Source organism: Mustelus asterias, chromosome 21, assembly GCF_964213995.1.
Source record: "Mustelus asterias chromosome 21, sMusAst1.hap1.1, whole genome shotgun sequence".
Taxonomy (NCBI): domain Eukaryota; kingdom Metazoa; phylum Chordata; class Chondrichthyes; order Carcharhiniformes; family Triakidae; genus Mustelus; species Mustelus asterias.
This window is the reverse complement of record NC_135821.1, coordinates 21026127-21170305: the sequence shown is the minus strand read 5'-3', so window position 1 is coordinate 21170305 and position 144179 is coordinate 21026127. Positions and strand designations below refer to the sequence as shown.

The window sequence follows — 144179 nt, the reverse complement described above, 5'->3', positions numbered from 1 at the left end:
CTGGTGAAGTTAAGGGTAAATTCAATGATCAACTCTAGTCCTTGATTGTGGCAAAGCCAGAAAGGCTCATCATTCTTGGTGACTTCAGTGTAAGAGTTGGTGCAGATCAGGTGTGGGATGGGGTCATTGTAAAAACAGGGTTCTTAGAATCCCTACAGTGCAGAAAGAGGCCATTCAGCCCATGAAAGTTGTAACATCAATGGTCTCCTCTTGCTAAAGCTGTGTGCTGAGCTCTTAATACCAACACTTTCCCACCTCTTTAATTGCAACAAGACATCTTGGATGAACCCCCATTCTATTTGCATCTAACTGACTACATGCGAAATAGGAGTAGGCCATTTGGCCCCTCGAGCCTGCTCCCCCATTCAATAAAGTCATGGCCAATCTGATTATAACTTCAACCCCACATTCCTGCCTACTCCCCAAAACCCCTTGTTAATCAAGAATCTATCTCACTGTGCCTTAAAAATATTCAAAGACTCTGCTTCCACTGCCTTTGGAGGAAGAGAATTCCAGAGACTCACGACCTTCTGAGAGAAAGGGTCTTTTGAGAGACTTCTGGATGAGTACTTGGGAATTAATAGGATTGGGGGTTTTAGGTAAGCCCATATATAGGCCTAGGTAGGTAGGGACATGACCGGCACAACTTGTGGGCCGAAGGGCCTGTTTGTGCTGTAGTTTTTCTATGTTCTATGTTCTAGAAAGAAAATTCCCCTCATTCTCCTAAATGAGTGACATTTTGTTTTCAGATAGTGACTCCTAGTTCTAGATTCTCCCAGAACACCACTCATCCATTCTGTACCCCTCAGAATCTTAAAGGTTTTGATCAAGTCGCCTCTTACTCTTCTAAACTCTACAAACCTAACCTCTCCAACATTTCCTCATAAGACAACCTGCCCAATCCTGGAATTTGTCTCTTGAACCTTCTCTGAACTGCTCCTGATGCATTTACATCCTTCCTTAATTAGCTGGTCAATAGTGTACACCATACTCACAGCTGTGGCCTCACCAATGCCGGGTACAATTGAAGCAAAACCTCACTATTTTTATCTTCAATTCCCCTCACAATTCTTCCCCTCCTGCATTCTAGCCTTTTGTGATCCATGCACTCGGACACCCAGCTCCCTCTACGCCTCAGAGCTCTGCCATCTCCCACCGTTTAGAAAATAAGCTTCTTTTTTTATTCTTCCTGTCAAAGATGGACTTTTTCACATTTTTCCATATTATACTCCATTTGCAGATTTTTGCCCACTCACTCAACCTATCCATGTCTCTTTGCAGCCTCATTATGCCCTCTTCACAATTTATTTTCCTCCTTATCTTTATGCCATCAGCAAATTTAGCAACCATACCCCACAGTCCCTTAATTCAAGTCATTTATATCAATTGTAAAATGTTGAGGTGCTGGCACTGATCTCTGTGGCACACCGCTCAACACATCCTGCCAACCAGAAAAACACCCATTTATGCCAATGTAATAATCTCACTGAGGCCAGTCTTCCGTCACCATCACCCTTTATTTACAGCGTAAATAAGGTACCGCTTCTGCGGCTATAGTGGGCGGCATGGTGGCACAGTGGTTAGCACTGCTGCCTCACAGCGCCAGGGACCCGGGTTCAATTCCGGCCTCGAGTTTGCACATTGTCCCCGTGTCTGCGTGAGTTTCCTCCGGGTGCTCTGGTTTCCTCCCACACTCCAAAGATGTACGGGTTAGGTGGATTGGCCGTGCTAAATTGCCCCTTAGTGTTAGGGAGACTAGCTAGGGTAAATGCATGGGGCTGTGGGAATAGGACTTGAGGGATTGTGGTCGGTGCAGACTCGATGGGCTGAATGGCTTCCTTCTGCACTGTAGGGATTCTATGTTTACAGACCGAGTCCTTCGACTGCTGGCCTGAGTGGAACCAGCTGGTTTTAAACACCCTGTTGCTCTTTCCCCACTGGGCGAGCCTCCACTCCACAAGGTCCGTGGGGAAATCTATCGATGATCCCCCGTGGCCAACTCTCTGCTTTCTCTTAACTAACCCCAATCTTCAATCTGTGCCATTTCCCCCACACCAGGATGTGTGTGAAACAAAATCCCTGTGTGGTGCTGACTGCTGCACTGGCCAGCTGTCTTCCCATTTCAAAACTACACATTGAGCTCTATCCCCAGAAGCACCCAGGGCAATGAGATCCAGGAACAGCTCAATGTCCCAAAGGCTCAGCAGACAATGATGAAGGAACCTCTGTGGGAGAAAGTGGAGAGCTGTCTTTGTACAGTGAGTGCAGACACTTGCTGCATCATCGAGGAGGACTGAGTGAGCCTCAGGGAGATGGCCTCCTCCTCCCAATGCTCCAGAGGCTCATTGCCCAACTCCCAGCAGCATCAAGACAGGTCCGATGAAGACAATGAAGTCACCCAGAAGCTCTGGGAGGAGAAGCATCGCCTCTACAGGGTTTACCCCAATGAGAAGTCACTATTATCCAAGCACAAAAACACCCACCCCACTCTCCAGTGACAGCTCAGGAAGTGCAGGAGACTTGGCTGAACCAGAAAGCAGATGAATTTCAGTCAACTGCAGACCACACTAGGACCAGACAATGACCAGCCCCGACATTGGAGAATGCCTTGGGATCTCCAACATCCCCAACCATCTTCAACAAGAGAGAATCTAATCATGGCCCCATGACATTCAATGGCATTACCACTACTGAACCTCCCACTATCAACATCCTGGGAGTAACCATTGACCAGAAACTCAGCTGGAATTCTACCGCTACCTTTTTGTACTCAGTCACGAGTCGCTTTGTGATCACAATTCATGTCCGCCAGGTGGCTGCACCCGAGTGATCCCACATCATTTCACTTGGACCAGGAAGACGGCCATTCTGTCCCTCAAACCCCTTCCGCTGCTAAATTCGATCATGGTTGATCTGTATCTGAACTCTTGGTTTCACGTCCAGTTTTAAAACGGGAACAGAGGCGGAGAGCTCAGTGATTGTGTACACAACTCTTCGAAAGTGTTGGCTTTCAATCCAGTGGCTGAGACCGCTGCTCATTGTGTCCCATTCTGGGAATAACTCTACAGGGAGGATGTCGAGGTGTTGGAGGATACGGAGGAGATGAGGGAACGAGGGGACTTTAGCTAATGTGCAGAGCCTGAAGAAGATGGGATTGTTCTCCTTCGAGCAGAGAAGGTGAGAGGGAGATTTAATTGAGGCATTTTAGGGGATAGGGAGAAACTGTTTGCAATGGCAGGTGAAACAGTATCCAGACAACATGGATATAAAAGCAAAAGAGGCAATTTTTTAACACATTGAGTTATTGTGATCTGGAAGGTGCTGCCTGAAAGGACAGTGGAAGCAGAGTCAATGACAACTGTCGCAAAGGGAATTAGAGGAATAGTCTACAAAGGAAAGGTTTACAGATCTCGGAGGGCAGCACGGTGGCACAGCGGGTTAGCGCTGCTGCCTCACAGCGCCAGGGACCTGGATTCAATTCCAGCCTTGGATCACTGTCTGGTTGGAGTCTGCACGTTCTCCCCGTGTCTGCGTGGGTTTCCTCCGGGTGCTCCGGTTTCCTCCCACAGTCCAAAGATGTGCGGGTTAGGTGGATTGGCCACGATAAATTACCCCTTCGTGTCAGGGGAACTAGCAGGGTAAATATGTGGTCTTACGAGAATAGGGCCTGGGTGGGATTGTGGTCGGTGCAGACTCGATGGGCCGAATGGCCTCCTCCTGCACAGTAGGGATTCTATGAATGTTGCAGGGGAGTGGATCTGATTGGATAACTTAGTCAAAAAGTGCATGTTGATGCAAGTTGTCATATATCCCTTCAAACCTTCACTGAACATAAATCAATTCATCTGAGTTCTGAAAATTCCAACTGAGTCCTGGCCTCAACGGTTTATTGAGGGGGAGGTGGGGGGGGGGGGGGCAGCCCTCCAAGCCTGCGCCGATCATGATGCTGCCTAAACTAAAACCGTCTGCACTTACAGAGCCCGTATCCTCCCATTCCCATCCTATTCATGTATTTGTCTAATTGCCCCTTAAATGCCGCTATCGTACCTGCTCCCACCACCTCCCCGGGCAGCGCGTTCCAGACATTCACCACCCGCTGCGTAAAAAACTTGCCTCGCACATCTCCTCTAAACTTTACCCCACGCACCTTAAACCCATGTCCCTGAGTACTTGACTTTTCTACCCTAGGAAAGAGCATCTGACGATCCACTCTGTCCGTGCCCCTCATAATCTTGTAAACCTCTATCAGGTCACCCCTCAACCTCCGTCGTTCCAGTGAGAACGAACCGAGTTTCTCCAACCTCTCCTCATAGCTAATACCCTCCAGACCAGGCAACATCCTGATAAACCTCTTCTGTACCCTCTTCAAAGAATCCACACCCTTCTGGTAGTGTGGCGACCAGAATTGTACACAATATTCCAAATGAGGCCTAACTAAGGTTCTGTACAGCTGCAGCACGACCTGCCAATTTCTATACTCAATGCCCCGACCGATGAAGGCAAGCATGCCATATGCCTTCTTGACAACCTTATCCACCTGGGTTGCCACTTTCAGTGATTGGTGGACATGGACCAGTGGGGTTCTACAGGGGTCAGTGCGGGGACCACAACTGTTTACAATGTATATGAATGACTTGGAGGAAGGAAGCGAATGTATTGCAACCAAATTTACAGACGACACAAAAGTAGGTGGAAAGGCAAGTTGCGAGAGGAACACAAACAGTTTACAAAGGTATTGATAGGTTAACTAAGTGGGCAAAAAGTTGGCAAATAGGGTAAAATGTGGAAAATATGAGTCCTTGGAACTCGTTGCCACAGAGAGCGGTGGGGGCAGAGTCCTTGTATCGGTTCAAGGCCGTGATGGATAGACTTTTTATCAGTAAAGATCATAGAATCCCTACAGTGCAGAAGGACGTCATTCGGCCCCTCGAGCTTGCATCGACAACAATCCCCGTAACTGCTGCCAATCCCCCTGACACTAAGGGGCAATTTATCATGGCCGATCCACGTAATCTTTAGACTGTGGGAGGAACCCCGAAGCACCCGGAGGAAACCCACGCAGACACGGGGAGAAAGTGCAGACTCCGCACAGACAGTGACCCGAGGCTGGATTTGACCCCGGGTCCCTGGCGCTGTGAGGCAGCAGTGCTAACCCACAGTGCCACCCGTGCCGCCCTGGGATCAGGGGTTATGGGAAAAGGGCAGGAAAGTGAACATGAGGAATGTCAGTCAGCCATGATCCTATTGAATGGAGCAGCAGGCTCCGGGGGCTGAATGGCCTACTCCTGTTATCTCTGGACTCTTGCCTGTACCACGGGATAGTTTAGAGAGGAATAGGGAGAGGGAAGGTTTGAATTCATGGCTGAGGGGATGGTGCAGGAGGGAGGGGTTCAGGTACTTAAGCAATTGGGGCTCGTACTGGGGAAGGTGTGACCTCTATGAGAAGGATGGTCTACACCTTAATCAGAAGGGGACCAATATCCTGGGGGGTAAATTTGCTAAGGCCATGCAAGGAGGTTTAAACTGATTCGGGAGGGGGGAGGGATCCTGAGTAGTGGGGCTAAAAGTGAGGGATGCATGGATGGGGACTGCAATGCACGGCATTGCAGAGGTGGGGTGGAGCAGGGTTTGAAATGTGTATACTTCAATGCCAGGAGTATTCGCAATAAAGTGGGTGAACTTGCAGCGTGGATCAGTACCTGGGACTTCGATGTTGTGGCTATTTCAGAGACATGGATAGAGCAGGGGCAGGAATGGATGCTGCAGGTCCCGGGGTTCAAATGTTTTAGTCGAAGTAGGGAAGGAGGTAGAAGAGGGGGAGGGGTAGCATTATTGGTCAGAGATTGTATCACAGTGTCAGAGAGGAGGTTTGATGAGGACTTATCTGTTGAGGTAGTATGGGCGGAGATTAGAAATAGGAGAGGAGAGGTCACCCTGTTGGGAGTCTTTTATAGACCTCCTAAAAGTTCTAGAGAGGTTGAGGAAAGGATTGCGGAGTCAATCCTGCTTAGGAGTGAAAGTAATAGGGCAATTGTTATGGGGGATTTTAACTTGACTAATATTGACTGGAATTGTTATAGCTCTAGCTCGTTAGAGGGGTCAGTTTTTGTTCAAAGCGTGCAGGAAGGTTTTTTGACTCAGTATGTAGACAGGCCAACTAGAGGTGAGGCTATATTGGATCTGGTGCTGGGAAATGAGCCAGACCAGGTGCTAGACTTGGAAGTTGGTGTGCATTTTGGTGATAGTGACCACAATTCGGTTACGTTCACCTTAGTGATGGAAAGGGATAGGCATGAACCTCGGGCCAGTGGTTTTAGCTGGGGGAAGGGTAATTATGAGGCTATTAGGAGAGAATTAGGAAACATAGGTTGGACTAGGAGATTACAGGGACTGGGAACGTCCGACATGTGGAGTTTTTTCAAGGAGCAGCTACTGCGAGTCTGTGATAGGTATGTCCCTGTCAGGCAAGGAGGAATTGGTAGGGCTAGGGAACCGTGGTGCACCAAAAAAGTTTCTTTGTTGGTTAAAAAGAAAAAGGAGGCTTATGTTCGGATGAGACGTGAGCACTCGGGTAGTGCACTAGAAAGCTTTAGATTGGCTAAGAGGGAGTTGAAGAGCGAGCTTAGAAGGGCTAAAAGGGGACATGAGAAGACTTTGGCGGATAGGGTTAAAGAGAATCCTAAGGCGTTCTATAGGTATGTCAAGAACAGAAGGTTGGTTAGGGCAAGTTTAGGGCCAGTTATAGATGGCAGAGGGAAGTTATGTGTGGAACCGGAGGAGATTGGTGAAGCATTGAACCAATATTTCTCTTCGGTGTTCACGCAAGGGGACATGAATATAGCTGAGGAGGACACTGGGTTGCAAGGGAGTAGAATAGACAGTATTACAGTTGATAAGGAGGATGTGCAGGATATTCTGGAGGGTCTGAAAATAGATAAATCCCCTGGTCCGGATGGGATTTATCCAAGGATTCTCTGGGAGGCAAGAGAAGTGATTGCAGAGCCTCTGGCTCTGATCTTCAGGTCGTCGTTGGCCTCTGGTATAGTACCAGAAGATTGGAGGTTAGCGAATGTTGTCCCATTGTTTAAGAAGGGGAACAGAGACTTCCCCGGGAATTATAGACCAGTGAGTCTCACTTCTGTTGTCGGCAAGATGTTGGAAAAAATTATAAGGGATAGGATTTATAGTTATTTGGAGAGTAATGAATTGATAGGTGATAGTCAGCATGGTTTTGTGGCAGGTAGGTCGTGCCTTACTAACCTTATTGAGTTTTTTGAGAAAGTGACCAAGGAGGTGGATGGGGGCAAGGCAGTGGACGTGGTATATATGGATTTTAGTAAGGCGTTTGATAAGGTTCACCATGGTAGGCTTCTGCAGAAAATGCAGATGTATGGGATTGGGGGTGATCTAGGAAATTGGATCAGGAATTGGCTAGCGGATAGGAAACAGAGGGTGGTGGTTGATAGTAAATATTCATCATGGAGTGCGGTTACAAGTGGTGTACCTCAGGGATCTGTTTTGGGGCCACTGCTGTTTGTAATATTTATTAATGATCTGGATGAGGGTATAGTTGGGTGGATTAGCAAATTTGCTGATGACACCAAAGTCGGTGGTGTGGTAGACAGTGAGGAAGGGTGTCGTAGTTTGCAGGAAGACTTAGACAGGTTGCAAAGTTGGGCCGAGAGGTGGCGGATGGAGTTTAATGCGGAGAAGTGTGAGGTAATTCACTTTGGTAGGAATAACAGATGTGTTGAGTATAGGGCTAACGGGAGGACTTTGAATAGTGTGGAGGAGCAGAGGGATCTAGGTGTATGTGTGCATAGATCCCTGAAAGTTGGGAATCAAGTAGATAAGGTTGTTAAGAAGGCATATGGTGTCTTGGCGTTTATTGGTAGGGGGATTGAATTTAGGAGTCGTAGCGTTATGTTGCAACTGTACACAACTCTGGTGCGGCCGCACTTGGAGTACTGTGTGCAGTTCTGGTCCCCACATTACAGGAAGGATGTGGAGGCTTTGGAGAGGGTGCAGAGGAGGTTTACCAGGATGTTGCCTGGTATGGAGGGGAGATCCTATGAGGAGAGGCTGAGGGATTTGGGATTGTTTTCGCTGGAAAGGCGGCGGCTAAGAGGGGATCTTATTGAAACATATAAGATGATTAGAGGTTTAGATAGGGTGGATAGTGATAGCCTTTTTCCTCTGATGGAGAAATCCAGCACGAGGGGGCATGGCTTTAAATTGAGGGGGGGTAGTTATAGAACCGATGTCAGGGGTAGGTTCTTTACCCAGAGGGTGGTGAGGGATTGGAATGCCCTGCCAGCATCAGTAGTAAATGCGCCTAGTTTGGGGGCGTTTAAGAGATCCGTAGATAGGTTCATGGACGAAAAGAAATTGGTTTAGGTTGGAGGGTCACAGTTTTTTTTTTTAACTGGTCGGTGCAACATCGTGGGCCGAAGGGCCTGTTCTGCGCTGTAATGTTCTATGTTCTATGTTCTATGTTCCTATTTCTTATGATCTTGTTAAACATGTCCAATAGCCGTCAAAAGAGGAATTCTCCCATTAAATTCCCAGCCGGGCTGTGAGCTGGGATGATCTGAAGTGGAGAGCACTGTTCTCTTTTTCCATTGTCACATTAGATCTGCCTTTAATATGAGGGTCACAGCAATGCGGCAGGGAATATGTGGAGAAGACATTTTATCTGGATGGCATTCAGCCATATTGACAACTGCAAGAGGCTCACAGACATTCACATGGCCACAGACGGTGGTTGTTCTATTTATACAGGAGATGTTAGGGAGTTAGCTCGCTACTAAATGCTCAGACGGCTGAAGTTCAGCGTTGTTGCCTGACTGCTCTGCACATCTGCAGGCTGCCAGCTGTTGGATTAGCCGCAGGGCACAGTAACCGGCTCCAGCTGCCAGCATTGTGGGGTGGGGAAGGGGCGGGGGGGGAAATGCAGCACCTTCAAGGAGCAGGGAACGTGGTGAAGTGTTCAGCTCCCCCCTCCAGCCCCTCCCTCCGTGTCCCCCACCCACATGGCACTTGTTGTCTTATCCAGATGGTGACAGTTGTTCGACACTGATTGGTGTCAGTCGGGTGCTGGTCTGACCCTGCGAGGGAGTGGAGGTGGGGGGGCGGGGGGGGGGGGGGGACCCTGGCCGATTTCTCCTGTTTTTGAGGCTAAGTGCCCACACCGGTGGGAAAACCGGAGTGTTTCCCCGCTGGCACCGGCAGCATCTGTCAGCTAGGGTTCGCACACCTGAACAATGTTAATGAGGCCATCTCGAACAACCCTCCAGACAGCCGACACCCAGATGCCCCAATCTCAGAGACAGGCCTCACCGCCCCCCCCCCCCCCCCTCCTTTCACTGAGCAGGGAAGCCCCTCATCCTTCCCCTCTGCCACACCACACAGGCATGAGGGTAACCTGACCTGATATTTACCACATATTGTCAGGGGCCATTCCCCTGACACTAAGGGGCAAATTAGCATGGTCAATCCACCTAACCCGCACATCTTTGGACTGTGGGAGGAAACCGGAGCACCCGGAGGAAACCCACGCAGACACGGGGAGAACGTGCAAACTCCACACAGGCAGTCACCCGTGGCTGGAATTGAACCTGGGTCCCTGGTGCTGTGAGGCAGCAGTGCTAACCATTGTGCCACCCCAATGGGTGGATTGGTTTGGATAGCCAAGGTGCCCCTTTGGATAGGGTCTCGGGACATCTTTGGTGGAGGCAAGGCATCTTTTGGGATTGTTAAATGTAAATGCGAGTGTAAAAATGCAAAAACACATAGGAACTGTCGAAGGATGCCTGGTGAGTTGGAATGGAGAGGGCTGGGGCAATGGGTGGGAGATGGTGGAATATGACTTGGCATTGAGTTGGAAGTAGGTTTGTATGGGGCTATGAAGGGGTGGGCGGAGGTGGCATGGGTGTGTTTGTGGGGGTGAGGGCTGGGGTTGCTGTTCTTTGCTTTATTCTTACTTTCACTGAATTGAACCGACTGACAGAGCAGAGAGGAAGGTCTCCCGCTCGGCTTGCCTCCATACCCATCCTGGGAGCAGTGAGTTCAACCTCCAAACCAGCCCAACCTCTCACCCCGGAATGATCAATCACAACTGCAGGCGGCCCATCATCTTTCAGGTCAGGCTCAGAGAGCGGGGAAATCGCCCCTCACTCTGCAGCCCAGACAGGAGCAATAAACGGAGCCAAGAAACCCAACATTCTCCAGATCTGACCGTCTGTCTGAAGAACAATATATTCCACACACATTCCCAATGGGATTTAAAATCCACTTCTCTCTGGATGCTGTAATCTAGGTTGTAGCACAAGCAGGAACCATAATTATATAATTCATAAACCCTGCATGTCCCCGCCCCCAGACCTCCCAGCATCCTTTGCCCAAAATCTTAAACCTGTGTGACCTAGTCTTTGTCCTATCAGCCCAATGGCAACAGCTTTTCCTTATCCAAATCTGTAATACTCTTGTTCACATCCTTCAAATCTCCCCTCAATCTCCTTCGCTCCAAGAGGAACAACCGCTTCTTCCCCAACCCTAAGCCCGGAGCTAAAATGCCCCCATCCCGGCCCTGGAACCATTCTGGTGAATCCCCTCTGCACCCTCTCACATTCTTCCTAAATTGAGCAGAATCGGGGCCTAAACCCGGGCTTTGTACAGGTTCAACATCATTTTCCTCCTTTTGTCCTCAGTGCCTTTATGTATGAAGCCCAAGATGCTTTGCAAACCGCTCTCAATATGTCCGGCCGCCTTCATTGATCGGTGCACATGAACCTGCAGGTGTCTCTGTCCCTGCTCACTCTCCAGAATTGTGCCATTGGCTCGATCCTGTCTCTCTCTATCCCTTTGCCAAAACGTATCACCTCACACCTCCCTGTATTAGATTCCATCTGCCACTTCTCTGCCCATTCAGTCAGCCGATCTGTGTCCTGTTCCAGCTGATTTGTATCACCCGGATTCTGTCACTGGCCCACGTTTGGTATCATTGGCAGAGTTTAAAATTTTACCATGATTCCAATATCCAAATCATTGACTCTTGTTTCGTCAAAACCATCAATGAGATTGGCCAAGCACAAACTGTCTTCTCAAACCCTTGCTGGCTCTGCTAAATTAACTCGAACATCTCCAAGTGCCTGTTGATTTTTCCCTCTCATTAACGATTCCAAAACCTTCCCCATCACCGATGTTAAACTAACTGGCCTGCAGTTGCTTGGACTGTCTTTTCTTGAATATGGGCGTTACTTCCTGGTAAACCTTTTCTGTATCCTCTCCAAAGCCTCCACATCCTACTGGTTGTGTGGCGACCAAAACTGTACACAATATTCTAAATGTGGCTTAAGAAAACCTCGATACAGCCACAACATGACTTGCCAATTTTTACACTCTATGCCCCGACTGATGAAGGCAAGCATGCCATGCGCCATCTTAACCACCTTATCCAGTTGTGTTGCCACTTTCAGGGAACTGTGGGCCTGTACGCCCAGATCCCTCTGCATGTTAAGCTTCTGATGGTTCTGCCATTTGCTGTATAATTCCATAAAGGCAGGCAAGCTGGGACGATTGAGCGCCGGGTTCGCTAAACACATTCAACATGCGATTTCCATCAATTTAAATAAATTAACCAGCCTCTTGCCCATTTCCAGCGAAGAGCTGACCGTGTCGGACATCCTGCGCTGGTAAAATGGCAGCGGTGGTGAAAACAGGCACCAGTCGCGCTATTGGCTTGACACCACACTTTACCACTGCGTCGTGCCTGAAAGCGGGATGGTAAAATACAGAGTACAGCTCCGTGGGGTCCTGTACTGACTTTCTTTTAAACTGAATTCCAAACTGCCCTGTGAATGAACTTAGCCCTGCTGTCCGGCATCAAATTCTGACACAACCCTCACATAACCCTGGTTCAGAGTCAGGCCCTTTAATTGTCTGCTCAGGAAATGATCCCAGAGGCTTGATTCTCATTTATAAAAAGGATGCAAAAGTTGCCAGTGACGGCGGTCTTTCTACTTCCTGTGGAACTGTTGGGAGGAGCCAGTGGGAGCAGCAGCTGTGAGCGGTAATGATAGTGCAGGGCCATGTTAGGCCATCGTCATTAGGAAGGGCAGTGGGAACCGTCACGGTCGACTGGACTCCAGTCCGCTGACAGGAAGCTTCACATCTTGGGGTCATCACACATGCTGAAGCCACCCTGTTAGACTGAGACATTTTTCACTCCGAGGGAGGGGATAGAGAGGCATTAGGTCAAGAAAGACTTGTGTTTTTATAGAGCCTTAGCAAAAAAATCCCAAGCTGCTTCACATTATTCAGAACTGGCTTGCCCAAAGGAGGCAGAGAGTGGGTATAGATGGGTCTTTTTCTAAATGGAGGTCGGTCACCAGTGGTGTGCCCCAGGGATCTGTTCTGGGACCCTTGCTGTTTGTCATTTTCATAAATGACCTGGATGAGGAAGTGGAGGGATGGGTTGGTAAGTTTGCCGACGACACGAAGGTTGGTGGGGTTGTGGATAGTCTGGAGGGATGTCAGAAGCTGCAGCATGACATAGATAGGATGCAAGACTGGGCGGAGAAGTGGCAGATGGACTTCAAACCAGATAAATGCGTCGTGGTCCCTTTTGGTAGGTCAAATGGGATGAAGGAGTACAATATAAAGGGAAAGACTCTTCGTACGGTAGAGGATCAGAAGGACCTTGGGGTCCAGGTCCATAGGACTCTAAAATCGGCCCCGCAGGTGGAGGAGGTGGTTAAGAAGGCGTACGGTGTGCTGAGTTTAGGAGTCCGGGGATAATGATGCAGCTATATAAGACCCTTGTCAGACCCCACTTGGAGTACTGTGCTCAGTTCTGGTCGCCTCATTACAGGAAGGATGTGGAAAAGATTGAAAGGGTGAAGAGGAGATTTACAAGGATGTTGCCTGGATTGAGTGGCATGTCTTATGAGGATAGGCTGAGCTCGGTCTTTTCTCCTTGGAGAGACGTAGGATGAGAGGAGACCTAATAGAGGTATATAAGATGTTGAGAGGCATAGATCGGGTGGACTCTCAGAGGCTTTTTCCCAGGGTGGAAATGGCTGCTACAAGAGGACACAGGTTTAAGGTGCTGGGGGGTAGGTACAGGGGAAATGTTAGGGGGAAGTTTTTCACTCAGAGGGTGGTGGGCGAGTGGAATCGGCTGCTGTCAGTGGTGGTGGAGGCGAACTCAATAGGGTCTTTTAAGAGACTCCTGGATGAGTACATGGGACTTAATAGGATGGAGGGTTATAGGTAGGCCTAGAAGGTAGGGATATGTTCGGCACAACTTGTGGGGCTGAAGGGCCTGTTTTGTGCTGTAGTTTTCTATGTTTCTATTATTATTAATCCAGCTCACAGAACAGTTAATGCACAGGAGAAGGCCATTTGGCCCGTCATGTTTGCCCTGCCTCTCTGAAAGTACAACTCAGCCGGCCACCACTCCTCCTGCCTCATTCCCACAGCCCTCTTCAGCCAGGGAAAGCATCCTCCAAGTATCTATTCTGTTGAGCCCCTTCAGAATTTTACACATTTAATAGAATCCTAGAATCACCAAATGGTTACACAGCACAGGGGGAGGCCATTCGGCCTGCCCTATCCATCCTTGCTCTCTGCAAGAGCCATTCACTGAGTCTCACCCTTGCCTTATCTACCAGAGAATATAGGTTCAGCCCACCCTTTCTTTGCCAATATTCATTTATTTTAAGTTCCACATTATTTCTGAAGAGAGAGACACGTTGCCAAAGCTTTTCATCTCGTATGGGCCAAGTGCTTGATGGGCCGAAGGGCCTCTTCTGCACTGTATGATTCTATAATAATGTTGAGAGATCAGTATGGGTTAGATAAAATCACAACATTATATAGGTCTGAGTGGGAGGAAGCAGGTTTAATATTGAGTGTTAGAAACAGCTACTTTGGCATTCATTCAAGGCCTGGCCATTGAGTCGAGAACTGTAATGTGTGAATTCTCCAGTGAAGACATAAGCTCCGAGCTCCAGTGGTTATATAACTATTATCCAAAGACATTATCACTGTGTGCTTAATTTCCGTGGTGATCATAAATCTTTTGGATCCTGATTATTTGGAGGCGATTCCATTCTTATCTTCAGCCGTGCTTCTCCGATCTCCCCTGAGTGTTAATGGAGATTATAGGGAACCGGAGGGAGGGAGGCAGCGAGCAGTGAAACTGTTACTGCTCAGCGTCAAGAAGTGAAGATCAGGCCTCACTTAATGCAACTGCAGCCCCTCATCAGGACTAGATTGGAAACACCACCATTGGCAGGTGGGCAGCCACGTTGCTTATGTCAGCCCCACCTAAACCATTCAGCACACAAACAGGCCATTTGGCCCCTCTGGACCATGCTGGTATTTATGCTCCACATGAGGCTCTTGCCACTCTACACCAGCTCACCAGATCCTTCTATTCCTCTCTCACGCTTGTGTTTATCCAGTTTCCCCCTTAAATGTATCCATGCTATTCACCGTAGCTGTCCCCCATGAGAGCGAGTCCCACATTCTCCCCACTCCCCGTGGGAGCGAATTCCACATTCTCCCCACTCCCCGTGGGAGTGAGTCCCACATTCTCCCCCACTCCCCGTGGGAATGACTCCCACATTCTCCCCCACTCCCCATGGGAGCGAGTCCCACATTCTCCCCACTCCCCGCGGGAGTGAGTCCCACATTCTCCCCACTCCCCATGGGAGTGAGTCCCACATTCTCCCCCACTCCCCGTGGCAGCAAGTCCCGCATTCTGCGGGAGTGAGTCCCACATTCTCCCCCACTCCCCATGGGAGCGAGTCCCACATTCTCCCCCACTCCCCGCGGGAGCGAGTCCCACATTCTCCCCCACTCCCCGTGGGAGTGAGTCCCACATTCTCCCCCACTCCCCGTGGGAGTGAGTCCCACATTCTCCCCCACTCCCCGTGGGAGTGAATTCCACATTCTCCCCCACTCCCCGTGGGAGCGATTCCCACATTCTCCCCCACTCCCCGTGGGAGCGAGTCCCACATTCTCCCCCACTCCCCGTGGGAGCGAGTCCCACATTCTCCCCCACTCCCCATGGGAGTGAATTCCACATTCTCCCCCACTCCCCATGGGAGCGAGTCCCACATTCTCCCCCACTCCCCGTGGGAGTGAATTCCACATTCTCCCCGACTCCCTGTGGGAGTGAGTCCCACATTCTCTCCCACTCCCCGTGGGAGTGAATTCCACATTCTCCTCCACTCCCCGTGGGAGTGAGTCCCACATTCTCCCCATTCTCTGCGGGAGTGAGTCCCACATTCTCCTCCACTCCCCGTGGGAGCGAGTCCCACATTCTCCCCCACTCCCCGTGGGAGCGAGTCCCACATTCTCCCCCACTCCCCGTGGGAGTGAATTCCACATTCTCCCCGACTCCCTGTGGGAGTGAGTCCCACATTCTCCCCATTCTCTGCGGGAGTGAGTCCCACATTCTCCTCCACTCCCCGTGGGAGTGAGTCCCACATTCTCCCCATTCTCTGCGGGAGTGAGTCCCACATTCTCCTCCACTCCCCGTGGGAGCGAGTCCCACATTCTCCCCCACTCCCCGTGGGAGCGAGTCCCACATTCTCCCCCACTCCCCGTGGGAGTGAGTCCCACATTCTCCCCCACTCCCCGTGGGAGTGAGTCCCACATTCTCCCCGACTCCCTGTGGGAGCGAGTCCCACATTCTCCCCCACTCCCCATGGGAGTGAATCCCACATTCTCCCCCACTCCCCGTGGGAGTGAGTCCCACATTCTCCCCATTCTCTGCGGGAGTGAGTCCCACATTCTCCCCCACTCCCCGTGGGAGTGAGTCCCACATTCTCTCCATTCTCTGCGGGAGTGAGTCCCACATTCTCCTCCACTCCCCGTGGGAGTGAGTCCCACATTCCCCCCCACTCCCCGTGGGAGTGAGTCCCACATTCCCCCCCACTCCCCGTGGGAGTGAGTCCCACATTCCCCCCCACTCCCCGTGGGAGTGAGTCCCACATTCCCCCCCACTCCCCGTGGGAGTGAGTCCCACATTCCCCCCCACTCCCCGTGGGAGTGAGTCCCACATTCCCCCCCACTCCCCGTGGGAGTGAGTCCCACATTCTCCTCCACTCCCCGTGGGAGTGAGTCCCACATTCCCCCCCACTCCCCGTGGGAGTGAGTCCCACATTCCCCCCCACTCCCCGTGGGAGTGAGTCCCACATTCTCCCCCACTCCCCGTGGGAGTGAGTCCCACATTCTCCCCACTGCCTGGGAAAAAAGGTTTCTCCTGAATTCCTGATTTAATTTATTAACGACTCTTATGGCCCCTTGTTTGGGTCGCTCCCCCCCCCCCCCCCCCCTCAATGAAAACATCTCGGAGTTACGTAACCGATCTCATTGTGTACAAATCTAGACCCTCTTTGGAGATTAGGCCAAAGGTAACCCCCCCCACTGCCCCCCCCTCCCCCCGCCCCCCCCCCCCCCCCGCCCCCCCTCCCCCTCCCCCCCCCCCCCCAACATCTCCTCCATGAACCCGGTTTACAGCAGCTTTCAGTGTGACAGTGTTGCAGTTCCATTGGGAGACGGTGGCCGGTGGTAATAACTCAAGGTCAGTAATCTAGAGGCCCAGGCTCACGCTGTGAGGCGACGCCTTCAAATCCCACCACACTTCAATTCTATTCATCAATCTGGAATTGAAAGTTAGCCTCAGTAATGGTCACCTTCAAACTATCATCGATTGTTATAAAAACCCATCTGGTTCACTGATGTTCTTTCGGGAAGGAAATCTGCTGTCCTTACCTGGTCTGGCCTACATGTGACTCCAGAGCCACAGCAATGCGGTTGACGCTTAACTGCCCCTGGCTCAGCCCAAGGGGCAAATTGGTACCGCCCACCAGGCATCTGGCAGTGCCAAGGAGGGGGGTGGGGGCAGAGGGGCAGGGCTTATAGGGGCGATCGGTTGAGGTGGGGTATCCCGCTGCCACTCTGCACAGGGATCGCAGGTAGTGGGATGGAGGACAGCGGTCAGGGCTGGCCATCCAGTTGGTGGGGGGGGGGGGGTGGTTTGGGCTGCCGGGGGAGGGGACTCTTGGGGGGAGAGGGAACATTGGGGATTGCCGCAGAGGTCAGTGATCGGGAGGGGAGGGTTGGGGGGCTGAAGGAGCAGCGATGGGGGGCTCTGGGGCTGGCCAGTGACTGGGAGGCTGGCAGTGCGGGGCTACTGTGCATGTGCCAATCTCAGAGCTGACGGATTGGCGCGTGTGCAGTGGCCCACTCAGCGCTATTCTGCCGGCCTTTCCAGCAGGAATAGGTCCCGCTCCCCTGATTTTCAGAGTGAATCCCTCTCGGGCTCTCTGCAGAGCTCAGAGTGTCACAGATTCGATCTGAAACTCCCACTAAAAAAAACAGCGGGAGTTACTCCCGTTTTGATGCAAATTGGGGACTTAGAATTTCTTTGGGAGAATCCCAGCCGTTGAATTCAAGGGGCAATTAGGGATGGGCAATAAATGCTGGCCCAGCCAGCGACGCCCACACCCTGTGGATAAAGAACGCCACCTTTACACAGACTAAAATAAAAGGACAGAAAATGGTCAAAGTGAATGTGTTATTTTCCTAACTTGGTGATGGACTTCCGACCTGTAACTCGAGATCAGAAAACCATCTTCACTGGCCAATCGGCTGAGGGCCAAATGCATATCCATGGAATCAGACTTGTTAGCACAACGCGGCTGCAGACCCTTCCTACATGGGCTCAGGTATCTTTCCTTAATACAGGAGTCACCTCGCCTTCACCTTGTGGCGGCACGGTGGCAAAGCAGTTCGCACTGCTGCCTCACAGCGTCAGGGACTCGGGTTCGATTCCCGGCTTGGGTCACTGTCTGTGTGGAGTTTGCACGTTCGTCCAGTGTCTGCGTGGGTTTCCTCCGGGTTCTCCGGTTTCCTCCCACAGTCCAAAAGACAGGCTGGTTAGGGTGCATTGGCCGTGCTAAATTCTCCCTCAGTGTACCCGAACAGGCGCCAGAGTGTGGCGACTGGGGGATTTTCACAGTAACTTCATTGCAGTGTTAATGTAAGCCTACTTGTGACACTAATAAATAAACTTTTCAATCACTGAACATTAATGTGTGGCATTGCCCAGACAAGGCCGGCCATCCAGCCAGGGAGTTACCTACCTACGCTGCTCCTTGATGTTCTGGGTGTCAGGCTGATGGGGACCTGGACTGTCCCAAAACTCCCACCCCGCTCGATGTAATCCATGGTGTTGTTTTCCTGTTGTTTGAGGATATCTGTAAGGGCTCTGGAAAGAGAAGAGAGAAAACTCACCAACACGCTCTGATTTGAAGAGGTTTTAAACCTCAGTAAAGCTTCTTCACTCCGTTCCCTCCTGAAGGACTCCTGGAGAAGTCACAGTGGAACATCCCCACTGGAATCCCACCTGCCCCTGGTGAACATGCTACTGAAAAGCCATTGGGAGCAGGAACCATGTCAGATTCATGTCCTCCTTACCTTGATGAACTCAATCCAGCCTGAAACACTGCAGGCCACAGGAACCACTCTACACACCAGCCCAGTCATCCACCTTAACCTTCTTAACAAATCACATCACCACTAACAACCTGGGTGGCATCGCTTAACAAATTCTCCTAGTCACCGAGCATAACTAGCATTACTAGCATGGCTCCAGTGGTGTTAATGCTGTTTGGCGACCCTACCTCAGCTGTGGCATTTCAGTGAGGCATGGTTTTGTGTTGTGGAGCTGTACCAGCAAGGCCACACCATGGAGCTGCACCACAGAGCCACATTGCTGTGTCATGGAGCCGTATGGTGGAGCTGCACCACAGAGCCACATTGACGTGCCATGGAGCCGTATGGTGGAGCTGCACCACAGAGCCACATTGCTGTGTCATGGAGCCGTATGGTGGAGCTGCACCACAGAGCCACATTGCCGTGCCATGGAGCCACATTGCTGCGCCATGGAGCCATATCATGGGGTTGTACTGTGGAGCTTTGCGGTGGGGCCGCACCATTGAGGAAAGAATTGGGGTGGCACGGTGGCTAGCATTGCTGCCTCACAGCGCCAGGGACCCGGGTTCAATTCCAGCCTCAGTCACTGTCTGTGTGGATGCCATGATGTGGAGTTGCCGGCGTTGGACTGAGGTGAACACAGTAAGAAGTCTCACAACGCCAGGTTAAAGTTCAACAGGTTTATTTGGTGGCACAAACTTTCGGAGCGCTGCCCCTTCATCAGGTGAGAGCTCCAAAAGCTCGTGATTCCAAAGAAACCTGTTGGACTTTAACCTGGTGTTGTGAGACTACTTACAGTGTGTGTGTGTGTGTGTGGAGTTTGCTCATTCTCCCCGTGTCTGCGTGGGTTTCCTCCGGGTGCTCCGGTTTCCTCCCACACTCCAAAGATGTGCGGGTTAGGTGGATTGGCCGTGCTAAATTGCCCCTTAGTGTCAGGGGGACTAGCTAGGGTAAATATGCGGGGTTACGGGGATAGGACCTGGATGGGATTGTGGTCGGTGCAGACTATGGGACGAATGGCCTCCTTCTGCACTGTCGGATTCTAAGATTCTTTGACCATTTCAAATTGTAAGATCTGAATTTTGAAGGAAAGTTTTTTCTAGTCCTCGACATTGGGAATCAATCCAGCAGAAACATATATTTAGATTGCAGTCGGAGCCTGCGGCCCTCAGCTTGTTCTGATCTCGCTGTTTTCTCTGTTCATTTGGATCTTCCAGCTCTGTGACCTTCCGAACATAACACACAAAAACATTTCAGCAACAACTCCAAGGGTTTGACTTTATTTTTCTCCCAATTTCTCCTCAAGCTGTTGCTTCAATGGCCAAGAAATATGACTGATGACCAAAACACAGCTGGTGGGATGGCTCCACAATGCAGCTCCATGTTGACCATCTACCTTGTCTATGCCCCTCATTATTTTATAGACCTCTATAAGATCACCCCTAAGCCTCCTACGCTCCAGGGAAAAAAGTCCCAGTCTATCCAGCCTCCCCTTATAACTCAATCCATCAAGTCCCGGGAGCATCCTAGTAAATCTTTTCTGCACTCTTTCTAGTTTAATAATATCCTTCACCCTGAGTTCGCAAAGTGGCTGGGAACTTTAAACAAACCCGCTTTACGGCAGCTAGTGCTGTAAAAAGGGGGGGGGGTGGTTTCACTGTGTACGGGGTGGGGGGAGACACTCAGGAGACAGGTAAAGGGCACATTTTTCTCCAGGTCCAGGTAGGAAGTTTGGGCGAGAAACTTGCAGCCCCTGACCTGGGTGAGGGAAATGCCTGTTTGAGAGCAGATTTCCACTCCATCTGACGAAGGAGCAGCGCCCCGAAAGCTAATGGCATTTGCTACCAAATAAACCTGTTGGACTTTAACCTGGTGTTGTTAAAACTCTTACTGAGGGAAATGGGACAGGGTGGCCAGCCGACTGTGAGTGACGGCCAGTCCACAGGCGTTCGAGGCCAATTGGATCGATTTATTTCAAATACAAATGTGGAAATCGGTGGCACAGTGGCGAGCACTGCTTCCTCACAGCGCCAGGGATCTGGGTTCGATTCCTGGCTTGGGTCTGTGTGGAGTCTGCACATTCTCCCCGTGTCTGCGTGGGTTTCCTCTGGGTGCTCCGGCTTCCTCCCACAGTCTGAAAGACGTGCTGGTTCGGTGGATTGGCCGTGCTAAATTCTCCCCCAGTGTACCCGAGCAGGTGCCGGAGTGTGGCGACTTGGGGAATTTCACAGTAACTTCATTGCGGTGTTAATGCAAGCCTTACTTGTCTCACTAATAAATAAACTTAACTTAAATGGCCAAAACTGGCCATTGACAAAATGGCCTCTTGCAGAAATGTAGCTGTTGTGTTTGCCTTGATGATACCGTGTCACTGAGCTCGAAAATAACTCATTGTATTGAGCTGAAGACACTAAAACTTTGGCAGAAATGCAAATCTCTTCTTTGCAGCCTGCTGCTGCAGAGAAGAAGAAGCTATAATGAAATGATGTCACCCCGACACCCTGACCCTTGGGAACACTGCATAATTGCCTCACAGTTTGATTAACATCCAGTCTGCCTTAAGGTGAACGTTAAGGAGGCCGCTGCGTGTTTTGGGAGTGAGGGAGAGGTCTGGCGTCCTGGCCAACGTTCCGCGCTCCGTCATCGCCACAAAACAAACTAACTGACCAGCCTTCCCATCGCATTGTGAAGCACGAGGCCCACTTTGTTTCAAATCAAAACCGAACGAGTGGCTTTCTAATCGGGTGAGATAACATTTGAGTGCACATGTACATCACTCACTTACAAGCATGAGGGTCAGTGGATTGTTTGATAAATGAGTCAAGCGTCATTGACAGGGCTTCAGGGAAAGGCGCAGTCACAGCAATGTGAATTAACTCTGTCACGGTATCTCTGCGCTGCTGAGCCACATTTACACAACTCAAGCACCATCTTCCATTTATTGCAATTGTCAATAATTCATCCGGCCTATCATCCCGCCCTGAGTGACAGGCAGGGTTTAGCAGCCAGTAAAACACATTCTTCCCTCAGCACTGGAGTAATGTGTCCGGGGGGAAGATTCCGGAACACTGTCCACTCCCCACACCCCCAGCAAACCCGCCCCCCTCACATAGTCCTGAAGGACCTGCCACTGAGAGGAGGTGAAAATAACATCGACACAGCAATCAAAAATGCAGACTTGCATTTAGATAGTGCCTTTCTTAAGAACTCCTTTAAAGGCACGGTGGCGCAGTGGTTAGCACGGCTGCCTCGCCTCACCCCCATTTCTTGCCTTCAAACAACCGCACAACCTCAAACAGGCCATTGTCCGCAGCAAACTACCCAGCCTTCAGGAGAACAGTGACCACGACACCACACAGCCCTGCCACAGCAACCTCTGCAAGACGTGCCGGATCATCGACACGGAGGCCATCATCTCACGTGAGAACACCATCCACCAGGTACACGGTACATACTCTTGCAACTCGGCCAACGTTGTCTACCTGATACGCTGCAGGAAAGGATGTCCCGAGGCATGGTACATTGGGAACACCATGCAGACTCTACGACAACGGATGAATGAACACTGCTCGACAATCACCAGGCAAGAGTGTTCTCTTCCTGTTGGGGAACACTTCAGCGGTCACAGGCATTCAGCCTGTGTTCTCCAAGGAAGCCTTCACGACACATGACAATGCAGAGTCGCTGAGTAGAGACTGATAGCCAAGTTCCGCACACATGAGGACGGCCTCAACCGGGATCTTGGGTTCATGTCACACTATCTGTAACCCCCATGACTTGCCTGGGCTTGCAAAATCTCACTAACTGTCCTGTCTGGAGACAATACACATCTCTTTAACCTGTGCTTAACCCTCTCTCCACTCACATTGTCTGTACCTTTAAGACTTGATTACCTGTAAAGACTCGCATTCCAACCATTATTTTGTAAATTGAGTTTGTGCCTTTATATGCCCTGTTTGTGAACAGAACTCCCACTCACCTGATGAAGGAGCAGCGCTCCGAAAGCTAGTGGCTTGTGCTACCAAATAAACCTGTTGGACTTTAACCTGGTGTTGTGAGACTTCTTACTGGATAAATAGCGGCCAGGACAATGCGAGGGGAGATACCTTTCTCCGAAATTGTGCCAAGGGATCTGTTGCATCCACCTGACAGGGCAGACAGGATACCCATTTAACATCTCCTTCAAATAGCAGCACCTCCAACACCGCGGCACTCCTTCAGTGCAGAGTGCCAGCCTGGTTTCATTACACAGGGCTCTGGATAGGGACTTGGGCCCATAACCTCCCACCCTAAAGGGGAGATGGCCACTCAGCCACACCTAATGTGGCCCTGGATTAAATTAGGCCCCCATTTGGGAAGCAAGTTGTACTTTGGTTGATGTTCAATCAAACAGCCGTCAGACCTCTGTCCATTTTCAGTTCTAATGAAGCCAGTGCAGAGATGTGCAAAACTGACCCCAACATCACCCAATATGGCCCCTACTGTGTTAGAGGGTCAGGTGACTGTTTGCTTTTTGACCTCTGAATGGCCATATCCTGTCTGTGATCAGTGTCCAGTGAATGGGGCTTCTGGCATTCGGATAGGGAGGCAAGCAATTCGGAAAGCGGGATTAGGTACTGAGTTGGACAATCAGCCATGATCGTAATGAATGGCGGAGCAGGCTCGAAGGGCCAAATGGCCTCCTCCTGCTTCTATATTTCTCTGTTTCTATGGAATCGCAGCCTGATTTACATATTAAAGAGGTGCGTGACTCCATCGTGGAGGGCAGCCTGGGCCATGGTAAGATGATAGTGAAGGCGAGACTGGTACACTAGTCATTACCCTGCCATTTCCGAGGTGCTATACCCTGTTAGAACATAGAACAGTACAGCACAGAACAGGCCCTTCGGCCCACGTTGTTGTGCCGAGCTTTGTCTGAAACCCAGATCAAGCTATTTCCTCCCTATCATCCCGAAGTACTCCATGTGCCTATCCAATAGCTTCTTAAATGTTCCTAAAGTTTCTGACACCACTATCCCTGCAGGCAGTCCATTCCACACCCCAACCACTCTCTGAGTAAAAAACCTACCTCGGACATCCTTCCTATATCTCCCACCATGAACACTATAGTTATGCCCCCTAGTTACCACTCCATTCACCCGAGGAATAGTCTTTGAACGTTCACTCTATCTATCCCCCTCATCATCTTATAAACCTCTATCAAGTCTCCTCTCAACCTCCTCCGCTCCAAAGAGAAAAGCCCAAGTTCCCTCAACCTTTCCTCATAAGACCTACCCTCCAAACCAGGCAGCATCCTGGCAAATCTCCTTTGCACTCTTTCCAGTGTCTCCACATCCTTCTTATAGTGAGGTGACCAGAACGGCACACAATATTCCAAATGTGGTCTCACCAAGGTCCTGTACAGTTGCAGCATAACCCCACGGCTCTTAAACTCAAACCCCCTGTTAAGGAACGCCAACACACTATAGGCCTTCTTCACGGCTCTATCCACTTGAGTGGCAACCTTCAGAGATCTATGGATATGAACCCCAAGATCTCTCTGTTCCTCCACATTCTTCAGAACCCTACCTTTGACCCTGTAATCCACATTTAAATTTGTCCTACCAAAATGAATCATCTCGCATTTGTCAGGGTTAAACTCCATTTGCCATTTTTCAGCCCAGCTCTGCATCCTATCTATATCTCTTTGCAGCCTACAACAGCCCTCCACCTCATCCACTACTCCACCAATCTTGATGTCATCAGCAAATTTACTGATCCACCCTTCAGCCCCCTCCGCCAAGTCATTTATAAAAATGACAAATGGCAGAGGACCAAGCACTGATCCCTGTGGCACTCCGCTGGTAACCGGTTTCCAGTCCGAAAATTCTCCATCCACCACCACCCTCTGTCTTCTGTTAGATAGCCAGTTACCTATCCAATCGGCCAAACTTCCCTCTATCCCACACATCCTTACTTTCTTCATAAGCCGACCATGGGGGACTTTATCAAACGCCTTACTAAAATCCATGTGTATGACATCAACTGCACTACCTTCATCTACATACTTAGTTACCTCCTCAAAAAATTCTATCAAATTTGTGAGGCAAGACTTGCCCTTCACAAATCTGTGCTGACTATCCCGGATTAAGCTGCATCTTTCTAAATGGTCGTAAATCCTATCCCTGAGGACCTTTTCCATCAACTTACCGACCACCGAAGTAAGACTAACCGGCCTATAATTACCAGGGTCATTTCTATTCCCTTTCTTAAACAGAAGAACCACATTCGCCACTCTCCAGTCCTCTGGCACCACCCCCGTGGACAGTGAGGACGCAAAGATCAATGCCAAAGGCTCTGCTATCTCATCCCTTGCCTCCCAAAGACTCCTAGGATATATTTCATCAGGCCCAGGGGACTTAACAACTTTCAGTTTATTCACAATTGCTAGTACATCTTCCCTCCGAACATCTACTTCCTCCAGCCTATCAGCCTGTGACACCCTCTCATCCTCAAAAACATGGCCCCTCTCCTTGGTGAACACCGAAGAAAAGTATTCATTCATCACCTCTCCTATCTCTTCTGACTCCATGCACAAATTCCCACTGCCGTCCTTGACCGGCCCCAACCTCACCCTGGTCATTCTTTTATTCCTCACATAAGAGTAAAAAGCCTTGGGGTTTTCCTTGATCCGACCCGCCAAGGACTTCTCATGCCCCCTCCTAGCTCTCCTAAGCCCCTTTTTCAGCTCATTTCTTGCTAACTTGTAACCCTCCATCGAGCCAACTGAACCTTGTTTTCTCAACCTTACATACGCTTCCTTCTTCCTCTTGACAAGACATTCCACCTCTTTTGTGAACCATGGTTCCCTCAATCGGCCATTTCCTCTCTGCCTGGCAGGGACATACCTATCAAGGACACGCAGTATTTGTTCCTTGAAAAAGTTCCACTTTTCATGAGTGTCTTTTCCTGACAATTTTTGTTCCCATCCTATGCTTCCTAATTCCCGCCTGATTGCATCATAATTACCTCTCCCCCAATTGTAAACTATGCCCTGCCGCATGGCCCTCTCCCTCTCCATTGCAAGAACAAAAGACACCAAATTGTGGTCACTATCTCCAAAGTGCTCTCCCACAACCAAATCCAACACTTGGCCCGGTTCATTTCCCATTACCAAATCCAATGTGGCCCCACCTCTTGTCGGCTTATCCACATATTGTGTCAGGAACCCCTCCTGCACACACTGCACAAAAACTGCCCCATCCGAACAATTCGACCTATAAAGGCTCCAATCAATATTTGGAAAGTTAAAGTCCCCCATGACAACTACCCTGTGACCTCCACACCTATCCATAATCTGCTTAGCAATTTCTTGCTCCACATCTCTATTACTATTTGGGGGCCTATAGTAAACTCCTAACAACGTGACCGCTCCTTTCCTATTCCTAACCTCAGCCCATATTACCTCTGTAGGCAGATCCCCTTCGAAATGCCTTTCTGCAGCCGTTACACTCTCCATGATTAACAGTGCCACTCCTCCATCTCTTTTACCAGCTACCCTACACTTACTGAAACATCTATACCCCGGAACTTCCAACAACCATTCCTGTCCTTGTTCTACCCATGTCTCCGTAATGGCCACAACATCGTAGTCCCAAGTGCCAATCCACGTCCCAAGTTCACCTACCTTATTTCGGATGCTCCTTGCATTGAAGTAGACACACTTCAACCCACCTTTTTGTCTGCTGGTACCCACCTTTGACCATGATACCCTTCCCAGTACCTCACTACACTCACTGACCTCCGGACTACAACTCCTTTTCCCATCCCCCTGACAAATTAGTTTAAACCCCCCCCGAAGAGCTGTAGCAAATTTCCCTCCCAGGATATTGGTGCCCCTCTGGTTCAGGTGCACCCCGTCCTGTTGGTACAGGTCCCACTTTCCCCAGAAAGTGTTCCAATTATCCACATAGCTGAAACCCTCCCTCCTACACCACCCCTGCATCCATGTGTTTAACTGCACTCTCTCCCTGTTAATCAACTCGCTATCCCGTGGCACCGGCAACATACCAGAGATGACAACCTGTTTTGTCCTGGCTCTCAGCTTCCACCCTAGCTCCCTGAATTCCTGTTTTAAATCCCCATCCCCTCTCTTACCTATGTCTTTGGTGCCAACGTGCACCACGACTTGTGACTGTTCCCCCTCCCCCTTTAGAATCCTGAAGACACGGTCGGAGATGTCACGGACCCTGGAATCCGGGAGGCAACATACCATCCATTGAGTCTCTCTTGTTGCCACAGAACCTCCTATCTATCCCTCGAACAAACGAGTCCCCAATAACTATAGCTCTACCGCTCTCTCCCCCTTTCCCTTCTGAGCCACAGGGACGGACTCAGCGCTGGCGATCTGGTCACTGCGGCTTACCACTGGTAGGTCGCCCCCCTCACCTGTATCCAAAGTGGAATACATGTTGCTAAGGGGAACGACCACAGGGGATCCCCGCACCGACTGCTTCCTCCCAGCCCCTCTCACTGTCACCCATCTATTTTCATTCCCTGGAGCAACTATATCCCTGAAGCTTGTGTCTATGGCCCTCTCTGCCTCCCTGATGACCCTAAGCTCATCCAACTCCAGCTCCAGCTCCCTAACGCGGTCTTGGAGGAGCTGCAGATGGGTGCACCTCCCACAGGTGTAATCAGCAGGGACACTGACGGTGTCCCTCACCTCAAACATTCTGCAGGAGGTACATTGCACTGCCTTCACTTCCATCCCCTCCATATAACTTACTGCTACAAAGAAAAAGAATTGCTCCAATGGAACACTGAACCCTTTTTCCCCTTCCTCAGAGTGCACTGGGAAAGAAGTTTAAAAAGCAGGAACACAGAGCGGTGACAGTTTAAAGAGTGGGAACACAGAGCGGTGACAGTTTAAAGAGTGGGAACACAGAGCGGTGACAGTTTAAAAAGCAGGAACACAGAGCGGTGACAGTTTAAAAAGCAGGAACACAGAGCCAAACAGAGATGTTTGGTCAAACAGGTCAAAACAGGTCAAACAGCCAAACAGAGCCAAACAGAACACAGAGCCAACCCTCCTGTTCCAGGCTGATTCTGTCACTTAAAGCAAGGATCAGGTTTCATTATATTGCCTCATTGGCGGAGTTAACGTTGTCACTGCTTGAAGTGGGATGGTGAGGGTCGAAGGTCAGAGGAAAGTCTCCACATGGACCGTGAGCAGCAAGCTGGATTCCCAAGTATCATCCTCCAAGCCCCTTTGATACAAACAGGAATCAAACAGATCCGAGACTTCCGAACCCACAGATCGCACAATCAGTAAGGATAGGCAACAACACCTCCTCCACGATTATCCTCAACACCGGTGCCCCACAAGGCTGTGTTCTCAGCCCCCTACTATACTCCTTGTACACCTATGACTGTGTGGCCAAATTCCCCTCCAACTCGATTTTCAAGTTTGCTGATGACACCACCGTAGTGGTGGTTCGGATCCCAAACAATGACGAGACAGAGTACAGGAATGAGATAGAGAATCTGGTGAACTGGTGCGGCAACAATAATCTCTCCCTCAATGTCAACAAAATGAAGGAGATTGTCATTGACTTCAGGAAGTGTAGTGAAGAACATGCCCCTGTCTACATGAACGGAGATGAAGTAGAAATGGTCAAGAGCTTCAAGATTCTAGGTGTCCAGATCACCAACAACCTGTCCTGGTGCCCCCCATGCCGACACTATAGTTAAGAAAGCCCACCAACACCTCTACTTTCTCAGGTGGCTAAGAAAATTTGGCATGTCCACTACGACTCTCACCAACCTTTACAGATGCACCATAGAAAGCATTCTTTCTGGTTGTATCACAGCTTGGTATGGCTCCTGCTCTGACTAAGATTGCAAGAAACTACAAAAGGTCGTGAATGTAGCCCAATCCATCACGCAAACCAGCCTCCCATCCATTGACTCTGTCTACACTTCCCGCTGCCTCGGCAAGGCAGCCAGCATAATTAAGGACCCCACGCACCTTCTCTCTTCCACCTTCTTCCGTTGAGAAAAAGATACAAAAGTCTGAGGTCACGTACCAACCGACTCAAGAACAGCTTCTTCCCTGCTGCCATCAGACGTTTGAATGGACCTACCTTGCATTAAGTTGATCTTTCTCTGCACCCTAGCTATGACTGTAACACTACATTCTGCACTCTCTCCTTTCCTTCTCTATGAACGGTATGCTTTGTCTGTATAGCCCGCAAGAAACAATACTTTTCACTGTATGCTGACGTATGTGACAATAATAAATCAAATCAAAAGGTAGCCTGCCAGCTAGTTCTCCTGTCTCTGTTAAATATGGTCTGGCTTTGTGCTTTCTGGGTTAAATCTGTTCTTCCGTCACACCCACGCCTCCCCTTAAACTCCACACCGACAGCCACCCAGATGTCACTGGTGGGTTTCAGGCACTGATTACAGAGCCTGTCCTGGGTTTATCTTAGAGACTTGGCAACTTCATCCATCTGTTCTTGCCAGCACCTGTTTACACCTCAGGTCAACCAGCCATCGCCAGCCCACCGCCCCACCTTAACAGAATGAAACCGCACTGACCTTGTGGCAAGGCCATTGATGAAGCAGCTGAAGATGGCTGGGCCTAGCGCACTAACCCTGAGGAATTCCTGCAGCGATGTCCTCGAGCTGAGGTGATTGGCTAACAATCACCACAACCATCTTCCTTTGTGCCGGGTATGACTCCAACCAACGGAGAGATTTCCCCGATTCCCATTGACCTCAGTTTCTCCAGGGCTCTTTGAAGCTATGATTGGTCAGATTCTGCCCAATGTCAGGGCAGTCACTCTTCACCATCACCTTCTCAAGGGCAACAAATGTCTGGAGATTGCTAATCTGCCACATTCATCTACATCTTCCATTAATGAACAAATGTTTCTCTTTGGCTGTGACTTTTAAGCGATAATTAACCGCAAATAGCTTTCATTTTTAATATGCGCCAGTCTCACCAATCAATGTAGCACAATCTCCAAATCTCCAAATCTGTGCTGTTTGTACTTATGAAAGCTGAAACTCCCCGTCACCCAGAGTGCTGAGTAAAGCCGCTACCTTCTCTGGATCAGAGGAGGCTTAGGACTATCGTATTCCCTCACTAGCTCCACCAATTCCTGGAAGGGTTTGGTAGCTGGTGCCTCCGGGAAGGTTAAGCTGCAAATAGCCGCAAATGAAGAACAACCCGCTGCTTTCCATCTGCCACAATGTCATTCACCCTAAAAAGGTAACTCATGCATTCGACATACTGGGCCCAGTCCTCCCCCCACAGCTGGGTTAAAACAGTCCAGTTTCCCAAGCAGAGGCACAATCCCTGACAATGGCTTACCCACAATGCTGCTTGCAAACAAGTTCCTTCGGGTCATTCTTTTTCCTCTGCAATCGTTCTTCAGCCGGTGTCCCTTCACTATTCCCTGTATTTTCCCACTCCACTCCACTCCACTCCACTCCACTCCACTCCACTCCACTCCACTCCACTCCACTCCACTCCACTCCACTCCACTCCTCGAGTGCTTTAGGTTGAAAATCAGAGTCAGGCGTGTGAGTGGACCTGAACCCCCATATTTATATACAGGTGAGGCTCTGTCATTGGGCAAGCAATTATGACCTCAATCAGTGACAATATTTTGTCATGACCTCAATCAGGGTGCTCATAATCCAACAGTACAACCTCACAGGGCTTGCTGAACTCATCACACAAAAGAGATCACCAAGGCCCTTTAGACAACATCTTCCCAACCTCGACCACCTAAAAGGACAAGGGAAGCAGATACCTGGGAACATCATCATCTGAAGGTTCCCCTCCCAGTCACTCACCATCTCCGTTCCTTCACTGTCGCTGGGTCAAAATCCCGGAACTCCCTCCCTAACAGCACTTTGGGTGTACCTACACCACAAGGACTGCAGCGGTTCAATAAGACAGCTCACCACCACCTTCTTAAGGGCAATTAGGGATGGGCAATAAATGCTGGCCTAGCCAGCGACGTCCACATCCCATAAATGAATTAAAATTTATAAAAGATTATTTCAGGGTAGGCCTCATGCCCCACTCTATTGGGGAAAACTCTGTATTCGCCCCGTGTGTTATTTTTAGTGAATGGATTCATCCTGTCTGTGCTGTTTCCCACAATCCGTAATTTCTAGAATAAAGTAGACAGAACGAAGAACAGTACAGCACAGAAACAGGCCCTTCGGCCCTCCAAGCCTGCGCCAATCATGATACCTGCCTAAACTAAAACCGCATGCACTTACAGAGTCCGTATCCTTCCATTCCCATCCTATTCATGTATTCGTCTCGATGCCCCTTAAATGCCGCTTTCGTACCTGCTCCCACCACCTCCCCGGGCAGCGCGTTCCAGACATTCACCACCCTCTGTGTAAAACACTTGCCTCGCACATCTCCTCTAAACTTTTCCCCACGCACCTTAAACCCATGTCCCCTAGTACTTGACTTTTCTACCCTAGGAAAGGGCATCTGACTATTCACTCTGTCCATGCCCCTCATAATCTTGTAAACCTCTATCAGGTCACCCTCAACCTCCGTCGTTCCAGTGAGAACAAACCGAGTTTATCCAACCTCTCCTCATAGCTAATACCCTCCAGACCAGGCAACATCCTGGTAAACCTCTTCTGTACCCTCTCCAAAGCATCCACATCCTTCTGGTAGTGTGGTGACCAGAATTGTACACAATATTCTAAATGAAGCCTAACTAAGGTTCTGTACAGCTGCAGCATGACCTGCCAATTTCTATCCTCAATGCCCCGGCCGATGAAGGCAAGCATGCCGTATGCCTACTTGACAACCTTATCCACCTGCGTTGCCACTTTCAGTGATCGATGGACATGTACACCCAGATCTCTCTGCCTGTCAATACTCCTAAGGGTTCGACCATTTACTGTATAATTCCTACATGCATTGGACCTTCCAAAATGCATTATCTCACACTTGTCCGGATTAAACTCCATCTGCCATTTCTCTGTCCAAGTCTCCAACCGGTCTATATCTTGCTGTATCCTCTGACAATCCTCTTCACTATCCACAACTCCACCAAACACATGACCTTTCCTCCAAACAATGCAGGATGGTAAAACTAATCCCAGAGTAAACACAAACAACCCCATTTAAACTATTTAAGAAGCAATAAAAGGACTCATCGTAGTCAAATCGGCACCAATGACATCACTGAAGCTATTGGTTGAGAAGCCACAGAAACTGAGAGAGCTGCAGGAATCATGTTTAAAAAAACCTTTCTTAAAGGGACACTAACGTCACAGATGAAACTACGTCACGTTATCCTAAGGATGGACCGCAGAGCCTCCTATGGAGGATTTGAAACCTTATCTCTCTAAATATCAGGAGTTGAGTGTAGAAGATGGCATCATCTAATGGGGAGCACAGGTGATTGTCCCACATCCAGACCATGACCAATACTTCAAGAATTGCACAATGGCCACCCAGGAATTTATTTAGAATCACAGAATCCCTCCAGTGCAGGAGGAGGCCATTCGACCCATCGAGTCTGCACCGACCACAATCCCACCCAGGCCCTATCCCCGTAACCCCACGTATTTACCCTGCTAATTCCCTGACGCTAGTGTAAATTTATCATGGCCAATCAACCTAACCCGCACATCACTGGAGTGTGGGAGGAAACCGGAGCACCTGGAGGAAACCCGCGCAGACATGGGAAGAATGTGCAAACTCCACACAGGCAGTGACCCGAGGCTGGAATTGAACCCAGGTCCCTGGCGCTGTGAGGCAGCAGTGCTAACCACTGTGCCACCGTGCCGCCCCAGAAAAGGATTTCTAAGATGCCATTTCCAAACTTAAATTGAAAGATTTTGTGTTAGGCAAAGGGTACGAAGGCCAATGGAACTAAAACAGGTAGATGGAGGTAATATACAAACCAGCCATTGTCTAACTGAGTGGTGGAACAGGCTTGAACGGCTGAATTTATGAGGAGAGATTGAGCAGATTAGGTTTGTACTCGTTGGAGTTTAGAAGGCTGAGGGGGGATCTTATAGAGACAGATAAGATAATGAAGGGGCTGGATAGGGTAGAAGTGGAGAGATTCTTTCCACTTAGAAAGGAAACCAGAACTAGAGGGCACAGCCTCAAAATAAAGGGAGGTCAGTTTAGGACAGAGTTGAGGAGGAACTTCTTCTCTCAGAGGGTGGTGAATCTCTGGAATTCTCTGCCCGCTGAAGTGGTGGAGGCTACCTCGTTGAATATGTTTAAGTCACAGATAGATGGATTTCCGATCGGTAAGGGAATTAAGGGTTATGGGGAGCAGGCGGGTAAGTGGAACTGATACACTTCAGATCAGCCATGATCTTATTGAATGGCGGGGCAGGCTCGAGGGGCGAGATGGCCTACTCCTGCTCCTATTTCTTATGTTCTTATGAATGGCCTCCTCCTGTTCTGGTCTCCCAGAGAGAAACACAGCCAAAAAGATCAAGCGGGTACAGGAAATGAGGGAGGAAAAGAGCTCAAAGTTTGCAGCAATGTCCCTGAGACTTGCAGCTTGACATTGCAGTGAGATTGAAGGGTTAGTACAAGGAATGGGTGAAGAACAAAGCAGGGGAGGAAATCACAGCTGGTGACAGAGTGAGAGCGAAGGGCGAGGGGGAAATAAGGAGATATCCTGGATAAGAAATGGAGTTAGAGAGTAAATGACCGGTGGCGCGGTGGTTAGCGCTGCTGCCTTACAGTGCTCCAGGGACACGGGTTCAATTCCAGCCTCGGGTCACTGTCTGTGTGGAGTTTGCACGTTCTCCCCGTGTCTGCGTGGGTTTCCTCCGGGTGATCTGGTTTCCTCCCACAGTCTGAAGGGACTGTGCTGGTTAGGTACATTTACCCAAAGAGACGCCGGAGTGTGGCGACGAGGGGAATTTCACAGTAAGTTTGTTGCAGTGTTAATGTAAGCCTTACTTGTGACTAATAAATAAACTTCACTTGAAATGATTAACAGAAATACGAAAATAATGGCCGAGACAAAGTTAACCACAAAGGGAAAAAGAACTGGATAGTAATAAATATTTTCAGCGTGGATACAGCCAGAATAATTCAGCTCAAGAGACAGAGAAAGAGAGAGAGAGAGAGAGACACCACCAACTGCCGTAAGCACAGCATCTCCTCACTGCAGTTAATTAGCACATTTCGGGCTTGTGGAATTAACATTAATTCAGTTTATTTTTGTCATGATCCCTGGATCGTGCAGTCGGAATCTTGGGAAAAAGGTGACCTGGGTTCCTTGGCATTGGGAGAAAGGGTTCTGGGCTGGAGGTAGAGCTGTGGGCTTGGCACTCCCTCATTGATGAGGATTTGCGATGATGCCCGGTGGTGAGCGTGGGGGGAGCAGTGATGTTGGCAGGTGGCATATAGACCTGAACCACAATAAGGCAGAAAGGGACAGACTGAGTAATTTAAAAGGCAGTCGAGTCGGCCTAATCTCGGGGCTTAGGAAAGCTAATAAATAAACTAATGACTAATCAATCAACTTTACTTTTACTATTGGAAAGAACTCTGAGAGACATTGGGAAAAATATGGGCTGATCAAAGACAGTCGGCACGGATTTGTTAAGAGAAGATCGGGGATGAGTTAAATAATTGAAACTTTTGAGGTGGTGATGAGAAGGGCCAATGAGGGCAGCATGTTTGATGTAGTCTATTTGGATTTTAGCAAAGCTTTGGATAAGGTTCCACATGACAGACTGCTCATGAAGCAGAAAGACTGTGGCATCCAAGACAAAGTTGAATCCAAAATTGATGCCGTTGTTGTAGGGAAAAATCCCTTATACCAGTGCATTCAAGAGGTCGAGTCGCAAGGCAAAGTTCAAAGCGTTTTTCTTTATTGTACAATTACTGGGATCCCAGGGAGAACAGCGTAACCAGCTCAGAAACAGTGGCTTGGCCACGTTGATCTCCATGGTTATACATTTGCTCTGGATATTTATAGGGATCCAAATTCGAGCGGGAACATTTGCTCATACATTTTTACAATACTTATAAAGTGGCCTGTCTGGTCAGGAAGTTCCCTGAGAGGCTTGTCAATTTGCATCTGTATGGTGTGTGTCCGTGTTAATGGGACTGCCTGTTCTTGCCCCGGTGTTTTAATGTGTTTCCCATTATCCTCTCGATGTGTCCCCTTATCTAAATCGATCTCTACTGTTTTGTGTCTGTATTCTATGCTTGCGAGATTAGGTGTGAATGTCATTTTGTCCTGTGTGTAGGGGGGTTTAATCTAATCTTTTATTCTTTTTATCCTAGTTTATTAAGTTTCTTTGCCTGCCTTGGCCATTTTATTCCTGTAATATTTTATTGACAGTCCGGTTATGCCATATAACGCACTCCAGGTCTTGACTCGCAGATATCCCGATCTTTTAGCCAAAGGCCGGTTTAAAATGCAGCTTCGTGCTGTTGCTGGGCAGAATAAGGATCTTTTGTCGGCTTTGAAATTAAAGGTCTCTCAGCTGTGCAGAGGGGGATTTAAACGAATGTCCATTCGGGTGTTCCCCTCTGCATTGTGGGCACGTTATGAATGGTGCCAATCAGTCCAATAAATGAATATGTTTAATGAGGTGAATATTGATGAGATAATAAAAATATGGCTCTTGGAAAATGGCCTACTTCAGTCCCTCCTCTCGTCCAGGGGGTCCCATTCATGGCTGACCCCCCATGGACGATCTTCAGAGGTACAGTGACTTGTACAGATGTCGTCCTTGCCGTTGTTCCTCTTCCTCTGTGGTGTGGTTAAATTCTTGCATCTGGATACTGGCAGTGGGTAGCATTCTTGATGCAATATTTGCACATATCACTTTAATACAGGTTAGGCCCAGGCAGAGTGTGAACAGGATGGCTACTACTAAAATTAATCCCTTCATAATGTATGCTCCCCAAACTGTGTTAAACAGCCACCCTAACCACCCATCAGTCCCTGTAAATCCCTGTTCAAAGCTATCCAATTGCTTTTGTATCCCGGACATGGCTGCTGTTATGTTTAATGTCTCGTCGTGTACATATGTGATGCATTTTCCTTTGATGATGGTGCATACCCCTCCTTGTCTGGCTAGCTGATAGTCTACTGCATATCTCGTTTGCTGTGTGTATAGTCTGAGTTCTGCGAGTTCTTGGTCAATTGCACCCAGTGCTTGTAGGGTGTTGTTTCCTAAGATGGTAAGTCCACATATGAAGAAATTCCTATTACTGGCACTGATCACCCCTGCGGCGCCCCCTAGGGATAGTGTCCCCAGAAATCCATACCCCAAAGAAGATCCTAATGTGACAGGGGCCTGCCAGTCGGCGCAGAATTCTGCGCTGATGGCCCTGGTCACTATGCGTTTCTGGACATGCCCTTCGCTTGGGCACGGAACCGTGAGAGGTCTGATTGTCCCTACGGAAAAGAACCTTGGAGGCCTGTCTGTGGCCGTCATGTATACATTTTTGAATAAAAACACATAACCTTCTTTAACCCGATAACATGCATTACCCCGGGGTCGTTTGACCACTAGGACCCATGTTGTGGAACCTTCCCTCCCCCGGGACTGTCCACTTGATTGTACCCCTTGGTGAGAATCAAATGGGTATGTCCCCAAGGCTGAGCTTACGTGGGTGCCGTTGCACTTGCCACACATAAGCTGCCTACCCGCGGTGACTGCAATGCATTTTTGTTGCTTGCAGTCACAAGTGAAGTGTCCTTCCCGGACCCGGCACTCCTGGAGAGCACAATGTGCCTCAGCGCACGAATCATTTTTAGGGACAAAGGCATGCACGCACCCCCATCCCTCTCCCTTAAAACATTGTGGGTAGTTCCCATGTGTCTCCTCCCGTTGGGGTCCCATCCCCCCTAGAATTCCCGGCTCAGTGAGCTCTACACACCTTCCTTGTATCCCTTGTTTAAAGTACCCAATATGTTCCTTGCAGGGTGCCCCCGATGTGTCAATAGTGAATAACTCTTGTGGGAGCCACCCTGGTGTTGCGATGAATAGGGAGTTTACTGATCGCGCTGAAGGGTAACAAGCGGTCCTATTCCCATAGATCTGGATGTGTGTTTTCAGGAATAGGTTTTCTTCCATGATTGGTGGTTCTGCTCCCCTAACCCCCATGTGTTGGAGCGTATTTACAATGGTCATGGTTATTATCAAATATGTCCCTATTCCCATATTGTTTTTTTTGACAACAGTATTTTTACAGTTATAGTATATACAGAAAATAGACAGGCAATCAAATTAAAAGTAGTTTGTTCGACGTCTTGATAGTAGATCTGGTCCTGGTTCCTGTGGAATTTGAACGAACGAAAACGGTATCTATAGTTTATTTGTCTTCATACAGCTTTAATTGGGTCCAATGTTTCCAGACCCCCTGTCCCCTTATATCTATACAGGCACAGGTATCTCCGCTAATAATGACCTCGTAAGGTCCGTGCCATCTTGGGGCAAATCCTGGTTTTGCAGGAAGCACTTTTGTTAATACCCGGCTCCCGGCTTTTGGGACCTCTGGTAATATTTCTGATTCCTCCTCTGTATCGACCTGTGCCTGATTAAAAATTACGGACCGGCGCATCCCCTTCAATTGGGTGCTAAGGTCTCGGATGTATTGACGGATCTTATCCTTTATTGGACCCACATCTGTCCAGCCTGTAATAATGTTTTCGGGTAAGTGCATTGCTCGCCCGGTCATCAGCTCGTATGGAGTCAAGCCGATAGTTCGATTTGTGGTCGCCCTAAGCCTCATCAGAACTGCAGGTAGGACTTCTGTCCAATTTCTACCTGAGGATTGCATTGCTTTTGCCATGGTTATTTTTAGAGTCCGATTCATCCTCTCCACCATCCCGGAACTTTGTGGGTGATAGGGGATGTGAAATTTCTGTTTTATTCCTAATAGTTGGCAAATGTTTTTCATAACCTTTCCTGTGAAATGTGTTCCCTGGTCCGAATCAACTTGAATTGGCATCCCCCATCGGGGAATGACTTCTGCTGCCAATATCCTGGCTACCGTTAGGGCTGTACAATTGGTTGTGGGGAATGCTTCTACCCACCTGGTGAATTGATCTACTATTACCAGGCAGTATGTTTTCCTGTGAGAGGGGGGCAATGGTCCTATGAAGTCCATTTGTATCTGTTCCCAGGGTCCCTTTGGTCTGGGTTGGTGTCCCATCTTTACCTTTATGGGCTTCCCGGGGTTGCATTCTTTCTGGTTGTATCACAGCTTGGTATGGCTCCTGCTCTGTCCAAGACCGCAAGAAACTACAAAGGGTTGTGAATGTAGCCCAGTCCATCATGCAAACCAGCCTCCCATCCATTGACTCCGTCTACATTTCCCGCTGCCTTGGAAAAGCAGCCAGCATAATTAAGGACTCCACACGCCCCAGACATTCTCTCTTCCACCTTTTTCCTTCGGGAAAATGATACAAAAGTCTGAGGTCACGTTCCAACCGACTCAAGAACAGCTTCTTCCCTGCTGCCATCAGACTTTTGAATGGACCTACCTTGCATTAAGTTGATCTTTCTCTACACCCTAGCTATGACTGTAACACTACATTCTGCACTTTCTCCTTTCCTTCTCTATGAACAGTATGCTTTGTCTGTATAGCGTGCAAAAAACAATACTTTTCACTGTATGCTAATAATGTGACAATAATAAATTAAATCAAAATCAGCTCGGATAACAGCAGATACCCGGGAACATCACCACCTGCAAACCACACCATCCAAACTTGCACTCTATCACCATTCCTTAACTGTCATTGAGTCAAACCCTGAAACTCCCTCCCTCACAGCACTTTAGGTGTACCTACATTACAGGGACTGCAGCGATTCAAGAAGGCAGCTCACCACCACCTTCTCAAGGCAACTAGGGATGGGCAATGAACGCTGGTCTAGCCAGCGACACCCACATCCCATCAATAAATAAAAATGAATATGGTCGTTATTTTGTGCACAGATGTATCAGTGACCAATCGGTTTTATTTTGGAGTTGGCAGAGGGCGGACTGTTGGGTAGGACACTGAGAATATCACGCCTGACAATTAATTATGCGTTGTCAGAGAGCACGTCTGTATAAGTTTAAACACTGTGGTCCAAGCTCGGGGGCGGGGGCGGAATGGCCTCCCTCAGCACTGTAGGGATTCTACGACTCCATGAAAAGCAGTCCAGGTTTTTGTGTGTGCTGTTGTCCAAAGCTAAAACAGGGGCACATAAACCTGTGTCAATTACTGCCCATCTTATTTAACATCCTTGATGCTTAATAAATCTCCATTTTTCTACAATTTCTCCCCTGCTGTCGCACTCAAAGTTCCTTACAGCAGTGGGTATGAATCATAGAAACCCTACAATGCAGAAGGAGGCCATTTGGCCCATTGAGTCAACCACAATCCCATCCAGGCCCTATCCCCGTAACCCCATGTATTTACCCTAGCCAATCCCCCTGAACTAAGGGACAATTTAGCATGGCCAATCCACCTAACCCGCAGACCTTTGGACTGTGGGAGGAAATCCACGCAGACATGGTGAGAATGTGCAAACTCCACACAGTAACCCTGGCCGGGAATTGAACCCGGGTCCCTGGCGCTGTGGGGCAGCAGTGCCAACCAGTGTGCCACTGGGTGACTGTGTTTGAATCATAGATCTCGATGCTGCCCTGAAACCAGACAATGGTCAGAATTGATGTTCCATTGGGGGAATGGCACCATTGACAATGCAGCATCCGCCTGGTATCGCCCTGCAGTGCCAGCCTAATGTGCACTAACCCTGGAGCAGGGTTCTGTCAGCAGACTCCAGTCCCAAAGTGAGAGTGCGATAAATTAATACTGGCTGAGCCTGGAGAGAATCACCCCCTCCCTCAGATATGCCAGATAAATGCCAGGATGGCACTGTGGTTGGCACTGCTGCCTCGCAACGCCAGGGACCTGAGTTCGATTCCTGGCTTGGGTCATTGTCTGTGTGGAGTTTGCACATTCTCCCCGTGTCTGCGTGGGCTTCCTCCGGGTGCTCCGGTTTCCTCCCACACTCCAAAGATGCATGGGGTAGGTGGATTGGCCGTGCTAAATTGCCCCTTAGTGTCAGGGGGACTAGCAGGGTAAATATGTGGGGTTATGGGGATAGGGCCTGGGTGGGATTGTGGTCGGTGCAGACTCGATGGGCCAAATGGCCTCCTGCACTGTAGGGATTCTATGATTCTCATGATAATGGAGCTTCAGAATCACACTGGGCGGAGTTTGCCCCTCACTGTCGTGACACTGAATCCAGCTGCCGCTGGGTAAATCCCAATTTCCCAACAATAGCCGTATCAGAAAAACAGAAACAGATTCTCAAATATTTTACTTCAACAAAACAGTGAATTATTTTAACTTCTTGATATTATGAAGTCCTGACCCGTACACAACCGCTTCTTTAAACAGTTATCTTAGAAACATATAAATGGAAGATTTCCTCCTGGGAGCCAGACTCGTTGCTCGGGTATAATCACCAGCGGCTGCATGTCTTGTCCTCAATCTAGGAGGTGAACATCATTACTATGGAACTAGAAGGAGGAAGCTGCAGAGGTGCTGCGAGGGAGCTGCAGGCGGTGCCGTGAGGGAGCTGCAGGCGGTGCCGTGAGGGAGCTGCAGGCGGTGCTGCGAGGGAGCTTCAGGCAGTGCTGCGAGGGAGCTTCAGGCAGTGCCGTGTGGGAGCTGCAATGGTGCTGCGAGGGAGCTGCAGGCGGTGGCGTGAGGGAGCTGCAGGCGGTGCTGCGAGGGAGCTGCAGGCGGTGCTGCGAGGGAGCTGCAGTGGTGCCGCGAGGGAGCTGCAGGCGGTGCCGTGTGGGAGCTGCAATGGTGCTGTGAGGGAGCTGCAGTGGTGCTGCGAGGGAGCTGCAGGCGGTGCCGCAAGGGAACTGCAGTGATGCTGAGAGGGAGCTACAGGCAGTGCCGTGGGGGAGCTACAGTGGTGCTGCGAGGGAGCTGCAGTGGTGCTGAGAGGGAGCTGCAGTGGTGCTGAGAGGGAGCTGCAGGCAGTGCCGTGAGGGAGCTGCAGGGGTGCTGCGAGGGAGCTGCAGTGGTGCTGCGAGGGAGTTGCAGTGATGCTGTGAAGCAGCTGCGATGGGGCTCTGAGAGTGATGCTGTGGAACTCAAGGCAACTATGATGGAGCTCTGAGGAAGCTACAAAAAGATGTTTAGAGTCTGGTTCAATTAAACACTGAGTGAGCAATGGTAGTGGTCTGGAGATGGTGATGTGGAATCTCAGGACTCTGAGGTCCGAGAGAGGAAGTAAATAAGAAAGGGCGGGATTTTACAGACTCACTCGTCCTGAAACCGTAAAATCCCACCCGAGGTCAACGGACCTTTTCGCGTTCCGCCCCTCGCCCGCTCCGATTCCCGTGCCGGGCGGAACGGGAAAATTCCGGCCAGAGAGTTTCGAGAAGAAAAACACACAGGAGCGGCAACAAAACAGGCAGGAAGTACCCAAAAAAAATCATCCCCAGTAAACTCTTTAATCTTGTCACTTATATAAAAATACAGACAGCCAAAATCAGGATTGGAGGTTGGTTCGCGTGCGAGGGAAATGCGAGAAGAGATGGTTTGTATTTGATTTGAACTTTTCACCTCAGAGCAACCCTAACTGCCTTCACCCAGAACAGGCTCGAGGGGCTGAATGGCCTGCCTCTGTTTCCAGCGAGAGATTACTGATCTGATACGGTAACTGTTCCCATCAAAGCGAGGTCCCAAAACCTCGTTATTACTTTGTACCGTTGTTAAAAAAAATCATAGAATCCCTTCAGGGCAGAAAGAGGCCATTCGGCCCATCGAGTCTGCACTGACTACAATCCCACCCAAGCCCTATCCCCGTTACCCCACATATTTACCCTGCTAATCCCCCTGACACTAAGGCGCTATTTAGTATGGCCAATCCACCCAGCCCGCACATGGATCTTGCATGTTTAGGTTAACCTTTGCAGCTCCGTGCTGCCTATTTCTCTCTCCACTCACTAGAACTACAAGTGTAAAGAGCGCAGCCAAGGGTCAGTATACTACCCTTGGGCGGTGCCAGCTGGTTGTTAACAGGTACCTTTCTACCATAAGCAAGTCCGGGGCTTCCTCACCAACCCCCCGGTAAAAATAACAGGGAGGAAAATAATATTCAGACGTGGCAGTGACTTTCCCAGGACTGGGTTTTGTTGGAGGTGAGTAGGTTACAGGTGGCCTGTAAAACACAAAGTATAAAATAAACTTGTGACAAATTCAACAGGTACAAAAATATCCCGGGGGCAGATTTCTGAGTTCCTTGTCAGCGAGGTGGCCTGTATATCCTGGAGGCCTCGGAAGGAGAGTCTGGGCTCTCCTCATTACGCAGATGGTCGGAATCATGGAGTCAGAGCAAGTCCTGGTTCTGTTATATTTGGATCAGAGCTGATTTGGATACTGGCTGCTCGCTGCGGTGGGGGTGGGGGGTGGGGGGGGGGGGTTGGGGGAGGTGGGGTCACTGTTTGAAGGTTCCTGTGATGTTTTGATTCAGTTGGGAAGGCCAGTTGGGTCTTTTCCCCAGCTAAATCCGACAGTCTCCGCTGCTCGTACATGATCCGCAGCCCCCCCCACCCCCCCGCTCCCCCCCAGGCCATGGCCTGAATTCCACCGCGGTCAGTTCTCAGCGAAGTGACCGGTGATGGCGTCGATCAGCTCCTGCTTCTTGCTGCCCCTCAGCCCGTACTGTTTACAGACCTCCTTGAGCACCGGCACGGTCAGCTTGCCCAGCATCCCGCTCCGCAGGTACTGCCTGACCTCCTCCTTCCCCAGCGACACCTCCACGCTTGGCTTCTTCTCGGCTCCCCCGGCTGCGTCGCCTGATCACAGAGAACAGCAGTTCATTCTTCAGACAGTCACCGTGACAAATCTCCGAAGTACCGAAGACAAACAATGGCCCCACTCTTGAATATTCGGCTAATAAGAAACAGCACCGTGCAATTCCACTTCAGTTAATTATGGCTCGGGTCACTGTCTGTGCGGAGTCTGCACATTCTCCCCGTGTCTGCGTGGGTTTCCTCCGGGTGCTCCGGTTTCCACCCACAGTCCGAAAGATGTGCTGGTTAGGGTGCATTGGCCGTGCTAAGTTCTCCCTCAGTGTTACCCGAACAGGCGCCGGAGTGTGGCAACTAGGGGAATTTCACAGTAACTTCATTGCGGTGTCAATGTAAGTCTTACTTGCGACACTAATAAATAAACTTTACTTTTAAATTTACTTAACACCTGTTCATTGTTTATAATTTGGAATATTGTGTGCAGTTCTGGTCACCTCACTATAAGAAGGATGTGGAAGCGCTGGAAAGAGTGCAGAGGAGATTTACCAGGATGCTGCCTGGTTTGGAGGGTAGGTCTTATGAGGAAAGGTTGAGGGAGCTCGGGCTGTTCTCTCTGGAGCGGAGGAGGCTGAAGGGAGACTTAATAGAGGTTTATAAAATGATGAAGGGGATAGATAGAGTGAACGTTCAAAGACTATTTCCTCGGGTGGATGGAGCTATTACAAGGGGGCATAACTATAGGGTTCATGGTGGGAGATATAGGAAGGATGTCCGAGGTAGGTTCTTTACTCAGAGAGTGGTTGGGGTGTGGAATGGACTGCCTGCAGTGATAGTAGAGTCGGACACTTTAGGAACATTTAAGCGGTTATTGGATAGGCACATGGAGCACACCAGGATGATAGGGAGTGGGATAGCTTGATCTTGGTTTCAGATAAAGCTCGGCACAACATCGTGGGCCGAAGGGCCTGTTCTGTGCCGTACTGTTCTATGTTCTATAAGGGACAGTAAAACAATAATCATTCTGGAGGAGCGGGCATCGCTGGCATTTATTGCCCTTCTTTAGTTGCCATGAATAGGGCAGTTTTGTGTGGGACTTGCCAAGTTAATTCAGAGAACGTTCAGCTGTCAGCCTCATTGGGACTGGAATCAGCAGGAGGACAGGCTGGTAAAGACAGCAAGTTTAAAGTTTATTTATTCGTCACAAGTGGGCTTACATTAACACTGCAATGAAGTTACTGTGAAAATCCCCTAGTCACCACACTCTGGCGCCTGTTCGGGTAACACTGAGGGAGAATTTAGCACGGCCAATGCACCCTAACCAGCATGTCTTTCGGGATGGTGGGAGGAAACCGGAGCACCCGGAGGAAACCCACACAGACACGGGGAGAAACGTGCAAACTCTGCACAGACTGTGACCCAAGTCGGGAATCGAACCCGGGTCCCTGGCGCTGTGAGGCAGCAGTGCTAACCACTGTGCCGCCGTGCCACCCCCTTCCATAATAGACATGAGCTCGGTCGTTGGATTTTTCTGACAATCTGACAGGTTTTGGGGTCACTTTTACCAGGAGCTACTTTATATTGATCAAGTTTTAAAAAAACAAACACTAGCTTAGAATTCTCAGACAGTCATGGTGGGCATTTGAACCCACATTTTTCCTCTGGATTTGAATACCGCTGCAAAAACAGAGGCGTGCTGTCGAAGCTTTTCATCTTGCACTCATCAGGACAGACACAAGAATGCCAAATTTCAAAGGGAGTAAAAATTTATACTCCACGAAAAAAAGGGTGCTGATTGGTCAGCATATCGATTTTGATTGGTTGAGGTATTGCCATGGTGGGTGCGCCAGGGAACTATTGACCCCCCCCTCCCCATGCTTCCATTTAATTAAAAAGGGCAGTGCCTGGACATGTTCCTTTTGCCTGTAGAGGACAGGTCCCTCCATATGAATACACGTAATTTCTAGCAGGCGTAAATGGGCCACATTACGAGCCCGACTGATAATCTTTAATTGCTGCTCTTTGAAATTTGATATTCTTGCATCTGTCCTGTATAATAAAACAGCTATTTGTTCCCTGGATTATCTACAGTCGTCCACCCCAGAACCTTGAGGCCGAAAGCAGTCAACAGAATTGTTTGGAAACTCTGAGGAGCAAGTTGGGTACCTGCCAGCCACCAGAACAAGAAGCTGAACCTCCACAGTTGTGTGATGTTAAATAAAGGTTGGAAGGTTGCTTTGCCAAAAATCAATGGGCAGGATCCCCATAAAACCTTCCCTCAGGAAATAACTAACAGGAAGGAACGATAAAGTGAATTCTGGAGGGCTGTGGCATACCTCACGGGCTGGTTTCTACAGAAGTGAATGCACCTTCAATATTCTTGCCACGTATAGGGGAATTCTTGGGCAGGGAGCACAAAGTTGAACTGAGTTCACAGGCATGAGGAATGATAAACTGCGGTGTTGAGTTAATAGTGCTTTGTTTAACTCTAAAATACAATAAAGTTTGTTTTTATTTGAAAAAGTTGAAATCTAGTGACGTAGTTCTGTCAGGTAATTATGGTCAGTTAATTCTCTATAAATGTTCCTAACAGGGTTGTAATAAATTGCAGCGGCCACTACACTTCACTGACTGTAGTGTTTTACAATGTCCTGAGGAAAGGCGCTAAAGAAATGCAATTCTTTGTTTCTTTTGGCGACCAGCTGGTTCAGTTCTGAGAGAATTGAGCAGAGATTTCCATGTCCGTGTGGCTCACTTGTATCCCACGCGGAGCATTTACTGACACAACATTTAATTTGCTCCCCTTGCCGCAGTACTCACTGAGCTTCCTCTTCTGTTGGCTCTTTGCACCTGGGTTATAGCCCGGGGGATAAACCAGCTCCAGGAACTCCTCTGCCAGCTGTCCGATTCTCCTGTCCATAACATCATTCTTTGGCACTGTGTGGGGAAAAGACGATTTCCCCTACTACGCTCCTCTATCAAAGTCATTTATTTGCACCTCTCCAGCTTCCTCTCCACCCCCCCCCCAGCTTCTCCCCCCACGCTCCCTCCAGCCCCGCCCCCCGCCACGGCTCTCCCTCTCCAACCCCCCTTCTCCACCTCTCTACCTTTCCTCCTCCCCCCCAGCACCCCGTCTCCCCTCTGGCTCCCCCAGCTCCCCCTCTGCCCCCCAGTTCCCCCTCTCTGCCCCCCAGCTCCCCCTCTCTGCCCCCCAGCTCCCCCTCTCTGCCCCCCAGCTCCCCCTCTCTGCCCCCCAGCTCCCCCTCTCTGCCCCCCAGCTCAGAATCACAGAATCCTCCAGTGCAGAAGAGGCCTTTCGGCCCATCAAATCTGCATTGATGCATGAAATGCCCTGACCTGCCCACCTAATCCCATTTACCAGCACTTGGCCCATAGCCTTGAATGTTATGACGTGCCAAGTGCTCATCCAGGTACTTTTTAAAGGATGTGAGGCATCCCGCCTCCACCACCCTTCCAGGCAGCGCATTCCAGACCCTCACCACCCTCTGGGTAAAAACCTTTTTCCTCAAATCCCCCCTAAACCTCCCACCCCTCACTTTTAACTTGTGTCCCCTCGTAACTGACCCTTCAACTCAGGGGAACAGCTGCTCCCGATCCATCCTGTCTCATAATCTTGAACACCTCAATCAAGTCGCCCCTCAGTCTTCTCCGCTCCAGAGAAAACAACCCAAGCCAATCCAACCTCTCTTCATAACTTAAATGTTCCGTCCCAGGCAGCATCCTGGTGAATCTCCGCTGCACCCCCTCCAGTTCGTTCACATCCTTCCTATAATGTGGCGACCAGAACCGCACACAGTGCTCCAGCTGTGGCCTCACCAAAGTTCTATACAACTCCATCATGACCTCTCTGCTTTGTGATCTATACCTCGATTGATAAAGGCGAGTGTGCCATATGCCTTTTTCACCACCCTATTAACCTGCCTTTCCACCTTCAGAGATCTATGGACAAACACGCCAAGGTCCTTTTGTTCTTCGGAACTTCCCAGTGTCAGACCTTTCACAGTATACTTCCACCCTCTCCCCACCCCCACTCCCCATCTCCACCCCCCCCCCCTCCCCCCAGCTCCCCCTCTCCAACCCTAGGTCCCCCCCTCCCACCCCCCTCCCCCAGCTCCCCCTCTCTCCCCCCCCCAGCTCCCCCTCTCTCCCCCCCCAGCTCCCCCGCTTCTCCCCCCCAGCTCACTCTCTTCACCCCCCCCAGCTCCCCCTCTCCCCTCCCAAGCACCCCCTCTCCCCCCTCCCCCCCAGCTCCCCCTCTCCCTCCCCCCCCCCCGCAGCTCCCCCTCTCCCCCCCCAGGTCCCTCTCTCCCCCCCCCCCCCCCCCAGCTCCCTCTCTCTCCTTCCCCAGCACCCCCTCTCTCTTCCCCAGCACCCCCTCTCTCTTCCCCAGCACCCCCTCTCTCTTCCCCAGCACCCCCTCTCTCTTCCCCAGCACCCCCTCTCTCTTCCCCAGCACCCCCTCTCTCTTCCCCAGCACCCCCTCTCTCTTCCCCAGCACCCCCTCTCTCTTCCCCAGCACCCCCTCTCTCTTCCCCCAGCACCCACTCTCTCTCTCTTCCCCAGCACCCCCTCTCTCTTCCCCAGCACCCCCTCTCTCTTCCCCAGCACCCCCTCTCTCTTCCCCAGCATCCCCTCTCTCTTCCCCAGCATCCCCTCTCTCTTCCCCCAGCACCCCCTCTCTCTCTTCCCCAGCACCCCCTCTCTCTCACCCCCACTCCCCTCAGCTGCCCTTCTCCAACACGGTAAGAAGTTTAACAACACCAGGTTAAAGTCCAACAAGTTGATTTGGTAGCAAATGCCACTCGCTTTCGGAGCGCTGCCCCTTCGTCAGCTGGAGCTCAACACCCTCAGCTCCCCCTCCCCGCCAGCTCTCCCTTTCCCTGCCAGCTCCCCCTCTCCCCCCAGCTCCCCCTCTCTCCCCCCTATCTGCTCCTCCCCCCAGCTCTGCCCCCCCCTCCCCTGAGCTCTGCACCCCCCCCCACCCCACCCCACCCCCCCGAGCTCCCTCTTCTTAACAGTGGAGGAATAATACAGCAGCTGGTCTTTTTCCTTCAGCAAGTTTATTCTACATACAGCTCAGTACAGATACAAGCTCCTCTGATTCCCCCACAGTATCTGTTCCTGCTGTGTCCATTTATACTCTTTCAGAGGTTGAGTCAATAACCATCGCCTGTCTTTAATAAGGCAATTACTGTAATTGCCACAATATGCATTTGCTGATACACTGACTCTCCTCTCCGCATCCCCCAGCTCCCCCACCCTAACCCCCCCCCCACTTTGCCATATTTCTCCCCTCTTCATGCCCCCAGCAACCCCTCTCTGCCCCCCCAGGGAGCATTACAACTGGATTCAACAATTACCCAATATTCATACCCGCCCCGGGGCCCTGAATCCAATGGGAAATATTCCCGATATACTGCTCTGTTACAGACTACGTGTGAAAGCTGGGCTTTTTTAGTCTTTACAATCACTATCTTATCATAATCACTATCATTCCTTATCATCATCAAGGACCCCACGCACCTCGGACATTCTCTCTTCCACCTTCTTCTGTCGGGAAAAAGTCTGAGGTCACGTACCAACCGACTCAAGAACAGCTTCTTCCCTGCTGCTGTCAGACTTTTGAACGGACCGACCTCGCATTAAGTTGATCTTTCTCGACACCCTAGCTATGACTGTAACACTACATTCTGCACTCTCTCCTTTCCTTCTCTATGAATGGTATGCTTTGTCTGTATAGTGCGCAAGAAACAATACTTTTCACTGTATGTTAATACATGTGACAATAATAAATCAAATCAAATTAATTCCTTTTGCTGCTGGGCAGTGGGTACGAGCTGTACAGCAGGATACTCACGTGTCAAATCTTCAACTTCTTCCGGTTCCTTCAAATCGAGGGCCAGTGCCTCCAGATTACGGAAATGCCGCTGAATAACCGGATTCTCAAAGCTCTCAGGCCTAATCCAGAGGGATAGAAATGGTCACCATTTTATTTTAAGGAGAATTTGCAGAAATTTCCTGTTCATCTGCACAGGGGAAATCATAGAAATCCTACAGTGCAGGAGGAGGCCATTCAGCCCATCGAGTCTGCACCGACAACAATCCCACCCCAGGTCCTATCCCCGTAACCCAATGTATTTACCCCGCTAGTCCCTCTAATCTACACATCTGGGTCACTGAGGGGCAATTTAGCACGGCCAATCCCGCACACCTTTCAGACTGTGGGAGGAACCCGGAGGAAACCCATGCCGACACGGGGAGAACGTGCAGACTCTCCGCACAGACAGTGATCCTCTAATGGCGCAGAAAGTATCGCTGGAACCTCCGACTGACCTGTATTTAAACCGGAGCTTCTGCACCACTGATTTCATCTTCTCGATCTGATCCTCGCTGGCCACTCGCTTCTCCGTAAAGCCGATCTTCCTGACATCGTCGGCGTAAGGCAAAAAAAGCAGGTGGAATCCTGATGGGAAAACGACGGAAAGGTTTTGTTTGTACCAGGAATCGGTGAGCATTTCACACGCCCACTCTGCCCGACTCAGGAGTTGCGTTTGATGGGATGACCTGGGATGAACATTCGCGTTTTTGCAGAAATCAGGTCAAAGCTACGACTAGTAAAGTTTTAAAGTTTAAAGTTTCAAAGTTTATTTTATTAGTGTCACAAGTAGGTTTACATTAACACTGCAATGAAGTTACTGTGAAAATCCCCGAGTCACCACACTCGTGTTCGGGTACACAGAGGGAGAATTTAGCACGGCCAACGCACCCTAACCAGCACGTCTTTCAGACTGTGGGAGGAAACCGGGGCACCCGGAGGAAACCCACGCAGACACGGGGAGAACGTGCAGACTCCGCACAGACAGTGACCCAAGCTGGGAATTGACCCAGGTCCCTGGGTGCGTGCGTGAGTGGTGATTGCAGCTCTGTGGGGTGTTTGGATTCTTCGCGTACTTCAATGCTTTTCAGACGTGACAGAAAACTGCGGTCCCCACATCCCTCGGAGGTGGATGTTAACGACCCTGTTTTGAAGAGCAGCAGGGGAGTTTTCCCTGGTGTCTCGGCCAGTATTCATCCCTCAATCAACATTGCTTAAAAAACTCTGCCTATCGTCAGGTTACTGTTCCCAGGGAGGAAACCACAAGTGAAGACCCACGTCTAAAATCACTGCACTGCCAATGTAATGCAGGGCTACAGCGATGGTAAATGATTCATTGAATGACACTGCATAGAAGCCATTCAGCCCATCATGGCTATACTGGCTCTTTGAAAGAGCTTATCCAATGCGTCTCAAGAGCCTTCTCTTTCCCCCAGCCCTGCAATCTTTTCCCCTTTATAGATTGGATCAATTTACTCTCAGCAGTTATGATGTAATCTTCAATTTTCATCCACCCACTGTAACATGTATCCGCTGTAACTCTGAACTATAGAAATCTGAAGTTAGTTCATCTGAGTCCAAGCCCAGGCTGTGGTGCTATCTTTCTCTTACGTTGATCTTTCTCTACACCCCGAGCTGTGACTGTAACACTACATTCTGCACTCTCTCCTTTCCTTCTCTATGAACGGTATGTTTTGTCTGCATAGCGCGCAAGAAACAATACTTTTTACTGTATACTAATAAACATGACAATCATAAATCAAATCAAATATCTGGTTTCAGTTCCTCTCTGCATTGGAGCTGCACACAATCAGCCAGGCTCCACTGTGTGTATATATGTGTGTGTACGTGCGGTGCGCGCATACGTGCGGTGCATGCGTGTACGTGCGGTGCGCACATACGTGTGGTGTGCATGCGTACGTGTGGTGCGTGCGTACATGTGGTGCGTGCGTACGTGTGGTGCGTGTGTGTACGTGAGATGTGTGTAAATGTGTGCTATGTGTGTATGTGTGGTGTGTGTGTGCACATGTGGTGTGTGTATACACGTGGTATGTGGTGTGTGTGTGGGGAAGGTGAGTGGGGGTACGATAGGCAACAGCTACGATGCCCTCCATAGACAAATAGTGTGTGAATAATTATCATATGTGGTCAGGCAGAAAAGGTGCCGGAGATTCAGTGGTACTGGTGTGACCATAACTCAGTCAGAAAGGAGAGACAAATCAAGTGTACTCACCCAGTCAGTGAGCGATCCGAGAGAGACAGTGTCACTGACCTGGAGGGATGGTCTGCACTTTCTGATCATCCAGCGCCTCCTCCTGTGGGACCAATGCCACAAATCGGGGTGGGGTGTTCCTCCGGGGAGTGTAGCGGCAAACAGCATACACGTCCTTCTCCAGGCACTTGGTGAGCAGTGCGCTGAATAAAGTGGTGCTTCCTGTTGGGAATGTGAAACATAAACACAGCTCAGAACAATAAGCACCGGGCACCAGGGCTGGCCCAAAGGCTGCTGGAAAGGACCAGGGGGGCTGACCTCTCTGAGCTGCTTAGCAAGTGGCAACGATAAAGTCAAATTGTTACTTCATCCCCTATAACACGATAGAATTCTTCATCGAGGTGGACAGTCAGGTAGTTGATTTTGAGACTAGGGTCCTGAATCTTAATAAAGGAAACTACGATGAATATGAGGCACAAGTTGGCTTTGACAGATTGGGAAATGTTATTTAAGGGGACGATGGTGGATCGGCAACGGCAAACATTCAAGGAATGATTATTTAATCCAGTCTGGCACAAAAATAAAACTGGAAAGGTGGCCAAACCAAGGCTTACAAGGGAAATTAGAGATAGTTAAAGGTCCAAGGGAGAGGCATACAAATGATCCAGAAAAACTGTAGACCTGAGGATTGGGACAGTTTATAATTCAGCAAAGGGACTAATTAATAAGGGGAAAATAGAGTACGAGAGTAAGCTTGCGGGGAACATAAACATTGACTGTAAAAGTTTCTATTAGGTGTGTGAGGTGAAAAAGATTGTTAACGACAAACTAGGTCCTTTACAGTCAGAAACAGGGGAATTTATAATGGGGAACAAAGAAATGGCTGACCAACTCAATACATACTCTGGTTCTGTCTTCACAAAGGAGGACACAAATAACGTACCAGAAAAGTTGGGGAACACAGGGTCTAGGGAGAGGGAGGAACTGAAGGAAATTAATATTAGTAGAGAAATGGTGTTGGGGAAATTGAGTTTGAAGGCTGATAAATCCCCAGGGCCCGATAATCTACACCCCGGAGTACTTAAGGAAATGGTCTGAGAAAAAGTGGGTATATTGGTATTCATCTTCCAAGGTTCTATAGCCTTTGGAACAGTTCCTATGGATTGGAGGGTAGCTAATGTAACCCCACTATTTAAAAAGGGAGGCAGAGAGAGAACAGGGAATTATAGACCAGTCAGCCTGACGTCGGTAGTGGGGGAGGATTTAATAGCAGAGCACTTGGTAAACAGCGGCTGGACAGGACAGAGTCAGATGGATTTACACGAGGGGAATCATGCTTGACAAATCTACTGGAATTCTTCAAGGATGTAACTAGTAGAGTTGATGAGGGGCAGCCAGTGGATGTGGTTTATTTGGACTTTCAGATAAGGTCCCACATAAGAGATCAGTGTGTAAAATTAAAGTGCATGGGATTGGGTAGTGTATTGAGATGGATAGAAAACTGGTTGGCAGGCAGGAAACAAAGAGTAGGAAATAAACAGGTCTTTTTCCAAATGGCAGGCAGTGATTAGTGGGGTACCGCAGGGATCAGTGCTGGGGCCCCAGCTATTCACTACATATAAATTAATGATTTAAATGAGAGAACTAAATGTAATATCTCCAAATCTGCAGATGACACAAAGCTGGGTGAGCTGTGAGGAAGATGGAGAGATGCTTCAGTGTGATGTGGACAAGTTGAGTGAGTGGGCAAATGAACAGCAGATGCAGTATAATTTGGAGAAATGTGAGGTTATCCACTTTGGTAGCAAAAACGGAAGGCAGATTACTATCTAAAAGGCCATAAATTAGGAGAAAGGAATGCGAAATGAGACCTGGGTGTCCTCATGCACCAGTCGCTGAAGTTAAGCATTCAGGTGCAGCAGGCGGTGAAAAAGGCAAATGGAATGTTGGCCTTCATAGCGAGAGGATTTGAGTACGGGGCAGGGGTGTCTGGTTGCATATATATGGGGCCTTGGTGGGACCACACCTGGAATATTGTGTGCAGCTTTTGTCTCCTTATCTGAGGAAGGACGTTCTTGCTGTAGAGCGGAGGTTTACCAGGCTGATTCCTTGGATGGTGGGACTGACTCCCAAGGTGAGATTGAGTCGGTTAGGATTATATTCACCAGAGTTCAGAAGAATGAGGGTGGGGGGGGAATCTCATAGAAACCCGTGTCTGCGTGGGTTTCCTCCGGGTGCTCCGGTTTCCTCCCATAATCCGAAAGACGTGCATTGGCCATGCTAAATTCTCCCTCGGTGTACCTAAACAGGCGCCAGAGTGTGGCAACTCAGGGATTTTTTGGGGCGGCGTACAGAACCATGGATCACAATTTAAGAATACAGGCTAAATCATTTAGGACAGAGATGAGGAAAAATGTCTTCACCCAGAGGGTGGTGAATATGTGGAATTCGCTACCACAGAAAGTAATTGAGGCCAAAATATTGAATGTTTTCAAGATGCAGTTAGATATAGCACTTGGTTGGGGCAAAGAGGATAAAAAGATATGGGGGGGAAGATGGGAACAGAATATCGAAAAGGATGATCAGCCATGATCATAATGAATGATGGAGCAGACTCGAAGGGCTGAATGGCCTCCTCCTGCTCCTATTTTCTATGTTTCTAACCAGGGTAATAGGATTCAGCATCTGACTCCTCGATTCAAAGTGTGAGAAATCGTTGGCGTGATCTATGATCCAGAGCAGTGGAGAGAACACATTAACGCCATTCAGTATGTAACCGCATGCTGTAATGAGAGGAAGTGGACCAGTTACAATGAGCTCAAATTCATCTTCTCATCTCTTAAGATATAATAATGCTCAGGTAGCATCAAACAATCAGTGATACAGCTCCCAAGGATAGGGTATACTCTTCAGGGTATTCTAGGATAGTTATATTCTATGCAGGGTTTTCTAGCGTAATTATATTCTATACAGGGTATTCTAGGGTAGGGGGATTCTAGAGGAGGGGTATTCTATCCGATAACATATTTGCATCTGCTCTATATTACGGCTGCATTGTAAATATATAAAATGTCACTCTCTCTCTCTCCAGTAGGATTCCTTCATGCTGGAACATTAGCTCCTAACGTTTTAACACTTCTCGCTGCCACTGCAGGGTTTCCCATCATTATCTGCATGAATCTGTCTTGTGAACCATCAGCTAACTGAGGAGAAGGGGGATGAAGTTTGGACCCTGTGCTCTATAAATACCCTGGGTAGAGCCATGCCCACTTGGCCAAAGGGCAGCAGTAACAGCGGCTGAGGGTTACCTGTTATCAGCGTCTCATCTGGGTAAATGAACTGTGGGGGTCTGATGTGGTGGTGCTTCTTTAAGAGTGACAATGGCTTGAAACCAATGAGAACCAAGCCTGGGCCATCAAATCTCTTCAATTCCTCGGTTTCCTCTTTCTCCAGAACAATCTGCCTCTGTCCATAAACCTGGGAACCAAAAAGAACAAGAACAGGTTTAAATTATATGAAAGAGCAACATCTTCCGAGGTACTCGCCCGCTGACCCTCCCAAAGCCTGTCCACCATCTACAAGGCACAAGTCAGGAGTGATGGAGTACTCTCCACTTGCAGCTCCAGCAACACTCATGAAGCTTGACACCATCCAGGACAAAACAGCCCGCTTGACTGGCACTCCTTCTACAAGCATTCACTTCCTCCACCACGGACACATTGGCAGCCGTGTGTACCATCGATAAGATGCACTGCAGGAACTGACCAAGGTTCCTTCAATAGCTCCTTCCAAATGCACAACTACTTCCATCTAGAAGGGCCAGGGCAGCAGATACCTGGGAACACCATCACCTACAAGTTCCCCTCCAAGCCACTCACTATCCTGACTTGGAAATATATTGGCTGTTCCTTCACTGTCGCTTGGTCAAAATCCCTGAACTCCCTCCCTAACAGCACAGTGGGTGTACCTACACCACATGCACTGTAGCGTTTCAAGAAGGAAGCTCACCATCACCTTCTCAAGGGCAACTGGGGATGGGCAATCATAGAATCCCTGCAGTGCAGAAGGAGGCCATTCATCCCATTGAGTTTGTACCGACCACAATCCCACCCAGCCCCTATCCCTGTAGTCCCATGTATCTATCCTGATAGTGCCCCTGACACTAAGGAGCAATTTATCATGGCCAATCAACCTAACCCGCACATCTTTGGAGTGTGGGAGGAAACCGGAGCACCCGGAGGAAACCCACGCAGACACAGGGAGAACGTGCAGACTCCACACAGACAGTGACCCAAGCCGGGAATCGAACCCGGGTCCCTGGAGCTGAGGCACCAGTGCTAACCGCCGTGCCGCCCTAACGATCCTCTTCTGGATTAGGTCACACTGTGTGATATGAGTGATCACCGTCATGAGTAACACAGCCTCTGTGTTATTTTGTTAAAGAACACAGAGGCTCAAGCACGCTCTGTTCATTAGGCTGGACATATTTTGTGGAATAATCCATCAATATAGATGGTCATGTAACCACATCAAGCAGATAAACTCAATGAAGTGAAAGCAAAATTCTATGGACGCTGGAAATCTGAAATAAAAACAGAGAATGCTGGAAAAGCTCAGCAGGTGCACGGAGAGAGAAGCAGAGTTAACATTTCGGGTCCGTATGCCTCTTCTTCAAAGAGCTAATCCAGTGAAGGTGTGACTGAAAAATGGAAAGTTAATCTCGGTATAAAAAGAGCAAAGGGATGGAAGACTCTTCCCACTGGCTGTCTGGATTATGATGGTACAAAATATTCAGGACATTGGAAGAAGGGTGATGCGTATCCCAGAAACGGGGCGGCAGGGTGACACAGTGGTTAGCACTGCTGCTTCACAGCGCCAGGGACGCGAGTTTGATTCCCAGCTTGGGTCACTGTCTGTGTGGAGTCAGCACGTTCTCCCCCGTGTCTGTGTGGGTTTCCTCCGGGTGCTCCGGTTTCCTCCCACAGTCCGAATGACGTGCTGGTTAGGGTGCATTGGCTGTGCTAAATTCTCCCTCAGCGTTACCCGAACAGGTGCCGGAGTGTGGCGACTAGGGGATTTTCACAGTAACTTCACTGCAGTGTTAATGTCAGCCTTACTTGTGACACTAATAAATAAACTTTTAACTTTAAACAGGTAACCAGTTAAAGACAGAGCAGAAAATAAAAATGATACCTCGTACTGATCCTTATTTTAAAATAATAAAGCAAGTTACAGGGAGGGAATCAGTTTGTGAAAGGGATGCAGAGAGTCAAATGTAAGTAGAAAGATTCCTACATTACAGCAGTGGCTAAACTTCGAAACCAATGCTGAACAAGGAGACAGGTTGTCGAAGTTTTTTGTCTTGCACTCATCAGGACAAACCCCAGAAGGTCAAATTTCAAACAATTGTGACAATTTATACCACAGGAGAAAAGGGTGTTGATTGGTTGACAAGTCGACTCTGATTGGCCGAGGTCTTGCCATGGAGAAAGCAATGGGGAGCTCTCGGCTCCTCAAGCTGCCAGATAATTCAAAACAGGTGCAAGGCTTGGGCATATTCCTTTTGTCTGCAGGAAAGTTCAGAAGTACTTCATTGGCTGTGAAGTGCTTTGGGCCATCTTGAAGTTGTGGAAGGCGCTATTTTAATGAATACAAGTTCTTTTTCTCTTTATTTACTCATCTCATTACCATTCTATCTTTGCCTTGCACCATTGTCTCTTCTGTTATTTAATCTCTGCTGCCTCCCCTTTCACTCTTTCCAGCCCTCCGTGCATACCTTCCTTCTGTACCTGTTTGAACCCTGTGGCATGTCTAACGCGGGCTAGTTGTAAAGAAAAGTCATCGACCTAAAACATTAACTCTTGTTTCTCTCTGTACAGTACGCACAAGGGATACAATAACAGGGGAGTTATATTCCTGGATGAGTAATTCAGAGGTTTTGACTAATGATAGAATCAGAGAATCCCTACAGTGCAGAAGGAGGCCGTTCAGCCCATCAAGTCTGCACCGACCACAATCCCACCCAGGCCCTATCCCCATAACCCTATGCATTTACTCTAGCTAGTCCCCCTGATACTAAAGGGGCAATTTAGCATGGCCAATCCACCTAACCCGCACATCTTTGGACTGTGGGAGGAAACCAGAGCACCCGGAGGAAACCCATCCAGACACGGGGAGAACGTGGAAACTCCAGATAGACAGTGACCCAAACCAGGAATCGAACCCGGGTCCCTGGCGCTGTGAGTCAGCAGTGCTAACCTACTGTGCCACCATGCCGTCGATCTAGAGGCACGAGTTCAAACCACACCACAGCAACTGGGGGAGAAAAAGAGAAGATGCTGGAAAATCTCAGCAGGTTTGGCAGCATCTGTGAATAGAGAAAAGATGTGGAGATGCCGGCGTTGGACTGGGGTAAGTACAGTAAGAAGTCTCACAACACCAGGTTAAAGTCCAACAGGTTTATTTGGTAGCAAATACCATTAGCTTTCGGAGCACAGCTCCTTCGTCAGATGGAGTGGTTATCTGTTCTCAAACAGTGCAAACAGACACAGAAATCAAATTACAGAATACTGATTAGAATGCGAATCTCTACAGCCAGCCAGGTCTTAAATGTACAGACAATGTGGGTGGAGGGAGCATTCAACACAGGTTAAAGAGATGTGTATTGTCTCCAGACAGAACAGCTGGTGAAATTCTGCAAGCCCAGGAGGCAAGCTGTGGGGGTTACTGATAATGTGACATAAATCCAACATCCCGGTTTAGGCCGTCCTCATGTGTGCGGAACTTGGCTATCAGTTTCTGCTCAGCGACTCTGCGCTGTCGTGTGTCGTGAAGGCCGCCTTGGAGAACGCTTACCTGAAGATCCAAGACTGAATGCCCGTGACTGCTGAAGTGCTCCCCCACAGGAAGAGAACAGTCTTGCCTGGTGATTGTCGAGCGGTGTTCATTCATCCATTGTCGTAGCGTCTGCATGGTTTCCCCAATGTACCATGCCTCGGGACATCCTTTCTTGCAGCGTATCAGGTAGACAACGTTGGCCGAGTTGCAAGAGTAGGTACCGTGTACCTGGAAGATGGTGTTCTCACGTGAGATGATGGCATCCGTGTCGATGATCCGGCACGTCTTGCAGAGGTTGCTGTGGCAGGGTTGTGTGGTGTCGTGGTCACTGTTCTCCTGAAGGCTGGGTAGTTTGCTGCGGACAATGGTCTGTTTGAGGTTGCGTGGTTGTTTAAAGGCAAGAAGTGGGGGTGTGGGGATGGCCTTGGCGAGATGTTCGTCTTCATCAATGACATGTTGAAGGCTCCGGAGGAGATGCCGTAGCTTCTCCGCTCCGGGGAAGTACTGGACGACGAAGGGTACTCTGTCTGTCCCGTGTTTGTCTTCTGAGGAGGTCGGTGCGGTTTTTCGCTGTGGCGCGTCGGAACTGTTGATCGATGAGTCGAGCGCCATATACTGTTCTTATGAGGGCATCTTTCAGCGTCTGGAGGTGTCTGTTGCGATCATCCTCATCCGAGCAGATCCTGTGTATTCGGAGGGCTTGTCCGTAGGGGATGGCTTCTTTTACGTGTTTAGGGTGGAAGCTGGAGAAGTGGAGCATCATGAGGTTAACCGTGGGCTTGCGGTACAGTGAGGTGCTGAGGTGACCGTCCTTAATGGAGATGCGTGTGTCCAAGAATGCAACCGATTCCAGAGAGTAGTCCATGGTGAGTCTGATGGTGGGATGGAACTTGTTGATGTCATCATATAGTTGTTTCAGTGATTGTTCACCATGACTCCAAAGGAAGAAAATGTCATCGATGTATCTAGTGTATAGCATCGGTTGAAGGTCCTGTGCGGTGAAGAAGTCTTGTTCGAACCTGTGCATGAAGATGTTGGCATATTGAGGTGCGAATTTTGTCCCCATGGCTGTTCCGTGTGTCTGGATGAAGAACTGGTTGTTGAAGGTGAAGATATTGTGGTCCAGGATGAAGCGGATGAGTTGTAAAATTGCATCTGGAAACTGGCAGTTGACGGCATTGAGTACTGAGGCCGTTGCAGCAATGCCATCATCGTGGGGGATGCTGGTGTAGAGTGCCGAGACATCCATTGTGACGAGGAGTGCTCCTGGTTCAACTGCTCCATGTGTGTTGAGTTTCTGTAGGAAGTCCGTAGTGTCGCGACAAAAGCTGGGGGTTCTTTGTACAATGGGTTTCAAGATGCCCTCGACATAGCCGGAGAGGTTCTCGCACAGGGTTCCGTTTCCTGAAACGATGGGACGGCCGGGTGTATTTGCCTTGTGTATTTTTGGGAGGCAGTAGAGATCTCCAACTTGTGGAGTACGTGGGATGAGAGCACGGAGGGTGCTCTGAAGGTCCAGATCAAAGGTTTTGATCAGAGTGTTGAGTTGACGGGTGTGTTCTTTGACGGATCTGTGGGTAACTGTCTGTAGTGTTCCTCGTTGTTCAGTTGTCGGTACACTTCTTTGCAGTAATCCGTTCTGTTCAGTATGACGATGGCCCCTTTGTCTGCTGGTTTGATGACAATGTTGCGGTTGGTCTTGAGAGCGTGGATGGCGTTGCGTTGTGCTTGGGTGATGTTCGGTGCTGTCTTGTGAGTGCGGCTGATGAATTTGGTGTTGACGCACCTCCTGATGGCTTGGGCATACATGTCAAGTCGACGGCAGCGGCCTTCCGGAGGAGTCCAATTCGACTCTTTCCTCTTCGGTTGCACTGCGGGTCTCTCTGTCTGCTGTTCCGGTTCATTAGCTGTCTCATTGTGTTCGCTGTTGGCCTCTTGGGGTTTGTGGAAGAACTCCCGCAGCCTCATTCGCCTGATGAATTCCTCTGTGTCCGCTGCGAGACTGATGGGGTCTATTTTGGTAGTGGGGCAAAAGTTGAGCCCTCGGCTGAGAACTTCGATTTCATCTGGCTGAAGTGTGTCGTCCGATAAGTTGACAATGGACTTCCCTGCAGTGGTGCTGTTTTCTACTGTGGTACCGGGGGGGGCTTGGTTGCTGCTGCTGGTGATGCCGAGTTTCTCAAGTTTCCTGTTCTTGGTGTGCATGTAGATGGTGTAGTTCCTTTGTCTCGTCTGCTTGGCAGAGTTTCGCAGCTGGTCTGCATCCTGAGCGCAAGTTGAGACTATGGATTCGATCTTGGTTTCCAGGCTGCGGCGTTTGCTGTAAAGTTGGTGTATGAGGTGTTTGAGGAGGGTGAGAGAGGTGCGACGGCACAGTCTCTCAGCGTAGTCCGTGTTATAGGTTGACCTGAGTGGGTTCGTGATCCGTAGTCCTTTCGCTATCTTGTCTGCTTTCTTGCATGTTTGTAGAAACTTGATGTCTGTGTCGATATGTGCGATCTTCTTGGAGATCCTCTCCACTTGGAACCGGCAGTTTGCGGCGTTGATGGTAGTCATGATGTGGAGATGCCGGCGTTGGACTGGGGTAAGCACAGTAAGAAGAGAAAAGAGCCCACGTTTCGAGTCTGGATGACCCTTCGCCAGAGCTGTATAATAAAGGGGAAATTAGCCTGTGATCATGAAATTACCCGATTGTTGTTAAAAACCCATCTGGTTCATTAATGCTCTTTAGAGAAGGAAATCTGCCGTCCTTACCCGGTCTGGCCTGTCTGAGGATCCAGAACTGCATGGCTGACTCTCAACTACCCTCTGATTGACTTAGAAAGCCACTCAGTTGTGTCAAAAGTCACGATGAAACTGCATTGTGGATGTGCCTTCACACCGCAGAGTGCAGCAGTTTTAGACAAAGCCTCATCATCGCCTTCTCGAGGGCAATTAGGGATGCACAATAACTCACATCTCGTTCATGAATTAAGAAAGAGCATTTTCTGTTTGTATTTCAGATTACCAGCATCCGCAGTGTTTTGCCTTTGGTCAGGCAGGAGTTGACGTTTTAATTCAGCACGGTATAGGTTCACCGTCCTTTACCTGGGCCTTCTTGGTGTCGCTGGGCAGGAGCAGACTGCCCGTCTCCCCGTTAAACCAGCGGGTTTTGGTTTTGACGGGCTCGTTGCTTTCTCGGTACAGGCGGGCGGCACTGGGTTTCCTGGCACTCCGCATGAGATTGTAAACTCCGACTGAAAGTTCCACGCCTTCTCCCAGCTTCAGGTTCAGCCTGGCCAAAACAAAACAAAAAAAAACAGGACATCAAATACAAGCGGCACCGGAACAGAGAGTTTAACAGGGGCTGAAACACAAAGACATTCTGATGCACATTAAGCGGTTGAAGAAGGCGGCAGTTTAGGGATGGGGGGCGGTGGGGTTTAAGCCAAGGTCCTGACGACTTGGTCAGTTGGATGTAAAAGATCCCACAGCATCACATGGAGGATGGCACGGTAGCACAGTGGTTAGCACTGCTGCTTCACAGCGCCAGAGACCTGGGTTCGATTCCCGCCTCGGGTCACTGTCTGTGTAGAGTTTACACATTCTCCCTGTGTCCGCGTGGGTTTCCTCCGGGTGCTCCGGTTTCCTCCCACGTTCTGAAAGATGTGCTGGTTAGGTGCATTGACCCAAACAGGCTGTGGCAACTAGGGGAATTTCACAGTAACTTCATTGCAGTGTGAATGTAAGCCTTACTTGTGACTAATAAATAAACTTTACTTTGGAGAGCAGGGAAGCTCTGTCCTGTCAAATTAACCTCCAAAAAACAGATCTGGTCATTCAACTCACTGTTCAAGTGTGTGTGGAAAATAGTTGCTATGTTTACCAATGTTTGTGAGGAGGATTGTCAGAGGATGCAGCAGGATATAGATAGTCTGGATAGACTTGGGCGGAGAAATGGCAGATGGAATTTAATAAGAGTTTTAACAACACCAGGTTAAAGTCCAACAGGTTTATTTGGTAGCAAACACCATTAGCTTTTGGAGCACTGCTCCTTCATCAGATGGAGTGAAAATGTGCTCTCAAACAAGGCACAGAGACACAAAAATCAAGTTACAGAATACTGATTAGAATGCGAATCCCTACAACCAACCAGATCTTAAAGATACAGACAATGTGGGTGGAGGGAGCATTAAGCACAGGTTAAAGAGATGTGTATTGTCTCCAGACAGTCTCCAGGTACACGGTACCTACTCTTACAACTCGGCCAACGTTGTCTACCTGATACGCTGCAGGAAAGGATGTCCCGAGGCATGGTACATTGGGAAAGCCTTGCACACGCTACGACAACGGATGAATGAACACCGCTCGACAATCACCAGGCAAGACTGTTCTCTTCCTGTGGGGGAGCACTTCAGCAGTCACGGGCATTCAGCCTCTGATCTTCAGGTAAGCGTTCCCCAAGGCGGCCTTCAAGACACATGACAGCGCAGAGTCGCTCCGAAAGCTAATGGTGTTTGCTACCAAATAAACCTGTTGGACTTTAACCTGGTGTTGTTAAAACTCTTACTGTGTTCACCCCAGTCCAACACCGGCATCTCCACATCATGACTAAGATGGAATTTAATCCAGACGAATGCGCCTCTGTTTTCTCAGAAGACTAAGGAAATTTGCTATGTCCACTACGACTCTCACCAACTTATCGCTTCTCGGCCTTTTGGTTAAGATCAAGTGTAGTATGGTCGGCAGCCCATGGTCGGCCGCACTTGGTTGAGGTCATTAGGTTACACTGAAGCTTCATATGTTTCATATGAAGCAATTTTTTAAAGCGGCATCTCGGCCTTTTGGCTAAGATGCAAATGAGCTCAAGTCTTGGAGGAGGAACCTCCCCCTTCTCCAATCAGCTTGGCTCATGTAGATCAGGCCCAGGACAGGGTGGTTTGGTCGCTCGCCCTGTCTTGTCAGCCTGGATCTGAAATGTCTCAACTTGTTGAGACTCTGAATTGGATTTGATTTGATTGAATTGGAAAAGTATTAAAAAAAACTTTTACAGATACACCAGAGAAAGCATTCTTTCTGGTTGTATCACAGCTTGGTATGGATCCTGCTCTGCCCAAGACCGCAAGAAACTACAAAAGGTTGTGAATGTAGCCCAATCCATCACGCAAATCAGCCTCCCATCCATTGACTCTGTCTACACTTCCCACTGCCTCGGCAAAGCAGTCAGCATAATCAAGGACCCCACACACCCCGGACATTCTCTCTTCCACCAAAAGATACGGTCACGTACCAACTGACTCAAGAACAGCTTCTTCCCTGCTGCCATCAGACTTTCGAATGGACCTACCTTGCATTAAGTTGATATTTCTCTACACCATTGCTATGACTGTAACATTCTTCACTCTCTCCTTTCCTTCTCTATGAATGGTATGCTTTGTCGGTATAGTGCGCAAGAAACAATACTTTTCACTGTATACCAATACATGTGACAATAATAAATCAAATCAAATCAAAGATGATGCATTTTGAAAGGTCCAATGCAGTAGAGAAATACACAGTAAATGGCAGGACCCTTAGAAGCATTAACATGCAGAGAGATCTGGGCGTACAGGTCCACAGTTCCCTGAAAGTGGCAACACAAGTGGATAAGGTGGTCAAGATGGCGTATGGCATGCTTGCCTTCATCGGTTGGGCCATAGGGTGCAAAAATTGGCAGGTCAAGTTGCAGCTGTATAGAGCTTTAGTTAGGGCATGTTTGGAATATTGCATACAGTTCTGGTCGCCACATTAAAAGTTTACCAGGATGTTGCCTGGTTTGGAGGGTATCAGCTATGAGGAGAGATTGGACAAACTTGATTTGTTTTCATTTGAACGTCAGAGGCTGAGGGGCGACCTGATAGAAGTCTACAAGATTATGAGAGGCGTGGATAGAATGGATAGTCAGAGTCTTTTTCCCAGGGTCGAAATGTCAATTGCTAGGGGACAGAGGTTTAAGGCAAAAGGGGGAAAGTTTAAAGGAGATGTGAGAGGCAAGTTTTTTTACACAGAGGGTGGTAAGTGCCTGGAACTCGCTGCCAGAGGAGGTGGTAGAAGCAGATACAATAGCAACGTTTAAGAGGCATCTTAACAGATACATGAATAGGCCGGGAATGGAGGGATATGGAGCGCGTAGAGACAAAAGGTCTTTAGTTTAGAAAGGCATCCTGTGTCCAGACGCAGACTTGGAGGGCTGAAGGGCCTGTTCCTGTGCTGTACTCAATTCTTTGTATGGCTGATTCCTGTCAAAGTAACATGATGCACTTTATGATGTTTCAACATAAGAGATGCAGCAGAGAAACAGGCCATTCAGCCCAACAGCTGCATGCCAGTATTTCCGCTTCCCATGAACTTTCTCCCTCCCCTCTCCCTTTAGCGTTATCAGCTTAACCAGCCAATGATCTTCTCTCTCATGCTCATCCAGCTTCTCCCTAAACGCAGCTACACCATTCATTACAACCCTGTGGTAGCCAAGTTCCACATTCCCATCACTCTCTGGGTAAAGAAATTTCTCCTGCATTCCTGGCCTGGTCACTACCTGGTGTTGACGGCTTCTGGTTTCGCTCTTCCCAGCAAGTGGAAACATGCCCTGAGTGCCTAATCTATGAAGATCGTCCGTACATTTGAGCAGATTGTGTGCATGAACACGGACGTTCTGTCTGCCAAGGTCCGCAGGGAGTACATTAGTAACTCTCCGAGGACCCAGGAGACGCGGTGCTACTCTGAGTGACTGCTGACCTGGTGACGGTCCTCTTCTTGTAGTCCTTGGCCCACACTTTCCGAAGCAGATCGTCCAACCTGGCTGACCCCTCGCCTTGCACAGCTGCATCCCCATCCTCTGATACACTGACAATGTCGCAGTAAAAGAGAGACATGTCAAACCCACCAGGCTTCTTCAGATGCATCAGGTCAAGGATGATACCTGAACACAGACAAGGGCAGAGACAAAGACACGCCATTCACAGCATAGCAGCAAAAGGCAAAGCTTCTGTTATTATTGCTCGCGAGATGATGGGCGGGATTTTCCAGCCACGCTCACCCCCAAGGGTCCATGTCCCGCTCGCTACGATTCCCGTGGTGGGTGGGACGGGAAAATTCCGCCCAGTCTTTTGACAAAAATGATCGGCAATTTTCCCTGCAACGTTTCTCAGATTCTTTAAGTTGGAGCTGGACCCAGTTCTTGACGAGGATAAAGATTGTGAAGTACAGAAAATCAGATTTGATCTGTGATCTCCTAGACTGGTTTTGGTTGCCTGACGGGTTTGACTTTGGGCCTGTTTATTTGCCTTGATTAGCAGACTATGTCGGTGACTGTGGGGGAAACGGGGAGTGGAGGGATAGAATGAGGAAAGAGAGGAAGAAGTGTTTAGTTCCGGTCTTCGTACCATCACGTCACAGGGCAGGCTGGCGTGGGCTGCAGGTCTTACCCTTCCTTTAGTTTTGGATGCTGGCTGGCAGGACACCAACCCATGTTGGGAAACAGCCTTCTGGCCATCCCTACAGAAAGAAGTTTAACAACACCAGGTTAAAGTCCAACAGGTTTATTTGGTAGCAAAAGCCACACAAGCTTTCGAGGCTCTGAGCCCCTTCTTCAGGTGAGTGGGAATTCTGTTCACAAACAGAACTTATAAGACACAGACTCAATTTACATGAATAATGGTTGGAATGCGAATACTTACAACTAATCCAGTCTTTAAGAAACAAAACAATGGGAGTGGAGAGAGCATCAAGACAGCTAGGCGCTAGACTCATTGATCAACAGTTCCAACGCGCCACAGCGAAAAACCGCACCGACCTCCTCAGAAGACAAACACGGGACACAGTGGACAGAGTACCCTTCGTTGTCCAGTACTTCCCCGGAGCGGAGAAGCTACGGCATCTCCTCCGGAGCCTTCAACATGTCATTGATGAAGACGAACATCTCGCCAAGGCCATCCCCACACCCCCACTTCTTGCCTTCAAACAACCGCACAACCTCAAACAGACCATTGTCCGCAGCAAACTACCCAGCCTTCAGGAGAACAGTGACCAAGACACCACACAACCCTGCCACAGCAACCTCTGCAAGACGTGCCGGATCATCGACACAGATGCCATCATCTCACGTGAGAACACCATCCACCAGGTACACGGTACATACTCTTGCAACTCGGCCAACGTTGTCTACCTGATACGCTGCAAGAAAGGATGTCCCGAGGCATGGTACATTGGGGAAACTATGCAGACGCTGCGACAACGGATGAATGAACACCGCTCGACAATCACCAGGCAAGACTGTTCTCTTCCTGTTGGGGAGCACTTCAGCGGTCACGGGCATTCGGCCTCTGATATTCGGGTAAGCGTTCTCCAAGGCGGCCTTCGCGACACACGACAGCGCAGAGTCGCGGAGCAGAAACTGATAGCCAGGTTCCGCACACACAAGGACGGCCTCAACCGGGATATTGGGTTTATGTCACACTATTTCACATAAATATTTCTGCTTTTTTCCTCCTGAGTCTTTATCATGCGATCCTAGAATCAGAATTTATGTCACACTATTTGTAACTCCCACAGTTGCGTGGACCTGCAGAGTTTCACTGGCTGTCTTGTCTGGAGACAATACACATCTTTTTAGCCTGTCTTGATGCTCTCTCCACTCCCATTGTTTTGTTTCTTAAAGACTGGATTAGTTGTAAGTATTCGCATTCCAACCATTATTCATGTAAATTGAGTCTGTGTCTTATAAGTTCTGTTTGTGAACAGAATTCCCACTCACCTGAAGAAGGGGCTCAGAGCCTCGAAAGCTTGTGTGGCTTTTGCTACCAAATAAACCTGTTGGACTTTAACCTGGTGTTGTTAAACTTCTTACTGTGTTTACCCCAGTCCAACGCCGGCATCTCCACATCATGACTACCATAGACACCGCAAACTGCCGGCTCCAAGTGGAGAGGATCGCCAAGAAGATCGCGCATATCGACACAGACATCAAGTTTCTACAAAGATGCAAGAAAGCAGACAAGATACCGAAAGGACTACAGATCACGAACCCACTCAGGTCAACCTATAACACAGACTACGCTGAGAGACTTTGCCGTCGCACCTCTCTCACCCTCCTCAACCACCTCATACACCAACTCTACAGCAAACGCCGCAGCCTGGAAACCAAGATCGAATCCATATTCTCAACTTGCGCTCAGGACGCAGACCAGCTGCGAAACTCTGCCAAGCAGACGAGACAAAGGAACTACACCATCTACATGCACACCAAGAACAGGAAACTTGAGAAACTCGGCATCACCACCAGCAGCAACCAAGCCTCCCCCGGTACCACAGTAGGAAACAGTCCCACTGCAGGGAAGTCCATTGTCAACTTGTCCGACTACACACTTCAACCAGATGAAATCGAAGTTCTCAGCCGAGGGCTTAATTTTTGCCCCACCACCAAAATAGACCCCATCAGTCTCGCAGCAGACACAGAGGAATTCATCAGGCGAATGAGGCTGAGGGAGTTCTTCCACAAACCCCAAGAGGCCAACAACGAACACAATGAGACAGCCAATGAACTGGAACAGCCGACAGAGAGATCCGCAGTGCATCCGAAGAGGAAAGAGTCGAATTGGACTCCTCCGGAAGGCCGCTGCCCTCAACTTGACATGTATGCCCAAGCCGTCAGGAGGTGCGTCAACACCAAATTCATCAGCCGCACTCACAAGACAGCCCCGAACATCACCCAAGCACAACGTAACGCCATCCACGCTCTCAAGACCAACCGCAACATTGTCATCAAACCAGCAGACAAAGGAGGGGCCATCGTCATACTGAACAGAACGGATTACTGCAAAGAAGTGTACCGACAACTCAACAACGAGGAACACTACAGACAGTTACCTGCAGATCCGACCAAAGAACACACCCGTCAACTCAACACTCTGATCAAGACCTTTGATCCGGACCTTCAGAACACCCTCCGTGCTCTCATCCCTCGTACTCCCCGCGTTGGAGATCTCTACTGCCTCCCGAAGATACACAAGGCAAACACACCCGGCCGTCCCATCGTATCGGGCAATGGGACCCTGTGCGAGAACCTCTCCGGCTATGTCGAGGGCATCCTGAAACCCATTGTACAAAGAACCCCCAGCTTTTGTCGCGACACGACGGACTTCCTACAGAAACTCGGCACACATGGAGCAGTTGAACCAGGAGCGCTCCTCGTCACAATGGATGTCTCAGCACTCTACACCAGCATCCCCCATGACGATGGCATTGCTGCAACGGCCTCAGTGCTCAGCGCCAACAACTGCCAGTTTCCAGATGCAATTTTACATCTCATCCGCTTCATCCTGGACCACAATATCTTCACCTTCAACAACCAGTTCTTCATCCAGACACACGGAACAGCCATGGGGACCAAATTTGCACCTCAATATGCCAACATCTTCATGCACAGGTTCGAACAAGACTTCTTCACCGCACGGGACCTTCAACCGGTGCTATACACTAGATACATCGATGACATTTTCTTCCTTTGGACTCATGGTGAACAATCACTGAAACAACTCTATGATGACATCAACAAGTTCCATCCCACCATCAGGCTCACCATAGACTACTCTCCGGAATCGGTTGCATTCTTGGACACGCGCATCTCCATTAAGGACGGTCACCTCAGCACCTCACTGTACCGCAAGCCCACGGATAACCTCACGATGCTCCACTTCTCCAGCTTCCACCCTAAACACGTTAAAGAAGCCATCCCCTACGGACAAGCCCTCCGTATACACAGGATCTGCTCGGATGAGGAGGATCGCAACAGACACCTCCAGACGCTGAAAGATGCCCTCATAAGAACAGGATATGGCGCTAGACTCATTGATCAACAGTTCCAACGCGCCACAGCGAAAAACCGCACCGACCTCCTCAGAAGACAAACACGGGACACAGTGGACAGAGTACCCTTCGTTGTCCAGTACTTCCCCGGAGCGGAGAAGCTACGGCATCTCCTCCGGAGCCTTCAACATGTCATTGATGAAGACGAACATCTCGCCAAGGCCATCCCCACACCCCCACTTCTTGCCTTCAAACAACCGCACAACCTCAAACAGACCATTGTCCGCAGCAAACTACCCAGCCTTCAGGAGAACAGTGACCAAGACACCACACAACCCTGCCACAGCAACCTCTGCAAGACGTGCCGGATCATCGACACAGATGCCATCATCTCACGTGAGAACACCATCCACCAGGTACACGGTACATACTCTTGCAACTCGGCCAACGTTGTCTACCTGATACGCTGCAAGAAAGGATGTCCCGAGGCATGGTACATTGGGGAAACTATGCAGACGCTGCGACAACGGATGAATGAACACCGCTCGACAATCACCAGGCAAGACTGTTCTCTTCCTGTTGGGGAGCACTTCAGCGGTCACGGGCATTCGGCCTCTGATATTCGGGTAAGCGTTCTCCAAGGCGGCCTTCGCGACACACGACAGCGCAGAGTCGCGGAGCAGAAACTGATAGCCAGGTTCCGCACACACAAGGACGGCCTCAACCGGGATATTGGGTTTATGTCACACTATTTCACATAAATATTTCTGCTTTTTTCCTCCTGAGTCTTTATCATGCGATCCTAGAATCAGAATTTATGTCACACTATTTGTAACTCCCACAGTTGCGTGGACCTGCAGAGTTTCACTGGCTGTCTTGTCTGGAGACAATACACATCTTTTTAGCCTGTCTTGATGCTCTCTCCACTCCCATTGTTTTGTTTCTTAAAGACTGGATTAGTTGTAAGTATTCGCATTCCAACCATTATTCATGTAAATTGAGTCTGTGTCTTATAAGTTCTGTTTGTGAACAGAATTCCCACTCACCTGAAGAAGGGGCTCAGAGCCTCGAAAGCTTGTGTGGCTTTTGCTACCAAATAAACCTGTTGGACTTTAACCTGGTGTTGTTAAACTTCTTACTGTGTTTACCCCAGTCCAACGCCGGCATCTCCACATCATCCCTACAGAACCACGCTTCAGGTGACAATCAGGACAGTGGAAGCAGTGAAGGGATTGTTCGATGAAGCTCCAATGCACAGTACAACACTGGTCTGGCCACTACACTGTCTAACCCCGCTTCAACACGACTGAATAGTTTGAAAGGGAAAAGAGTGGGTCTAAGGCTAGTATTTTAAACTTAAATAAAGGCAACTATGTGGGCATGAAAGTTGCGCTAGCTAAGTGAACTGGGAGATTAGGCTAGGGGAAAGATCAATAGACAAGCAGTGGCAGACATTTAAGGGGCTATTTCAGAATATTCTGAATAAGTAAATTTCTACTATTAAAAATATTTGGAGGGGGAGGACCCACTTCCGTGGTTAACTAAAGAAGTTAAGGAAACTGTCAAACTTAAGAAAAAAGCATATAACTGCAGGCCAGATGATTGGTTAGAATGTGAAGAACAGCAGAGAATGACCAAAGGTTAATCAGGAGAAAGAAATTAGACTATGAGAGGAAGATGGCTAGAAATGTGAAAACTTATAGCATGTGTTTCTACAGGTGTTTAAACAGGAAATTAGCAAGTTAAGTGAGTCCTCTAGAGAGTGAGAATGAACCATAGAATCCCGACAGTACAGAAGGAGACCATTTTCTATCATGCATCTGTAAAAGTTGGTGAGAGTCGTAGCGGACATACGACTCTCACCAACTTCTGCAGATGCATCATCGAAAGCATTCTTCCAGTTGTATTTCCTTAGTCTCCTCAGAAAATAGAGGCGTTGGTGGGTTTCTTAATGATAGCGTTTTACTCATCTCATAAAATCAAATAACTGGGGATGCTGGAAATCTGAAATAAAAATGGAAAATGCTGGAAAAATTCAGCAGGTCCGGCAGTGTCTGTGGAGAGAGAAAGGATTCAGATCTTTCTGAAGTTGTGGCTGAGTCACATGGGAAGAATACCTTCACTGTGCCACCTGTCATGAAGCTGGAAATGTGTTTGCAAAAATTGAATTAAGAAAGACTTGGAAGGACTGTGAACTGTCAGGGAGATAGTGTTAAACTTGAAGAGGACAAAGACGGGGCTGATGGAATGGACAAGTATCAGATTAAATGTAATGCTGAGAAACGCGAAATGATTCGGCACGGTAGCACAGTGGTTAGCACTGCTGCTTCACAGCTCCAGGGACCTGGGTTCGATTCCCGGCTTGGGTCACTGTCTGTGTGGAGTTTGCACATTCTCCTCGTATCTGCGTGGGTTTCCTCCGGGTGCTCCGGTTTCCTCCCACAGTCCAAAGATGTGCGGGTTAGGTTGATTGGCCATGCTAAAAATTGCCCTTAGTGTCCTGAGATGCGTAGGTTAGAGGGAGTAGTGGGTAAATATGTAGCGATGTGGGGGTAGGGCCTGGGTGGGATTGTGGTCGGTGCAGACTCGATGGGCCGAATAGCCTCTTTCTGATTCATTTTGGTAGGAAGAATGCATAGGACACAATATAAAATAAAACAAACAATTCTAAAGTGGGTGCTGGAGCAGAGAGACCTGGGTGTATATGTGCATAAATCACTGAAGGTGGCAGGACAAGTTGAGAAAGTGGATAAAAAGGCACATGGGATCTTGGTCTTTATAAATAACAGCACAGAGTACAACAGCAAGGGAGTGAAAATGAATTTTTACAAAACACTGGTCCAGCATCAACTGGAGTATTGCGTCCAATTCTGGAGATTGCAATTTAGGAAAGATATGACGGCTTCAGAAAAGGTTCAGGTGGTTCCAGGGATGAGGGACTTCAGTTATGTGGATAGATTGGAGAAGTTGGAACTGTTTTTCTTGGAAAAGTTCAAAATCACGAGGGATCTGGACAGAGTCAAGAGGGAGAAACTGTTCCCATTGGTGGAAGGATCAAGAACCAGAGGACCAATGCACCTAACCAGCACATCTTTCCAGAGGAAACTGGAGCACCTGGAGGAAACCCACACAGACACGGGGAGAATGTGCAGACTCCGCACAGTCACCCAAGCCGAGAGTCAAACACGGATCCCTGGCGCTGTGAGGCAGTAGTGCTAACCACTGTGCCACCCTATATAACATCTGGGTGAAGCACTGGCGAGGCTATGGTTTCAGGTCAGGATTAGAATTATCAAAACGTGCGCAGTGTGTTGTACTTAAACATAATAAATAGGAACAGGAATGCTCCACCATTCAATGAGATCACGGCTGATTTGATTGTGGCCTTAACTCCACTTCCCTGCCTGTTTCTCTCTCCTATCAAAAACCCGTCTCATCAGCCTCGAATGTTCTTATTATCGACAGGTGTACAGCATGTTAGAATCGTAGAATCCTACAGTGCAGAAGGAGGCCATTTGGCCCATCAGGTCAAAGGTAGGGTTCTGAAGACTGTGGAGGAACAGAGAGATCTTGGGGTCCATCTCCACAGATCTCTGAAGGTTGCCTCTCAAGTGGATAGAGCTGTGAAGAAGGCCTATAGTGTGTTAGCGTTTATTAACAGGGGGTTGGAGTTTAAGAGCCGTGGGGTTATGCTGCAACTGTACAGGACCTTGGTGAGACCACATTTGGAATATTGTGTGCAGTTCTGGTCACCTCACTATAAGAAGGATGTGGAAGCGCTGGAAAGAGTGCAAAGGAGATTTACCAGGATGCTGCCTGGTTTGGGGGGTAGGTCTTATGAGGAAAGGTTGAGGGAGCTAGGGTTGTTCTCTCTGGAGTGGAGGAGGTTGAGGGGAGACTTAATAGAGGTTTATAAAATGATGAAGGGGATAGATAGAGTGAACGTTCAAAGACTATTTCCTCGGGTGGATGGAGCTAATACAAGGGGGCATAACTATAGGGTTCATGGTGGGAGATATAGGAAGGATGTCCGAGGTAGGTTCTTTACGCAGAGAGTCGTTGTGGTGTGGAATGGACTGCCTGCAGTGATAGTGGAGTCAGACACTTTAGGAACATTTAAACAGTTATTGGATAGGCACATGGAGCACACCAGGATGATAGGGAGTGGGATAGCTTGATCTTGGTTTCAGATAAAGCTCGGCACAACATCATGGGCTGAAGGGCCTGTTCTGTGCTGTACTGTTCTATGTTCTATCAAGTCTGCTCTGACCACAATCCCACCAGGCCCTATCCCCATGCATTTACCCTAGCTAGCCCCCCTGACACTGAGGTGCAATTTAGCATGGACAATACATCTAACTCGCACATCTTTGGACTGTGGGAGGAAACCAGAGGACCCAGAGGAAACCTACACAGACACGGGGGGAATGTGCAAACTCTACACAGACAGTGACCAAAGCCGGGAATTGAACCCAGGTCCCTGGCGCTGTGAGGCAGCAGTGCTAACCACTGTGCCACCGTGCCGTTGTAAACCTCGGGTTCACATTTGACCTACCTTCGTTTTCCTCTGCTTCCTCTGGATCCTCCTCATCTTCATTCCAAAAGTGTGACTGCCAATCCGCCATATCTGCTGTGGAGGAAGTGCCAACTCCCCTGTCAGGTAGAAGTACAAGGGACACCTCCCTGCATTATCCCCATCTCCTTTGGCACCCAAAGTCCTATTGATTTCTGCCTGGACTATGCTCATCGAGTGAGCATCCACAGTCCACAGTGGGGTGGAGCATTCCAAAGGGAGATGTACGGCTCACCCAGTGCTGGCCTCACTGTGGTTGATTAATTTTCTCCAGGCAAAGGGTATTAACAGATTCAAGGTAGGTGACCCAGATCAGTCATGAATTAGCTGAATGATGGAACAGACTCGAGGGACCGAATGGCCTCCTCCTAGGTGGAAAGTGAGACTTGGTGTTGGGAAATGTGCCCAATATAAGTCTCTTTTAAATTACACATCTGGATTTTAAATGTTTGGAATGATATACAACAGAGAAGAGCAATGGGAGAAGAAATATAAGTTAGTATTAAAGCAGCAGTTATTGAAATGTGTTCCCCTGGAGGGAGCTGTCCCTTTAAGAGGAGAATATGGCGCTTTAAGAGTGCAGTAAGAAGTCTCACAACACCAGGTTAAAGTCCAACAGGTTTATTTGGTAGCAAAAGCCACTAGCTTTCGGAGCGCTGCTCCTTCATCAGGTGAGTGGGAGTTCTGTTCACAAACAGGGTGTATAAAGACACAAACTCAATTTACAAAATAATGGTTGGAATGCGAGTCTTTACAGGTAATCAAGTCTCAAAGATACAGACAATGTGAGTGGAGGGAGGGTTAAGCACAGGTTAAAGAGATGTATATTGTCTCCAGACAGGACAGTTAGTGAGATTTTGCAAGCCCAGGCAAGTCATGGATTACAGATAGTGTGACATGAACCCAAGATCCTGGTTGAGGCCGTCCTCATGTGTGCGGAACTTGGCTATCAGTCTCTGCTCAGAGACTCTGCGCTGTCGCATGTCGTGAAGGCTGCCTTGAAGAACGCTTACTCGAAGATCAGAGGCCGAATGCCCGTGACTGCTGAAGTGTTCCCCAACAGGAAGAGAACACTCTTGCCTGGTGATTGTCGAGCGGTGTTCATTCATCTGTTGGCATAGCGTCTGCATGGTCTCCCCAATGTACCATGTCTCGGGGCATCCTTTCCTGCAGTGTATGGAGGTAGACAACGTTGGTCGGGTTGCAAGTGTATGTACCGTGTACCTGGTGGATGGTGCTCTCACGTGAGATGATGGCATCCATGTCAATGATCCGGCACGTCTTGCAGAGGTTGCTGTGGCAGGGTTGTGTGGTGTCGTGGTCACTGTTCTCCTGAAGGCTGGGTAGTTTGCTGCGGACAATGGTCTGTTTGTGGTTGTGCGGTTGTTTGAAGGCAAGAAGTGGGGGTGTGGGGATGGCCTTGGTGAGATGTTTGTCTTCATCAATGACATGTTGAAGGCTCTGGAGAAGATGTCATAGCTTCTCTGCTCCGGCGAAGTACTGGATGATGAAGGGTATTTTGTCTGCCGTGTCCCGTGTTTGTCTTCTGAGGAGGTTGGTGCGATTTTTCACTGTGGCGCATTGGAACTATCGATCGATGAGTCGAGCGCCATATCCTGTTCTTATGAGGGCATCTTTCAGCGTCTGGAGGTGTCTGTTGCGATCCTCCTCATCTGAGCAGATCCTGTGTATACGGAGGGCTTGTCCATAGGGGATGGCTTCGTTAACGTGTTTAGGGTGGAAGCTGGAGAAGTGGAGCATCGTGAGGTTATCTGTGGGCTTGCGGTACAGTGAGGTGCTGAGGTGACCGTCCTTGATGGAGATGCGTATGTTCAAGAATGCAACTGATTCTGGAGAGTAGTCCATGGTGAGTCTGATGGTGGGATGGAACTTGTTGATGTCATCATATCGTTGTTTCAGTGATTGTTCACCATGAGTCTAAAGGAAGAAAATGTCATCGATGTATCTAGTGTATAGCATCAGTTGAAGGACCTGTGCGGTGAAGAGGTCCACTTCACCAGGCAAGAGTGTTCTCTTCCTGTTGGGGAACACTTCAGCGGTCACGGGCATTCAGCCTCTGATCTTCGGGTAAGCGCTCTCCAAGATGGCCTTCACGACAACGCAGAGTCGCTGAGCAGAGAGTGATAGCCATGTTCCACACACATGCGGACGGCCTCAACCGGGATCTTGGGTTCATGTCACACTACCTGTAACCCCCATGACTTGCAAAATCTCACGAACTGTCCTGTCTGGAGACAATACACATCTCTTTAACCTGTGCTTAACGCTCTCTCCACTCACAATGTCTGTACCTTTAAGATTACCTGTAAAGACTCACATCCCAACCATTATTCTGTAAATTGAGTTTGAGTCTTTATATGCCCTGTTTGTGAGGAGATCTCCCACTCACCTGACGATGGAGCAGCGCTCCGAAAGCTAGTGGCGTTTGCTACCAAATAAACCTGTTGGACTTTAACCTGGTGTTGTTAGACTCCTTACTGTGTTTACCCCAGTCCAACGCCGGCATCTCCACATCATCAATAACCAGGGCATAGATTTAAGTTAAGGGGCAGGTTGTTTAAAAGAGATGTGAGGAAAAGCTTTTTCACCCAGAGGCTGGTGGGAATTTAGAGCTGACTGCCTGAAAGGGTGGTAAAGGCAGGAACCCTCAGAAGAAGCATTTAGATGAGCACACGAAACACCATAGAATGCAAGGCTACAAATCAAGTGCTGGAAAATAGGATTAGAATAGATAAGTGTTTGATGGCCAGCGTGGAAACAATGAGCCAAAGGGCCTCTTTCTGTGCTGTAAAACTCTATGTCTCTATGACTGTATGTATGTAAAGTGATCACTGAGTGTGTGGGTGAGGGCACTCAAGGTGGTGCAGGGTGGTGAGAGGGGGGGGGGCTGCTTTACAATGGTCTTCAGAACTGGGCTAATGTCTCTGTGAATGCCACCTTAGCATCCACTACCTCCATTTCTGTCTCAGGCAGATGGATATCCCGCGGAGGGGCACTCCAGGGATGGAGGGAAAATACTCAACTCCCAATTCTCGCCTGCACGATGAATTTCCGGCCCAATGTTCCAGATCAGGAGCCTTCCATAAATTCATTTAAAACAGGGAAGCTGGATAAACCACCTGAGAGAGAAAGGGTACGTTGAGAAGCGGAGAGGAAGCAGAGTGGGCAGTAACTTGTGTGGAACTTACAAACTAGCACAACCTCGTTTGGCTGAATGGCTGTAGACTTCATGTTACAGTTCACTCAGAGAGTCCGAGTTGCCTTGGTAACCTGCACTTTTCCATGCGTGTTGTAGTCTGGAGCTATGGTCAGTGACGGTCGAGGCTCCAACATTCTTTCCATCACATGTCTGACCAGGAATCTCTCCCACTCTCACCACCTGACATTGGCGTCTGTTTGGAAGGATTATACAGGCTGATTTTCAACCTGTTTGGCTGCATTATGAACTCACCTTCCTTGGACATCAAGTCCTGGGGTGGGACTCGAACCCGGAGCTTCTGGATCAGAGGCAGGGACACCAACCCACTGTGCCACAGGATCTCGTACATTTGATGTAATTCTATATAATAGAACAAGAAGTTGTTGATGATGAACTGTTTTTAAGCACGTACAGAACCAGGGAGGAAGGTGGAAGGAACAAATAGAAGTTGTATTGGAAAGAAGAGATTTTTTGGATATTCCTTAATGGCAGAAATCCGGAGAGTGAGCAGGGACAGAGACACTTGTGGGTTCATGTGCATCTTTCAAGGTGGCTGGACAGATTGAGAGCGGTTCGCAAAGCATCTTGGGCTTCATTATTAGAGGCACTGAGGACAAAAGTAGGGAAGTTATGCTGAACCTGTATAAAGCTTGGGTTAAGCACCAATTAGAAGACTGCACTGAGTTCTGGTCGCTTTAGGAAGGGTGTGAGGGTCCTTGTGACAATGAAGAGGGAGATTTATCAGAATGCTGCCAGGGATGGGGAGGATTTTAGCTACAGGGTTAGGTTGGAGAAGTTGGGGTTGTTCTCCTTGGAGTGAAGGAGATTGAGAGGAGATTTGCCAAGGGTGTACAAGGTTTAGATCAAGTGGACAAAGAAAAGCTATTGCCGTTAGCTGAGGGTACAAGGACTGAAGGAGACAGAGATGAGGTTTCGGGCAAGGTGTGCAGGGGGTAAAATGAGGAAGGGGGTGAAATCAGATATAATGAAAGATTTCAAAAGGAAATTGGATGGGCACTTGGAGGAAGATAAACTTGTGGGGAGACGGGGATAGAGCGGGGGAGTGGGACTGACTGGATTGTTCGACAGAGAGCTGGCACTAACTCAATGGTCCCTTTCTGTGTCGTGACGATTCTGACTCGCTCAGTTACACACATCTACCCTCAGGAACCTCTGGCTCAGGGAGCAGTAAATAAAATCAGCCAGCAGTCTCTAACTAACAGCGAGAGTGTGTGTTGGGTATGCACAGGGCCAGACTGCGATACCTCTCACAGTCAAATTTATGTAACAGAGGTCTAAGTAGGCCATTCGGTAATAGCATTCTAGAATACACTCTGATTCCTTTTCCGAGTCGGCTTTATGATATAAATCCTTTATCACCTCATTTTTTTGTTATAACTCCATTAATCTTTTAGAGCTAGACACCTCTGCCTGATCCTCTACCTGCTTAGGTCTTTCCTTTACCATCTCATCAGAGTGTCAGCTAGCTGGACCTCAATTCCTTCATCTTCCTCTTTTGTTCTCCCACTCCAGTTTTCACTAATGGCTGTGGGATCTTGTCACCACACGATCTGGAAAAATTCCAGGGTATTTTTCTTTTAACGCCTCAGTTCCCTGGTTTTCTTTTGGCTTTTCCACTACAGTGAGCATCAGTCCCTCCTGTGAACCAGCGATATCATTTCCAAGGATAAACTGTATTCCTGGAATAGCCAAGTTTTCCATCACTCCCACTATCACTTCCCCAGTCTTGATTGGACTTTCTAGCCTTATCTTACACAGGGGACATACTCCTCTCTCCATTTATTCCACAGATTACCACTCTCTCGGGCAATATTTCAGGAGTGCAAATATTTTCACCTCTTACTATTGGAGACAGATTAGCTCCCATATCTCTCAATATTTTAACTTCTTTACCTACTCCTCCTGTTCTGAGTAAATCTTACCCACACAGGTAAAGTCGTTGAAAAGATCAGACGCTATCTTACTATCCAGCCTGTGCCGAGGCTGTGCACTCTCCTTTAGCTCCTCGACCTCTCTGGAATTTCCCTCACTGCCTTAGCTAATCCCACTGGTTGAGCCTCTTTTACCACATCCTTTTTCCCAGTGCCTTTCTTAAGCCATCAGCACTGTGACTTAGTGTGTCCGACCTTATTACAGTGAAAACACCCGAGGTCTTTCACCTCTTTTCCACCTTCTTGGGTTTCTTTTCTCACAGGTGGTAAACTGTTCCCAATGTGATCTACATTTTTGTTTTTCATTGAAGGATCTCCCTCTTTCCCAATTTCTATCCCTCATGGAATGAAATTGCTGTTGGAAGCTAGATGTCAATTTATGCAGTAATGTGTATTCATCTGCCATCTCTGCAGCTCTTCTCACTGTTTTAACTTTCTGTTCCTCAACATGTGTTCTTATCACTTCTGGATATGAGTTTTTAAACCCCTCCAGCAGAATAATATCTCTAATAACCTCATATATCTTTTCTATCTTTAATGCTCCCACCCATCTATTGAAGTTGCTCTGTTTAATTCTTTCAAACTCGATATAAGTCTGACCTGGTTCCTTTCTTACATTTCTGAACCGTTGTCTCTATGCTAATTCATAGGCACTCAAAACAACCTTCTTTACTTCTTCATATTTTCCTGACACCTCCTCTGACAGCGCTGCAAACACCTCAGTAGCCCTGCTTACCAACTTTGGTCTGAATTAACGTTACCCACACCTCTTCTGGCCATTTCATCTGTGTAGCCAATTTCTCAAAGGAAATGAAAAAGACTTCTGCATCTTTTTCATCAAATTTTGCTAATGTTTGGACATATTTGTATGTATCCCCACCAGGCGGTTGGCCACGATGAGTTTGCCCATCATCACTTCTATCTTGCACTTTTACTTCAGTCATTTGAAGTCTTTTTGCTTCAAGTTCCAACGTCATCTTTTCCAACTCGAACAATCTTTCTCTTTCTTCTTTCTCTGACTCCAGCCTTTTCAGTTCACTTTCTAGCTCCAATTGTCTCATTTGCAATTTATTTTTTTTCTAACTCCACTGCACTTGACTGTTTCTCTGATATGCCTAAATGATTGGATAACTCCGTTACAATTTCAGCTTTCTTATTATCCCTGGTTAAACCCACTTTTAGCCTGTTTGCTAATTCTACAAGTGTCGTCTTTTTCTGTCTTTCTAAGCTTCCTTGGCAAATTTGGGAAGCATCTTCGACCCCCAGAATCTCTTTAGCAATTTTAAGAACCATTTCCCCACTTTTGATTTAAGCGACAACAAGCCACCAAACTTAAACAGATTTTCCACTTCTCACTGAAGGTTTATTTAAAGATCGAGGACGAGTCATAGCCTGAACCCGAGCCCCCAATCTGTTATAAAGCAGAGGTTGATGCCCCCCTCTGAGAACTAACACCTAACCACTCAAAGAGGAATACCTCACCTTATAATCTGTAAAAAGTGTGTGTGAAGTGGTGTGACCCGCTCTTCGGCAACTCCTAGTGGTTAAATACAAAATAAATCCCTGACACTCACTCTAAAATCAACACGTAACAATTAATTTATCTAACTAACAGTGAACAAATTAACTAAACTAGTAACGAACCGGATAAAACACGATTCTAATGGAATGCTGTTCAGATAAATACAATTTCCACTCCTTAACAAAATAGAATTTAGTCACTCTCAAAATTACAATCATGTTTGGCATCTTCTGGAATGTTCTGGGCCTTCTCTGTTGAATCTTCTGTCTGGAACTTCTTTCTTCTTTAGTATCTTTGCTATTTCGATAGTGCTTTCTCTTAAGACATAGGTGAAGCTATGAGAGCCAGCAATTCGCTCTCTCTCTCTCTAGAATGGAGAGCTGAACTAAGAGCTGTTAACTCTAGAAGGCGGCAGTTGCTCTCTCTCTCTCTTTGTTCCACTGCCCCTTCTTTTATACCCCTGATGGCATATCAGTATTTTCCACAATAGGATTGGTCCTAGATTGTCAAAACCATCAGACTTAAATTTAATAGGTTCTTGGTATCTAAGTGCTTGATTCAAATTGGCTAAATTCAAAAGCCTGTTGTTTTGGAAAAACTGCTGCTCGGCCTTTCAATACAAATGTTTCAGTTTGGGCTCTCTGTGTACTTGCACTTTTAATCTCTAAGCACGGAAAAAGCACCACCTTTTACCGGGACTATGCAATGCTCCCCCCCCCCCCCCCCCCTCTCTCCTCCCCCCTCCCCCCCCCCATAGCATTTTACGGTTTTCCAAACACCAAAACTTTAACTTCCTACTTCCCAATCTACAATTACTCAACCCAACTTCGCAACAGTTAGGAGATAAATATTGTCCAGGGGAACCCTCCTGGTTCTTAGAGTCATCGAGTCATACAGTACAGAAGAGGTCCTTCAGCCCATTGAGCCTGTACCAACAAAACTACACTAAATCTACACTAATCCCACTTTCCAGCACTTGGCCCATGGCCTTGAATGTTCTGACATTTCAAGTGCTCATCCACATACTTTTTAAAGGTTGTGAGGTTTCCCGCCTCTACTACCCTCCCAGATAGCGCATTCCAGACTCCCACCACCCTCTGGGTGAAAAATCTTTTCCTCAAATCCCCTCTAAATCACCTTAAAATTATGCCCCCTCATTACTGACCCTTCAACTAAGGGTAACAGCTGCTTCCGATCCACCCTGTCCACACCTCTCATAATCTTGTACACCTTCTTCAAAACAGTGCCATGGGATCTCTTACATCCACCTGAGAGGGAAAACATCTCATCCCAAAGGACAGTACTGCAGCACTCCCTCAGTACTGCACTGGCAACATCAGTTTGAATCATCTAATTTGTTATGATCATCGGCCAGAGCTCCAAGTGTTGGCGAGATCCGGTTAGTGACCAATGACATTTTATTTAACATAGACAAAGCTTGAGATTTGAGACACTTGTTCACTGAATAAAGTCACAAAATTCCACAGAGTTTGAAGAAAGAGAAATTAACTTTACTATGCAAGATCAGAAAGATAAAACTATTTACAACATGTATCCTAAACGTTAGCATTCAGGTTTCAAGAGGTATATTTAAATTAACAGGCAAATTGTGGTCAGACATGCCAACGACACAATCTTCTTGTTATTGTAGAATCATAGAGTTTTACAGCACAGAAAGAGGCCCTCCAGCCCATCATATCTGCAACGGCCATCCAGCACCTAGCCAAGGCGGAGATAGACAGATTTTTAACCAGTAAGGGAATCAAGGGTTATGGAGTATTGCATAATGACAGGCGTGACCAAAACAGAGTCCACGATTTCTCAACATCACACCCAGACATCAGTAACACTGTGAGTCAACCAATCTCACTGTAACTCTCTCACTCACAAAAGTTTCCAATTTTCATCTTAGAAGATCTTACCTTGGAATTATCTCAAAAACTCGCTCCAACTCAGACGGCTTCAATGACGCCCCACCTCGCAGGATTTTAATCTCGTCTCCTGAGATCACGTGCCCCTGGATTCCCAAGTACACTCAAACAGCTACTCAACAGCATGATTTCAGTTCTTCGGCCATGCTGAGCAGAACATAACTATTCAAAAGTGGTACCTTTGTCCCAACGGCCCACAGCACAGTCACCAACATTTGGCTGTCTTCTTGGATCTTCAGGGCTTCTCTTGAACCCTCAGGCAGCATCAATGGTAGCCCATCTTATTGGGTTTCAGTCTCACCTTCCAAGATCCCGTTCCCCTGGAATCCCCGAGTATACTCTCAAACACCAAACTACAGGCAGAATTTCAGACCTTCGGCCACACCGTGTTTCTCTTTTAACTGAACTTAACTGCCCCTGTCTGAGGTCTCTTACTTGGGACTTCCTTGTGGGACCTCTCTCTGTGCTCTCCCCCCTGTCTGGGACACTGTTTGGTTCTGGCAATCCGCACCCGGATTCTCATGCCATTTATATTCTTTCTCTTTATGTGTAGTCAGTTTGGGCCTGTCGTGGGCCGGGAAACTTATGCTGAACTGAGTGCGGGAAGCCCACTCCCAGGTCTGCTCACGTGCCGAAATTCCAAGGTCTGTCAGGAGTTGAGGTTCCAGACTTCCAAGCTCAACATTAAGGTAAGTTCGGGTTATGTAATAACTCAGATCCCTGCAGTAGGACTGGAACTCACAACCCTCTGTCTCAGAGATGAGAGGACCACACTGAGCCAAGGCTGACCACCTCAATACCAAAGCAAGGAGATAATGTGGAACTTACCACGGAACTCTGATTCAACTATGCTTGGCAGTTGTGTGTACATTTCTGGTCCCTTTCTTATAAAAAGGAGCAGGAAAATTACAGAAAAGATTAACAAGAGTGCTAGTGGGACTGAGAGGATCCAACTCTCAGGAACGATTTAGCAAGCTCTTCCCTGGAAAACAGGACAGTGAGAGGCGATCAGATCAGTGATAGGGTAGATGTGGAGAAACTACTACAGAATCTTGTTATTGTAGAATTATAGAGTTTTACAGCACAGAAAGAGGCCCTTCAGCCCATCATGTCTGCATTGGCCATCCAGCACCTAGCCAAGGCTGAGATAGACAGATTTTTAATCAGTAAGGGAATCAAGAGTTATGGTGGATCGCGTGCAGTTCACGTTGCCACACTACCAGAAAGACATGGAATCTTTGGAGAGAGTGCAAAGGTTCACCAGGATGTTACCTGGTCTCGAAGGTGTTGGCCATGAGGAGAGGTTGAATAAACTTGGAATGTTTTCACTAGAAAGATGGAGGCTGAGGGGTGGCCTGATCGAAGTCTACAAAATGATGAGAGGCATAGACAGGGTGGATAGTCAGAGGATTTCTCCAAGGGTGGAAGTGTCAATTACAAGGAGGCACATGTTCAAGGTGAGAGGGGGAAAGTTTAAGGGAGATGCGGGGGGGGGAAGTTTTTCACGCAGTGAGTGGTGGGTGTCTGGAACGCGCTGCCAGAGGAGGTGGTGGAAGCAGGCACATTAGCAATATTTAAGAGGCATTTGGATGGGTACATGAATAGGAAGGGAATAGAGGGATACGGACTGAGTAAGGGCAGGTTTGTTTTAGTTTAGTTATGACATGATTGGCACAACTTGGAGGGCCAAAGGGCCTGTTCCTGTGCTGTACTTTTCTTTGTTCTTGGGACAAGGTGGGAAAGTGGAGTTGAGCTTTATATCAGAGCAGCCATGATCTCATTGAATGGGGGCGCATATTCGGTGGGCTGAATGGTCTACTACTGCTCCCACGTCTTATGGTCTCAACACATTTTCCAGCACTTGGTCCGTAACCATGTGTGCTATGGCATTTCAAGTGCCGATCTAAATGCTTCTTAAATATTGTGAGGGTTCCCACCTCTACCACCCTTTCAGGCAGTGAGTTCCAGTTTCCCACCACCATCTGAGTGAAAAGGTTTTTCCTCAAATCCCCTATAAATCTCCCACCCCTTACATTAAAGCTATGCCTCCTGGTTATTGACCCCTCTTCTGTCGGGTGTTGGATACTGCTCGGTAGGTCTTAATAAAGCCTTCATCATCTTAAGTAGGTTAACTGTATGTATTGATTAACTACAAGAACCAGGTACATATATACAATAAAGGGTTCACGCTACATGCTACCAGTGAGGCTTGGAACAGAGAGACAGTACAATTGAACACATGGTTAAAGAGCTGGTGTAGGAGGGAGGGCTTTAGATACATGAATCATTGGGATCTCTTCTGGGGAAGGTGGGATCTGTACAAGAAGGACGGGTTCCACCTGAACTGGAGGGGCACCAATATCCTGGGTGGGAAGTTTGTTGGTGCTGTTCGGGAGGATTTAAACTGGTGCGGCAGAGGGGTGGGAACCGGAACAGCAAGCCAGTAAGTGTAGGGACTGGGGAAAAAAGTGAGACTGAGATAAACGTATCGCAGAGTAAGAGCAGGCAGAGGGGCTCAGCGAGACTGGAGGTTTGGAGTGCATTTGCTTCAATGCAAGAAGTATAACAGGTAAGACAGATGAACAGAGAGCCTGGATTACTGCATGGAATTATGATGTTATTGCAATTACGGGGACCTGGTTAAAGGAGGGACAGGACTGGCAGCTTAACATTCCGGGATATCATTGTTTTAGATGGGACAGAGGGGGAAACAGAAGGAGCGTTGTGGGGGGGAGGGGGCACGGGGGAGTCGCATTGCTGATCAGGCAGCACATCACAGCTGTGTTGAGGGAGGACACATTGGAGGGATCTTCTAGTGAGGCATTATGGGTGGAGCTCAGAAATAGGAAGGGTGAAATCACAATGTTGGGAATGTACTGTAGACCTCCCATCAGCCCGTAGGAGACAGAGGAGCAGTTGTGTAGTCAGATACTAGAAAGGTGTGAAAAAAGCAGGGTCGTTGTGGTGGGCAACTTTAACTTTCCCCCACATTGACTGGGACTCCCTTACAGACAGGGGCTCGGATGGAGGGCAACTTGTTAGTTGTGTCTCGGAGGGTTTTTTGATACAGTATGTTGACAATCCAACCAGGAAGGGGGCCATACTAGACTTGATATTGGGGAATGAGCCAGGCCAGGTGATCGATGTTTCAATAGGGGAGCACTTTGGACTTAGCGACCGTAACTCCATAAGATTTCGGGTAGTCTTGGATAAGGACAAGAGTGGCCCTCGAGTGAGGGTGATTAATTGGGCAAGGGCTAAATACATGCAAATTAGACAGGAACTGGGGAATGTGGATTGGGAGCGGCTATTTGAGGGCAAATCCATGTCTGGCATGCGGGGGGCTTTTAAAGGCCAGTTGATTGACGTGCAGGACAGGCATGTCTCCGCAAAAATGAAGGATAGAAATGGCAGGATTCGGGAACAATAGGTGACGAGTGAAATTGTAAGCTTAGTGAAAGTAGGAAGGAACTTAAACGTAGAATTAGGAGGGCTAAAAGGGGCCATGAAATGTCTTTAGCAAACAGGTCAAGGAAAATCCCAAGGCTTTTATATGCATATATTAGGAGCAAGAGGGTAGCAAAAGAAATAATCTGGAAGAAAATGTGGGTGGCCTGATTAGTAAATTTGCGGATGACACGAAGATTGGTGGAGTTGCTGATAATGCGGGGGATTGTCAGAGAATACAACAGAATATAGATAGATCAGAGACTTGGGCACAGAAATGGCAGATGGAGTTTAATCCAGACAAATGCGAGGTGATGCATTTTAGACGATCAAATTTAGGTGTGAATAATATGATGTGACAGAACTCTGAGCAACATTAACATACAGAGGGATCTGGGCATACAGGTCCATAGTTCCCTAAAAGTGGCAACGCTGGTGGCCAAGGTTATTAAGAAGGCATATGGCATGCTTGCTTTCATCAGCCGAGTAAGGGCAGAAGGTTTTTTTTAGTTAATTTAGGGCATCATGATCGGCACAGGTTTGGAGGGTCAAAGGGCCTGTTCCTGTGCTGTACTTTTCCTTGTTCTTTCTTGTACACTCCATCGTGTCTACATTGGCTTTTCAGAGCAATCTCATTGTGCTCTTGTTCAGCTGCTCTCTCCCCATTGCTCTGTAATAATTTCCCTTCAGATAATGTTCTTATTTGCTTTTGAAAGTTGCTACATACTGAATCTGCTTTCGCCGCCCTCTGGATAATACACTGTGTCATTAAAAAATGTTGCCTCATGTTGCCAAATATTGTCCAGTTGATCAAGCACTTTTGAGGTGTAATCATTGTTGTAATGTAGGCAATTGGGGAAAGCAAGCTCCCACAATGTGATTATTACCCGATAGTCAGTTTTTGTGATCCGACGTGGATTGTGGGATAAATATTGGCCAGAACACCAGGAAAAATACACCCTCTGCTCTTCTTCCAAAGAGCGCAACGTGATCAAACAAACATACAAAATAGGAGTAGCAGCAGGCCATTCTGCCCCTCGGGCCTGCTCCACCATTCAACAAGATCAGGCTAATCTATTTCTGTTTCGAGTTCAACATTCCCGCCTACCCACGATAACCTCTGATTTCCTCACCTAACAAGAATCTATCTACCTCTGCCATAAAAATATTCAGTGACCCAGCCTCCACCACCTTCTGAGGCAGAGAGTTCCAAAATCACACAACCCTCTGATAGAAACAAATTTTCCTCACCTCTATCGACCATGCCCACCCAAGAAGGTTTAACATCCCACCCAAAAGACAGCACCTATGGCAGTGCAGCACTCTCACTATACTGCACCAATTTTGGATTTTGTGCTTATAATTTCTGAAATGGAGCTTGAAGTCAGGGCATAGTGACCCAGGGATGGGAGCAGTTCCCGTTGGGGGTGGTCCCCATTGGGAATGGTCCCCGTTGGGGGTGGTCCCCATTGGGGGTGGGACACATTGACCCAGGGATGGAAGTAGTCTCCATTAGGAGTGGTCTCCATTAGAAGTGGTCTCCATGGGGGTAGTCCCCATTGGGAGGGGTCCATATTAGGAGTGGGACACACTGACCCAGGGATGGGAGTGGTCTTCATTGGGTCCCCATTGGCGGTGGTCTCCACTGGGAGTGGGACACACTGAGCCAGGGATGAGAGTGGTCTCCACTGGGAGTGGGACACACTGAGCCAGGGATGAGAGTGATCTCCATTGGGAGTGGTCTCCACCTGGCCCTCATAGGGGGTGGTCACCATTGGGACTGGAAGAAACTGACGCACGGATGGGAGTGGTCTCCATTGGGTTCCAACTTGGAAAGGTCCCTATTGGGTGTGCGACACTCTGACCCAGAGATGGGAGTTGCCTTCATTGGAAGTGGGACACAGTGACGCAGGGATGGGACTGGTCTCCATTGGAAGTGGTCTCCATTGGGGATGGTCTCCATTGGGGGAGTTCTCAAATGGGAGTGATCTCCATTAGGGGTAGTCTCCATTGGGGGTACTCCCCACTGGGAGTGGATACACTGACGCAGGGATGGGAGTGGTCCCCATTGGGAGTGGGACACACTGACGGAGGGATGGCAATGGTCCCCATTGGGAGTGGGACACACTAACACAGGGATGGGAATGGTCCCCATTGGGAGTGGGACACACTGACGGAGGGATGAGAGGGGTCCCCACTGGGAGTGAGACACACTGACCCAGGGATGGGAACAGTCTCCATTGGGAGTGGGACACACTGATGGAGGGATGGGAGGGGTCCCCACTGGGAGTGAGACACACTGACCCAGGGATGGGAACAGTCTCCATTGGGAGTGGGACACACTGATGGAGGGATGGGAGGGGTCCCCACTGGGAGTAGGACACACTGACAATGGGATGTGAGTGGTCCCCATTGGGAGTGGGACACACTAACCCAAGGATGGGAATGGTCTCCACTGGGAGTGGACACACTGATGGAGGAATGGGAGGGGTCCCCACTGGGAGTGGGACACACTGACGCAGGGATGGGAGGGGTCCCCATTGGGAGTAGGACACACTGACCCAGGGATGGGAGGAGTCCCTATTGGGAGTGGGATGCGCTGACCCAGGGATGGGAGTTGCCATAGGAACATAGGAATTAGGAGCAGAAGTAAGCAAATTCAGCCCTTCGAGCCTGCTCCGCCATTCAATCAGATCTGGTCTCAAATCCACCTCCTCACCTGCTCCCCATCTCCCTCTTTCCCTTTTTTTTATTGGAAATATATCTATTCCCTTCTTGAAATCATTCAATGATTCAGACTCCACCACGCAATGGGGCAGCGAGTTCCACAAATTCACCACCCTCTGCAAGAAGTAGTTCCTCCTCATCTCAGTTTTAAATCTACCGCCTCTCAACCTATACTCTGTGACCTCTTGTTCGAGATTGCCCCATAAGAAGAAACATTTGGTTAAAATTTTATATACCTCGATCAGATCCCCCCTCACCCTTGTCAACTCCAGTGAGGACATGCCCAAACTATTTAATCTCTCCTCATACATCAACCCCTTCATTCCCGGAATCAATCTGGTGAACCTCCTCTGAACTGCCTCCAATGCCACCACGTCCTTGCTCAAATAAGGAGACCAAACCTGGACATGACTCCAGCCGTGGTCTCACCAACACCCTATACAATTGCAGCAACACTCCTCTACTTTTATACTCCAGTCCCTTTGCAATAAATGGCAACACTCTATTTGCCTTTTTTATTACCTGCTGCACCTGCATACCAACTTTCCACGATTCATGAACAAAGACACCCAGATCCCTCTGCCCGGACACATTTTGAATCTGCTTCCCATTTAGGTAATAATCTGCCTTTCTATTTTTTCTGCCAAAATGGACAACCTCACACTTATCCACATTAAGCTCCATCTGCCAAATTTTGGCCCATTCTCTTAGCCTACCTATATCCACCTGTAGAGTCTTTATATCCTCTTCACTGCCTGCTTCCCCATTATTTTAGTCTCATCCACAAATTTTGCTGTGTTACACTCTGTCCCCTTCTTGCAGATCAAAGAACTCATGCAAGTTTTTCAAGCACAACTCACCCTTCGTAAAACCATACTGACAATGAGCTTTGTCCTTCCAAATGCTCAGCCATCTCCTCCTTAATGATTGATTCCAGCAACTTCCCCAGCACAGAGGTCAAGCTAACTGGCCTATAATTTCCTACTTTTTGCCTCTGTCCCTTTTTGAATAAGGGCGTCACATTAGCGTGTTTCCAATCCATCGGGACCTCACCGGAATCCAGGGAATTTTGAAATATCACAACCAATGCATCCACTATCTCTGCGGCCACCTCCTTTAATACCCTCGAGTGCAGACCATCAGGCCCCAGGGACTTATCTGCCTTTAATCCCATTAGTTTATTCAATACCTTCTCCTTAGTGATATTTATTGCACCAAGCTGCCCTGCATTAAAGACAGTTTTTGAAAAATCTTCATTTTTCTCCACCATGAAGACAGAGGCAGAATATTGGTTTAGTGCCTCCGCCATCTCTGTGTTCCCCAATAATACCTCACCAGTATCGTCCTCTAAAGGGCCAACATTTAGTTTCGCTATTCTCTTCCTCCTTATATACTTGTAGAAGCTTTTGGTTTCTGTGTTTATGTTTTCTGCTAGCTTCCTGTCGTAGTTCACCTTAGCTCCTTTGATTCTATTTTTAACAGCCTTTAACTGAACCTTAAAGTTCTCCCAATCCTCCAGCTTGCCACTAGCTTTGCAGTAGTTTCCCTAGTTTTTGCCTCTATGTAGGGTGAATATGATAGGGTGAATGCACTCAGTCTTTTTCCCAGGGTTGGGGAATCGAGAACTAGAGGGCATTGGTTTAAGTTAAGAGGGGAAAGAATTAATTAATGGGAACCTGAGGAGCAACCTTTTCTTTTTACACAGAGGGTGGTACGTGTGTGGAATGAGTTGTCAGAGGAAGTGGTTGAGGCAGGGACATTGACAACATTTAAAAGGCATTTGGACAGATACATGGATAGGAAAGGTTTTGAGGGATATGGGCCAAAAGCAGGCAAATGGGGTTAGCTTAGATGGGCATTTTGGTCAGCATGGACCAGTTTGGGCCGAAGGGCCTGTCTCCATGCTGTAGATTCTATGTCCTCTTTGACTTCCTTGTCTTGCCATGGAACGTTTTCCTTCCTTTAATAATTCCTCTTCCTCTCAGGAATATACTTTAATCGAGAGATATTCAATATCTCCGTCAACATCCGCCATTGTTCCTTAACGGTCCTGCCCTCAAGTATTTGTGTCCAATTTACTTGGGCCAACTCTTTCCTCAGACCTGTATAATTACCTCTGCCCAACGCTAAAACTCTAGTATGGCACTCTGGCTTCTCTCACTCAATCGGAATCCGAAATTCTAGCAGATCCAAGAGGATCTTTAACAACAAGACTATTTATCAACACTTCTTCGTTACTAAATCTAAAATAGCCTGTTCCCTGGTTGGTTCCATAACATATTGCTCTAAGAAACAATCCCTCATATACTCTATGAAATCTCCCTCGAGGCTACCTTTGCCAATTTGATTGATCCCATCTATATCCATGTTAAAATGACCCACGATTACCTTATGCCCTTCTCATAAGCCCACATTAGTTTATATTGGTTTATACTATGCCCCACTTTGGAAGTATTGTTTGGGGGCCTGTAAATTGCTCCGACCAAGATGTTTTTTCATAGAACCATACAGCGCAGAAGAGGCCCTTCGGCCCATCGAGTCTGCACCAACACATCCTCTTTTTTTTATTCCCACCATATTGATTCAACATAGATCTAAACGGGTATGATATAATTGGGATTACAGAGACATGGCTGCAGGATGACCAGGGGTGGGAATTGAATGTCCCAGGGTATTCAATATTTAAGAAGGACAGCCATAAAGGGAAAGGTGGTGGAGTGGCACTGCTGGTTAAAGAGGAAATTAACACAATAGTGAGAAAGGATATTAGCTCTGACAACATGAAGTCTGTATGGGTAGAGTTGAGAAATACCAAGGGGCAAAAAACATTCGTGGATGTCATATGTAGACCCCCCAAACTGCAGTGGTCATGTTGGGAACGGCATTAAACACGAAATTAGAGATGCATGTGGTAAGGGAATATCGGTGATCATGGGTGATTTTAATCTGCACATAGATTGGGCAAATCAAATTAGCAACAATGCCGTAGAGAAAGAATTCCTGGAGTGCGTATGGGATGGTTTTCTTGACCAATATGTGGAGGAACCAACTAGAGAGCCGGCCATCTTAGACTGGGTACTGTGTAATGAGAAGGGAATCATAGAAACCCTATAGTGCAGAAAGAGGCCACCTGGACTGGGAGGCCACCCATCGAGTCTGCACCGACCACAATCCCACCCAGGCCCTACCCCCATATCCCTACATATTTACCCGCTAATCCCTCTAACCTACGCATCTCAGGACACTAAGGGGCAATTTTAGCATGGCCAATCCACCTAACCCACACATCTTTGGACTGTGGGAGGAAACCGGAGCACCCGGAGGAAACCCACGCAGACACGAGGAGAATTTGCAAACTCCACACAGACAGTGACCCAAGCCGGGAATCGAACCCAGGTCTCTGGAGCTGTGAAGCAGCAGTGCTAACCACTGTGCTACCGTGCCGCCCCAATCATTCCCAATCTAGCTGTACGAGACCCCTTGGGGATGAGCGACCATAACATCAGGAATTTTTTTATCAAGGTGGGGAGTGAAATAGTTGATTCGGAGACTAGGGTGCTTAATCTTAATAAAGGAAACTATGAGGATATAAGGTGTGAGTTGGCCTTGATAGATTGGGGAGAATTACTTAAAGGGATGACAGTGGATAGGCAATGGCAAACATTCAAGGAACAAATGGGGGAACTGCAGCAACTCTTTATTCCTGTCTGGCACAAAAGCAAAATGGGTAAGAGGGCCAATCCATGGCTTACAAAGGAAATTAGAGAGAGTATCCGATCTAAGGAAGAAGCATATAGATTGGCCAAGAAAAATAATAGGTCTGAAATTTGGGAGCAGTTTAGAATTCAAACAAAGAAGGACCAAGTGATTGATTAATCATAGAATCATAGAATCATAGAAACCCTACAGTGCAGAAGGAGGCCATTCGGCCCATCGAGTCTGCACCGACTACAATCCCACCCAGGCCCTACCCCCACATATTTTACCCGCTAATCCCTCTAACCTACACATCCCAGGACTCTAAGGGGCAATTTTTTAACCTGGCCAATCAACCTAACCCGCACATCTTTGGACTGTGGGAGGAAACCGGAGCACCCGGAGGAAACCCACGCAGACACGAGGAGAATGTGCAAACTCCACACAGACAGTGACCCGAGCCGGGAATCGAACCCGGGACCCTGAAGCTGTGAAGCAGCAGTGCTAACCACTGTGCTACCGTGCCGCCCCAATTAAGGGGGAAATTAAGGGGGAAATACAGTGCAAAAGTAAGCTTGCAGGGAACATAAAGACTGACACTGAGGGTTTCTATAGATATGTGAAGAGAAAGAGGTTGGTGAAGACAAATGTAGGTCCCCTACAGACAGAAATGGGGGAATGTATAATAGGGGACAAAGAAATGGCCAAGCAACTGAATATACTTTGGTTCTGTCTTCATAAAAGAGGACACAAATCAGATGCCAGAAATGTTGGAGAATGCAAGATTTAGTGAGAGGGAAGAAGAGCTGAGGGAGATCAATATTAGTAGAGAAATGGTGCTGGAAACATTGATGGGATTGAAGGCGGATAATTTCCCAGGGCCTGATAATCTATATCCCAGAGTACTTAAGAAAGTGGCTCCAGAAATAGTGGATGTATTGGTGGTCATCTTCCAGGATTCTATAGATTCTGGAACAGTCCCTGCAGGTTGGAGGGTAACGAATGTCACTCCAATATTCAAAAAGGGAGGTAGAGAGAAAACAGGGAATTATAGATCAGTAAGCTTAACATCGGAAGTGGGGAAAATTCTCAAATCCATCATCAAGGACCTTATTGCAGAGTATTTAGAAAGCGTGGCAGGATCAGACAGAGTCAGCATGGATTTATGAAGGGGAAATCATGCTTGACAAATCTGTTGGAATTCTTTGAAGATGTAACTAGTAGAGTTGACAAGGGGGAGCCAATCAATGTGGTATATTTGGACTTTCAGAAAGCGTTTGACAAAGTCTCGCATAAGAGAATATCGTGCAAGATGAAAGCGCATGTGATTGGGGGAAGTGTATTGAGATGGATAGAAAACTGGTTGGCAGAGAGGAAACAAAAAGTAAAAATTAATGGTTGCTTTTCAAATTGGCAGGCAGTAACTAGTGGGGTGCCACAGGGATTGGTGCTGGGACCCCAGATATTCACAATATATATTAATAATTTGGATGAGGGAACAAAATGTAACATCTCAAAGTTTGCAGATGATACCAAGTTGGGTGGGAGGGTGAACTGTGATGAGGATGCAGAGATCCTACAGAATGATCTGGACAGATTGGGTGAGTGGGCAAATCAATGATAGATGCAGTATAATTTGGATAAATGAGAGGTTATTCACTTTGGAAGTAAAAACAAGAAGGCAGATTACTACCTGAACGGCTGTAAATTGGGAGAGGGGAGTGTGCAGCGGTACCTGGGTGTCCTTGTGCACCAGTCACTGAAGGTAAGCACACAGGTGCAGCAGGCGGTAAAGAAGGCAAATGGTATGTTGGCCTTCATTGCGAGAGGTTTCGAGTACAGGAGCAGGGATGTGTTGTTGCAATTATACAGGGCCTTGGTGAGGCCACACCTAGAGTATTGTGTGCAGTTTTGGTCTCCTTTTCTGAGGAAGGATGTTCTTGCTCTCCAGGGAGTGCAGCGAAGGTTTACCAGGCTGATTCAGGGAATGGCGGGACTGATGTATGAGGAAAGATTGACTAGGTTAAGATTGTTTTTGCTGGAGTTCAGATGAATGAGAGGGGATCTCATAGAGACTTAGAAACTTCTAACAGGACTAGACAGGGTAGATGCAGAGAGGATATTCCCGATGGTGGGGGAGTCCAGAACCAGGGGTCACACTCTGAAGATTCAGGGTAGACCGTTTAGGACGGAGGTGAGGAGACATTTCTTCACTCGAAGAATGGTGAGCCTGTGGAATTCGTTACCACAGGAAGTAGTTGATGCCAAAACATTGAATGTATTCAAGAGGTGGCTGGATATAGCACTTGGGACGAATGGGATCAAAGGTTATGGGGAAAAAGCAGGATTAAGTTATTGAGTTAGACGATCAGTCGGGCAGCATAGTCGGTGCAAGCTCGGAGGGCCAAAGGGCCTGTTCCTGTACTGTAATTTTCTTTGTTCTTTGTACGGTGAAATGTATAGGTTGTTGCACACTATACAGACGAAGCATACCGTTCATAGAGAAGGAGTGCAGAATGTGTTACAGTCATAGCTAGAGTGTAGAGAAAGATCAACTTTAATGCAAGGTTGGTCCATTCAAATGTTTGATGGCAGCAGGGAAAAAACTGTTCTCGAGTCGGTTGGTACATGACCTCAACTTTTCTATCTTTTTCCCCAATGGAAGAAGGTGGAAGAGAGGATGTCCGGGGTGCATGGGGTCCTTAATTTTGCCGGCGGCTTTTCCGACGCAACGGGAAGTGCAGATAGAATCAATGGATGGGACTGGGCTACATTCATGACTCTTTGTAGTTTCTTGCGGTCCGTTAGAATAATGGTGTTGGAGGCTGAGCTGTAGTCAATAAATAGGAGTCTGACATCGGTGTCTTTGTTATCTCGGTGTTCCAGGGTTGAGTGCAGGGCCAGGGAAATAATAATGCCTGTTCACTTCTTTCCTGCTTCTGATGTGGCGACACGGTGGTTAACACTGCTATCTCACAGCGCCAGGGACCGAGGTTCGACTCCCGGCTTGGCTCGCTGTCTGTGTGGAGTCTACACGTTCTCCCCATGTCTACGTGGGTTTCCTCCGGGTGCTCCGGTTTCCTCCCACAGTCTGAAAGACGTGCTGGTTAGGGTGCATTGGCCGTGCTAAATTCTCCCTCGGAGTACCCGAAGAGAAGCCGGAATGTGGCGACTCGGGGAATTTCACAGTAACATCATTGCAGGGACAAACTGATTGCCAACTGGACATCACATTATGTTAATGTAAGCCTTACTTGTGACTAATAAACTTTAATACAGCCTTGGTGTCATCGTTAACCCATAAAGCAACTCCATCTCCTGCCCTATCCTGTCCATCGTTCCACAATACTGAGTAAGCACCCTTGGACATTCAACTCCCAGTCCTGCTCCTCCTTAACCATGTCTCTGGAATCCCCACCAAACCTTACCCATTGGTCTCGATTGGTGCCACAACCCATTGTCCCCACAGGGAGTGGCACTGCGCCTGCGCGGCCGCGGCCCCGACCCCTCGCGAGACCGGAAGTGAGCAGGCGCGAGCAGCCGGCAGCCGTTTCTCAATCTCTCTTCACGTTCCGGCGATTAACCGCCCCGCCCGCCTGCCTGAGGCCGGAGTTTTTAATTATTATTATTTTCCGCTCCCGTCGGGAATTCTAACTGGGTTTTACCGCTGAATCACCTTCTCCCTGGCCAGACTCAAACTTTTACCCGCGGGGCCAGCAACACATTCGCGTCCGAACCGGCCGTCCGCCTCCTCGAGGCTTCACTCGTCTCGTTTCTGATTGGTTAACGCGGCTGTCAATCAGAGGCACCAAGGGTTTCGATTGGTTGTCATGCCTGTCAATCACTGTCCCTTAGATCCACCCATCTTGTGGCTGATTGGCCTGTTCCCTTCGCTCCGGCTTCTGATTGGCTATTTCACGTGTGATTCATAGCCCCCCCAAGGTCCGCTTTCCTCGCTTGTGATTGGCTTTGTTGCCTTGTCTCCTGCCTCCGATTGGGTAATCCGATAGTCAATTAATCTGTCCCTTGGCGCCCGCCCATCTTGCTGCTGATTGGCTCCTTAGCTCTCCTCTACACCGTATCTGATTGGCCTAATCGGCGATCAATCATTGTGACCCTGGGAACCGCCCACGTTTCGGTTGATTGGCCTCTTGCCTTTGCTCTCTGCGGGTTCCGATTGGTTGATAGCTCCTGTTCGGCTGTCAATCAAACCCAGTGAGTCATTGCCCCTGGGCTTCCTAAAGACATGTTGTGGAGGTGCTGGTGTTGGACTGGGGTGAACACAGTAAGAAGTCTCACAACACCAGGTTAAAGTCCAACAGGTTTATTTGGTAGCACAAGCCACTAGCTTTCGGAGCGCTGCTCCTTCATCAGGTGAGTGTGAGTTGTGTTCACAAACAGGGCACAGAAAGACTCAAACTCAATTTACAGAATAATGGTTGGAATGTGAGTCTTTGCAGGTAATCTTAAAGGTTACATTGTGAGTGGAGAGAGCGTTAAGCACAGGTTAAAGAGATGTGTATTGTCTCCAGACAGGACAGTTAGTGAGATTTTGCAAGTCATGGGGTTTACAGGTAGTGTGACATGAACCCAAGATCCCGGTTGAGGCCGTCCTCATGTGTGTGGAACGTGGCTATCACTCTGCTCAGTGACTCTGCGTTGTGAAGGCCATCTTGGAGAGCGTTTACCCGAAGATCAGAGGCTGAATGCCCGTGACCGCTGAAGTGTTCCCCAACAGGAAGAGAACACTCTTGCCTGGTGAAGTGGAACTCTTCACCGCACAGGACCTTCAACTGATGCTATACACTAGATACATCGATGACATTTTCTTCCTTTAGACTCATGGTGAACAATCACTGAAACAACTATATGATGACATCAACAAGTTCCATCCCACCATCAGACTCACCATGGACTACTCTCCAGAATCGGTTGCATTCTTGGACATACGCATCTCCATCAAGGACGGTCACCTCAGCACTTCACTGTACCGCAAGCCCACAGATAACCTCACGATGCTCCACTTCTCCAGCTTCCACCCTAAACACGTTAACGAAGCCATCCCCTATGGACAAGCCCTCCGTATACACAGGATCTGCTCAGATGAGGAGGATCGCAACAGACACCTCCAGACGCTGAAAGATGCCCTCATAAGAACAGGATATGGCGCTCGACTCATCGATCGATAGTTCCAACGCGCCACAGCGAAAAATCGCACCAACCTCCTCGGAAGACAAACACGGGACACGGCAGACAAAATACCCTACATCGTCCAGTACTTCCCCGGAGCAGAGAAGCTATCACATCTTCTCCAGAGCCTTCAACATGTCATTGATGAAGACAAACATCTCACCAAGGCCATCCCCACACTCCTACTTCTTGCCTTCAAACAACCGCACAACCACAAACAGACCATTGTCCGCAGCAAACTACCCAGCCTTCAGGAGAACAGTGACCACGACACCACACAACCCTGCCACAGCAACCTCTGCAAGACGTGCCGGATAATCGACATGGATGCCATCATCTCACGTGAGAACACCATCTACCAGGTTCACGGTACATACACTTGCAACTCGACCAACGTTGTCTACCTCCATACACTGCAGGAAAGGATGCCCCGAGGCATGGTACATTGGGGAGACCATGCAGATGCTACGACAACAGATGAATGAACACCGCTCGACAATCACCAGGCAAGAGTGTTCTCTTCCTGTTGGGGAACACTTCAGCAGTCACAGGCATTCGGCCTCTGATCTTCGGGTAAGCGTTCTCCAAGGCAGCCTTCACGACATGCGACAGCGCAGAGTCGCTGAGCAGAGACTGATAGCCAAGTTCTGCACACATGAGGACGGCCTCAACCAGGATCTTGGGTTCATGTCATTCTATCTGTAATCCACGACTTGCCTGGGCTTGCAAAATCTCACTAACTGTCCTGGCTGGAGACAATACAAATCTCTTTAACCTGTGCTTAACCCTCTCTCCACTCACATTGTCTGTATCTTTGAGACTTGATTACCTGTAAAGACTCGCATTCCAACCATTATTTTGTAAATTGAGTTTGTGTCTTTATACACCCTGTTTGTGAACAGAACTCCCACTCACCTGATGCAGGAGCAGCGCTCCGAAAGCTAGTGGCTTTTGCGACCAAATAAACCTGTTGGACTTTAACCTGGTGTTGTGAGACTTCTTACTGCACTCTTAAAGCGCCATATTCTCCTCTTAAAGGGACAGCTCCCTCCAGGGGAACACATTTCAATAACTGCTGCTTTAATACTAACTTATATTTCTTCTCCCATTGCTCTTCTCTGTTGTATATCATTCCAAACATTTAAAATCCAGATGTGTAATTTAAAAGAGACTTATATTGGGCACATTTCCCAACACCAAGTCTCACTTTCCACCTAGGAGGAGGCCATTCGGTCCCTCGAGTCTGTTCCATCATTTAGCTAATTCATGACTGATCTGGGTCACCTACCTTGAATCTGTTAATACCCTTTGCCTGGAGAAAATTAATCAGCCACAGTGAGGCCAGCACTGGATGAGGCTGGGAGCCGTACATCTCCCTTTGGAACGCTCCACCCCACTGTGGACTGTGGATGCTCACTCGATGAGCATAGTCCAGGCAGAAATCAATAGGACTTTGGGTGCCAAAGGAGGTGGGGAGAATGCAGGGAGGTGGAGTTGAGGTAGATGATTAGTCATGATCTTATTGAATGGCAGGACAGGCTTGAGGGGCCGAATGGTCTACACTAGCTCCGATTGAGAGAGCTGTATGCCCTTGAAGAAGTGAAACCAATCAAGGCACTGTTTTGTTTTTAAATCTTTTTGAGTCCAAAGTGACTGAATTATTCTGCCACCTTGTCTCTGTCACTTCTCTGGGCTAATCCCATGATCCAGGAATGTCTCCTTTGGTTAATGTTGTCCCTTGTACTTCTACCTGACAGGGGAGTTGGCACTTCCTCCACAGCAGATATGGCGGATTGGCAGTCACACTTTCGGAATGAAGATGAGGAGGATCCAGAGGAAGCAGAGGAAAACGAAGGGAGGTCTCCCCTCAACCTCCTCCGCTCCAGAGAGAACAGCCCTAGCTCCCTCAACCTTTCCTCATAAGACCTACCCTCCAAATCAGGCAGCTTCCTGGTAAATCCCCTTTGCACTCTTTCCAGCGCTTCCACATTCTTCTTATAGTGAGGTGACCAGAACTGCACACAATATTCCAAATGTGGTCTCACCAAGGTCCTGTACAGTTGCAGCATAACCCCACGGCTCTTAAACTCCAACCCCCTGTTAATAAACGCTAACACGCTATAGACCTTCTTCACAGCTCTATCCACTTGAGAGGCAACCTTCAGAGATCTGTGGATATGAACCCCAAGATCTCTCTGTTCCTCCACAGTCTTCAGAACCCTACCTTTGACCTGATGGGCCAAATGGCCTCCTTCTGCACTGTAGGATTCTACGATTCTAACATGCTGTACACCTCTCGATAATAAACATTTGAGGCTGAGGAGACGGGTTTTTGATAGGAGAGGGAAACAGGCAGGGAAGTGGAGTTAAGGCCACAATCAAATCAGCCGTGATCTCATTGAATGGTGGAGCATTCCTGTTCCTATTTATTATGTTTAAGTACAACACACTGCGCACGTTTTGATAATTCTAACCCTGACCTGAAACCATAGCCTCAATGAGTGACAGAACAGTACTCACCAGTGCTTCCCCCAGATGTTATATAGGGTGGCACAGTGGTTAGCACTCCTGCCTTACAGCGCCAGGGATCCATGTTTGACTCTCGGCTTGGGTGACTGTGCGGAGTCTGCACATTCTCCCCGTGTCTGTGTGGGTTTCCTCCAGGTGCTCCAGTTTCCTCCGGAAGGATGTGCTGGTTAGGTGCATTGGTCCTCTGGTTCTTGATCCTTCCACCAATGGGAACAGTTTCTCCCTCTTGACTCTGTCCAGATTCCTCGTGATTTTGAACTTTTCCAAGGAAAACAGTTCCAACTTCTCCAATCTATCCACATCACTGAAGTCCCTCATCCCTGGAACCACCTGGACCTTTTCTGAAGCCGTCATATCTTTCCTAAGTTGCAATCTCCAGAATTGGACGCAATACTCCAGTTGATGCTGGACCAGTGTTTTGTAAAAATTCATTTTCACTCCCTTGCTGTTGTACTCTGTGCTGTTATTTATAAAGACCAAGATCCCATGTGCCTTTTTATCCACTTTCTCAACTTGTCCTGCCACCTTCAATGATTTATGCACATATACACCCAGGTCTCTCTGCTCCAGCACCCACTTTAGAATTGTTTGTTTTATTTTATATTGTGTCCTATGCATTCTTCCAACCAAAATGAATCAGAAAGAGGCTATTCGGCCCATCGAGTCTGCACCGACCACAATCCCACCCAGGCCCTACCCCCATATCCCTACATATTTACCCTCTAATCCCTCTAACCTACGCATCTCAGGACACTAAGGGCAATTTTTAGCATGGCCAATCAACCTAACCCGCACATCTTTGGACTGTGGGAGGAAACCGGAGCACCCGGTGGAAACCCACGCAGACACGAGGAGAATGTGCAAACTCCACACAGACAGTGACCCAAGCCGGGAATCGAACCCAGGTCCCTGGAGCTGTGAAGCAACAGTGCTAACCACTGTGCTAGCGTGCCGAATCATTTTGCGTTTCTCAGCATTACATTTAATCTGATACTTGTCCATTCCATCAGCCCCGTCTTTGTCCTCTTCAAGTTTAACACTATCTGACAGTTCACAGTCCTTCCAAGTCTTTCTTAATTCAATTTTTGCAAACACATTTCCAGCTTCATGACAGGTGGCACAGTGAAGGTATTCCTCCCATGTGACTCAGCCACAACTTCAGAAAGATCTGAATCCTTTCTCTCTCCACAGACACTGCCAGACCTGCTGAATTTTTCCAGCATTTTCCATTTTTATTTCAGATTTCCAGCATCCCCAGTTATTTGATTTTATTAGATGAGTAAAACGCTATCATTAAGAAACCCACCAACGCCTCTATTTTCTGAGGAGACTAAGGAAATACAACTGGAAGAATGCTTTCGATGATGCATCTGTAGGTGTTGGTGAGAGTCGTATGTCCGCAGATAGAAAGCATCCTTTCTGGTTGTATCACAGCTTGGTATGGCTCCTGCTCTGCCCAAAACCGCAAGGAACTACAAAAGGTCGTGAAGGTAGCTCAATCCATCACACAAACCAGCCTCCCATCCATTGACTCTGTCTACACTTCCCGCTGCCTTGGCAAAGCAGCCAGCATAATTAAGGACCCCACGCACCCCGGACATTCTCTCTTCCACATTCTCCCATTGGGAAAAAGATGCAAAAGTCTGAGATCATAGTACCAACCGACTCAAAAACAGTTTCTTAGAATCATAGAATCCTACAGTGCAGGAGGAGGCCATTTGGCCCATCGAATCTGCACCACCAACTATCCCACCCAGGCCCTATCCCCGTAACCCCACATATTTACCCTGCTAATCCCCCTGACACTAAGGGACAATTTAGTATAGCCAATCAACCTAACCTGCACATCATTGGACTGTGGGAGGAAACCCACGCAGACACGGGGAAAATGTGCAGACTCCACACAGACTTTCACCCAAGCCGGGAATTGAACCCGGGTCCCTGGCGCTGTGAGGCAGCAGTGCTAGTCACTGTGCCACCGTGCACCCCTGCTACCATCAGACTTTTGAATGGACCTACCTCCATTAAGTTGATCTTTCTCTACACCCGAGCTATGACTAACACTACATTCTGCACTCTCTCCTTTCCTTCTCTGTGAATGGTATATTTTGTCTATATAGCGTGCAAGAAACTATACTTTTCACTGTATACTAATCCACGTGACAATAAATCAAATCAAACCAGGGTGACACCCCCCCCCCCCCCCCGCCCCCAACCCCTGCAGTCTTTCCGGGGCCTTCTCTGAGTGATGTCACTGCGGTTCTAGCAGTTAGAAGGTCGTTGAGCCACAGCTATCGATTTTTTTTTACAAAAGAGAATGTATTACATCCACTCACAGAGATGTCCAGCTGTTACAAACACCATAAATCCCTCCTAATACAAAGAAGCGTGTAGTGGTTGGAGAATGATCACAAGCTGCGATTACTCGGTTTTGTCACCGGCCGCTCTTTTCTATCAGTTAAGGTTGTGACGTGTTGATTTATGTTTCAGAGGACATTTGATACGCAGGCAGGGATAGCTTAGTCTTCCTCATCGATGCCTCGGAGGCCATGTTTGAAATGAATGGTGAGGCCACTTCAGCATTCGACATGACTATTCAGGTAAGAGGAGACCAGTGACAGTGCTGTAGGTGACAGTCGTTAAGTATGTTCAGGGCTGAGGTAGACAAATTTTTAATCAGTCAGGGAATCGAGGGTCTTGGGGATAAGGCGGGAAAGTGGAGTTGAGGATTATCACATCAGTCATGATCTCATTGAATGGTGGAACAGACTCAATGGGCTGAATGGCCTCCTTCTGTTCCTATGCCTGATACTCGAATGGTCCTATAAAACCAGATGTCTGTCTCTCCCTCACATCTCTGAGAGACACACACACACACAGTCCCTCTTCTTGAAAACATTCAAGGCACATTTTTACCTCAAAAAAGGTTTTTGAAATTTGTCCTGATGTTTTTCAAAAATACTGTGAAGAATATCTACCGTGCAAAAGGGACAGCACGGTGGCACAGTGGTTAGCACTGCTGCTTCACAGTGCCAGGGACCCAGGTTCGATTCCCGGCTTGGGTCACTGTCTGTGTGGAGTTTGCATGTTCTCCCTGTGTCTGCGTGTGCTGAGTGTTTTAAGAACATAAGAAATAGGAGCAGGAGAAGGCCATCTAGCCCCTCAAGCCTGCCCCGCCATTCAGTAAGATCATGGCTGATCTGATAGTAGTTTAGTTCCACTGACCCGCCCACTCCCCATAACCCTTAATTCCCTTATTGATCAGAAATCTATCTACCTGTGACTTAAACATATTTAATGAGGTAGCCTCCACTGCTTCAATGGGCAGAGATTCCCTACCCTCTGAGAGAAGAAGTTCCTCCTCAACTCTGTCCTAAACTGACTCCCCCTTATTTTGAGGCTGTGTCCTCGAGTTCTTGTTTCCTTTCTAAGTGGAAAGAATCTCTCTGCCTCTACCCTCTCTAGCCCCTTCATTATCTTATATGTCTCTATAAGATCTCCCCTCAGCCTTCTAAACTCCAACGAGTACAGGCCCAATCTACTCAATCTCTCCTCATAAGCTAACCCCCTCATCTCCGGTATCAACCTGGTCAACCTTCTCTGTACTCCCTCCAAGGCCAATACATCCTTCCGCAAAGGTCGGTTGATAGTGCTGCTGACTGATTAGACTCTCTCTACTTGCAGTGTGTCCACAGGGTTTACACCAGTAAGATTATTAGCAGCGACCGTGACCTTCTGGCTGTCGTGTTCTTCAAGCATGTTTATGTCCTCCACGACTTGGACACACCAGGCAAGTTTATCCCCCAGATCTGGAGCAAGTCCGTTTAAACTCGGTGTGGGGTATGTCCCTCCCTTGGGACTCTGCTCTGTGCACGTTGTGGTGTAGGTACGCAGCTGGGAGCAGTAAAGTGACAATAACCAGGCAATCTGATTCAGTGATGTTGATTGAGAAGTAACTATTGGCCGGAATACTGGGAATACACTTCAGAAGTATTGACTGTAAAGCGTTTTGGGACATCTGGGATTGGGAAAGGCGCTATATCAATGCAATTGGTGCTTTTTGGTTGCACTTTTCACATTTACCCACCGTCTTCTCATGGGATCACTGATATGAAGAGCAGGCAACAGGCATGATGGACTGAATGGCCTCCTCATCATAGAATCCTACAGTGCAGAAAGAGGCCATTTGAGCCAGTACTGACAACAATCCCAGGCCCTATCCTTGTAACCCCATATACTTACCCTGCTAATCCCCTGACACTAAGGGTTAATTTAGCATGGCCATTCCACCTAACTGTACGTCTTTCAGACTGTGGGAGGAAACCAGAGCACCCAGAAGAAACCCACGGGGAGAATGTGCAGACTCCACGCAGACAATGACCTGAGGCCGGAATTGAACCCGGGCCCCTGGCGCAGTGAGACGGCAGTGCTAACCACTGTGCCACCCGTGCCACCATGTATGTAAAATTCTATATTTCCTTGATCCCATTTCCTTTGTCCCTCTGTCCAGTTGGGTTAACATCCTTTCTGCCTCAACCACAAAACTTGAAAATAAATTTCACATGTTTACAACTCACAATTCTCCAGGACTTGTCTGGACCACAGGAACGGAATGAACATTCTGCTAATAAGAATAGTCTATTTGAAACTCCAGATTTAACGCCCATTCTTGGACCTAATTGCTAATTACCGCAATCTCAGCCCGTCCAGAGCCACTAAGCGGACAGCTCAAGTCCAGATGAGATTCTGTTTCCATGGAGCAGAACATGTGTCTCCTCGAGCCCACTTCCACTGGAGGTGTGGGGAACTCTGGCTGGCACAAAGAACAAAGAATAATACAGCACAGGAACAGGCCCTTCGGCCCTCCAAGCCCACGCCGCTCCCTGGTCCAAACTAGACCATTCTTTTGTATCCCTCCATTCACACTCCGTTCATATGGCTGTCTAGATAAGTCTTAAACGTTCCCAGTGTGTCCGCCTCCACCACCTTGCCTGGCAGCGCATTCCAGGCCCCCACCACCCTCTGTGTAAAATATGTCCGTCTGATATCTGTGGCATGAGGCACCATTTTGCAGGACAGCTCAGACTGAGGTTCAAAACGCACAAGTCCTTGGATGCATTGTTTTGAGGTCCTGGTGGAATAGAAATATTGTGGTTACAAATTGTGGTGAACCATCGTTGGTTCCCATTGGATACTGCTGAGCCGGGGCTGGCCAGGACTACAAGGATGTACATATGTTACTGTTGGATTGTGCTATTGTTGCTGTTGGGTTAGGGTGGGGTTGTTACACCTTTGTATTGTAGTGTTGTGGCACATCCCAGTCGGGCTCCGCCTCCTGGGAGAGGTATAAGAGTCCCTGCTCTGGCCGGGACCCCTTCAGTCTGGGATAGTGTATATAAGTTCTGGTAGCTTCATTAACAGTAAATAAAAGCCTTTCATTTACTGAGCTTCAAGCCTCGTGTCTGAATAGCGCATCAATTTTATTTACTGTCGTTAAACTCTCGTCGAAAAAAAAAGAGAGAGAGTATGGAGCAAATTCTCAAGCCGGAACGCCTTACGCTAGATCCACGTGCGGTGGGCGCTTCTAACACCTTCGACCACTGGCTGAAGTGTTTCGAAGACTACCTGGCAGCCTCCGCAGCGGTCACCACAGATGATGACAGACTCCGGGTCCTCCATGCGAGGGTAAGCGACACTGTCTACCTCGCGATCCGTGCGGCCACTAATTACCCCAAGGCCCTCGAGCTTCTAAAGAAGCGCTATACCAAACCACCTAACGAGATACACGCTCGTTACCTCCTAGCCACTCGACGACGGCAGTTTGGCGAAACGATGGAGGACTATGCCAATGAGCTCCTACAGCTAGCCAGGGGCTGTGACTGCAAAGCTGTGTCGGCTGAGCAGAGCATGTACGACCTCACCCGAGATGCGTTTGTGGCCGGGGTCGGATCGTCGTACATTCGACTTAAACTGTTGGAGAAGGGTAACCTTAATCTTACCCAGGCCATCGAGTTAGCAGAGATGCTCGAGTCGGCTTCAAAGAGCTTAGTTTTATATCCGGAGGACCACGTGGAGACAACGTGGCAGGAGCAGTCGCAAATCCCTCCTCGTCCCTCGGGTTCGAAATGCTGTGTAATGGCGTGCTCCCATTCGGGCCAGACGACGGCTGCAGCCCCGTGCGGCCCGCGGTGCTACTTCTGTGGAGGAGCGAAGCATATCCGGCAAAAGTGTCCCGCTAAAGCTGTATTGTGTACCGCATGCGGTAAAAAAGGGCATTATGCAAAAGTGTGCCAATCTAAACCCAGGAACAGCAGTGCGGCCTGCGATTCTTCAGAGCTTGGGTCATCATCGTCGAAGTTGTCGCGGGGTTCGTCCACGTGCGAGACCAGGACGACGCCATTACGGTCGACGGAGTCGGAGTATGACCACCAGGGGTCGCTGAGTTTGGCGCCCTCACCCACGTGCGATTCATGGGGGCAGCCATGTTGGTCGACACTGACCACGAACGACCAGCAGGGGTCCTCCGCATCGATTTCAGCTGCCTGCAGTGGCGTTCATGAACCAACGGTGGCGTCGATCATCCTGGACCAGGCCAAGCCTCAGAGACTCGACCGTTCTATGATGAATATCCAGGTAAATAATCATGTGATTTATTGTCTGTTTGACAGCGGGAGCACTGAGAGCTTTATCCACCCAGACACTGTGAAGCGGTGTGGACTTCAGATTCAACCTGCCAAACAGACAATCTCTATGGCATCGAGGTCCCGGTCTGTTGCCGTGCTAGGGAGTTGCGTGGTAACCTTGAAAGTACAAGGCACAGTTTAGGAGCGCTTCAAGCTCCTTGTGTTGCCGTATCTTTGCGCGCCAATACTTCTCGGACTAAACTTCATGGTCCACTTGAGGAGTGTAATCCTACAGTACGGTGGGCCACTCCCTTCACTGGCAGTGGGAAAAGAGCAGCAGCCTCCAAATTGCCCAACGCGCCCCGCCTGTAGCCTCTCGACGCTGAAGATCACCACACCCTCCTTGTTTCAGAATCTTGTGCCAGGCTGCAAGCCCATCGCGACTAAAAGTAGGCGTGACAGCACTGAGGATCGGATCTTCATTAGATCTGAGGTTCAGCGGCTCCTCAAAGAAAGGATCATACAACCCAGTGTTAGTCCGTGGTGAGCACAGGTCGTGGTGGTCAAGAGCGGGAACAAACCCCGGATGGTCATTGACTACAGTCAGACCATTAACCGATATTCGCAGCTGGATGCGTATCCCCCTCCGCGCATATCTGATATGGTCAATCAGATTGCGCAGTACCGGGTGTTCTCCACCATAGACCTCAAGTCTGCCTACCACCAACTCCCCATTCGCCCAGAGGACCGACAATACACGGCTTTTGAGGCGGATGGTCGCTTGTATCATTTTCTCAGGGTTCCCTTTGGTGTCACCAATGGGGTCTCCGTCTTCCAGCGTGCTATGGACCGAATGGTGGACCAGAACGGGCTGCGGGCTACCTTCCCGTACCTGTATAATGTGACCATCTGCGGCCATGACCAGCAGGACCACGACACAAACCTCCTGAACTTCTTACGCACTGCATCTCGCCTGAACTTGACCTACAACAGGGAGAAGTGTGTGTTTCGTACGCGCCGTTTAGCCATCCTAGGATACGTGGTGGAAAACGGGGTCATTGGCCCTGATCCAGACCGTATGCGCCCCCTTGCTGAACTTCCCTTACCTACTAGTGCAAAAGCACTGAGAAGATGCTTAGGCTTCTTCTCTTATTATGCGCAGTGGGTTCCCAATTACGCGGACAAAGCCCGTCCGCTCATTAAGTCCACGACTTTTCCCCTAACGCCAGAGGCCCGATTGGCCTTCGATAAATTGAAAGCCGACATCGCGAAAGCTACGATGCACGTGGTAGACGAGTCCATCCCCTTTCAGGTGGAAAGCGATGCATCTGATTTCGCCCTGGCCGCCACACTTAACCAGGCGGGCAGGCCCGTCGCATTTTTTTCCCGCACCCTCCAAGGCCCCGAAATTCGGCATTCAGCGGTGGAAAAGGAGGCCCAGGCCATTGTGGAGGCCGTCAGACACTGGTGCCATTACTTGGCGGGAAAACGGTTCACCCTGATCACGGACCAGCGGTCCGTGGCGTTCATGTTTAACAACACGCAGAGGAGCACGATCAAAAATGACAAGATCTTGCGGTGGAGAATTGAACTCTCCACCTATAACTACGATATCATGTATCGTCCAGGGAAACTCAATGAGCTCTCGGATGCCCTCTCGCGTGGAACATGCGCTAGTATTCAGGAGGACCGTTTGCACGCCCTCCATAATGATCTGTGCCATCCTGGGGTCACTCGGCTCTACCACTTTGTAAAAGCCCGCAACCTGCCTTACTCAGTGGAGGACGTCAGGTCGGTAACAAGGAGCTGTCGGATTTGCGCGGAATGCAAACCGCACTTTTACCGACCTGACCGGGCACATTTAGTCAAGGCCACTCGTCCCTTCGAGAGGCTGAGTGTTGATTTTAAGGGCCCCCTTCCCTCAACAGATCGGAACGTGTACTTTCTCAATATCATCGATGAGTACTCTCGGTTCCCTTTTGTTGTTCCCTGCTCGGATACATCCGCTGCCACGGTGATCAAGGCATTCCGTGATCTTTTTACCCTGTTCGGGTACCCCAGCTACATCCATAGCGACAGGGGCTCGTCGTTCATGAGCGATGACTTGAGCCAATTCCTGCTCTCATACGGGATTGCCTCTAGTAGGACCACGAGTTACAACCCTAGGGGTAACGGACAGGTGGAACGTGAGAATGCTACAGTCTGGAAGGCTGTCTTACTGGCGTTGAAGTCAAAAGGTCTTCCAGTCTCCCGTTGGCAAGAGGTGCTCCCTGATGCGCTCCATTCTATTCGCTCCCTCCTGTGTACGGCAACCAATGCTACTCCCCACGAGAGGATGTTCTCATTCCCTCGGAAGTCTTCCTCGGGGACCTCATTACCGTCTTGGTTGACGTACTCAGGACCCGTCCTCCTGCGGCGACATATAAGGGCCCGCAAGTCTGACCCGTTGGTCGAACAGGTCCATCTCCTCCACGCCAACCCTCAGTATGCCTATGTGGCATACCCTGACGGGCGAGAGGACACGGTCTCGATCCGAGACCTGGCGCCAGCAGGGGACGTAGCAACCCCTGTCGCTCCCATACCCCCAGTAACAAACCCATTATCTCTTATTTCTTCCCCGGACACGGCGCGGGCAGCATCGGGACCATTGCTTAACCATTTTACTCCCATGTACAGCTTGCCTGAGCCCAGAAGATGGTCGCCACCGCAGGGCGTGTCAGGATCCCCTGGACTACCGTCACCTCAGGGTCAACCGGCCTGTGAGTCCGTGGAAGAACAGCTGGACGCCGTTTTGGGGAGAACGCCACCGCAAGTGCCTACTCCGGTGTCACCGCCGGTATTGAGGAGGTCACAACAACGGTGCGGTCCCCCTGACCGTCTGAACTTATGGACTGCTGACATTTTATTCTGGGTTTTTTGTACCCCGCCGGCCTTTGTTTTCAAAGGAGGGGTGAATGTGGTGAACCATCGTTGGTTCCCACTGGATAGTGCTGAGCCAGGGGCTGGCCAGGACTACAAGGATGTACATATGTTACTGTTGGATTGTGCTATTGTTGCTGTTGGGTTAGGGTGGGGTTGTTACACCTTTGTATTGTAGTGTTGTGGCACATCCCAGTCGGGCTCTGCCTCCTGGGAGAGGTATAAGAGTCCCTGCTCTGGCCGGGACCCCTTCAGTCTGGGATAGTGTATATAAGTTCTGGTAGTTTCATTAACAGTAAATAAAAGCCTTTCATTTACTGAGCTTCAAGCCTCGTGTCTGAATAGCACATCACAAATGCAGGTCAGATGCTGGGAACTCTGCGGGGAGTAACTCACCTTCTGACTCCCCCAATATCTGTCCACCATCTACAGGGCACAAGTCAGGAGTGTAATGGAATACTCCCCACTTGCCCGGATGAGTGCGGCTCCAACTTCACGCAAGAAACTCGACACCATCCAGGACAAAGCGGTCCACTTGATTGGCATCACATCTACCACCTTCAACACTCTCACTCTCCTCCACCGAGTGGCAGCCGTGTGTACCATCTGTAAGATGCTCTGCAGCAACTCACCTAAGGCTCCTTCAACAGGATAAAGTAGACGTGGAGCGGATGCTTCTGCTGGTGGGGCATTCGAGGACGAGAGGTCATAGTCTTAGGATAAGGGGAAGCAAATTTAAAACAGAGTTGAGGAGAAACTACTTCTCCCAAAGGCTTGTGAAACTCTGGAATTCGCTGCCCCAAAGTGCAGCGGATGCTGGAACAGTGAGTAAAATTAAGGAGGAGTTAGACTGATTTTTTAATTGGTAATGGGTTGAAAGGTTATGGGGAGAAGGCAGGAAAATGGGGATGAGGAGCATATCAGCCATGATTGAATGGCGGAGCAGACCCGATGGGCCAAATGGCCTAATTCTGCTCCTATATCTTATCAACTTATGAACAGCACCTTCCAAACCCATGACTTCTACCATCTAGAAGGAAAAAGGCAGCACATATCTTGGAACTCCGCCACCTGCAAGTTCCTCTCCAAGCCACTCACCATCCTGACTTGGAAATATATCGGCCGTTTCTTCACTGTCACTGGGTCAAAATCCTGGAAGTCCCTCCCTAACAGCACTGTGGGTGTGCCTACACCACAGGGACTGCAGCGGTTCAAGATGGCGGCTCACCACCTACTTTCTCGAGGGCAATATGAGATGGTCTAGCCAGCAACGCCCACATCCTATAAAAGAAAAATTAAAAAGCCAAGAGGAGGAGAGTTCTAACCCCAGGATCCTTAAGTTTGAAAGTGTAAGAGCAGGTTTCTGAGGCCTCTGTCCCTAATAGGTCATCATCCTGTATCTATGTAAAAAGAACATGGGCCATTTCCTGTTTTTTATTCATTTGTGGGACACGGGCGTCGCTGGCTGGCCAGCATTTATTGCCCATCCCTAGTTGCCCTTGGAGGGCAGTTGAGAGTCAACCACATTGCTGTGGATCTGGAGTCACATGTAGGCCAGACCAGGTAAGGAAGGCAAATTTCCTTCCCTAAAGGACATTAGTGAACCAGATGGGTTTTTCTGACAATCGACCGTGGTTCATGGTCATCAGTGGATTCTTAATTCCAGATTTTTAAAAAATTGAATTCAAATTCCACCGACTGCTGTGGCGCCATTCGAACCCGGGTCCCCGGAACATTAGCTGAGTTTCTGGGTTAATAGTCTAGCGATAATACCACTGGGCCATCGCCTCCCCTGGTGTGTTTAATAGATTGATGTTCGAATCTGACTCTGTCTGGGCTCAGGTGCTAAGCGAGTACTGGAGTTGGACCAGTATGAGGGGGAGAAGGGGAACAAGTCCTTCAAGAAGAACATAGGCCACAGTACCGATGACTCGTTGAGCGATGCTCTCTGGGTCTGCTCCAATCTCTTCAGTGACGTCACGCTGAAACTGAGCCACAAGCGCATCATGCTGTTCACCAACAATGACAACCCACATGCTAAAGACAGCTCCAAAGCACGACTGACCAGAACAAAGGCCAATGACCTGCGAGAGACAGGTCGGCAAACCACTGTTACCATCAAGCCTTTGTCAGCGACTGGTTCAAAGATGTTGAATCACAAAGTCCTCACTTAAGATTGCAGTTGCATTGCCGTGAAGTGCAACTTTATGTGAAACAACTTTAAACAAATCAGGTTTTCCCATTAAAACCAATGTGAAAGCTGTCTTTAGAGTCTGTAGGACATTTCTCAACATGATAACCTGCGAGTGAAAATATTTAACGTTGCTGAATTACTATAGCGGTCGATGGAACAACTTTTGAAATGAAATCAATTTAAAGATATAAATATACTTTGCTCCGGTTTTCTGCCCATCATGCTTGCCGAATCTCCCACGTGCCACACATTCCACTCGCTGACCCTCCCTGTCGTTGCCCCTTCAGCTCCCCGCCTCTTCCACTCCCTCACCTTTCCTCTTGCTACCAGCCCTCTGGCTTATGGCTGCCGCCCCCCCCCCCCCCCGATCCTTGACCCTCTGGGTCACTGCAGACCCTCTTCCTCAGCTTGTCACCTGAGAGCAGAGATTTCAGAGGGTTATCGGACTGGGGTGCAGGTCGCAGAGACGGGGAGGGCTGAGGCAATGGATGGATTTGACAAGATTGAAAATAGTGCTTCGCACAAAATTGGAGCGTAAGTAGGCCATTCGGCCCCTCCCGCCTGCTGTGCCGTTCAATGAGATCATGCCTTGTACGTTTGTGTTTCAAATTCCACATTCCTATCTACCCACAATAATCTTTGATTCCCTCGCCAAACAAGAATCTCTCTACCCCTGCCTTAAAGATATTCAGTGACCCCCCATTGCCTTCTGAGACAGAGGCCGGAATTTTACCGGCACGCCTGCCCTGATTCCAGGGATGGGTGAGGCTCGGAGAACGGCATTCTCCGTTAGTCTCGGGCGGGATCGTACGAACCTCGAGCGGACGTGCCAGTAAATTCCGGCCAGAGAGTTCCAAAGTCATGCAACCCTCTGAAAGAAAACAATTCTCTCCATCTCTGTCCTAAAAGGGCGACCACTAATTTTAAAACTGTGCCCGCTCGTTCTGGACTCTCCCACAAGAAGAAACATCCTTTCCATGCCCACCTTGTCCAGACCGTTCAGGATCTTAGTTACTTCAATCAAGTCACCCCTCACCCTTCTAAACTTCAGTGGAAACAAGCCCAGTCTGCCCAACCTTTCCCCATAAGATAACCCGCTCGTTCCAGCTATCGATCCAGCAAACCCCCTCTGAAACGTCTCCAACTCATTTACACACTTCCTTAAAATCCCATGGAATCCCTACAGTGCAGAAGGAGGCCATCGAGTCTGCACCAACCACAATCCCACACAGGCCCTATTCCTGTAACCCCACATATTTACCCTGCTAATGCGCCTGACATTAGGGACAATTTAGCATAGCCAATCAACCGAACCTGCACGTCTTTGGAGTGTGGGAGGAAACCGGAGCACCCGGAGGAAACCCACGCAGACACGGGGAGAATGTGCAAACTCCACAGACAGTGACCCAAAGCTGGAATGGAACCCGGGGGTTTGTGGCGCTGTGAGGTAGCAGTGCTAACCGCTGTGCCACCATACCTTCAATAAGACAAAAACTGCACACAGTATTTGAGATGCGGTCTCACCAATGCCCTGTGTAACTGAAGCATACTATCCTTACTTTTATGTTCAATTCCTTTTGTAATAAGGAATAACATTCTATTAGCCTTCTCATTTCCATGCTGTACCTGCATACTAACTTTTCGTGATTCAAGCACAGGAACACCTAGATCCCTCTGCACCTCGGCATTCTGCAATTATTCTCCATTTAAGTAATGCTGATTTTTTTATTCTTCCTGCTAAAGTGAACAACTTCACATTTTCCCACATTATACTCCATCTGCCAGATTTTTGCCCACTCAACCTATCTGTATTCATCTGCAAACTCACGTCCCCTTCACAACATACTTTCCTATCTATCATTGTACTGTCTGCAAATGTATCTCCCATGCCTTTGCTTCCCTCATCTAAGCCATTGATGTAAAAGGTTGAGGCCCCAGCACAGACCTCTACAAGACTCTGCTCATGACCTCCTGCCCTGCCAATCAGACAAAGACCCATTTATACATACTCTCTGTTTTCTGCCAGCCAGCCAGTCTTCGATCTAGGCTCAAATGTTACCCCGTACATCGTGAGCTTTTATTTTTCACAATAATCTTTGATGCTTATCAAATGCTTATGAGAGGCATGGACGGAGTGGATAGTCAGATGCTCTTTTCTAGGGTAGGAAAGTCAGGTACTAGGAGACATAGGTTTAAGGTGCGTGGGGGAAAAGTTTAGAGGAGATGTGCCGAGGCAATTTTTTTACACAGAAGGTGATGAATGTCTGGAACGCGCTGCCCGGGGAGGTGGTGGGAGCGGGTACGATTGCGGCATTTAAGGGGCAACTAGACGAATACATGACTAGGATGGGAATGGAAGGATACGGGCTCCGTAAGTGCATATGGTTTTAGTTTAGACAGGCATCATGATCGGCGCAAGCTTGGAGGGCCGAAGAGCCTGTTCCTGTGCTGTACTTTTCTTTGTTCTTCTTGCTTTGCTTTCTGGAAATTGAAGTACAGCACATCTACAGGTTCCCCTTTATCCACAGTATATGGTACTCCTTCAAAGAATGCCATTAAGTTGGTTAAACATAATTTCCCTTTCACAAAATCATGCTGACTTTTCCCAATTACCTTGGGATTTTATAAGTGTCCAGCTATAGCCTCCTTCATAGAATCATAGAAACCCTACAACACAAAAAGAAGCCATTCGGCCCATCGAGTCTGCACCGACCACAATCCCACCCAGGCCCTACCCCCACATCCCTACATATTTACCCACTAATCCCTCTAACCTACGCATCTCAGGACACTAAGGGCAATTTTAGCATGGCCAATCAACCTAACCCGCGCATCTTTGGACTTAACAATCAATTCTAACAATTTTCCCACGGCAGATGTCAAGCTAACTGGCCTATAATTTCCTGTTTTTGGCCTCCCTCCCTTCTTGAATAGAGGGGTTATATTTGCCACTTTCCAATTTGATGGAAACTTTCCAGAATCTAGAGAATTTTGCAAAATTAACACCAATGTATCTACCACCTCATTTGTTCAAGACCCTAGGATGAAGTCTATCAGGACCCGGAGACTTGCCAGCCTTAGCTCCATCAGTTTGCTCAAACCACTTCTCTAATGATTGTAATTTCACCAAGTTCCTCTCCCCTTTCCACCTCCAGATTTACAGATATTTCTGGAATGTTTATGTATCCTCTCCAGTGAAGACGAAATCCAAATATGTGTTCATTTTGTTGGCCATCTTCCTATTATCTACTATTGTCTACCCATTGGGCGACGTGGTGGCACAGTGGTTAGCACTGCTGCCTCACAGCACCAGAGACCCGGTTTGATTCCCGGCTTGGGTGACAGCCTGTGTGGAGTTTGCACGTTCTCCTCGTGTCTGCGTGCGTTTCCTTCGGGTGCTCCGGTTTCCTCCCACAGTCCAAAGATGTGCAGGTTAGATGGATTGGCCATGCTAAATTGCCCCTTAGTGTCCAAAAATGTGTAGAATCATAGAATCCCTATAGTGCAGGAGGAGACCATTCGGCCCATTGAGTCTTCACTGACAATCCCACCCAGGCCCTATCCCCATAACCTTATGTATTTACCCAGCTAATTCTCCTGATACTGTAGGTTAGGTGGATTAGCCATGGTCAATGCATGGGGTTACAGGGATAAATCGATTGGGTGGATCTGAGTAAGATGTTTTTTCGGAGAGCTGGTGCAGACTCAATGGGCTGAATGGTCTCCTTATGCACTGTAGGGATTCTATGGTTCATTCTCACTCTCTAGAGGGCCCACTTAACTTGCTATTTTCCTGTTTAAACACCTGTAGAAACACATGCTATAAGTTTTCACATTTCTAGCCATCTTCCTCTCATACTCTAATTTCTTTCTCCTGATTAACCTTTGGTCATTCTCTGCTGTTCTTCACATTCTAACCAATGATCTGGCCTGCAGTCAGATGCTTAAGTTTGACAGTTTCCTTAACTTCTTTAGTTAACCACAGAAGTGGGTCCTCCCCCTCCAAATCTTTTTAATAGTAGAAATTTGCTTATTCAGAATATTCTGAAATAGCCCCTTAAATGTCTGCCACTGCTTGTCTATTGATCTGTCCCCTAGCCTAATCTCCCAGTTCACTTAGCTAGCACAACTTTCATGCCCACATAGTTGCCTTTATTTAAGTTTAAAATACTAGCCTTAGGCCCACTCTTCTCCCTTTCAAACTATTCAGTCGTGTTGAAGCAGGGTTAGACAGTGTAGTGGCCAGACCAGTGTTGTACTGTGCATTGGAGCTTCATCGAACAATCCCTTCACTGCTTCCACTGTCCTGATTGTCACCTGAAGCGTGGTTCTGTAGGGATGGCCAGAAGGCTGTTTCCCAACATGGGTTGGTGTCCTGCCAGCCAGCATCTAAAGGGAAAGGGTAACTAAAGGGAAGGGTAAGACCTGCAGTCCACGCCAGCCTGCCCTGTGACGTGATGGTACGAAGACCGGAACTAAACACTTCTTCCTCTCTTTCCTCATTCTATCCCTCCACTCCCCGCTTCCCCCACAGTCACCGACATAGTCTGCTAATCAAGGCAAATAAACAGGCCCAAAGTCAAACCCGTCAGGCAACCAAAACCAGCCTAGGAGATCACAGATCAAATCTGATTTTCTGTACTTCACAATATTTACCCTCGTCAAGAACTGGGTCCAGCTCCAACTTAAAGAATCTGAGAAACGTTGCAGGGAAAATTGCCGATCATTTTTGTCAAAAGACTGGGCGGAATTTTCCCGTCCCGCCCACCACGGGAATCGTAGCGAGCGGGACATGGACCCTTGGGGGTGAGCGTGGCTGGAAAATCCCGCCCATCATCTCGCGAGCAATAATAACAGAAGCTTTGCCTTTTGCTGCTATGCTGTGAATGTCGTGTCTTTGTCTCTGCCCTTGTCTGTGTACAGGGATCATCCTTGACCTGATGCATCTGAAGAAGCCTGGTGGGTTTGACATGTCTCTCTTTTACTGCGACATTGTTAGTGTATCAGAGGATGGGGATGCAGCTGTGCAAGGCGAGGGGTCAGCCAGGTTGGACGATCTGCTTCGGAAAGTGTGGGCCAAGGACTACAAGAAGAGGACCGTCACCAGGTCAGCAGTCACTCAGAGTAGCACCGTGTCTCCTGGGTCCTCGGAGAGCTTCTAATGTACTCCCTGCGGACCTTGGCAGACAGAACGTCCGTGTTCATGCACACAATCTGCTCAAATGTACGGACGATCTTCATAGATTAGGCACTCAGGGCATGTTTCCACTCGCAGGGAAGAGCGAAACCAGAAACTGTCAACACCAGGTAGTGACCAGGCCAGGAATGCAGGAGAAATTTCTTTACCCAGAGAGTGATGGGAATGTGGAACTTGGCTACCACAGGGTTGTAATGAATGGTGTAGCTGCATTTAGGGAGAAGCTGAATGAGCATGAGAGAGAAAATCATTGGCCGGTTACGCTGATAACGCTAAAAGGGAGAGGGGAGGGAGAAAGTTCATGGGAAGCGGAAATACTGGCATGCAGCTGTTGGGCTGAATGGCCTGTTTCTCTGCTGCGTCTCTTATGTTGAAACATCATAAAGTGCATCATAGAAATCATAGAAACCCTACAGTGCAGAAGGAGGCCATTCGGCCCATCGAGTCTGCACCGACCACAATCCCACCCAGGCCCTACCCCTACATATTTACCCGCTAATCCCTCTAACCTACGCATCTCAGGACTCTAAGGGGCAATTTTTAACCTGGCCAATCAACCTAACCCGCACATCTTTGGACTGTGGGAGGAAACCGGAGCACCCGGAGGAAACCCACGCAGACACGAGGAGAACGTGCATACTCCACACAGACAGTGACCCGAGCCGGGAATCGAACCCAGGACCCTGGAGCTGTGAAGCAGCAGTGCTAACCACTGTGCTACCGTGCATCATGTTACTTTGACAGGAATCGGCCATACAAAGAATATAGTACAGCACAGGAACAGGCCCTTCAGCCCTCCAAGCCTGCGTCGACACAGGACGCCTTTCTAAACTAAAGACCTGTCGTCTCTACATAGCAAATTCCTCCATTCCCAGCCTTTTCATGTATCTATCCAGATGCCTCTTAAATGTTGCTATTGTGTCTGCTTCTACCACCTCCTCTGGCAGCGCGTCTCAGGCACTTACCACCCTCTGTGTAAAAAAACCTGCCTCTCACATCTCCTTTAAACTTTCCCCCTTTTTGCCTTAAACCTCTGTCCCCTAGTAATTGGCATTTCTACCCTGGGAAAAAGACTCTGACTATCCATTCTATCCACGCCTCTCATAATCTTGTAGACTTCTCTCAGGTCGCCCCTCAGCCTCTGACGTTCAAATGAAAACAAATCAAGTTTGTCCAATCTCTTCTCATAGCTAATACCCTCCAAACCAGGTAACATCCTGGTAAACTTTTAATGTGGCGACCAGAACTGTATGCAATATTCCAAACATGCCCTAACTAAAGCTCGAGACAGCTGCAACTTGACCTGCCAAATTTTGCACCCTATGGCCCAACCGATGAAGGCAAGCATGCCATACGCCATCTTGACCACCTTATCCACTTGTGTTGCCACTTTCAGGGAACTGTGGACCTGTACGCCCAGATCCCTCTGTATGTTAATGCTTCTAAGGGTCCTGCCATTTCCTGTGTATTTCCGTACTGCATTGGACCTTTCAAAATGCATCATCTTTGATTTGATTTGATTTATTATTGTCACATGTATTGGTATACAGTGAAAAGTATTGTTTCTTGCGCACTATACCGACAACGCATACCATTCATAGAGAAGGAAAGGAGAGAGTGAAAAATGTTTCAGCCATAGCTAGGATGTAGAGAAATATCAACTTAATGCAAGGTAGGTCCATTCAAAAGTCTGATGGCAGCAGGGAAGAAGCTGTTCTCGAGTCAGTTGGTACGTGACCGTATCTTTTGGTGGAAGAGAGAATGTCCGGGCTGTGTGGGGTCCTTAATTATGCTGGCTGCTTTGCTGAGGCAGCGGGAAGTGTAGACAGAGTCAATGGATGGGAGACTGGTTTACGTGATGGATTGGGCTACATTCACAACCTTTTGTAGTTTATTGCGGTCTTGGGCAGAGCAGGAGCCATACCAAGCTGTGATACAACCAGAAAGAATGCTTTCTATGGTGCATCTGTAGAAGTTGGTGAGAGTCATAGTGGACATGCCAAATTTCCTTAGTCTTCTGAGAAAACAGAGGCGCATTTGTCTGGATTAAATTCCATCTGCCATTTCTCCGCCCAAGTCTATCCAGTCTATCGATATCCTGCTGCATCCTCTGACAATCCTCCTCACAAACATTGGTAAACATAGCAACTATTTTCCACACACACTTGAACAGTGAGATAATGACCAGATCTGTTTTTTGGAGGTTAATTTGACAGGACAGAGCTTCCCTGCTCTCCAAAGTAAAGTTTATTTATTAGTCACAAGTAAGGCTTACATTCACACTGCAATGAAGTTACTGTGAAATTCCCCTATTTGCCACAGTCCGGCGCCTGTTCGGGTCAATGCACCCTAACCAGCACATCTTTCAGAATGTGGGAGGAAACTGGAGCACCCGGAGGAAACCCACGCAGACACGGGGAGAATGTGTAAACACCACACAGTGACCCGAGCCGGGAATCGAACCCGGGTCCCTGGCGCTGTGAAGCAGCAGTGCTAACCACTGTGCCACCGTGCCATCCTCCATGTGGTGCTGTGGGATCTTTTACATCCAACTGACCAAGTCGTCAGGACCTTGGCTTAAACCCCACCGCCCCCCATCCCTAAACTGCCGCCTTCTTCAACCGCTTAATGTGCATCAGAATGTCTTTGAGTTTCAGCCCCTGTTAAACTCTCTGTTCCGGTGCCGCTTGTATTTGATGTCCTGTTTTTTTTGTGTTTTGTTTTGGCCAGGCTGAACCTGAAGCTGGGAGAAGGCGTGGAACTTTCAGTCGGAGTTTACAATCTCGTGCGGAGTGCCAGGAAACCCAGTGCCATCCGCCTGTACCGAGAAAGCAACAAGCCCGTCAAAACCAAAACCCGCTGGTTTAACGGGGAGACGGGCAGTCTGCTCCTGCCCAGCGACACCAAGAAGGCCCAGGTAAAGGACGGTGAACCTATACCGTGCTGAATTAAAACGTCAACTCCTGCCTGACCAAAGGCAAAACACTGCGGATGCTGGTAATCTGAAATACAAACAGAAAATGCTGTTTCTTAATTCATGAACGAGATGTGAGTTATTGTGCATCCCTAATTGCCCTCGAGAAGGCGATGATGGGGCGTTTTCTAAAACTGCTGCACTCTGCGATGTGAAGGCACATCCACAGTGCAGTTTCATCATGACTTTTGACACAACTGAGTGGCTTTCTAAGTCAATCAGAGGGTAGTTGAGAGTCAGCCATGCGGTTCTGGATCCTCAGACAGGCCAGACCGGGTAAGGACGGCAGATTTCCTTCTCTAAAGAGCATTAATGAACCAGATGGGTTTTTACAACAATCGGGTAATTTCATGATCACAGACTAATTTCCCCTTTATTATACAGCTCTGGCGAAGGGTCATCCAGACTCGAAACATTGGCTCTTTTCTCTATTCACAGATGCTGCCAAACCTGCTGAGATTTTCCAGCATCTTCTCTTTTTCTCCCCCAGTTGCTGTGGTGTGGTTTGAACTCGTGCCTCTAGATCGACGGCACGGTGGCACAGTAGGTTAGCACTGCTGACTCACAGCGCCAGGGACCCGGGTTCGATTCCTGGTTTGGGTCACTGTCTATCTGGAGTTTCCACGTTCTCCCCGTGTCTGCGTGGGTTTCCTCCGGGTGCTCCGGTTTCCTGCCACAGTCCAAAGATGTGCGGTTTAGGTGGATTGGCCATGCTAAATTGCCCCTTTAGTATCAGGGGGACTAGCTCGGGTAGATGCATAGGTTTATGAGGACAGGGCCTGGGTGGGATTGTGGTCGGTGCAGACTTGATGGGCTGAACGGCCTCCTTCTGCACTGTAGGTATTCTAATGATTCTATCATTAGTCAAAACCTCTGAATTACTCATCCAGTAACAGAACTCCCCTGTTATTGTATCCCTTGTGCGTACTGTACAGAGAGAAACAAGAGTTAATGTTTTAGGTCGATGACTTTTCTTTACAACTAGCCCACGTTAGACATGCCACAGGGTTCAAACAGGTACAGAAGGAAGGTATGCATGGAGGGCTGGAAAGAGTGAAAGGGGAGGCAGCAGAGATTAAATAACAGAAGAGATAATGGTGCAAGGCAAAGATAGAATGGTAATGAGATGAGTAAATAAAGAGAAAAAGAACTTGTATTAATTAAAATAGCGCCTTCCACAACTTCAAGATGGCCCAAAGCACTTCACAGCCAATGAAGTACTTCTGAACTTTCCTGCAGACAAAAGGAATATGCCCAAGCCTTGCACCTGTTTTGAATTATCTGGCAGCTTGAGGAGCCTATAGCTCCCCATTGCTTTCTCCATGGCAAGACCTCGGCCAATCAGAGTCGACTTGTCAACCAATCAACACCCTTTTCTCCTGTGGTATAAATTGTCACAATTGTTTGAAATTTGACCTTCTGGGGTTTGTCCTGATGAGTGCAAGACAAAAAACTTCGACAACCTGTCTCCTTGTTCAGCATTGGTTTCGAAGTTTAGCCACTGCTGTAATGTAGGAATCTTTCTACTTACATTTGACTCTCTCCATCCCTTTCTTCCACAAACTGATTCCCTCCCTGTAACTTGCTTTTTTATTTTAAAATAAGGATCAGTACGAGGTATCATTTTTATTTTCTGCTCTGTCTTTAACTGGTTACCTGTTTAAAGTTAAAAGTTTATTTATTAGTGTCACAAGTAAGGCTTACATTAACACTGCAGTGAAGTTACTGTGAAAATCCCCTAGTCGCCACACTCCGGCGCCTGTTCGGGTAACACTTAGGGAGAATTTAGCACGGCCAATGCACCCTAACCAGCACGTCATTCGGACTGTGCAAGGAAACAGGAACACCCGGAGGAAACCCACGCAGACACGGGGGAGAACGTGCTGACTCCACACAGACAGTGACCCAAGCCGGGAATCGAACTCGGGTCCCTGGCGCTGTGAAGCAGCAGTGCTAACCACTGTGTCACCGTGCCGCCCCGTTTCTGGGATACGCATCACCCTTCTTCCAATGTCCTGAATATTTTGTACCATCGTAATCCAGACAGCCAGTGGGAAGAGGCTTCCATCCCTTTGCTCTTTTTATACCGAGATTAACTTTCCATTTTTCAGTCAGACCTTCACTGGATTAGCTCTTTGAAGAAGAGGCATACGGACCCGAAATGTTAACTCTGCTTCTCTCTCCGTGCACCTGCTGAGCTTTTCCAGCATTCTCTGTTTTTATTTCAGATTTCCAGCGTCCATAGTATTTTGCTTTCGCTTCATTGAGTTTATCTGCTTGATGTGGTTACATGACCATCTATATTGATGGATTATTCCACAAAATATGTCCAGCCTAATGAACAGAGCGTGCTTGAGCCTCTGTGTTATTTAACAAAATAACACAGAGGCTGTGTTACTCATGACGGTGATCGCTCATATCACACAGTGTGACCTAATCCAGAAGAGGACCGTTAGGGCGGCACGGAGGTTAGCACTGGTGCCTCACAGCGCCAGGGACCCGGGTTCGATTCCCGGCTTGGGTCACTGTCTGTGTGGAGTCTGCACGTTCTCCCGGTGTCTGCGTGGGTTTCCTCCGGGTGCTCCGGTTTCCTCCCACACTCCAAAGATGTGCGGGTTAGGTTGATTGGCCATGATAAATTGCTCCTTAGTGTCAGGGGCACTATCAGGATAGATACATGGGACTACAGGGATAGGGGCTGGGTGGGATTGTGGTCGGTACAAACTCAATGGGCTGAATGGCCTCCTCCTGCACTGCAGGGATTCTATGATTGCCCATCCCTAGTTGCCCTTGAGAAGGTGGTGGTGAGCTTCCTTCTTGAAACGCGACAGTGCATGTGGTGTAGGTACACCCACTGTGCTGTTAGGGAGGGAGTTCAGGGATTTTGACCCAGCGACAGTGAAGGAACAGCCAATATATTTCCAAGTCAGGATAGTGAGTGGCTTGGAGGGGAACTTGTAGGTGATGGTCTTCCCAGGTATCTGCTGCCCTGGCCCCTCTAGTTGGAAGTAGTTGTGGGTTTGGAAGGAGCTATTGAAGGAACCTTGGTCAGTTCCTGCAGTGCATCTTATCGATGGTACACACGGCTGCCAATGTGTCCGTGGTGGAGGAAGTGAATGCTTGTAGGAGGAGTGCCAGTCAAGCGGTTGTTTTGTCCTGGATGGTGTCAAGCTTCATGAGTGTTGCTGGAGCTGCAAGTGGAGAGTACTCCATCACTCCTGACTTGTGCCTTGTAGATGGTGGACAGGCTTTGGGAGGGTCAGCGGGCGAGTACCTCGAAAGATGTTGCTCTTTCATATAATTTAAGCCTGTTCTTGTTCTTTTTGGTTCCCAGGTTTATGGACAGAGGCAGATTGTTCTGGAGAAAGAGGAAACCGAGGAATTGAAGAGATTTGATGGCCCAGGCTTGGTTCTCATTGGTTTCAAGCCATTGTCACTCCTAACGAAGCACCACCACATCAGATCCCCACAGTTCATTTACCCAGATGAGACGCTGATAACAGGTAACCCTCAGCCGCTGTTACTGCTGCCCTTTGGCCAAGTGGGCATGGCTCTACCCAGGGTATTTATAGAGCACAGGGTCCAAACTTCATCCCCCTTCTCCTCAGTTAGCTGATGGTTCACAAGACAGATTCATGCAGATAATGATGGGAAACCCTGCAGTGGCAGCGAGAAGTGTTAAAACGTTAGGAGCTAATGTTCCAGCATGAAGGAATCCTACTGGAGAGAGAGAGAGTGACATTTTATATATTTACAATGCAGCCGTAATATCGAGCAGATGCAAATATGTTATCGGATAGAATACCCCTCCTCTAGAATCCCCCTACCCTAGAATACCCTGTATAGAATATAATTACGCTAGAAAACCCTGCATAGAATATAACTATCCTAGAATACCCTGAAGAGTATCCCCTATCCTTGGGAGCTGTATCACTGATTGTTTGATGCTACCTGAGCATTATTATATCTTAAGAGATGAGAAGATGAATTTGAGCTCATTGTACCTGGTCCACTTCCTCTCATTACAGCATGCGGTTACATACTGAATGCGTTAATGTGTTCTCTCCACTGCTCTGGATCATAGATCACGCCAAAGATTTCTCACACTTTGAATCGAGGAGTCAGGTGCTGAATCCTATTACCCTGGTTAGAAACATAGAAAATAGGAGCAGGAGGAGGCCATTCAGCCCTTCGAGTCTGCTCCATCATTCATTATGATCATGGCTGATCATCCAACTCGATATTCTGTTCCCATCTTCCCCCCCATATCTTTTGATCCTCTTCGCCCCAACCAAGTGCTATATCTAACTGCTTCTTGAATACATTCAATATTTTGGCCTCAATTACTTTCTGTGGTAGCAAATTCCACATATTCACCACCCTCTGGGTGAAGACATTTTTCCTCATCTCTGTCCTAAATGGTTTAGCCTGTATTCTTAAATTGTGATCCCTGGTTCTGTACGCCGCCCCAACCCCCCGCCATTGGGGAACATCCTTCCTGCATCTACATTGTCTCGTCTTGTTAGAAATTCAAGTTTATTTATTTGTGTCACAATTACATTAACACTGCAATGAAGTTACTGTGAAAATCCCTGAGTTGCCACACTCTGGCGCCTGTTTGGGTACACCGAGGGAGAATTTAGCATGGCCAATGCACCTAACCAGCACGTCTTTCAGATTATGGGAGGAAACCGGAGCACCCGGAGGAAACCCACGTAGACACGGGTTTCTATGAGATTCCCCCCCCTCATTCTTCTGAACTCTGGTGAATATAATCCTAACCGACTCAATTTCACCTTGGGAGTCAGTCCCGCCATCCAAGGAATCAGCCTGGTAAACCTCCGCTCTACAGCAAGAACGTCCTTCCTCAGAAAAGGAGACAAAAGCTGCACACAATATTCCAGGTGTGGTCCCACCAAGGCCCCATATATATGCAACCAGACACCCCTGCCCCGTACTCAAATCCTCTCGCTATGAAGGCCAACATTCCATTTGCCTTTTTCACCGCCTGCTGCACCTGAATGCTTAACTTCAGCGACTGGTGCATGAGGACACCCAGGTCTCATTTCACATTCCTTTCTCCTAATTTATGGCCTTTCAGATAGTAATCTGCCTTCCGTTTTTGCTACCAAAGTGAATAATCTCACATTTCTCCAAATTATACTGCATCTGCTGTTCATTTGCCCACTCACTCAACTTGTCCACATCACACTGAAGCATCTCTCCATCTTCCTCACAGCTCACCCAGCTTTGTGTCATCTGCAGATTTGGAGATATTACATTTAGTTCCCTCGTCTAAATCATTAATTTATATGTAGTGAATAGCTGGGGCCCCAGCACTGATCCCAGCGGTACCCCACTAATCACTGCCTGCCATTTGGAAAAATACCTGTTTATTTCCTACTCTTTGTTTCCTGCCTGCCAACCAGTTTTCTATCCATCTCAATACACTACCCAATCCCATGCACTTTAATTTCACACACTGATCTCTTATGTGGGACCTTATCTGAAAGTCCAAATAAACCACATCCACTGGCTGCCCCTCATCAACTCTACTAGTTACATCCTTGAAGAATTCCAGTAGATTTGTCAAGCATGATTCCCCTCGTGTAAATCCATCTGACTCTGTCCTGTCCAGCCGCTGTTTACCAAGTGCTCTGCTATTAAATCCTCCCCCACTACCGACGTCAGGCTGACTGGTCTATAATTCCCTGTTCTCTCTCTGCCTCCCTTTTTAAATAGTGGGGTTACATTAGCTACCCTCCAATCCATAGGAACTGTCCCAAAGGCTATAGAACCTTGGAAGATGAATACCAATATACCCACTATTTCTCAGACCATTTCCTTAAGTACTCCGGGGTGTAGATTATCGGGCCCTGGGGATTTATCAGCCTTCAATCTCAATTTCCCCAAACCATTTCTCTACTAATATTAATTTCCTTCAGTTCCTCCCTCTCCCTAGACCCTGTGTTCCCCAACTTTTCTGGTACATTATTTGTGTCCTCCTTTGTGAAGACAGAACCAGAGTATGTATTTAGTTGGTCAGCCATTTCTTTGTTCCCCATTATAAATTCCCCTGTTTCTGACTGTAAAGGACCTAGTTTGTCGTTAACAATCTTTTTCACCTCACACACCTAATAGAAGTTGGATGGCACGGTAGCACAGTGGTTAACACTGCTGCTTCATAGCTCCAGGGGCCTGGATTCGATTCCCGGCTTGGGTCACTGTCTGTGTGGAGTCTGCACATTCTCCTCGTGTCTGCGTGGGTTTCCTCCGGGTGCTCCGGTTTCCTCCCACAGTCCAAAGATGTGCCGGTTAGGTTGATTGGCCATGCTAAAAATTGCCCCTTAGTGTCGTGAGATGTGTCGGTTAGAGGGATAAGTGGGTATATATGTAGGGATATGGGGGTAGGGCCTGGGTGGGATTGTGGTCGGTGCAGACTCGATGGGCCGAATGGCCTCTTTCTGTACTGTAGGATTCTATGTTTCTAAACTTTTACGGTCAATGTTTATGTTTCCCACGAGCTTACTCCCGTACTCCATTTTCCCCTTATTAATTAGTCCCTTTGCTGAATTATAAACTGTCCCAATCCTCAGGTCTACAGTTTTTCTGGATCATTTGTATGCCTCTCCCTTGGACCTTTAACTATCTCTAATTTCCCTTGTAAGCCTTGGTTTGGCCACCTTTCCAGTTTTATTTTTGTGCCAGACTGGATTAAATAATCATTCTTTGAATGTTTGCCGTTGCCGATCCACCATCGTCCCCTTAAATAACATTTCCCAATCTATCAAAGCCAACTTGTGCCTCATATTCATCGTAGTTTCCTTTATTAAGATTCAGGACCCTAGTCTCAAAATCAACTCCCTCACTGTCCACCTTGATGAAGAATTCTATCGTGTTATAGGGGATGAAGTAACAATTTGACTTTATCGTCGCCGCTTGCTAAGCAGCTCAGAGAGGTCAGCCCCCCTGGTCCTTTCCAGCAGCCTTTGGGCCAGCCCTGGTGCCAGGTGCTTATTGTTCTGAGCTGTGTTTATGTTTCACATTCCCAACAGGAAGCACCACTTTATTCAGCGCACTGCTCACCAAGTGCCTGGAGAAGGACGTGTATGCTGTTTGCCGCTACACTCCCCGGAGGAACACCCCACCCCGATTTGTGGCGTTGGTCCCACAGGAGGAGGCGCTGGATGATCAGAAAGTGCAGACCATCCCTCCAGGTCAGTGACACTGTCTCTCTCGGATCGCTCACTGACTGGGTGAGTACACTTGATTTGTCTCTCCTTTCTGACTGAGTTATGGTCACACCAGTGCCACAGAATCCCCGGCACCTTTTCTGCCTGACCACATATGATAATTATTCACACACTATTTGTCTATGGAGGGCATCGTAGCTGTTGCCTATCCTACCCCCACTCACCTTCCCCACACACACACCACATACCACACATATACACACCACACATATACACACCACACGTATACACACCACACGTATACACACCACACGTACGTACATCACACGTACACACATCACATGTACACACATCACATGTACACACACCGCACGTACACACATCATGTACACACATCTCATGTACACACACCACACGTATACACACCACACGTACACACACCACACGTACACACATCACATGTACACACATCACATGTACACACACCACACGTACAGACACCACACGTACACACATCACATGTACACACATCACATGTTCACACACCACACGTACACACACCACACGTACACACATAGCACACATTTACACACATCTCAGATACACACACGCACCACATGTACACAGACACACCACACGTACACGCACGCACCACACGTATACACACGCACCACACGTACACGCACACACCACACATACGCGCGCACACCACACGTACGCGCGCACACCACACGTACGCGCGCACACCACATGTACGCGCGCGCACCACACGTACGTGCGCACACCACACGTACAAGCACGCACCACACGTACAAGCGCGCACCACATACGCGCACACCACACGTACGCGTGCACCACACGTACACACACACCACACGTACACGCACACACCACACGTACACGCACACACCACACGTACGCGTGCACCACACGTACACACACACACCACACGTACACGCACACAGCACATGTACACGCGCACCACACACACATGCACACACCACACGTACACACGCACCACACGTATACGCGCACCATACGCATGCACGCACCACACGTACATGCACGCACCACACGTACACGCACGACCACACGTACGCACACGCACCACACATACACGCGCACCACACGTACGTGCACACCACACGTATGCGCGCACACCACACGTACAAGCGCGCACCACACGTACAAGCGCGCACCACACGTACAAGCGCACACCACACGTACAAGCGCACACCACACATGTGCGCACACCACACGTACGCGCGCACCACACGTGTGCGCACACCACACATGCGCGCGCACACCACACGTGCAAGCGCACCACACGTACACGCGCGCAACACACGTACGCGCACACCGCACGTACACACACATATATACACACAGTGGAGCCTGGCTGATTGTGTGCAGCTCCAATGCAGAGAGGAACTGAAACCAGATATTTGATTTGATTTATTATTGTCACGTTTATTAGTATACAGTAAAAAGTATTGTTTCTTGCGCGCTATGCAGACAAAACATACCGTTCATAGAGAAGGAAAGGAGAGAGTGCAGAATGTAGTGTTACAGTCACAGCTCGGGGTGTAGGGAAAGATCAACGTAAGAGAAAGATAGCACCACAGCCTGGGCTTGGACTCAGATGAACTAACTTCAGATTTCTATAGTTCAGAGTTACAGCGGATACATGTTACAGTGGGTGGATGAAAATTGAAGATTACATAATAACTGCTGAGAGGAAATTGATCCAATCTATAAAGGGGAAAAGATTGCAGGGCTGGGGGAAAGAGAAGGCTCTTGAGACGCATTGGATAAGCTCTTTCAAAGAGCCAGTATAGCCATGATGGGCTGAATGGCTTCTATGCAGTGTCATTCAATGAATCATTTACCATCGCTGTAGTCCTGCATTACATTGGCAGTGCAGTGATTTTAGACGTGGGTCTTCACTTGTGGTTTCCTCCCTGGGAACAGTAACCTGACGATAGGCAGAGTTTTTTAAGCGATGTTGATTGAGGGATGAATACTGGCCGAGACACCAGGGAAAACTCCCCTGCTGCTCTTCAAAACAGGGTCGTTAACATCCATCTCCGAGGGATGTGGGGACCGCAGTTTTCTGTCACGTCTGAAAAGCATTAAAGTACGCGAAGAATCCAAACACCCCACAGAGCTGCAATCCCCACTCACACACGCACCCAGGGACCTGGGTCAATTTCCAGCTTGGGTCACTGTCTGTGCGGAGTCTGCACGTTCTCCCCGTGTCTGCGTGGGTTTCCTCCGGGTGCTCCGGTTTCCTCCCACAGTCTGAAAGACGTGCGGGTTAGGGTGGATTGGCCGTGCTAAATTCTCCCTCAGTGTACCCGAACAGGAGTGTGGCGACTAGGGGATTTTCACAGTAACTTCATTGCAGTGTTAATGTAAACCTACTTGTGACACTAATAAAATAAACTTTGAAACTTTAAACTTTAAAACTTTACTAGTCGTAGCTTTGACCTGATTTCTGCAAAAACGCGAATGTTCATCCCAGGTCATCCCATCAAACGCAACTCCTGAGTCGGGCAGAGTGGGCGTGTGAAATGCTCACCGATTCCTGGTACAAACAAAACAAAAAGTATTGTTTTCCCATCAGGATTCCACCTGATTTATTTGCCTTACGCCGACGATGTCAGGAAGATCGGCTTTACGGAGAAGCGAGTGGCCAGCGAGGATCAGATCGAGAAGATGAAATCAGTGGTGCAGAAGCTCCGGTTTAAATACAGGTCAGTCGGAGGTTCCAGCGATACTTTCTGCGCCTTTAGGGGATCACTGTCTGTGCGGAGAGTCTGCACGTTCTCCCCGTGTCTGCATGGGTTTCCTCCGGGTTCCTCCCACAGTCTGAAAGGTGTGCGGGATTGGCCGTGCTAAATTGCCCCTCAGTGACCCAGATGTGTAGATTAGAGGGACTAGCGGGGTAAATACATTGGGTTACGGGGATAGGACCTGGGGTGGGATTGTTGTCGGTGCAGACTCGATGGGCTGAATGGCCTCCTCCTGCACTGTAGGATTTCTATGATTTCCCCTGTGCAGATGAACAGGAAATTTCTGCAAATTCTCCTTAAAATAAAATGGTGACCATTTCTATCCCTCTGGATTAGGCCAGAGAGCTTTGAGAATCCGGTTATTCAGCGGCATTTCCGTAATCTGGAGGCACTGGCCCTCGATTTGAAGGAACCGGAAGAAGTTGAAGATTTGACACGTGAGTATCCTGCTGTACAGCTCGTACCCACTGCCCAGCAGCAAAAGGAATTAATTTGATTTGATTTGATTTATTATTGTCACATGTATTAACATACAGTGAAAAGTATTGTTTCTTGCGCACTATACAGACAAAGCATACCATTCATAGAGAAGGAAAGGAGAGAGTGCAGAATGTAGTGTTACAGTCATAGCTAGGGTGGAGAGAAAGATCAACTTAATGCGAGGTCGGTCCATTCAAAAGTCTGACAGCAGCAGGGAAGAAGCTGTTCTTGAGTCGGTTGGTACGTGACCTCAGACTTTTTCCCGACAGAAGAAGGTGGAAGAGAGAATGTCCGAGGTGCGTGGGGTCCTTGATTATGATAAGGAATGATAGTGATTATGATAAGATAGTGATTGTAAAGACTAAAAAAGCCCAGCTTTCACACGTAGTCTGTAACAGAGCAGTATATCGGGAATATTTCCCATTGGATTCAGGGCCCCGGGGCAGGTATGAATATTGGGTAATTGTTGAATCCAGTTGTAATGCTCCCTGGGGGGCAGAGAGGGGTTGCTGGGGGCATGAAGAGGGGAGAAATATGGCAAAGTGGGGGGGGGGTTAGGGTGGGGGAGCTGGGGGATGCGGAGAGGAGAGTCAGTGTATCAGCAAATGCATACTGTGGCAATTACAGTAATTGCCTTATTGAAGACAGGCGATGGTTATTGACTCAACCTCTGAAAGAGTATAAATGGACACAGCAGGAACAGATACTGTGGGGGAATCAGAGGAGCTTGTATCTGTACTGAGCTGCATGTAGAATAAACTTGCTGAAGGAAAAAGACCAGCTGCTGTATTATTCCTCCACTGTTAATAAGAGGGAGCTCGGGGCGGGGCGGGGGGGGGGGGCGGCGGTGCAGAGCTGGGCAGAGCTGGGGGGAGGAGCAGATAGGGGGGAGAGAGGGGGAGCTGGGGGGAGAGGGGGAGCTGGCAGGGAAAGGGGGAGCTGGCGGGGAGGGGGAGCTGGGGGTGTTGAGCTCCAGCTGACGAAGGGGCAGCGCTCCGAAAGCGAGTGGCATTTGCTACCAAATAAACTTGTTGGACTTTAACCTGGTGTTGTTAAACTTCTTACCGTGTTGGAGAAGGGCAGCTGAGGGGAGTGGGGGCGAGAGAGAGGGGGTGCTGGGGAAGAGAGAGAGGGGGTGCTGGGGGAAGAGACAGGGGGTGCTGGGGAAGAGAGAGGGGGTGCTGGGGAAGAGAGAGGGTGGGTGCTGGGGAAGAGAGAGAGGGGGTGCTGGGGAAGAGAGAGGGGGTGCTGGGGTAGAGAGAGAGTGGGTGCTGGGGAAGAGAGAGAGGGGGTGCTGGGGAAGAGAGAGAGTGGGTGCTGGGGAAGAGAGAGGGGGTGCTGGGGAAGAGATAGGGGGTGCTGGGGAAGAGAGAGGGGGTGCTGGGGAAGAGAGAGGGGGTGCTGGGGAAGAGAGAGGGGCTGCTGGGGAAGAGAGAGGGGGTGCTGGGGAAGAGAGAGGGGGTGCTGGGGAAGAGAGAGAGGGGGTGCTGGGGAAGAGAGAGGGGGTGCTGGGGAAGAGAGAGGGGGTGCTGGGGAAGAGAGAGAGGGGGTGCTGGGGAGGAGAGAGGGGGTGCTGGGGAAGAGAGAGGGGGTGCTAGGGAAGAGAGAGGGGGTGCTGGGGAAGAGAGGGTTAGCTTGGGGGGGAGAGGAGAGGGGGAGCTGGGGGGGGTAGAGGGGGAGCTTGGCGGGGGGGAGAGGGGGAGCTGGGGCGGGGAGAGCTGGGGGGGGAGCTGGGGGGGGGGAAGAGGGGGAGCTGGGGCGGGAGAGAGGGGGAGCTGGGGGTGGGGGGAGGGGGGGGAGAGGGGGTGACCTAGGGTTGGAGAGGGGGAGCTGGGGGGAGGGAGAATTGGGGTGGAGAGGTGGGGGTGGAGATGGGGAGTGGGGGTGGGGAGAGGGTGGAGGTATACTGTGAAATGTCTGACACTGGGAAGTTCCGAAGAACAAAAGGACCTTGGCGTGTTTGTCCATAGATCTCTGAAGGTGGAAAGGCAGGTTAATAGGGTGGTGAAAAAGGCATATGGCACACTCGCCTTTATCAATCGGGGTATAGATCACAAAGCAGAGAGGTCATGATGGAGTTGTATAGAACTTTGGTGAGGCCACAGCTGGAGCACTGTGTGCGGTTCTGGTCGCCACATTATAGGAAGGATGTGAACACACTGGAGGGGGTGGAGAGGAGATTCACCAGGATGCTGCCTGGGACGGAACATTTAAGTTATGAAGAGAGATTGGATAGGCTTGCGTTGTTTTCTCTGGAGCGGAGAAGACTGAGGGGCGACCTGATCGAGGTGTTCAAGATTATGAGGGACATGGACAGGATGGATAGGGAGCAGCTGTTGCCCTGAGTTGAAGGGTCAGTTACGAGGGGACACAAGTTAAAAGTGAGGGGTGGGAGGTTTAAGGGGGATTTGAGGAAAAAGGTTTTTACCCAGAGGGTGGTGAGGGTCTGGAATGCGCTGCCTGGGAGGGTGGTGGAGGCGGGATGCCTCACATCCTTTAAAAAGTACCTGGATGAGCACTTGGCACGTCATAACATTCAAGGCTATGGGCCAAGTGCTGGTAAATGGGATTAGGTGGGCAGGTCAGGGCATTTCATGCATCAGTGCAGATTTGGTGGGCCGAAGGGCCTCTTCTGCACTGGAGGATTCTGTGATTCTGAGCTGGGGGCAGAGAGGGGGAGCTGGGGGGCAGAGGGGGAGCTGGGGGAGAGAGGGGGAGCCAGAGGGGAGATGGGGTGCTGGGGGGGGAGGAGGAAAGGTAGAGAGGTGGAGAAGGGGGGTTGGAGAGGGAGAGCCGTGGCGGGTGGGGGTGGGGACGCGGGGGCTGGAGGGAGCGTGGGGGGAGAAGCCGGGGCGGGGGGAGAGAGGAAGCTGGAGAGGTGCGAATAAATGACTTTGATAGAGGAGCGTAATAGGGGAAATCGTCTTTTCCCCACACAGTGCCAAAGAATGATGTTATGGACAGGAGAATCGGACAGCTGGCAGAGGAGTTCCTGGAGCTGGTTTATCCCCCGGGCTATAACCCAGGTGCAAAGAGCCAACAGAAGAGGAAGCTCAGTGAGTACTGCGGCAAGGGGAGCAAATTAAATGTTGTGTCAGTAAATGCTCCGCGTGGGATACAAGTGAGCCACACGGACACGGAAATCTCTGCTCAATTCTCTCAGAACTGAACCAGCTGGTCGCCAAAAGAAACAAAGAATTGCATTTCTTCAGCGCCTTTCCTCAGGACATTGTAAAACACTACAGTCAGTGAAGTGTAGTGGCCGCTGTAATTTATTACAACCCTGTTAGGAACATTTATAGAGAATTAACTGACCATAATTACCTGACAGAACTACGTCACTAGATTTCAACTTTTTCAAATAAAAACAAACTTTATTGTATTTTAGAGTTAAACAAAGCAAGCACTATTAACTCAACACCGCAGTTTATCAAAGAACAAAGAACAGTACAGCACAGGAAACAGGCCCTTCGGCCCTCCAAGCCTGTGCCGCTCCTTGGTCCAACTAGACCAATCGTTTGTATCCCTCCATTCCCAGGCTGCTCATGTGACTATCCAGGTAAGTCTTAAACGATGTCAGCGTGCCTGCCTCCACCACCCTACTTGGCAGCGCATTCCAGGCCCCCACCACCCTCTGTGTAAAAAACATCCCTCTAATATCTGAGTTATACTTCGCCCCTCTCACCTTGAGCCCGTGACCCCTCGTGAACGTCACTTCTGATCTGGGAAAAAGCTTCCCACCGTTCACCCTATCTATCCCCTTCATAATCTTGTACACCTCTATTAAATCTCCCCTCATTCTCCGTCTTTCCAGGGAGAACAACCCCAGTTTACTCAATCTCTCCTCATAGCTAAGACCCTCCATACCAGGCAACATCCTGGTAAACCTTCTCTGCACTCTCTCTAACACCTCCACGTCCTTCTGGTAGTGCGGCGACCAAAACTGGACGCAGTACTCCAAATGTGGCCTAACCAGCGTTCTATACAGCTGCATCATCAGATTCCAGCTTTTATACTCTATACCCCATCCTATAAAGGCAAGCATACCATATGCCTTCTTCACCACCTTCTCCACCTGTGTTGCCACCTTCAAGGATTTGTGGACTTGCACACCTAGGTCCCTTTGTGTTTCTATACTCCTGATGACTCTGCCATTTATTGTATAACTCCTCCCTACATTATTTCTTCCAAAATGCATCACTTCGCATTTAAACTCCATCTGCCACCTCTCCGCCCAATTTTCCAGCTTATCTATATCCTGCTGTATTGCCCGACAATGCTCTTCGCTATCTGCAAGTCCAGCCATCTTCGTGTCATCCGCAAACTTGCTGATTACACCAGTTACACCTTCTTCCAAATCATTTATATATATCACAAATAGCAGAGGTCCCAGTACAGAGCCCTGCGGAACACCACTGGTCACAGACCTCCAGCCGGAAAAAGACCCTTCGACCACTACCCTCTGTCTCCTATGGCCAAGCCAATTCTCCACCCATCTAGCCACTTCTCCTTGTATCCCATGAGCCTTAACCTTCTGAACCAACCTGCCATGTGGGACTTTGTCAAATGCCTTACTGAAATCCATATAGATGACATCCACGGCCCTTCCTTCATCAACCGTTTTTGTCACTTCCTCAAAACACTCCACCAAATTTGTAAGGCACGACCTCCCTCTTACAAAACCATGCTGTCTGTCACTAATGAGATTGTTCCGTTCTAAATGCACATACATCCTGTCTCTAAGAATCCTCTCCAACAACTTCCCTACCACGGACGTCAAGCTCACCGGCCTATAATTTCCTGGGTTATCCCTGCGACCCTTCTTAAACAACGGGACCCCATTCGCTATCCTCCAATCCTCAGGGACCTCACCCGTGTCCAAAGAAGCGACAAAGATTTCCATCAGAGGCCCAGCAATTTCATCTCTCGTCTCCCTGAGCAGTCGAGGATAGATGCCATCAGGCCCTGGGGCTTTGTCAGTTTTAATGTTCCCTAAAAAACCTAACACTTCCTCTCTTGTAATGGAGATTTTCTCTAACGGGTCAACACCTCCCTCCGAGACACTCCCGGTTAACACGCCCCTCTCCTTCGTGAATACTGATGCAAAGTATTCATTTAGGATCTCCCCTATTCCCTTGGGTTCTAAGCATAATTCCCCTCCTTTGTCCCTGAGAGGTCCGATTTTCTCCCTGACAACTCTTTTGTTCCTAACGTATGAATAGAATGCCTTAGGATTCTCCTTAATCCTGCCTGCCAAGAACATCTCGTGACCTCTTTTTGCCCTTCTAACTCCCCGTTTGAGTTCTTTCCTACTCTCTCTGTATTCCTCCAGAGCTCCATCTGTTTCCAGTTGCCTGGACTTAACGTACGCCTCCCTTTTCATTTTAATCAGATCCTCAATTTCCCTGGTTATCCGCGGCTCTCGAATCCTACCTTTCCTATCTTTCCTTTTTACAGGCACATGCCTATCCTGCAGCCTTATCAATAATTCCTTAAAAGACTCCCACATGCCAGACGCGGACTTACCCTCGAACATCCTCTCCCAATCAACATCCACCAATTCCTGCCTAATCCGGTTATAGTTAGCCTTCCCCCAATTTAGCTCCCTGCCCGTAGGACAGCACTCATCCTTGTCCATTACTATCCTAAAGCTAACAGAGTTGTGGTCACTATTTGCCACATGTTCCCCTACCGAAACTTTGACGACCTGACCGGGCTCATTTCCCAGAACTAGGTCCAGTATAGCCCCCTCTCTAGTCGGATTGAAGAATGCAGCAATTGCTTTACTCTGTTGAAAGCTTCTTCCTGGGGAATCTTCCAAAACCAACGCTGGTGTTTCTTCAGCGGAATATACAAGGGGGCAAAATAATGTCAACAAATTCAGTAAAAATGCCCACAGTAATTCACCATTCCTAAGAGTGACTCGAGCTCGGATGTGTTTCTGGGGGCAGGTGCCTCCTTTATGGCTCTGACCTTGTCTTCCATGAGGTGTAATCCTTGGACATCTACACAATACCCCAGATAGGCGACCTCAGTGACTTGAAAAGTACATTTCTCCTTCTTGAGGTGGATTCCAGCCTCTTGAAATCTCTCTAGCGCCTCCTCTAAGTTTGCTAAATGCTCGGCTTCTGTCGATCCAGTTATGAGAACATCATCAAGGTCCACACAACTCGTGACAGCCCCTGCAGCAGACTCTCCATTGTCCTGTGGAAAATCGCACATGCTGAAGGCACACCAAAAGGCAGGCGTGTGTACTGGAACACGTGTGTGTTTACCGTGACATAACCTCGGGAAGCATCATCTAATTCGAGTTGCTGATATCCATGACTCATATCCAGCTTTGTATAAGACTGACCTCCAGCCAGCTTTGCATACAGGTCTTCAATCTTTGGGATTGGATATTTATCCAACTTGGCAGCACAATGAGCTGTTAACTTGTAATCACCATAAGTGTGGAAAGTCTTCTCCGGTTTCAATACGGAGACTGTAGGTGTTGCTCATTCCGTGAACTGAACTGGCTGGATAATGCTCAGTCCTTCCAATCACTGCAATTCAGTATCTACATTCTCTTGTAAAGCACATGGTACGAGTCAGACCCTGGGTCCACCTCTGGGTCCACGTAGACCTTCACTTGCAGGCCTTTTATTTTGCCTAAATCATCATTCAAGACACTCTCGTATGGGCGCCACGGTGACACAGTGGTTAGCACTTCTGCCTCACAGAGACTTGGGTTCGATTCCCGGCTTGGGTCACTGTCTGTGTGGAGTCTGCACATTCTCCCCTTGTCTGCGTGGGTTTCCTCCAGATGCTCCAATTTTCTCCCACACTCCAAAGATGTGCGGGTTAGGTCGCTTGGCCATGCTAAATTACCTTGCTAAAGGGGGATTAGCAAGGTAAATATGTAGGGTTACGGAGATAGGGCCTCGGTGGGATTGTGGTCGGTGCAGACACGATGGGCCGAATGGCCTCCTTCTGCACTGTAGGGATTCTATGATTTCTTCATCGGCTGTGCTGGCCACTGCTGGGACTGCACCTGGAAGAAGAGGATGGCACAGAAGGTGGATGAGAGGAATCTATTGGTGGCAGGGGCAGTCACAGAGGCTCCAATGCTTGGGCTGGGGTGGGGGAATGGTGTCAGCAGGCTGTATCTTTAGTCACGGAATTGGATAATGCTCCCGGGAGCCCCCCTCCCATTGAGTAAAGAGTGACAAAATAGGAGACCACACATGACGAAGGGTCGTCTGGACTCGAAACATCAGCTCTTTTCTCTCCTTACAGATGCTGCCGGACCTGCTGAGATTTTCCAGCGTTTCCTCTTTCGGTAGGAGATTACATACCTGCCTGAGCCTATTGGTACTGAGTGGTCTCCCCACAGGGTGGCAGACCCCCACCGCCCCCCACAGTGAGATGTGGGAAGAGACGATTGATTGGCTCTGTATGTGGTTTAATTAGCCTCTGGATGGAGGAGGTCTTTCTACTCCATTCTCTGCCGCTGGTAAAATGGTCAGAAAGAATCGAGCACCCCATTCTCCAGCCCCTGACTACCCTCCCCATTTTAACAGCACCTTGCCTTCCAACCTGGCCCAGGGAGTTTGACACAAATTTAGCTCAATATTCCAAGGAGATGATTGGTTGATTTATAGAGCAGCGCCCCACCTTCTTGAGGTGGTGAGAGCGGTGAGCATTAATTAATTCAAATCAAATTGGATTGATTTCAGAAAATAATATTTTTGAATACTCTATGAATAATTTTGGATTTGATGTCTGGTGTGTGTAGTGTATGGAAGAAACAGGTGTTTTTTCGATCTCTGGTTCCCAAGGATTACCCTCGCTGGGGGTTTTCCTCACCTCATGTCTGAGGCTGTTGGAGACAAATTGATAAGAGATTGATCACTGTGATTTGGCGATCTTGTGACGCAGTGGGTTATTGTCCCTGCCTCTGAGCCAGGAGCTCTGGGTTCGAGTCCCACCCCAGGACTTGATGCCCAAGGAAGTTCATAACGCGGCCAAACAGGTTGAGAATCAGCCTGTAAAATCCTTCCAAACACAAGCCAATGTCAGGCGGTGAGAGTGGGAAAGATTCCTGGTCAGACATGTGATGGAAAGAATGTTGGAGCCTCGACCATCACTGACCATAGCTCCAGACTACAACACGCGTGGGAAAGTGCAGCAACTTGGAGAATTGGAGGGGTTGAATGGTTGATGTGGTCCTGATTAGGGCGGTGATGTGCGATTAAATCACTCGGGAGGCTGGATCGTACCCGGGAAATAAAGGCTTTTATTAGTAACAAGAATGGAGCATACTATATAACAATACAATCCCAGACTAAAGGGTCACCAGGCAGTGCAGTGACCTTTATACTCCTACAGGTAGGCGGAGCCAACCGGAGTGTACCACAGAACAATACCAACAGGTAGAACACCCCAACCCTAACCCCAACAGTGACAACAGTAACATATGTACAAGTACCCATAGTACTAACCATCTATGGTTCAGTACCCATAGTGGTAACCATCTATGGTTCACCACAGGCGGCATGGTGGCACAGTGGTTAGCACTATTGCCTCACCGCGCCAGGGACCTCGATTCGATTCCCAGCTTGGGTCACTGTCTGTGTGGAGTTTGCATGTTCTCCCCGTGTCTGCGTGGGTTTCCTCCGGGTGTTCCAGTTTCCTCCCACAGTCCAAAAAACGTGCTGGTTAGGTGCATTGCCCGTGCTAAATTCTCCCTCAGTGTACCCGAACAGGCGCCGGAGTGTGGCGACCAGGGGATTTTCACACTAACTTCATTGCAGTGTTAATGTAAGCCTACTTGTGACATCTGAGAGTACCTGAGAGCTGGCACACAGCCTCTGCGAGGAAGCGGTCAGTACACCAGACGGCAACAGCGCCCCTTTGTCGACAGGTTTGATGACAAAGTCGGGGTTGGACCTGAGGGAGTGAAGAGCGGAAAGTTCAGAAGGAGAGAGGTTGGAATGGGTGAGGGGGAGGCAGAAAAATTAAGATGACCAATGTCCTGTTGACTGTTCCCAGTGAAAAGATTGAGGGCAGGTAATTGTCTCGGTGGGGGTGTCCAATTGGAGGCAGAATGTTGGAGGCACATGAAAGGATCTGTGGAACAGGGGGAGGACTCTTGCCCAAAGAAGTGGGCACGGAGTCGAAGGCGGCAGAAGAAGAGTTCACATCATGTTGAGCCCGGAATTCATTGAGGTGGGGACGTAAGGGTACAAAGCTGAGTGCTTTGCTGAGAACAGCACGCTCAGCCTCAGAGGGGAGGGTCGGAGGATATGGTGAACACACGGCAAGGGCTGGCGCTAGAAGAGATGGAGTTTGAGGGATTTGGGACTGGCGGAGAGCCGAGGATGGGCAGTGGTGTTGATGAGTTGTTGAAGCCTGTGTTCCTTAACATCGGCAAGAAACAGGAAAAGTTTTTTGTTAAGACACCGAATGATGCGGAGGATGAAACGAAACTGGGGACAGGGACAGCTTTGAGAGAGAGTAAGACAGTGCTGCTGGAGAGACTCTGAGCTGACAGCTTCTTGTCGAAACCACAGCAAATCCCTCACTTCCTGCGCGGAAGAGTACTTTGTGCTGAGAAGGAGGCATTTAGTTGTGCCTTGAAGCTGTGGCCGTTGTCTCGAACACTCAGTTGTAATGCCTTTCATGGTTGGATTACCTATAAGCACTCACGTTGGTGGGATTATTGCTTTGGGCAGAGAGTGGGAGACTGTATGTGAATAATAAACCCAGTGCATAATGAACACGGCAGATCTAACTGTGCCTGTCCTCATAATGAAGTCAAATTAATGAAACATCACATTTCTTGTGACAGGATTGTTACTTCACAATCTCTGACGGAGTTGTACAGTCATTCCTCCCAGCTTCTCAAACTGCTGCTGATTTCATCAGCAAACTTTGTTCCAGGACTTTGTTTTAGAAAAGAATAGATGAATAATTTTGGTCGGATGTATTAGTTCAGAGAGGCTCCTTATTTTAACTTTGCTTTCTTTCAAAAGGTTATCATTGCCACCTCTTGTTCTTTACTGGACTGAAATGTCTGAGATCAGATGAATGATTAATGGCCTAACATTGCCACAAATAAAATGAAACTCGTTTTCCAGCTCAGGATGCCTTATCCCACTCTAAACCCACACTGTTCAAACTCTGATCACACCCCCCCCTCCCCCCCACCCCAAACTCACTCTCCCCCAGGAAGTCCTTGGTGAGTCTCACTCGAATTCCAATATGCTTTTGATTTTGGGTGGAGAAGATATTAAACGAACCCTGTTTACTTGTGGCGCGGTGGGTTAGTGTCCCTGCCCCTGAGCCAGAAGGTCCAGGTTCGTAATCCCAATCCAGGACTTGACGGCCAAGGACGACACATTCTAAACGTGGTCAAACAGGTTAACCATCAACCTGCAAATCCTTCCAAACATGCCAGCGGCAGGCGGTAAGAGTGGGAGAGATACCTGGTTAGGCATTTTTTTGGCACGTAGCAATTAGAAACAGGAGAAGTGTCAGGAAACAGAGGTAGTTTAAGTGATCTATACATTTTTTGTTAAATATTAGAAACATGGTACAGATTTAGGTCGGATTAATTTAGTGTTTGTCCCGGAAAGGGCACAACCCAGGTTAGATTCATGTTAAACAAAGCTGTTTGTATATGTGGGGGAAACTGTTTTCTGCGTTGTGCTGAGTGAGTTTACGATGAGGAAAGTAAACACAAGCTGGTGGAAAGAATGAGATGTTGCTTAGCAGCTAAAGGGGCACTTTTCGGGAGAAAACCTTTTGCGTCTTAATGATTCACTGAATCCAGGTAGTTGGAGATAGGATGCTAGAGAGGGGACAACTCCCAGCTCTGCTAGAAACTGGAAAGCTGTACATTGGAGTAATAGGCATGAAAGCAAGCTCCCAAGAAGCTCAAGGGCGGTTAATTCTGGAAACTCCCAAGTTTCCCGGAAGACTGAAGTGAAAGGATGAAAGAGGAATGCCATTGGAACAAGATACTGGCCCCTGAAAAGCTGGAAGTGCAGACCTGTGTGAAGTCAGTGAGGGAAAAGCCAGACATCTGAAGCAATCATAAGCTTGGTAGCCTTACTTCCAGCCTTTTGAAACAATAGTATTCTGTTGGGGACTCAGTACCCGGGAGTTTTTGTGTAGAGGTTTGGATGCATGTTGCAATTAAAAACAAAGGAATACTGAAAGGAGAGTTGGAAAACCTGGATGTGGGTCCTTGCTAAAACAGCTGAGAGAAAGCCTTGTTTGAAAGGATAATTGGAAAACCTGGAGGTGGATCCTTGATGAAAACACCTGATGGAAATAATTGGTTGAAAGAAGATTTTAAAGCATTTGTTTTGAGAGTGGAATTCAGAATCATTCATGTGACAATCATCTGAGGAGGGGGAATTTGAGGCGAAATAGATGGAAGATCGATTGAGTGGCATCTGCCACTGGGATTCAGAGAGGGGTGTTGTCTGACCACAGTTAGCCTCTTGAGTTACAGGGACTGTGTGGTTATTGAGAGCATTGTAGTATGAGTTATGTTGTGTGACCTGTGCTATTCTTGAAATCTGAGTACATTTGTGAAAATAAGAGGGGAGTGAAGAAATATTGCATTATTATCAAATTTTCAAAGTTGTCCTGAGATTCGTTATTACTACATATTCTAAAACAAAAGTAAGAGTTAGGGTCTATTGAGCTGGGCTTCCATTCTGGGATCTCCCTGTTCAGTAGTAACACCAATTGGGATCATAACAAAAGATGCCACGAGCCTGCTCCACCATTCAATAAGACCCTGACGGATCTGATTTTAACCTCAAACTCACATTCCTGCCGACCCCCGATAACCTTTCACCCCCTTATTAATCAAGAATCTATCCAGCTCTGCCTTAAAAACATTGAAAGACTCTGCTTCCACTGCCTTTTGAAGAAGAGAGCACTCCCTGAGAAGAGAATAATTCACTTCATCTCTGTCTTAAATGAGCGACCCCTTATTTTTAAACAGTGACCCCTCATTCTAGATTCTCCCAGAAGAGGAAACATCCTCTCCACATCCACCCTGTCAATACCCCTCAGGATCATAAATGTTCTGATCAAGTCACCTTTTATTCTTTTAAACTCCGGCAGATACCAGCCTAACCTCATTAGACAGCCCACCTTTCCCTCATGTTAGAACTTTGCAGCTTCTACCATAGATCTCGCTGACAAAATGTATGTAAAAGTGCAGTGACTTGCACTCCCTGAGTGGGATTTTCTGGCCGTGCTCTCCCCAAGGCTGGAAAACCCTGCCCGAGGTCAATAGATCTTTGCATGGTCCATGTCCCGCCCGCTACGATTCCTGTGGCGGGGGGGGCGGGGGGGGGGGGGGGGGGGGGTGGTGGAGGCTGTTGGGAGAATTTCATCCCCTGAGTGACTGGAACACGTTGCCTCCATAGAATAAATTTTGAAGCTCTTCATCTGAATCCAACCTCAACAACATCAGTGGTGGCCTGTCCTGTTTACCACTCTCTCCTTCAGCCAGTTTCTGGCAAAGAGCCTCCCACCTTTGATAGAATTATTTAAAAATGTGATCGAGTGTGTGGATGAGGGAAGTGCAGTTGATGTAGTTTATATGGATTTTAGCAAAGCCTTTGACAAGGTCCCACATGAGAGACTGATTGAGAAGGTTGAAGCACATGGAATTCAGGGAAACTTGGTGAGATGGATCAGAAACTGGCTTAGTCTTGGACCTGTCAAGTGGCGATGGTTAGATCCTCTCTTGTTGGAGATGGTCATTGTCTGGCTCTTGGGCAACGCGGTGGCACAGTGGTTAGCACTGCTGCCTCAAAGCGCCAGGGACCCGGGTTCAATTCTGGCCTTAGGTCATTGTCTGTGTGGAGTTTGCACGTTCTCCCTGTGTCTGCGTGGGTTTCCTCTGGGTGCTCCGGTTTCAACCCACAGTCCAACGATATGCCAGTTAGGTGGACTGGTCTTGCTAAATTGCTTCTTAGCATCCAAAGATAGGTTAGGGGGATTAACGGGGTAAAATACGTGTGATTACCAGGATAGGATTGAGGGGATAGGGCATGGGTAAGAGTCGGTGCAGATTCGATGGGCCGAAATGCCTCCTTCTGCACTGTAGGGATTCTATGATTCTATGAATATTACTTGCCACTTGTCAGTCCAAGCCTGGATATTGTCCAGATCTTGCTGCATTTGAACATGGACTGCTTCAGTATCTGAGGAGTTGTGAATGGTGCTGAACATTGTGCAATCATCGGCGAACATCCCCACTTCTGACCTTATGATGGAGGGAAGGTCATTGATGAAGCAGCTGAAGATTGTTGGGCCGAGGACACTACCTTGAGGGACTCCTGCAGAGATGTCCCTGGATTGAAATGATTGCTCTTCAATCACCACCACCATTTTCCTTTGTGCCAGCTATGACTCTAACCAACGTAGAATTCCCTCCTGATTCCCATTGATTCCAGTTTTGCGGGGGCTCCTTGATGCCACACTCAGTCAAGTGCACCCTTGATGCCAAGGGCAATAACTCTCACCTCACCCTCTGGAATTCAGCTCTTTTGTCCATGTTTGAACCAAGGCTGTAATAAGGTCAGGAACTGAGTGGAACCCAAACTGGGCGTCACTGAGCAGGTTCCTGCTGAGTAAGTGCCGCTTGATTACGACTCTCACCAACTTTTACAGATACACCATAGAAAGCATTCTTTCTGGTTGTATCACAACTTGGTATGGCTCCTGCTCTGCCCAAGACCACAAGAAACTCCAAAAGGTCATGAACGTAGCCCAGTCCATCACGCAAACCAGCCTCCCATCCATTGACTCTGTCTACACTTCCTGCTGACTCTGTCTACACTTCCTGCTGACTCAGTCTACACTTCGTGCTATACAGACAAAGCATACCGTACATAGAGAAGGAAAGGAGAGAGTGCAGAATGTAGTGTTACAGTCATAGCTGGGGTGTAGAGAAAGATTAACTTAATATAAGGTAGGTCCATTCAAAAGTCTGATGGCAGCAGGGAAGAAGCTGTTCTTGAGTTGGTTTGTATCTTTTTCCCGATGGAAGAAGGTGGAAGAGAGAATGTCCTGGGTGTGTGGGGTCCTTGATTATGCTGGCTGCATTTCCGAGGCAGCCAGAAGTGTAGACAGAGTCAGTGGATGAGAGGTTGGTTTGAGTGATGGACTGGGCTTCATTCACGACCATTTGTAGTTTCTTGCGGTCTTGGACAGAGTAGGAGCCATACCAAGCTGTGATACAACCAGAAAGAGTGCTTTCTATGGTGCATCTATAGAAGTTGATGAATAGTGGACATGCCAAATTTCCCTAGTCTTCTGAGAAAGTAGAGGCGTTGGTGGGCTTTCTTAACTATAGCGTCGGTGTGAAGGGACCAGGACAGGTTGTTGGTGATCTGGACACCTAAAAACTTGAAGCTCTCAATCATTGTCGAGGTGTCAAATATGCAAGAGCAAACTCTCTACTCCCCTTCCCCTCCCCCTTGACCCTGTAGTCCTGCAAAATTATTTCTCTTCAGATAATTATCCAATTCTCTTTCGAAGAGTTGTGAAGTAGGAATCACAGCAGCCAATTTGTACACAGCAAGCTCCCACCATCAGTGACTTGTTCATCTGTTTTAGAGATGTTTATTGAGGGATAACTATTAACCAGACATGAGGACAGCTCGACTGTTCCTCCTTGAAAAGGGATCTTTAGCGATTATCTGAGGGCGAACGGGGCCTCGGTTTAATGTTTCATCCAAAAGGCAGCACCAAGACTCTCTTCTTGGATTAGACCACCAGAGCCCTGTGGCAAACGCAATATACTGCGGATGCTGGAATCTGAAACAAAAACAGAAAATGCTGGAAGATCTCAACAGGTCTGACAGCATCTGTGGAGAGAGGATAGAGCCAATGTTTCGTGTCTGGATGACCCTCTCCTGAC

At 48.6% G+C, this 144179-nt stretch overlaps 2 protein-coding genes across 7 annotated transcripts; one reads left to right on the top strand and one right to left on the bottom strand.

Moving 5' to 3' along the window:
* Positions 1-34373: 34373 nt before the first annotated feature.
* On the bottom strand, positions 34374-95128 carry LOC144509182 (X-ray repair cross-complementing protein 5-like). Of its 6 annotated transcripts, none has more exons than XM_078237619.1 (9): positions 64012-64188; positions 60346-60532; positions 53730-53898; positions 50482-50643; positions 48668-48797; positions 48192-48292; positions 45134-45250; positions 42240-42361; positions 34374-36819 (listed from the first exon to the last, which is right to left on the bottom strand). In XM_078237619.1, the coding sequence occupies exons 1-9, from the start codon at positions 64176-64178 to the stop codon at positions 36772-36774; spliced, it is 1203 nt and encodes a 400-aa protein (XP_078093745.1). In that variant the 5' UTR covers positions 64179-64188; the 3' UTR covers positions 34374-36771. The 6 variants fall into 6 exon arrangements, with proteins under 6 accessions (XP_078093745.1, XP_078093748.1, XP_078093746.1 ...); XM_078237622.1 differs by lacking the exons at positions 34374-36819; positions 64012-64188 and adding exons at positions 76125-76232; positions 81269-86001 and having other exon boundaries at positions 40994-42361; XM_078237620.1 differs by lacking the exons at positions 34374-36819; positions 64012-64188 and adding an exon at positions 94576-95128 and having other exon boundaries at positions 40994-42361.
* LOC144509525 (X-ray repair cross-complementing protein 6-like) lies at positions 94547-132493 on the top strand. The gene is made up of 13 exons (XM_078238431.1): positions 94547-94787; positions 98095-98196; positions 101375-101466; positions 102551-102656; positions 110251-110505; positions 115526-115709; positions 118530-118716; positions 122108-122276; positions 125829-125990; positions 128593-128722; positions 129098-129198; positions 132181-132297; positions 132405-132493. The coding sequence occupies exons 1-13, from the start codon at positions 94547-94549 to the stop codon at positions 132491-132493; spliced, it is 1935 nt and encodes a 644-aa protein (XP_078094557.1).
* The last annotated feature ends 11686 nt before the right edge of the window (positions 132494-144179 follow it).

What these genes read in the sequence shown, in the direction of transcription:
- LOC144509182 (XM_078237618.1), bottom strand. Translation starts at nt 64,178, where the DNA reads ATGCATCTGAAGAAGCCTGGTGGGTTTGACATGTCTCTCTTTTACTGC. An exon ending in AGATGAGACGCTGATAACAG is followed by an intron (nt 50,644 to 53,729) that starts GTAACCCTCAGC and finishes CATTCCCAACAG; the next exon opens with GAAGCACCACTTTATTCAGC. An exon ending in CCAACAGAAGAGGAAGCTCA is followed by an intron (nt 42,362 to 45,133) that starts GTGAGTACTGCG and finishes CTCTGTGATCAG; the next exon opens with GCGACGCAGCCGGGGGAGCC.
- LOC144509525 (XM_078238431.1), top strand. Translation starts at nt 94,547, where the DNA reads ATGTCTCTGGAATCCCCACCAAACCTTACCCATTGGTCTCGATTGGTG. An exon ending in GCAGAGGAAAACGAAGGGAG is followed by an intron (nt 98,197 to 101,374) that starts GTCTCCCCTCAA and finishes TTTGATACGCAG; the next exon opens with GCAGGGATAGCTTAGTCTTC. An exon ending in AGATGAGACGCTGATAACAG is followed by an intron (nt 122,277 to 125,828) that starts GTAACCCTCAGC and finishes CATTCCCAACAG; the next exon opens with GAAGCACCACTTTATTCAGC.